At 35.9% G+C, this 114,707-nt stretch overlaps 18 protein-coding genes, 2 long non-coding RNA genes, 2 other non-coding genes and 1 pseudogene across 37 annotated transcripts; 12 read left to right on the top strand and 11 right to left on the bottom strand.

Annotated features, from left to right (window-relative positions):
- Nucleotides 1–4,673: 4,673 nt before the first annotated feature.
- Nucleotides 4,674–9,783, top strand: ELF5 (proline-rich family protein). Its single transcript, XM_022281370.2, has 9 exons — nt 4,674–4,977; nt 6,134–6,227; nt 6,448–6,533; nt 6,852–6,901; nt 7,014–7,080; nt 7,168–7,249; nt 7,352–7,761; nt 7,954–8,475; nt 9,263–9,783. The coding sequence occupies exons 1-9, from the start codon at nt 4,897–4,899 to the stop codon at nt 9,479–9,481; spliced, it is 1,611 nt and encodes a 536-aa protein (XP_022137062.1). The 5' UTR covers nt 4,674–4,896; the 3' UTR covers nt 9,482–9,783.
- A 3,354-nt stretch (nt 9,784–13,137) lies between these two features.
- Nucleotides 13,138–17,338, top strand: LOC111008622 (HIPL1 protein). Its single transcript, XM_022281369.2, has 7 exons — nt 13,138–13,974; nt 14,096–14,253; nt 14,656–15,450; nt 15,540–15,753; nt 16,185–16,363; nt 16,498–16,739; nt 16,830–17,338. The coding sequence occupies exons 1-7, from the start codon at nt 13,884–13,886 to the stop codon at nt 17,233–17,235; spliced, it is 2,085 nt and encodes a 694-aa protein (XP_022137061.1). The 5' UTR covers nt 13,138–13,883; the 3' UTR covers nt 17,236–17,338.
- Nucleotides 17,339–18,264: 926 nt separating this feature from the next.
- On the bottom strand, nt 18,265–20,150 carry LOC111008624 (AAA-ATPase At3g28580). Its single transcript, XM_022281371.2, has one exon. The coding sequence runs from the start codon at nt 20,064–20,066 to the stop codon at nt 18,456–18,458; it is 1,611 nt and encodes a 536-aa protein (XP_022137063.1). The 5' UTR covers nt 20,067–20,150; the 3' UTR covers nt 18,265–18,455.
- Nucleotides 20,151–21,470: 1,320 nt separating this feature from the next.
- Nucleotides 21,471–29,814, top strand: LOC111008957 (uncharacterized). Its single transcript, XR_002601186.2, has 3 exons — nt 21,471–21,739; nt 21,966–22,111; nt 29,476–29,814. It is a non-coding gene; the product is annotated as an uncharacterized LOC111008957 (long non-coding RNA).
- On the bottom strand, nt 22,715–24,705 carry LOC111008955 (AAA-ATPase ASD, mitochondrial pseudogene; annotated as a pseudogene).
- On the bottom strand, nt 25,149–26,812 carry LOC111008956 (AAA-ATPase ASD, mitochondrial). The gene has a single exon (XM_022281839.2). The coding sequence runs from the start codon at nt 26,764–26,766 to the stop codon at nt 25,246–25,248; it is 1,521 nt and encodes a 506-aa protein (XP_022137531.1). The 5' UTR covers nt 26,767–26,812; the 3' UTR covers nt 25,149–25,245.
- On the bottom strand, nt 29,421–32,850 carry LOC111008954 (Galactosyltransferase family protein). Its single transcript, XM_022281838.2, has 7 exons — nt 31,446–32,850; nt 30,942–31,174; nt 30,571–30,861; nt 30,339–30,467; nt 30,068–30,241; nt 29,873–29,980; nt 29,421–29,782 (listed from the first exon to the last, which is right to left on the bottom strand). The coding sequence occupies exons 1-7, from the start codon at nt 32,293–32,295 to the stop codon at nt 29,573–29,575; spliced, it is 1,995 nt and encodes a 664-aa protein (XP_022137530.1). The 5' UTR covers nt 32,296–32,850; the 3' UTR covers nt 29,421–29,572.
- A 2,927-nt stretch (nt 32,851–35,777) lies between these two features.
- LOC111008862 (uncharacterized) lies at nt 35,778–42,078 on the top strand. 3 transcript variants are annotated; one of them, XR_015789713.1, is made up of 3 exons: nt 35,778–36,629; nt 36,717–36,933; nt 41,825–42,078. XR_015789713.1 is itself a non-coding variant. In XM_022281711.2 (2 exons), the coding sequence occupies exons 1-2, from the start codon at nt 35,913–35,915 to the stop codon at nt 36,870–36,872; spliced, it is 873 nt and encodes a 290-aa protein (XP_022137403.1). In that variant the 5' UTR covers nt 35,779–35,912; the 3' UTR covers nt 36,873–37,160. The 3 variants fall into 3 exon arrangements, 1 of the variants encoding a protein (XP_022137403.1); XR_002601175.2 differs by lacking the exon at nt 41,825–42,078 and adding an exon at nt 38,117–38,767; XM_022281711.2 differs by lacking the exon at nt 41,825–42,078 and having other exon boundaries at nt 35,779–36,629; nt 36,717–37,160.
- LOC111008861 (putative myosin-binding protein 5) lies at nt 38,063–41,245 on the bottom strand. Its single transcript, XM_088121617.1, has 5 exons — nt 40,073–41,245; nt 38,753–39,970; nt 38,489–38,674; nt 38,305–38,401; nt 38,063–38,204 (listed from the first exon to the last, which is right to left on the bottom strand). The coding sequence occupies exons 1-3, from the start codon at nt 40,806–40,808 to the stop codon at nt 38,505–38,507; spliced, it is 2,124 nt and encodes a 707-aa protein (XP_087977743.1). The 5' UTR covers nt 40,809–41,245; the 3' UTR covers nt 38,063–38,204; nt 38,305–38,401; nt 38,489–38,504.
- Nucleotides 41,628–45,584, bottom strand: LOC111008560 (Pre-mRNA cleavage complex II protein family). Its single transcript, XM_088121618.1, has 10 exons — nt 45,362–45,584; nt 45,024–45,248; nt 44,792–44,889; nt 44,631–44,664; nt 44,155–44,324; nt 43,850–44,033; nt 43,271–43,451; nt 43,077–43,176; nt 42,819–42,946; nt 41,628–41,892 (listed from the first exon to the last, which is right to left on the bottom strand). Exons 2-10 carry the CDS (start codon nt 45,209–45,211, stop codon nt 41,839–41,841), a joined length of 1,137 nt encoding a protein of 378 aa, XP_087977744.1. The 5' UTR covers nt 45,212–45,248; nt 45,362–45,584; the 3' UTR covers nt 41,628–41,838.
- On the bottom strand, nt 42,541–42,646 carry LOC148212580 (small nucleolar RNA snoR103). The gene has a single exon (XR_015790020.1). It is a non-coding gene; the product is annotated as a small nucleolar RNA snoR103 (small nucleolar RNA).
- Nucleotides 45,585–46,174: 590 nt separating the features above from the next.
- LOC148212579 (uncharacterized) lies at nt 46,175–47,405 on the top strand. Its single transcript, XR_015789821.1, has 2 exons — nt 46,175–46,773; nt 47,198–47,405. It is a non-coding gene; the product is annotated as an uncharacterized LOC148212579 (long non-coding RNA).
- A 2,820-nt stretch (nt 47,406–50,225) lies between these two features.
- LOC111008940 (transcription factor MYB1R1) lies at nt 50,226–52,464 on the bottom strand. Of its 2 annotated transcripts, XM_022281819.2 has the most exons (4): nt 52,035–52,464; nt 51,576–51,784; nt 50,670–51,126; nt 50,226–50,477 (listed from the first exon to the last, which is right to left on the bottom strand). In XM_022281819.2, the coding sequence occupies exons 1-3, from the start codon at nt 52,354–52,356 to the stop codon at nt 50,692–50,694; spliced, it is 966 nt and encodes a 321-aa protein (XP_022137511.1). In that variant the 5' UTR covers nt 52,357–52,464; the 3' UTR covers nt 50,226–50,477; nt 50,670–50,691. The 2 variants fall into 2 exon arrangements, with proteins under 2 accessions (XP_022137511.1, XP_022137510.1); XM_022281818.2 differs by having other exon boundaries at nt 50,226–51,126.
- Nucleotides 52,465–58,047: 5,583 nt separating this feature from the next.
- On the bottom strand, nt 58,048–65,142 carry PTAC2 (plastid transcriptionally active 2). Its single transcript, XM_022281675.2, has 4 exons — nt 63,053–65,142; nt 59,883–60,197; nt 59,689–59,796; nt 58,048–58,830 (listed from the first exon to the last, which is right to left on the bottom strand). The coding sequence occupies exons 1-4, from the start codon at nt 64,906–64,908 to the stop codon at nt 58,488–58,490; spliced, it is 2,622 nt and encodes an 873-aa protein (XP_022137367.1). The 5' UTR covers nt 64,909–65,142; the 3' UTR covers nt 58,048–58,487.
- A 1,062-nt stretch (nt 65,143–66,204) lies between these two features.
- On the top strand, nt 66,205–66,277 carry TRNAR-ACG (transfer RNA arginine (anticodon ACG)). Its single transcript has one exon. It is a non-coding gene; the product is annotated as a tRNA-Arg (tRNA).
- Nucleotides 66,278–66,911: 634 nt separating this feature from the next.
- Nucleotides 66,912–71,579, top strand: LOC111008977 (uncharacterized). Its single transcript, XM_022281863.2, has 4 exons — nt 66,912–67,048; nt 67,308–67,484; nt 68,396–69,694; nt 71,208–71,579. Exons 1-4 carry the CDS (start codon nt 67,034–67,036, stop codon nt 71,238–71,240), a joined length of 1,524 nt encoding a protein of 507 aa, XP_022137555.1. The 5' UTR covers nt 66,912–67,033; the 3' UTR covers nt 71,241–71,579.
- A 2,421-nt stretch (nt 71,580–74,000) lies between these two features.
- Nucleotides 74,001–79,222, top strand: LOC111008830 (serine/arginine-rich splicing factor). The gene is made up of 6 exons (XM_022281662.2): nt 74,001–76,059; nt 77,375–77,426; nt 77,689–77,778; nt 78,390–78,454; nt 78,544–78,708; nt 78,807–79,222. The coding sequence occupies exons 1-6, from the start codon at nt 75,400–75,402 to the stop codon at nt 78,855–78,857; spliced, it is 1,083 nt and encodes a 360-aa protein (XP_022137354.1). The 5' UTR covers nt 74,001–75,399; the 3' UTR covers nt 78,858–79,222.
- A 1,031-nt stretch (nt 79,223–80,253) lies between these two features.
- On the top strand, nt 80,254–81,741 carry LOC111009092 (B12D protein). The gene is made up of 3 exons (XM_022282045.2): nt 80,254–80,412; nt 80,514–80,602; nt 81,373–81,741. Exons 1-3 carry the CDS (start codon nt 80,374–80,376, stop codon nt 81,524–81,526), a joined length of 282 nt encoding a protein of 93 aa, XP_022137737.1. The 5' UTR covers nt 80,254–80,373; the 3' UTR covers nt 81,527–81,741.
- A 627-nt stretch (nt 81,742–82,368) lies between these two features.
- On the bottom strand, nt 82,369–86,077 carry APC8 (anaphase-promoting complex subunit 8). The gene is made up of 4 exons (XM_022282009.2): nt 85,846–86,077; nt 85,132–85,438; nt 82,940–84,190; nt 82,369–82,841 (listed from the first exon to the last, which is right to left on the bottom strand). Exons 1-4 carry the CDS (start codon nt 85,929–85,931, stop codon nt 82,752–82,754), a joined length of 1,734 nt encoding a protein of 577 aa, XP_022137701.1. The 5' UTR covers nt 85,932–86,077; the 3' UTR covers nt 82,369–82,751.
- Nucleotides 86,078–86,158: 81 nt separating this feature from the next.
- Nucleotides 86,159–88,767, top strand: OTP43 (Pentatricopeptide repeat (PPR) superfamily protein). Of its 4 annotated transcripts, none has more exons than XM_088121653.1 (3): nt 86,159–88,055; nt 88,207–88,310; nt 88,479–88,767. In XM_088121653.1, exon 1 carries the CDS (start codon nt 86,289–86,291, stop codon nt 87,798–87,800), a length of 1,512 nt encoding a protein of 503 aa, XP_087977779.1. In that variant the 5' UTR covers nt 86,159–86,288; the 3' UTR covers nt 87,801–88,055; nt 88,207–88,310; nt 88,479–88,767. The 4 variants fall into 4 exon arrangements, with proteins under 4 accessions (XP_087977779.1, XP_087977780.1, XP_022137742.1 ...); XM_088121654.1 differs by having other exon boundaries at nt 88,465–88,767; XM_022282050.2 differs by having other exon boundaries at nt 86,159–88,093.
- A 3,309-nt stretch (nt 88,768–92,076) lies between these two features.
- Nucleotides 92,077–95,381, top strand: DEL1 (DP-E2F-like 1). Of its 3 annotated transcripts, none has more exons than XM_022281945.2 (11): nt 92,077–92,320; nt 92,418–92,485; nt 92,587–92,639; nt 92,738–92,815; nt 92,926–92,979; nt 93,072–93,171; nt 93,332–93,399; nt 93,503–93,575; nt 93,662–93,723; nt 93,826–94,225; nt 95,007–95,381. In XM_022281945.2, exons 1-11 carry the CDS (start codon nt 92,220–92,222, stop codon nt 95,027–95,029), a joined length of 1,080 nt encoding a protein of 359 aa, XP_022137637.1. In that variant the 5' UTR covers nt 92,077–92,219; the 3' UTR covers nt 95,030–95,381. The 3 variants fall into 3 exon arrangements, with proteins under 3 accessions (XP_022137637.1, XP_022137636.1, XP_022137635.1); XM_022281944.2 differs by lacking the exon at nt 95,007–95,381 and adding an exon at nt 94,435–94,602; XM_022281943.2 differs by lacking the exon at nt 95,007–95,381 and adding an exon at nt 94,515–94,833 and having other exon boundaries at nt 92,078–92,320.
- A 797-nt stretch (nt 95,382–96,178) lies between these two features.
- Nucleotides 96,179–107,592, top strand: LOC111008949 (Transducin/WD40 repeat-like superfamily protein). 6 transcript variants are annotated; one of them, XR_015789621.1, is made up of 3 exons: nt 96,179–96,531; nt 96,716–96,862; nt 106,751–107,592. XR_015789621.1 is itself a non-coding variant. In XM_022281830.2 (3 exons), the coding sequence occupies exon 3, from the start codon at nt 101,443–101,445 to the stop codon at nt 102,640–102,642; it is 1,200 nt and encodes a 399-aa protein (XP_022137522.2). In that variant the 5' UTR covers nt 96,330–96,531; nt 96,716–96,862; nt 99,009–101,442; the 3' UTR covers nt 102,643–103,029. The 6 variants fall into 6 exon arrangements, 5 of the variants coding, with proteins under 5 accessions (XP_022137522.2, XP_087977548.1, XP_087977547.1 ...); XM_022281830.2 differs by lacking the exon at nt 106,751–107,592 and adding an exon at nt 99,009–103,029 and having other exon boundaries at nt 96,330–96,531; XM_088121422.1 differs by lacking the exon at nt 106,751–107,592 and adding an exon at nt 98,994–103,029 and having other exon boundaries at nt 96,330–96,531.
- A 766-nt stretch (nt 107,593–108,358) lies between these two features.
- Nucleotides 108,359–111,569, bottom strand: LOC111009093 (S-adenosyl-L-methionine-dependent methyltransferases superfamily protein). Of its 3 annotated transcripts, XM_022282046.2 has the most exons (8): nt 111,329–111,569; nt 111,018–111,213; nt 110,762–110,871; nt 110,196–110,274; nt 110,030–110,097; nt 109,581–109,616; nt 109,359–109,425; nt 108,359–108,686 (listed from the first exon to the last, which is right to left on the bottom strand). In XM_022282046.2, exons 1-8 carry the CDS (start codon nt 111,536–111,538, stop codon nt 108,574–108,576), a joined length of 879 nt encoding a protein of 292 aa, XP_022137738.1. In that variant the 5' UTR covers nt 111,539–111,569; the 3' UTR covers nt 108,359–108,573. The 3 variants fall into 3 exon arrangements, with proteins under 3 accessions (XP_022137738.1, XP_087977550.1, XP_087977549.1); XM_088121424.1 differs by lacking the exon at nt 109,581–109,616 and having other exon boundaries at nt 110,044–110,097; XM_088121423.1 differs by lacking the exon at nt 109,581–109,616 and having other exon boundaries at nt 111,329–111,568.
- Nucleotides 111,570–114,707: the final 3,138 nt, after the last annotated feature.

The raw sequence follows: 114,707 nt of genomic DNA, 5'->3' as shown, positions 1-114,707 counted from the left end.
ATAGATACAAAGCGTTGAAGTGGTAGTGCAACGTTTTCCAAGCTTCCTTTAAGATGAAGTTCATTTCTCACAAAATGAAACAATTTCTACACAATCTTACTAAGGTCAACTGATAATACTCAAACTAAGATTAACTTAAGTAGTGGATGCGTGTGGTCAAGCATCGTATCGATGCAATGTTCTATTTGCATGTAATCATTTTAACTTATTGGACATCAAACTCGAATCATAAACCAACTCTGTCACATTGTCCCAAAATTATGCATCAACACAAACTCATTTCGGAAAAAAACTATTATATACTTCTCATGAATTTTTATTATTATCCAAACCTAGAGGTAGATTTTTTATTTGTAAAAAATGATTGGAAAAAACGAAACCCTGATCAATCATTTATTTCATTTTCATAATGAATATTTATCACTTATGATTAATCTTGTAAATATCTATTTAATTTTAATAATTTTCAAAGTGTTTAAATACTCGTTTTAATTATTTTATATTAATTTTTTTACAGGTATTTTATATTAATTTTTACTAGTTCATCAACCAAAAACATTTATACCATGTCGGATATTATTTCATCTCTATTGTTCTAGCTTTGTATCAAAATCATAGGCATCATCCTATCTCTGCCGTCGATCTTGCTCACTTTTGTTGGTGTGGCTGATGGAAGGTCAAGATTTACTACAGACATTATTTGTTGAAGTTGTTCACCAGCCCAGGGATTAAGATAAGGTAGATTTTGCCTAACCCAAAAAACAGCACAATTAAATAATAATAATAATAATAAATTTCTGGTATGGGTATTTTCGTCCATTACATTTCGGCGCCTACTGAAACCATAATTACACTCCTCATAATTCTTCTGCTAAGTGACCTAAATCAACATATTTTACCACTTACATAATTTCTTATTTTAGGTAAATTTGGGGTTAGTGTTATATATACACCACAATTTGTTTAAAAGAAAGGTTAAAATATCCCTAAGAAATTAAATTTACTGTAATCCATCAACTTTACTTTATAGGTTTGATTGGTGATTTAACATAGTATAAACACAAAAGGCGATGCATACAAATTCAGGGTAAAAGCTACGGTTTATTTTTAGATTGATCGGCACTTAACAAAAAGTAAAAAACCATAAAAAACCATTTTCCTCTTATTAATATAAAAAAATTATGATAAAAATATTGAAATTAGTAATTCAAATGTCTCATTCTCAAGGTGTGTAAGCAAAAGAGTAGAATATGAAGAAGAAAGAGTCTAAAACATTGAGCAAATGAAGATGAGAAGAGGGGGTGGAGGTAGGTGGAGACTTGGTCAATGGAATGGAAACTAAAGACATTTTGAAGCTTCTAATTTCTTGGTCATGAACCCAATTTGGTTGAAATTTTGGTAACATTCCAAGCCTAAAGTCAACAAAATAATGAAGCTTTGCCTTTCTCCAACTATTTTTTTCTTTTTCTTTTTTTTTTGTCAAGCAAACAAAAATCCAAAATAGGTCATTACATGTTTGTTTTCCCTTCTTTCACATGTGATTTAAGGAAAAAGTATAGGTCATTACATGTTTAAATAAAGTTTATACTAGAAAAATAATTACTAAGAGAGCATCATATATGGTAGGATTTCTAGATTTTTTCTTCCATATGCATTAACTTTTTTCGAGTTTATTCTATATTCGTTCTTTTTACTTTTAATATTATGACTCCATAATTTTACTTTGGTCATTGTAGTTAAATAAACTTGATAGATTTCATATATTTTGTAATTTTATATCATACTTAATATATGGGTTGGAATACAAATATATTGAGACTTGCGTAACATTTATGTTAAACATAATCAGATTTCCAATGGTAAAAATATTTGTCTAATTTGGGTATAACAGTGCACGAATTTGCTTTGTTTATATATTATGGATCTTTCTCACTTCTAGTTAATGTAAGACTATGTTCGCACCTCCAACAACAATAACAATGGAAACGATTTTTTTTCTTTCAAAGTTTTTAAATTAAAATAGAAGTTTAAAGAAAAAAAAGGAAAGATAAGTATTTTATTATTTTAATAGGAAGGGGTTTTGTTGAAGTAGTTAGAGGGTTATTGTATTTATAAAGAATGAGAGATATTGAAAATATGGAATTGGTAAAGTCTAAGGTTTTGGAGTGGCATTGGAAAATTGGCATGTGATGCAATGCCAAGAAAATTAGAAGACATCCTCTGGTCCCCTTTCGACTTTTCCCTCTGTTTGACAGTGAGATTTAGAGAGAGATTCCTTTTTCCTTTGACCTTTTCCTTAGGAGAAAGCTTTATGAAGGAGATAGGATATACAAAAGAGAGTGAAATTACACCTCAAGGAAAAATGGAGCCAGAACAATGTCGAAGCTGCACAGCATGCCATTGGGGTCGAGAGGATAGCGTCGTGGTGCTACTTAATAGTGTAAAGGCGCTCTCGCAAGTCCATGAAGAAAAAGATGCAGTGCGAGCCACGTTATTGATACTAAAAAGTTTGTAGAGAGCATCTCAATGCTAGCCCAATTAATTGAATAGCTTAATTTTCATTGTTTTAATTCAACCTCTAATGAAGAATTTCCCTAACATTTTAGTGGAATGTGTTGCAGCGGTAAAGAATGAGATGTAGCCCCACATTGGATGTAGCCCCACATTGGATGAAAGTCTAGGAACATACATGTTAGAAAACTTTTTAGAATTCATATACGTATTAGACACGTGTTCAAAAGGGCCTTGCTAAACTTGTAAATTACCTAAAAACTTTTGTTAATATTTATTCTAACAATCATCGTAAGTAAGATTATTTGAGTCTTTCTACTGTGTTCTAAAGGCTATTATTCTGAAAATGGTTGGAAAAGTGACTGCGAAAACAAAACGTACAATAATTGAAAATGGATCCCATAGTAATATAATAGTTCCAAGGGGAAAAAACATGAGTAGAGGGAGAGGTGAGGGATTATGGGTTGGGTTGGGAGTAAAATTTAAAAAATTAGTATGTGGCCAAAAGGGAAAATGAAATGAAATTAGAATAATGATGATGATGATTGAAAAGATGATGTTTGGGCATAGGATACTTTTGAAACCTGGCATTGGCATTGGCAATTGGCAATTGGCAATTGGCATGCATGAATGAATAGGAGGGCTATGCCAAAAGATAGAGAGAAATTAAAAGAGGCCCATGTTAGGCACCATCATCAAACCATGTGCCCCCCTCTCCCACCTCACTCCTTCCACGCCTTCCACCCTTTTTCTACCTTTTTCCTTTTCATGTCTCCCGATAGCGGTGTTCAAAAAATTTGATGACTTAGAGTTTGTACGGATTTAAAAGGATAATGTCTAACAATTAAAGTTTTGTGTGACGTGGTGTGGGCGGAATGGATGTTGGTGGGTGTGGGTGGCTTGAGCCCTTCCATCAAGTGGGGGTGGCGCTCGGGGTCTGTCGAGTCAAACTAAAGGTGGGCTCTTTGACGATAATTGCACATGGTTGTTTCATTGCTGGTTGCCTATCGATGATAAAAAATAGTCTGGCTTGCATAGTTGCAGTTTTCAACCTTACTCAATTCTTACGGTTTAAGTTGGGTTATGAACTTATTTGAATTAGACGAGATTCAAATAATCGAAAATTCTATAGGTTGCATTGGTTCAATACTGTTTCTTTTACTCACCCTACAAAAATTATATAGGGATATATTTGTTTTAATTTTATTTTATTGACTAAATTTATGAAATTAGACCTTATTTAAGAATGCGAATGAAGATTTTCATTCCCTTCGATGATGTTTACTAGGAACGAAATCAATGGATGAAAACCAACTCAAACTTGGAATCAATCCTCTGAAAGAGGTTAATCTCATTTCGTCCGGTAAAATTTCATAAATCTCTAAATCTCATCCTCATTCCTTATACCGTGGACTCACACATTTTCAATAATCACACATTTCTATTCAATTTAACCCTTATTTAATTTTACTTTTTTATATATTATTAATTAATATTAATAGATTTGTTAACACATAATAACATAGATGGATGAATTGGTGCCAAGATAAAATTCGAAAGACTTTAGAGGAAATGGATTCAAATCATGGTTTCTACCTACTAGGATCTAATGCCCTAATAATTATTACATTTCTAATTCTTGGTAAGTAAACAGAAGTATAAAACTACATATTTAACTATTGCAAAATGCACATATAAAATATAATTATTAGTTATCACAGGCAAACTCTTAAACTTTGAATTTCCCATTTGGGAAAATTACAAAAGTCTCTCCTAAATTATAGAGGTGGTTAGATCACACAAGGATCAATTACCTGCTTTTTGTACTAAAAAAGAAAAGTTACCCTCTCTCTTTATTGTTTTCTTTCTTTTGATAACGGATCAATTACCCTCTTGAGGCCCAGAAAGAGAAACGAAGCCTTCCGAAACGGCCCAGAAACAGGACGTTTAAATGCGATGGGCCAATGCAAAAGCCCATCAAGACTAGCCTCTCAGAAAAGGTCCAATCATCAAAGCTGCCCATTCCACGCTCCGGCTCCGCCACTTACAAACCGGTTCTCAAGGTCAAAATTGACTTTTTATCCTTCGGATATATTACGACAATTCCTATACTTATTTGTTTCCATATATCATACTACATCGTGTAACGACATGTCGCTGACTCGTTGGTGAAGACGATGCGTCGTTCGTGTCTAATAAAACATTCTCCGGGGTGCGGATGACAGGGAGAGCGAGCTTTTTTTTGTCGCCGTAGCCCCCTCTCTCTGCCGCCCGTAATTCTGGTTTCTGCCCTGAGATTTTCGAGGAAGAACAGCGATACTAACAATTGAAGAAGATTAAGAAGAAGAGGGATTTTGAAGGGGGAGAGTTTGCGAGAGAAAGAAGATGAAGACCACCAAAGGAGGTAAGGTGATGAACCCTACCGATGCTTACCGCAAGGAGCTTCGCAAGAAGGAATTGAAACGGGTAATTGTTTCTGAGACCATTTATTTTGGGATTTTTCGTCTCCAGTCAACTTCTTAGTTCTCAATTTATCTCAACGCCGCCGTCTTCGAGCCTCATTTACGTTCGTCGTTTAGTATTGCTTGCCTCAGTGTCGTGATTTTTGCGTACCACCTTCTCATATCTCAATCAATTAAATTCGGCGGCACAATTTACTTATTGACTCGAATTAATCTTCTACTTAAATAAGACATTCTTGCTCGTTTGGGTGCAGTGAAGGACTTGGGTCCATAATTCAACTCTGAAGGGTTATGCCTGAATTTAGATTTAGGGTTTTACATTAGTGGGATATCACAGAATTGATCTTCGGCCTAGCTACCGCCTCAATTTTTCCATAGGAATCAGGGTGTTGTCAGAGACCATTCAGTATCGCCCTAAAAGTGTATTTTTAATGCAGTTAAACTTAATCCAAGTAGCTCTCTCTAATGTTCTTTCTTCATTCATATTTCCTTTGAAGAGGTATCTGGAAGTTATGTTTCTTCTAAGAAATTTCTTCTGAAGCCAGCGAACCTATTGAGAAGCTTATTGGGGTTTTCCTGTAGTAAAGAGTTGGTGAAGAAGGACATTGTCATTGCATTCGTTCGAGAACTGTTAATTTGTCTTTGGAGTTGCGGGCCCTAATTATTGGCTTGAAAGTCACAGCCCTTGCGTGTATAATATAAATAACTCTGGAGGATCTTTTTTCTTTAGGAAATAAGTTCTTTATGTTATTGGCATGAGGTTGGTCAGTAAGTACAGTTATGGTCGATATGGCTGGTTCAACTCTATGAATCAATCTTGAAGATGCAGATCCCCTTGGACTTCTATAGCTTCTTGTGAAACTCATATGATAATAATTTTGTATTTCAAGGTGGTAAAGGGTAGTAAAATCAGATTTTGGAAAGATGCCTGGTATCATGACATTCATTTTTAAGTCGTGCATTTTAGAAATTTTGGAATTTAGAACTTTGGAGGTTGAATTTAATTGTGCATCTTAGAGAAAACTATTTTTTTTTTGCGAACCATGTAAATCCCTTTGCTGTTGACCTTCTTTTGGTTATTAATGTTATTGTGATGTGATTGTCCATGATTGGATTCAAATCAATAACCTCTAATAACAGCTATTTTGTGTGCCTACCAGAATAAGAAAGAAAGAAAAAAGGTAAGGGAGGTGGGAATTTTGAAGAAAGATCCTGATGCAATCAAGGAGCAAATTCAAAAGTTGGAAATGATGAGTAAGTCGCAGCCTTTATGGACTTCATTCACTTAATTGCTGATGGGTTCTTCAATTTTCTTTGTTGATTCAAGAGATCTATTTTATTATCCTGATTCTTTACAAGCAATGTCGAAATGTTGGACTTTAGACTTTTATTTCAAATTTTAATTTATGATTGTGACTAATAGCTTTTTCACATCACTTATTTTTTAAAAAAATCTCTCTGATGTTTTGTGCAGAGGCTGATGGTGCCCTCGATAAAGCTAGAAAGCACAAGAAAAGACAGTTAGAGGATACTCTTAATCTTGTATTGAAGAAGAGGAGGGTAATTTTTATATTTAATATCTTATTGATAAAAGTTATTTTATCGCTAAGATATGATACATAATTGTTATGAGAATGAGAAGCTGATCCCCTGAAATTATGATTATTAAAAAAAGAAAAAAAGAAAAAAAAATCACTCATGTTGACGTTATTTAAGTTTCTCTGTTTCACCTATGGTCTTGTATTTGCATTAAAGGGGTATGTTGCAACTACTATGTGAGTTGAGCATTCATTATTCAACTATGTGATTTTTATTTTAGTTTGCTCATTGACACCAAGCTTTGATCCCAACAATCATCTTTCCGTTCTCTGTGGACAGGAATATGAAGACAAGATGAAGGAAAAGGGTGAGGTCCCAGTTATGTTCAGGTACAAAAGGCTCTCTTTCTCACGTTGCTCTTCATTGACTCAAATCTTCTTTCCCTTTTGGAAATATACTATGGTTTTTATATTCAAGCGCTATAATCTGTCTTCTGGCCAGTCATTTGGGACCTCCAAGAAGACGAACTGAAGAGGAAGAAGACAGAGCAAAACATCCAAATCCTGAAGTGAGCAACTCTGATTGATTATCTAGCCATTTATATTTCGTCCCTATCTTGCATTTCTGGATTTATGATACTTTTCTGCCACTTCAGGACTCTGTTTACCATCACCCCACGCTGAATCCCACTGGAGCTCCGCCACCTGGGAAGCCTCCAATGTTTAAATCATCAATTGGTACGACTTGTTCCTCTTCAATGTTGTTGTAAAACAACAGTTTACATGGGTGTTTTAATATTTTTATGCTCCAATGAGTTTTTGTTTGTATACGAACTGTAGGACCAAGAGTTCCTCTATCCGATGCTTCTACAAGTGGTGCTGCATCATCCTCAAACATGGAATCAGAGGATGTTCCCTTGTCTGTACCTCCACCTCCCCCACCCCCTCCTTTGCCAGATTCTGCTAAAATGGGTTCTGCTGATGGTCCTGCTCTACCTGATTCTCTACCTCTACCTCCTCCACCTCCATTGCCACCAAAGCCTGTAGCATCAAACTTGGGTTTACCACCATTGCCGCCACCACCTCCTGGTCCTCCACCAAGGGAACAAGTTGCAGGTCGCCCTCCCTTTTTGCTGCCTCCATCTTTGCAGCATTCTACCATGATGCACCCTCCTGGAACCAGTGAAGTTGAAAAAGAGAGAGGTCAGCCTGCATTTTTGGATGATTCAACCTCCAAAGTGTCAGCTCAGGTAATTTTTCTGTTCAACTTCTCTTCAACATGGAATGGGATTGAAAGTGGCTGAGGCTGACTGCACCTTTACGAGGCTCCTGGTTTCTTTAGCTGACTTGTCTGGAAGGATAAAAAATGTTTATATTTAAATACAGAAACTATAGGAACACTTGTAAACAAACTAACGTTCTTGTTGGTCTCATTCGTTTAGGTACCTACTACTCTCCCGCCACCTCCTCCTCCACCTGGGATGCCACCAAAGCCAGCAAGTGATCAGACTGAAGGTGCATCAGGTGACGAGGAGACAAATAATTCTTCAGTAACCAAAGACGTTTCTAAAATGGTTCCCCCACCTCCACCTCCAAGACCTTCTCCATTAGGTGGGCCCTCATTGATACCAACCTTACAGCCTGATGTATTACCCCCTGGAATATCTCGATTTCCCCCACCTCCACCTCCACCAGATATGCGGCCAACATTATCTGCACCCGGACTCCCACTCCCACCTGGAATGATGGTCCCAATAATGACAAGGCCACCATTTGGCCCTCCCCTTGGACCGCCGCCCATGATGAGACCACCTCTTCCTCCTGGCCCTCCCCCCATCTTTCACGAAGATGACTATAATGCATACATGCCACCTGTCCCTCAAAAGCCCTCGTATGTTAAATCTGCTGCATCTACTGTTGTTAAGCGTCCACTAGCTCAGCACACTCCAGAACTTACAGCAATGGTAAGTAGACTGAATATGTTAATTTGGTGCAATTTGATTTTAAAATTTGCAGTCATTGACTGGTAGGAATGTACGGGTACACTATCGCTGATTATCACAAACTTGTGCTTCATTAATGGATTTAATGTAGAATATTTCTAGCTGGCACCTGTTGTACATGGTTGGCAAGCCCTCAGGGGAAGGGATAACTATATGCTAAGGATGACAGGAAAATATATTTCAAGAAGACAACTACCATTTTTAATTAGTCAGCTACTTAAACTGATGATTAATTTTATAATTTTGCTTATGCTTTCCTATCCTAGCTGGAATCTTTGACCTCTAACCCAACTTTAAGTAAAATTCTTAAATAACTACATTGTTTAGTCTTAGAACATTTTGAGGGTGGCCTACCTTTTGAAATGTTATTGCAAAAAATGAGCTAATCGGGGCCTGGTCGTCAAGGGCAATTTATGCTTTCACCCCATATGCCCCTGTAGCTCTCCCCTTGACAAGTGTTCTACCTGCCTGAGCATGGAAATGGGATAAAATTATGATGTTGCTTGGCATGTCATTGATTAGATAAGACGTGGTTGGCCGTACTATTCTACTGTAAATCTACAAGTGACCTTTATGATAGTAGTGTATATAGAACATAAACGGTTCTAGTTGCATCAACATGTAGCTTTGATCCTTGGCATTTGGGAATTAGAAAGCTGCACTGGAAAATTTATCTTATTCTGCTCTTACCTCAGAAATATATCAACATTACTCTGACATTCCACACTTATACCTGCCATTTATTCAGGTTCCTGCATCAGTTAGAGTGAGAAGAGAGATTGCGGTCCCGAAAGCAAAGGCGAAGCCTTCTCCATCAACTGCAGCAGCACCGTCCCTGCCTGCAGCTCCTATTGTTGGGAAGCCGGAGTTGGTTAGCTCATCATCAGCCCCAAAGAAACAGAGTATCGACGACTCGTACATGGCATTTTTGGAGGACATGAAAGCCCTTGGTGCGCTTGATGGCTGAGATGTCGAATTGGTTTATATGGGAAATGGAGGCAGCAAGTGTAATCAAAAGGGAGGAGAAGCAAGTGGCTTGTACTTCTCTAGACTGAAGACAGATTTGGGGACCACCATTGCTTTCTGTCTTCAAGGTTTCTTTGCTGCATCAAAGGGTAGCATACCTGCATCAGTGCACTGCTGCATTTCTTGGTAGGGGCATTAACTTAGGCCTTATATTGTGTCATGTAGACATTTTTATACTTTGGAAAAGTTGGAAATTGTTAATCAGATTTTATTTCAAATCGACATCGAGCTGATCTTACACCATTAATTGTCATCAATATGAGAATAGCTTAATGGATAAGGAGTTGAAGGTTCAATCACCTACTTGAATTAATAAAAAACACCATAGTTCAATAACCTGCTTCATATTTGTTGGATCAAGAAAAGAAAAGAGAGAAATTTGACTGTTGTCAAGCAATTCATAAGAGAATTTATCTTAAAGAAATGAAATCATTTTATGAATAAAGTTTATTCAATAGGATAATTTCCCTAACTTTTGAAATCTTTTAAAATCAATGATCTTTCAGGGTTCTTTTTATTTTCCTCAGCCACCCTACACATCTCTAGTGTGTGCATATATAAAAGGCAGGATCTGGAGAAACTTTTTTTTTGCCGTTTTTACCCTTCATTTCTTATACTTTTGAATATTAAGTTGGAGGCAAATTGGTCATTTTACATGCAACTATTGAATTTCTTATAATTATTATGAATAAAGAGAAAATTTTTTTTGCCGTTTTTACCCTTCATTTCTTATACTTTTGAATATTAAGTTGGAGGCAAATTGGTCATTTTACATGCAACTATTGAATTTCTTATAATTATTATGAATAAAGAGAAACTTTTTTTTGCCGTTTTTACCCTTCATTTCTTATACTTTTGAATATTAAGTTGGAGGCAAATTCGTCATTTTACATGCAACTATTGAATTTCTTATAATTATTATGAATAAATGTTTATTTGATATGCCCCATTTTGCCTCTTTTATTTTCGTTGATTTTCTTTGATACTTTTGGTAAGAAGTTAATGTTTTTTTTTAACTTCAAGTAAGATCGTGTTTAATATGCTAACAATAGTTGATTGTGGTTACAAATAGATGTGTGGAAGTTGAAAGGGTAAATTAATTGCACATAACTATAAATTTAAACATACGACATATTATCCTTCCCGGATCCTTTCATCTTCCTCTATACTTCCCTTTGGTTCTATACTTCTTTTATATAAATATTTGTCCTCTCTTTTCTCATGACAACAAAAGAATCAAGAGGTTGTGGATGAAACAGAAGGAAAATATTTACAGTTCGTGTGAAAGTATGGAGATTATTTTCCTTCTTTGGCAAGGACAACTACAATGTACGTATGGATGATTGAAAGAAGAATTGATAGTGAAGAGAGATGTACTAAAGAAATTAATCCTCAATCAATCAAGGTGGGATGAGTCGATGGTAACAGTTAGCTTTTTCGGAATTTATCATTGTTCAAATTGAAACAAATTGTAGATTGCATTGTGTTGAGATGTCAATGCGATAGAAAAAATTGTTCTCATGGTTGGATAATTGGGATAATTATAAGTTTTATTTTTATTTATTTATTTTTAGAAAGTAAAACTTTTGATTTATGTGTTATGCTCAGAAATATTTGTACAGAATTATAGCAACAAAATAAATTTGTTATCCCCACCAACTTTATCAAATTGAACTAGAGAGAGTTTTTTTTTAGGGTTTCCTTCTCCTCATTATTGCCTTTATTTTTCACGGGCGAATAAACAAATTTAGGAATTTAGCGTTAAAAAATTAACAAACTTAAAATATAATATAATGATAATAATTAAGGAAAAGAAATAGCAAATTAAGAACATTATAGGTTGGTAATATAAAATGTGATCAAGAGCTTTTGAGAAAAAAGAAAAATGCACAAAATAGAACTTTTACGTTAATTTTATCCTTCTATTTAAAAAATTTTCACTATTATTAGGACAATTTTGATTTCTAAATACAAATATCTCTCTCATCTATTGTCTCTATAGATGTGTCTCTCTCATCTAGGTTCCTCCAATTAATACACACCCTCTATATTATTTTGTCAATTATTTTTTTCTCAAATTAATTTTTTCATTAATTATTGAATCATCAAAAGAACTATTAATTATTGAGTAAAAATAAAGAGTTAAGATAATATTAAAAATTAAGATAGGGTAGGTCAAGTGTTGTCTGTTTCTATAATATTAATTGAAAAAATTATAGTTGTTTTTAATTATAATTAATAATAAAATTTCACAGAATTAAAATGTGTAAAGTTTTATTTCTATAAATTAATTAAAAAAAAGTTGATGTTTCGGAAAAAAAACATTAAAAAAAGTTATGGCTTATTTATAATTATAATTAATAAGTTGAAAAGTTGAAAGGTTTGGTAACTCTTTCTCCTACAATTATATAAACAATGGTTATTTTTTTTATTATTTCTCTAATATTTTGTCAGCCAAAACTTGAGTTTTTCTTTTTTCATTCAAATGTTTTCTTATGTCTTGATTTTTTTTTTCTTATTTTAGTTAGATTGTTTGAACCTTCCATTTTTAATTTTTCTTTTAATTATAATGCTTCAATTTTTAATTTTTCTTTTAATTATAATGCAACGTGAATAATTGTTACTTTTTATAGAAGATTTATTATATACAATAAGTAATTTATTAGAAAAAATCCAAAAATGACATATTTACTTTCTTTTCAATGACTCAAATAAGAAATCAACATAGAGTTTTATTTCTTTTAGAAATTGTTATTTTTATGAACAAAAAATGGTGAAAATTTAAGAATATGTGTTAAATTATTTCTTCTTTCTTGGTGTATTTCACTTATGAAAATTTTTTAAGTAATAATGTTTCTCAATTTTTTTAGTCACTAAATTTGGGTGATGGGATTTACTACAACGTCATAAGTGGAGAATAACATATTGGTGAGATAAAAACGTTGAGAGAAAAAAGCCAAATTGTAGTAAACTTTTTAATTGTTTAATTAATTTTTATACTTTTAAACTCTAAAATAAAACTATGAAATTTTTCGTGACGTGTTGCTGACTAGGTAAAAACAAAAGTCTCAAACCTTTTATAATATTATAATATAATTGGCTGCAATTAATTTACCTCAACTTGCAAATGGACCATTATTAGCACATTAGCACATTAGCACGATCTAACTTGTACTTTCACAAGAAAAAAAAAATCACTAACTTCTTAGTGCTCAATAAAAAATTGGTGGGTCACAGCTCAAACCGTCCAAATTACAAATATATAACTAAAAAAATGTATATTTGGATTCTTTTGTTGAACCTGAAACCATTGCATGTGGACAATTGATGAACAATAATTAAGATATTTTTACTAACAATGCCTATATAAATGAAAAGATTAAGCAGTATTAGAACAATGGCAATCATATTTTGGACAGAGAATCACATGATGTTTTTCAATCCCAAAATGAGAGGCAAAGTCAGACTGTGTTGTCATCTGGAACTATTCTATATATTTTCTATTCACTGTTTTCTTTTTAAATTCATATGTTCTCTATTTTCCTTTGATTTCTTATTTATGCGTCTCTTTTGACAATTCCAACCATTCGTCATGTCTGATGTCAAACTCATCGTCGAAATCCGAATTTCCCTTTTAATAAATCCATGTGGGTTCCTCTCAAATTTGAAAATTTTGCTCTTTCGGCTCACTTTTTGGTGGAGTTGGTTCGGAAGACACTGCGCGGAACTATGGCGATGGATTTTAACTCGCTGGGTAGCCATATCCGAATTGAATTTCCCGCTGAAAACCAGTGGATTTCTCAACAACCATATTCAAGTAGACAGAGATTGCAGGTAAAGTCAACGTTGCTGACTTATCCATTTAGCGCATTGGTCTTCGATATTTATATATTAAAACTCAAAAGAAGCTTTGAGAAATTGATATGATGGAGATGGTACCTCTTTTATTCGTATGAGTTGAAGAAAACATGTCGAAATCTCGACGAAGGGGATGAGGCAGAATTAGTAGTTTATCATTTCTGGAGAGAGACAGCGGAATTTGAAAATGGGTTTACTTCGAGAAGCTTGAATAAACAAAGTCCAACACGAAGAGAGAGAAAGAGGGTTTCTCCTAGAGAGAGAAGGGTATGAAAGTTTGAATTCAGTCATGGGCACCATGTTGATAACTCCAATTTCTCATGCTTTCACATAATTTTCTTTGGTCTTTTAGCTTGAAACCCTGACATCCCTTTTTATGCCCTGGCTTTCCTGAGCTTATCTCTTGGGATGGACTGAAGAAAATCCCTTTCTCTCTCTTTGTCTCTCTCTCTCTCTCTCTCTCTCTCTCTCGTCTTTTTGGTGATATGGAGCGTTTTATTGGTGTCATCTTCCTCCTCTGGGGCCTGCTTCTGCTTGTTCATCCTACAGTTTCACTTCCCTTATGCTCTGATTCAAGTAGGTTCTGCTTCCTTTTTTTGACTTGGTTTCGTATTTCCAAATTCAGTATCTTATTTCTGTTTTGATGCTTCAGTTTCCTGTTAACATCTTGTGATTTTCTCTGATTTAATTGGTGTAGCGGCCCCTTTTACTCTGAACTCTACATTGAAGTTTTGTACTTACAACGGGAGTGTTTGCTGCAACTCTACACAAGATGCCCTTTTACAGAGACAATTCCAAGGGATGAACATTTCTGATCCTGCCTGTGCTTCCCTTATCAAATCAATTGTCTGTGCGGTAAGACTTGTTCATCAATCATCCCCAAAACAGAACAGAAAATTTCCCCTTTATTTACAGATTAAGTTAGATTATTGCTTAGTATATGGCCTTTCTGATTGTTTTCTTGTGTTATGTCTCTTATTTGACTGTAGTTAGAAAGAAGTCCTCTTTTCTTTAAACTTTTCTTTTTGAGGTGATTCTGAAGGAATTATGTCATGTTGTGATAGTTAGTGACTAAATGATTGCAGAAGCGAAGTTGGTTTCTGCACTCCCCTTTTTCACCATAGCTTAATGAGCCTGATATGGACATTGGTTTAAATGGTTAATTGCTTGGACTTGCTTGATGATCATCTTGCACAGTATTTTACTTGGTATCTCAAGCCTTTACCATTTCTGTTTTCCTTCTTACCATATCTTCAGAGGTGTGATCCATTTTCTGGTGATCTATATAAAGTTGGTTCCACATCTAGGCCAGTTCCTCTTCTCTGCAACTCCACTACAGAAAAGTCACCACAATCTGACCAAGCAGCAACCAACTTCTGCGCTACGGTGTGGGATACGTGCCAAAATGTAACCATAGTCGACTCCCCCTTTGCCCCATCGTTACAGGGTCGTGCTGGAGCACCTACTAACTCCAGTACTGGCAAACTCTCAGATCTCTGGCAGTCAAAAACTGACTTTTGCAATGCATTTGGCGGAGCCTCCACTGAAGAATCAGTCTGTTTTGTCGGTGAACCTGTTTCCCTTAACAAAACTGAAATTTTAAGCCCTCCTAATGGCTTATGTCTTGAAAAAATTGGGAATGGATCTTTCCTGAATATGGTACCCCATCCTGATGGATCCAACCGTGCATTCTTCTCCAGCCAAGCGGGCAAGATTTGGTTAGCAACTATTCCCGAGAAGGGGTCGGGAGGAGTATTGGGGCTCGATGAATCTAAACCATTTGTAGATTTAACTGATGAAGTTAACTTTGATACTCAATTTGGCATGATGGGCCTTGCATTTCATCCAAACTTTGCACAAAATGGAAGATTCTTTGCTTCTTTCAATTGTGACAAGGTTAAGTGGCCAGGGTGCTCTGGAAGATGTTCTTGTAATTCTGATGTTAACTGTGATCCTTCAAAACTACCATCTGACAGCGGATCCCAGCCGTGCCAGCATCAAAGTGTTGTTGCAGAGTACACTGTTAATGGGAGTGCATCCCAGCCTTCATTGGTACAAATCCCTGAACATTGCAAATATTTTTTTATACTTCCTGAGTTTTAAGTTGTGAGATCCAAAGGAATGTCAATTCTTATTTTCAGGCAACAACTGCAAAGCCATCAGAAGTGAGAAGAATTATTACAATTGGTCTTCCGTTTACCAGTCATCATGGAGGACAGATACTCTTCGGTGCAGATGGTTATCTCTACTTTATGATGGGAGACGGCGGTGGTCAAGGTGATCCTTACAATTTTTCCCAGAACAAGAAGTCATTGCTTGGAAAGATTATGAGGCTTGATATCAATAACTTACCAAGTAAGTCTTCAGCTTTTACTGTTAAGTTTCTTCCTTTTTAAAGTTTTGGTTTTTCATACACCGTTGATCAATATTTTTAAATGTTCTCTATGTCCTTCCTTCTCATCTTTCCTTTGAAGAAAGAAAAGGGACAAAAAACATGTGCACGTGCACGATATCAAACCATGTCTCGAGTTTAAGAGGCGTTTAAAATGTCTTCTCCTCACCGATTCAGTTTTGAATTGCCTTCGTTAGCGAATGAGTCGAGTTCACAAGTCAAGACAGGGATTCATGTATAGTTATTCTCTCTGAACTCTGCCACTGCAGTTGGTGGAATCGGACCTTTTAATTTGATTGTCAATGTCAACTTCATTTACTTGCCAACCTGATTATTCTCTGATAAATTAAAACATGTAATTCCACTTGTGCTGTTCTCATATTTGTATGTACAGGTCCAGAAGAAATCAGTAAACTTGATCTATGGGGAAACTATTCTATTCCGAAAGACAACCCATTTGTTGAAGATCAAGCAGCGCAGCCGGAGATATGGGCTTACGGATTGAGAAATCCTTGGCGCTGCAGTTTCGATTCAGAAAGACCTTCCTACTTCATGTGTGGAGATACTGGAGAGGTTCGAATATCGCTCTTACATCTCTGTTTCGGGATGTTAATAACTTGTTAAAGTGGACAGAAGTAAATCTCAATGGATAGTTTACCATTCTACCTTTTGATTGACGCTTCAAATCTCTCTACCCGTTCTTACAGGATCGATACGAAGAGGTGGACATAATCACAAAGGGCGGAAACTACGGATGGCGTGTTTATGAGGGTCCTCTTTTATTTGTCCCAAATGCAGCACCCGGAGGATCTACACCCGTAGATTCCATAACTCCAATCTTCCCAGTGATGGGCTACAACCATTCCTCAATGAACAAGAATGTAGGTTCTGCATCAATAACAGGGGGTTATTTCTATCGGTCGAAGACCGACCCATGTATGTATGGGAGGTATGTATGTTTAAATTTTAAGGAAGATGCAAATATTGATGGGAAAAAAGAATCATTTAAACCCATACTTATTATGATCTTTTTAAACAGGTACTTGTATGGAGATTTGTATGCTTCTGCTATTTGGGCAGGAACTGAAAATCCAGAAAACAGTGGAAACTTTACCTCAAATGAGATTCCTTTCAGTTGTGCATCTGATTCTCCTATTCCTTGTAGTCCCACTCCAGGAAGCCCTCTCCCAGCCTTGGGTTACCTCTTCTCATTTGGTGAGGACAATAACAAGGACATTTACCTTCTAACCAGCAGTGGAGTTTACCGGGTCGTCCCGCCTAGTCGTTGTAAATACACTTGCTCGTTGGAGAATGTAACAACAACGGTGGGAAGCTCCAGCCCGACACCGTCCCCTCCGTCTCATGCAGGTCGGTTGACAAACTCATGGAGCAGCCTAGTGCTCCTACTCTCTTGTGTGATTTTGCTGCTTGTGACTTGTGATTGATTTGGTAAGGAAGGACAGTGTTAGTTTAAATGCCATTTACTGATGCAAAGAACTCTGCTTTTTTGTTCCCCTGGTTTGGGTTTATAACAATATTATTTTTATATATGGTTATGTACCTGGAATTCAAATTTGAAGCCTCCTTCGAGGGATCAGCAGCCATCCACATCATAAGTATACTATTCTGTGTTGGCTTAGAACTAGTTTTTAACTTTGTCATATGAATTATTCAATCTGTATTCAATGATGTTATGAATCTTGCACAATAAAAGGTGGGGTAGATATTTCAGTCGTTTACTTTGGAAGGTTATAGTCTATTGATAAATTGAGTTACGCACAGGTCGACTTGCATAATTTAAGAAAGTCAAATTGAATTACACGCATGTACACCCATATACATATGCATGCAGACGTGCACACACGAACCGCCTGTTTTTTGGGGGTTGGGCATTGATCTCTCACACACACGAATCGCTTGTTTTCTTTGGAGTTGGAGTTGAGCATTGATCACTAGACGTTGATCAAAATGATCCAATAATGTTGCTCTTATTAACCATGGATATATTCTAAAATTCAGAATTGTAAACTTTCGAAGGGGAATTCTTCCGATATATATTATACTCTAACAAATGTAAAATAAATGGGCGAAATACTTAGAATATTTTTTACTAAATTCTTGATTTTTATAATTTTTTTATAAATATCATTGGTATCGACATTTTATTGATTTTTTCATTATCATTTTTATAAAATTAAGACTTGACATCAGCGTTAATTAATATTTACAGATTTGTTGACTTTTGGTAATATTTTTTAAAAATGGCCATATGTGCATTTTCATAAAATTAAGACTTTACATCAGCGTTAATTAATATTTACAGATTTGTTGACTTTTGGTAATATTTTTTAAAAATGGCCATATGGGTGCACACGAGAATGGTCACGAGTTAAGTTCTTAGTTTCTACTTATACCCGACTGTAATTTTCGAACTAACTCGATCGACCTGCATGTATATCCATGGATATAACCTATCTTGAAATGTGGATCCCTTTGCTAGTCCAAAGAAAATGGATTATATCTATATAAAAGGAAAAATAGCAAACCTCAAGATATTTGACCATTTCTATCTTCATCACCATTGACTTCTTATAGTGGACTTTGCTGTTCCCTCCATTCTCAAGCAGTCTTCCCCCGCAAGTCAAAAACAGTCGTCACGTCACTTTCAGGATTCCTTTGAATTTTCCGGCTTCTTCACTTCCTCTGTTTTCTCCATCTCTGCTTCCAAGGAGGACTCGTCCTTTGAATTTTCTTGTTTCTTCGTCTCATCTGTTTTCGCCATCTCCGCCGCTCTCTTCATCTCTTCCAGGTTCCCGATCAACCTACCAAGCGAATTCTCAGCACAATCTTGCCGGGATTTCGGCATCAGATTCTCCGCTACATCCGCCGGCGTCATTTTTGCATCTCCGATTAGCTCCTCAATCTTCTCAAATAGCTCATGGCTTTCGAGATTCAAGTAGTTCTTCGCCAGCACTTTGAAAGCTTCGAAGCTGCAGTAAGAAAGCTCGATGTGTTTATCCATCCGGCCCCGTCGTATCAGCGCCGGATCCAGCTTCTCCATATGATTCGTCGTGAAAACGATCAGCCTCTCTCCGCCGCACGCCGACCAAATTCCGTCGATGAAATTCAACAATCCGGATAGAGTCACTCTACTCTTCGCCTCTTCCTCTTCTTTCTTCAACGGTTCCTTGATTGGCTTCTCTTTCTCTTTCTCCGAGCTAGGTTCCTTCTTAATTTTCCTCTGCCCTGTGAGTTCCAGCGAACAATCGATGTCTTCGATCACGATTATTGATTTGCTCGTCGTCTCAATTAGAAGCCTCCGAAGCTCTGTATTGTCCTTCACTGCAGTTAATTCCAAGTCGTAAACGTCATAGTTGAGCAAATTGGCCATGGCGGCGATCATCGTCGATTTCCCCGTTCCCGGTGGGCCGTACAGAAGGTAACCACGTTTCCACGCCTTGCCAATTTGAGCGTAATAATCCTTGCTCTGGCTAAACGTCAGCAAATCTTCTACGATCTCTTGCTTTTTCTCTGGATCCATGGCAATCGTGTCGAAACTTGCAGGATGCTCGAATGAGACTTCGCTCCATCCGGTCGTCTGCCGGTGAATCGGCCATCGATTTCCACTTCCATTAGTGTAAAGCTTCCTCTGCCTCCTACTCACTTTGATCTCTCTTCCTTCCTTCAATACATGCTTCAAATACGACTCGATTATAAGATCCCGATGCTTCTTGTGAAATTTGAGCTGGTACAATCTCCGATCGGGCTCAGGATACAGAGAAGGGGACTTCTTCGCCGAACCGGATATTTTGATCAAATTCCACCAAACTTCGGCGCCTTCGTACTCATCCGTGACACTTTCGTGCTCGTCCATACTCAGCGAGAAGCTGTTCTTGTTTTCTCCGACGTCGGCTTTGAGTCTTTTGGCGTCGTCTGTAAGCTTATTGCTCAGATAAGCTTCGACCACCGCGAAGGCTCTACTTCGATTGAAGCGTTCGCCGACGAACTCATAGATTGAGATTCGGACGTACGGATAGGGATAAATGTAATCGATTAATTTCGCCGTATATTCTTGGAAATAGTGGTGAAGTCTGTGAGGGCAGTATTGGCGGATGATCGTCCACGCGAACATGATCGTCGCGAGTGTAGAGCTTGAGGTTGCCAAAAGCTCTGCTATCGTCGGCGGCCTCCTCCTGGAAATCGCCTTGCCGTCGCGGCGGTCGGAGTCATCGGAATTTGAGGTTCCGTTCTTCGGCCTTATGGAAGAGGAATCCATGGAATTGTGTTCTGTGAGCAGAGTGAAGGAGGAAACAGAGTGCCGCTTATTTTTAAAAGCAAATTGTACCTAATATCACGAATTATCAATTATAAAATAAATTAATAAACAAACCATTAGAGTGGTGACACGTGTCATGTTGAGAAGACCGCGTGTTCTTTTGAAGACTAACGGAGTCTTTTATTATTGTCGTTATTGTTAACGACGTGCATTGGAATTGGAAATTTAGTTAACAACTACACATTTTTAAATGCGAAATGTTGTCACGAATGCACTTTGAACAATTTAAGCTAAATTTAGTGACTCTTGCTTAGTCCTAATATCTTTTTAAAATGTCTTTGGGAGTTGTCTAATTGATTTATAGATTTTAAATAAAGTTTAATTTTCTTCCTATATAAGGATTATTGAGTTTGTTTGTATTCGAATGATTAGAAATTTCTGTCTACCTGAGCTTAGCCTTTTGAAATGTGAGGTTATAGTGGATTTATCTCAAAGCTATATCCAAGTTAAAGCATCAATTCTATTATCGGTTGTGTTATAATCAATAGGGCTAGTGTGTACTTGGTATTAGCCATCATGGTACGAGATATATACCGGATAGAGTATCTTCAACAACATCTCTCTATTGAGATTTATTGAGGTTAACGAATAATGGATTGGTTAAGTTATCTTGAAATTTCTTCTAAGAGTTTATTGAAAAATGTTAGGAAAATTTTAATTTTTAAATTTCATCCGTTTATACCTTGAGTTTAAGTAAGTGTTAAATTAATATCTCGTTAAAACTAAACTTACGATTGTCCAAGTTATATTACTAAATTCAAATAACCAAACACTTAAAAAGACCAACTTGAGAAAAAATTATCAAGTGTATCACTTATCCGTCTCCTAGGGATGACGCAATCGTAAAGGTCATTGTGGAATCACCTATCACGAGGTCTACGATTAAGTCTTGTGTTGGTCACTATGTTATCCTAATTATAGCGTAAGCCACACGATATCGATTTCAAGAAATTCAAAAAAAGTGTATCATTGAAATATAGGGACAAATTGAAAATGTAGTGTTAAAAATTAATTCAGTTGTCTAAGTTTAGGTAAAAATTGAACTTTTATAAAAACAATAATTCATAAAAAAAATGTTATATTTGATAACCTTCTCGATCACTATGTATCTTCGGGACTTCATTTGGTATTTTGGTTTCAAAACTAATCTATTACACTCTTTTTTTTTTGTGCACATATCATTAATTAATATCTTAGACTAGATTTTTCTTGAAAAAATAGTTGATATGGTGGCGGTAATTATATAAATTAATTGAAGATTTTATTGTCAATTCCAATTTTTCAATATATAGCTCATCTTCCAAAATTTCCACCCTGTAACGGTGGAACTCAAAAAAATAACAATAATAATAAAAAAATGAAGATTATATTGCAAGTATCTTCTTTTTTCCTCCTTTTGCGCTGGATTGTTTGATAATGGAGGGGTGAAATTGGCGGGGAGAGGAGGGAAAATTATATGGCAGCAAAATGGGAGGGAATTTCGCTGCCTGTGGAGATTGCAAGAGGCGGAGGGGACGAGTGGAATGGGAAATTGCACGTTTAACCGGTGGTCCTCGGTAAAATTCCGGCCGGCCGCCTGACCGCAGCAAACTGCACAGGACGCCGGTGAGCAGGTGAACTAAAAATTGGCGAATTCTTACGTTTTTCGAATTATAAACATGACGAAATTCGGCGTTCCAATATGGGATTTATTTTGAGCCCTTTCAACTACTGTTTTAGGCAGTATCTTGTAAAATTTGTCATGTTTTTATCTAGCTCTTGGAAGATCTAAGATTCTAGAGAATTAGGGTTGTTAGAAATTGCATCCGTATTCCTTACTGATAGAGCTTTCTGAATCAGGATCAAAGTGTCCAGAAATGGAGAGTTCCACATTTGAATGATCGAGGATCATGGCCATCAGGATATTGAGTTTGATCACGCAATTCGACGTATTGGAGGTTGCTGCAGAGGAGACGAGCAACCACTTGAACAATTGGGTAGCACAGGTAAAATGGGGTTTGCGGTTTATTTAATAAACATTACATTTTTTTAGAGAAAATACGAGCTTAGAGCTTATTGATCTGAACACTATGATCAACGATGTCAAAACAACTGAATTAATCTTTAACGTTTTTTTCTGCTGAAAGCCTTACCCATATGGGTGAATTTGTGATTCAAACTTTTTTATGGACGATGGACCAAGTTCCAAAGCCATTTTATATGCATTTTGCAGCTTAAAAATTGTTATGTCGATAGTAAGGGATAATTTGTTAGGATTCTTTAGGAAATTGATACGATTTTTCTTCTGCAAAGGCTTTGTTATGAGTTCAGTCAGCGTTCACTCAATTCTATAACTGAAATGATTGTATGATTTTCATATTATATTTTATGATGACAAATGTTTCTCACCTTCAAACATATGGAAATATACTGATTCGGTGTTGGTTATTTGCCAAGATGACTATTTTTTATCCGGATGCTTTGGCTGCAGTTCAAGTGTTAAATTTAATGTATTGATGCCTTGAGGCTGAATTCGGCCATTGACTGAGTATGGATTAGGTATCTGATTATGCTAGAATTCTAAATGACAGTAGCATCATCAGCGATCATAAAAGAAAATAATTTTTTTATTCTCATCAAGTTCCCTCGACCCCAAAACCCAACCTGACGAACACAAAGCAGAGAGCTAAATTCAACTGGGGGATTGGGCCATTAGTTTGGCACTAAAGATCAGTTGGTTGAATCCATTGGATTTACTTCTTGAGATTCCCTAATGATTGCTGCGCTTTTTACTCCTTCTAGAGTCTGGATCAATTTGTGAAGAAGTTTCGTTGGGTCATCTTTTGGAGACTTGGGCATGAGGTTCTCGGCGACGTCTGCAGGTGTAATTTTGACATCTCTGATCAGCTATTTAATTTGATCAAACAAAAGATGAGTCTCTAAAGTCAAGTAATTTTTTGCAAGCACTTGAAATGCCTCAAAGCTGCAATAAGAAAGCTCAATATGTTTGTCCATTCGACCCGTTCTAATGAGGGCTGGATCAAGCTTCTCCACATAATTGGTAGTGAAAACGATAAGTCTTTCCCCACCACAGGCTGACCATATTCCATCAATGAAGTTTAACAATCCCGAGAGAGTGACTTTGCTGCTGGTCTCTTCATCTTCTTTCTTCGAAGATTCCTTGGATGGTTTATCTTTCTCATCGTCCTTGGAATTTTCTTCTTTCTTCTTCCTCTGCCCTGTAAGATCAAGTGAGCAGTCAATATCCTCAATCACAATGATTGATTTACTTGTTGTCTCAATCAAAAGCTTCCGAAGCTCTGTATTGTTCTTCACTGCAGTGAGTTCCAGATCATAAATGTCATAATTTAGCAGATTGGCCATTGCAGCAATCATAGTAGACTTCCCCGTCCCCGGTGGGCCGTACAAAAGATACCCACGTTTCCATGCCTTCCCAATTCGAGAGTAAAAATCCTTGCTGCTGGTGAAGGTCAGTAAATCATCTATAATCTCCTGCTTTTTCTCTGCCTCCATTGCTATTGTGTCAAATTTTGCAGGGTGCTCAAATACTATGTGGCTCCACATGGTGTGACTGTAGCTCCATCTACCACTAGAACCATTCGTGTAGAGCTTCCTCTGCCTATTTCTCACTCTGATTTCTTTTCCTTCACTCAAGACGTGCTCCAAGTATGTTTCTATAATTAAATTTCTGTACCTCTTGTGAAAAGTGCGTGTATAGAATCTCCTATCAGGTTCAGGATACAGAGCTTCAGAACTTGTTGGTGATTCAGTTTTGTTTGAAGCCCACCATACATTTACTCCTTGAAATTCATCAGTCACTTTTTCATGATCATCCATACTCAACACCAAGTTGGTGCTATCTTTACCTATCTCAGCTTTGAGTCGTTTGGCACTCTGGGATGAATTCTTGCTTAGATACGACTCAACCGCCATGAAAGCTTCACTACGCTTGAGGCGTTCACCAGCAAACTCATGGATTGAGATCTGTATGTAAGGATGGAAGTAATTCTTGAGTGTAAGTGAGTATTTGTGAAAAAACTGACGAACTGCTTCTGGGCAAGATTGTTGAATCATAGCCCACACAAACATGAAACTTGCAATGGTTGGGCCAGCAGCTGCCCATGATCCCGCCATTGATGCTGCTCCCATCCACATCGTTGTAGTGGTGTTCTGGTGGAGCTGTTCCTGAGCAGAGCTTATGTTCCGTAGACGACTGCAAAGGAGATACATTTGTGACAGTGAGATAGAAATGCAAGTGAGAAAGAGTGGTATAGGGGAACTAGCATTTATAAGCGGGGGAAGATGCATGATGACCCCTTCAACTTTTTTGATTAAGAAATGCGTGGCAGGGGTCCCAACTTAGACTGCAAGCTTTGACGATGGTGAGGTGTTATGATTTTTCTTTGTTCATCTATTCATTTGTTTATTTGGAATGACTAAGCAGGCAACAAGAGTGGAGATTGCGCACCCATGTCCATGTGACCTGAAATTTCAAATTTGGATGTATTTGAAAGGAAATGAAGTGCTCTCTTGAATTAGATACCGTCCAAGTTTGCTTTCATATTTGCTTTTTAGGTCACGAACTATAAATTAACTTGGGATCATTCAATTATTTAATTCAAAAGAGGGAAAAATAATAATAGGATAATGTTCTTAGAAAGGAGAAATTGGAGTAGGTGGTCTGATCTGGTGGACGGCGGGGAGTCGTGACATGTACATAATGACGTCACTCGATGGAAAATACACAATTGCTTTAAAATAAAAGGTGGAGATGGATAACTTTGGGGGCACAGAGCCTTTGAAAAATGTTCTTAGAGACGGTGGTGGAGTGGTGGGTCGTTGAAGTAAAATCAAATCACTGCTGTTTTTTTCTTTTCTTTTCCCTTCATGGTTTCTAATAATTTGTACATTATATGGACAAATAGAATTCCACACCATTAATTAATAGAAAGATCTAAAATATTTTGAGCGAGCTGATGGATGGATTAATTGTTCAGAAGAAATTTTAAATATCGGCCATCATAAAACACAATAACTATTTTTATTCTCAGCGAGTTCCCCTGCCCAAACCTAAAAAGCACAAGACAGAAAGTGCTAAATTCAACCTGGAGATGAGCCTTCAGTTTGTTGAACCCGCTGAATGTACTTCCTGAGATTCCCCAATGGCTGCTGCATTTTTTAACCCTTCTAGAGTCTGAATCAATTTGTGAAGGCGCTTCTCAGTGTCATCTTTTGGAGACTTGGGCATGAGGTTCTCTGCAACGTCTGCAGGTGTAATTTTGACATCTTGGAACAGCTCTTTGATTTGATCAAATAGCGGATGAGTTTCAAGATTCAGGTAATTTCTTGCAAGCACTTGGAATGCCTCAAAGCTGCAATAAGTAAGCTCGACGTGTTTGTCCATCCGACCGGTTCTGATGAGAGCTGGATCAAGCTTCTCCACATAATTGGTAGTGAAAACGATAAGCCTTTCCCCACCACAGGCTGACCATATTCCATCAATGAAGTTTAACAATCCTGAAAGAGTGACTTTGCTGCTGGTATCTTCATCTTCTTTCTTCGAAGATTCCCTAGGGGGTTTATCTTTCTCATCATCTTTAGACTTCTCTTCTTTCTTCTTCCTCTGCCCTGTAAGATCAAGTGAGCAATCGATGTCCTCAATCACAATTATTGATTTACTTGTTGTCTCAATCAAAAGCTTCCGAAGCTCTGTATTGTTCTTCACTGCAGTGAGTTCCAGATCATAAATGTCATAATTTAGCAGATTGGCCATTGCAGCAATCATAGTAGACTTCCCCGTCCCCGGTGGGCCGTACAAAAGATACCCACGTTTCCATGCCTTCCCAATTCGAGAGTAAAAATCCTTGCTGCTGGTGAAGGTCAGTAAATCATCTATAATCTCCTGCTTTTTCTCTGCCTCCATTGCTATTGTGTCAAATGTTGCAGGGTGCTCAAATACTATGTGGCTCCACATGGTGTGCATGTAACTCCATCTGCCTCCAGAACCATTCGTGTACAGCTTCCTCTGCCTATTTCTCACTCTGATTTCTTTCCCTTCATTCAGGACATGCTTCAAATATGGCTCTGTAATTAAATCTCTGTGCCTCTTGTGGAAAGTGAGTGAGTAGTATCTCCTATCAGGACTCGGATACGAATTGTTGGAATTCGATGGTGACCCTGTTGTGTTCAAAACCCACCATACTTTTACTCCTTGGAATTCATCCGTCACCTTTTCATGATCATCCATACTCAACACCAAGTTGGTGCTATCTTTACCTATCTCAGCTTTGAGTCGTTTGGCACTTTGGGAAGAATTCTTGCTGAGATATGACTCAATAGCAACGAAAGCTTCACTACGCTTGAGACGCTCGCCAACAAACTCGTGGACCGATATCTGTATGTAAGGATGGAAGTAATTCGTGAGTCTGCGCCAGTATTTCTTAAAGAACCGAAGAACTGCCTGTGGGCAGTATTGTTGAATCATAGCCCACGCAAACATGAAGCTAGCAATGCTTGGACCAGCAGCTACCCAGGAGCCCGCCATTGATGCCGCCCCCAACCACATCCCGGAAGTGGCGTTCTGGTGAAGGTGTTCCTGAGAAGAGCTTATGTTTTTCAGACTACTGAAGAGGAGATACATTTATGATGAGAGAGTGAGAAAGAGTGGGATAGTTTGAACTTGAAGACAAAGGGAACTGGCATTTATAAGCGAAGGAACCCAACTCAATTAGCACACGTAAGTACTTCCCTTCAAATTGTTTTGATTTAGAAATGCGTGGCAGGGGCCCAAACGATGACTGACAAGTTTGACGATCATCAGGTACTATGATTTTTCTTGGTAAATCTATTGAGTTGTTTATCTGTAGTGACTAGACTTGTTTCTCACTTGCCTATCTATACAAATGGGAGTGGAATCTGGACACCCATGTGACAAGAAATTTGGATGTATTTGAAAGGAAAGTAGCGAACTTTGGAATTGCTTTGGACTGGAGTTCGATTATTGGAGTAGGTGGTTTGTTTTTGTGGATGACTGAGTGGTGGTGACATGTACATGATGACGACTTGGTTGAAAATATATAAAATTGTTCAAAAGAAAGGGTGGAGAATAGATGGAGATCTGTGCTTGTGGGGCACAAAACCTTTGAAAAATCTCAACGTGAAATTGCTTGGAAAGAGAGAGATCCTTTTTCTCTTTTTGTTTGTCAAGATTTCTGAAAATGACTGCCTTGTTTCCTTTCCATAAAGCAAGATTTTTTTCTTTCTTTCATTCTTTTGGGAGAGATTCCAGGGATTAGTCTAAATCTGTATTCAACTGGTTGATTTCTTTGGAGAAGACTCTGGCCCAAATTTGTTTCTTTTTCCTTGCATTTTCCTTAATTAACCCTTTATGTGGTATAGATGAGAGAGGCTGCTATATGGAGGTTATGACTTCTGGGGGGGGGCTGAAAATGGAATCTTTTCCATTTCACGTTAATTCGGGTCCATGTGTCCGGGACGTTATTCATCTTTTTTTTTCTTGATAACTGGGATTAGAGTTTCCTATACCCAGGGTCGCGAACCTTAGACAAGGGAGACATCAAGGCTTTTTGATATTAAGCTCACCAAAATGTTCGAATTCGAGATCTCTAAGCTAGTATGACCCAGAGATCCTAAACTCTTACCAACTGGGTTGCTCCTTAAGGGCTGATCGATATTCATCTTTTATTGACCACCATTAAATTTTTTATAAGTAGGAAAGAGAAAGGTACATTTTTTTTTCCTAATTTTTGAAGCGTTCGAATTTTTATTGGGAGTTAGCACATAAATGTGTGATGGCTTACTTATCTAAGCATTCTTCTTATTATTTTATGTTTCTCTTGCTCGTCCATTTTTAAATTTTGCATGAAAGATTAGGAGTTTGAAAATTGTTAGGGTTCAAATTTTTGCTTATTTTGTTTTTAAAAGTTTCCCAACAAGTAAAATAGCCCTATAGTCAAAGTTACATATTTTTCTTCAAACCCCAAAATTCGTGAGAAACTTGCATAATTTCAAAATCCATATCTTTCTTATTCGAACTCTAAAATTAGTGAAACTAGTGCCAGATCAAAGATTTTTGTGTTACCTTTGTTGTCCAACAAGACTAGAATCTATTAATTTCATCAACTCCTCTAAAAGTTGTCGTTGTGTGTGTTAACTTTGAATGTTCGTATCTTATTGACCAGTACTTCAAATTTAGTCAAATCAGATTCTATTTTGAAAGTCTTTGAAAATGATTTCCCGGTGCTCCAATCTGAGCCTTGGAAAAGAAGTTCTCACCATATTTGGAACCAAGCAGTTTTTGAGAATTCTTTGGGTCAAGCAAAGTCTGCCCCAAATAGGCTTATTTTTGGCACCATCTGTTTTTTTTTTTTTTTTGACACTCAGAAGATATTAACTGCTTAATCCAATCTTGAAAATCAAACAACCACAAACACAAATGTAATCTTTTGTATATTATGGTGACTAATACTTTGTGGACCTAGTTGTCACCGTTGGAGAAACAAAAGAGGAAAGTCTCCCGTAACTTATTCCTTGCCACGAGGCCGACCTAGGGTTGCCTCGTAATTTCCTTTTTAGTGCAGCCCCTCCGAACGACTCTCAAACCGTAGGATAGCTCTGGTAAGTAATTTACACTTAGTTATAACCGAGTTACCTTTGGTTTTTTATCCATCCAAGCCTCGTATACTTCACACTATTTCCCTAAAATATCCCTATTACAGCATACCCTTACTGTTGGTTGGTCACTATAATCAGCATACCATTCACGAATTTATTTTTTGGAGTGTTACAATTTATCAAATAAAATTTTAAACAAATCTTTAAAATTATCTTTGACCAATTCAACTATTTATGTAATTGATTAAATCCATAACTTATTCAAGAGCTTAATTCTGTTGATCAATTTAATTAACACTAACTTGGGGAAAGCAGTAATTATTAATTATTTGATGATTTATTATATGGTATTTTATCCACATCTTTATTATGTGGTAGACAAATTTGTTCTTACTTCATATAGCTAAAACATCTTTTATTATATGTACAACCATTACTTTTTTTTAATTAACAATTATCTTTGAAAAAAGAAATATTATTACTAATTAAGTTCAATTATTATTCATATTCTGACTCTGAATTCCTACGCCTGTTCCATTTTCACCTTTCAGTTTTCAACAACAACAGCATGAAATATTCGGCTCCAAAAACCCTTTTTTTTTCCCAGAAAAGTTATTAATATAAAAAGTGTATCATATGTTCAAGCTAAACCTTGCTGGCTGAAAAATAATGAATGGATTATGGGGTGTTGAGAAGGTAACTTTTCTTTTTACAGGAACTAGAAATTACCCAAAACCGAAGCTTGAGATAATATACAAGGCAATCAAGCAGTCAAAAATGGAGATTGACTGCAGTAAATTTGGTGTTCATTATCATCTCATATTGCAGCATTCAGGCTTAACTTGCCTCTGTAATCTGCTCCAGAGGCATAGCATCTGTCTGGGAGACTGGTAATGGGCTGTGTAATATTCTTCTATGCATCCAAATTGGCAGTACTTGAAACTATGAACATATTTCACTGTTTTTGAACTGTTGAATTGCTCCACCCACATCCCCATACTCACATCTTCCATCTTAAATAACTGTAAAAATATCACAAACAATTTTTGCTTCATGTTCTTTTATGCAACAAGTTGGATCTGAGGTTTGAACTGATATGGAGATGAACTTACCCTTAACTTGTGCCTCTCGAAGTTTGACACGACGAAGTGTGCAATGTCGGATGACACGATGTAGCCCGGTCCATTTGCGTAAGGTGGATAGTCTTCTTCTGGCCATTCCTGTAGGAAGATAACGAGTCTGTTAAATGACATTGGCATTCGATTTAAGAATGCATTGTTGCAAAGTTGAGAAACACGAAAACTTACCTCGTACGTGACAGCCCATTTTCCATAGCGCAGGGGCTGATGGTAGTAATTTATGTTGCCAATGTACACGCTCCCCTCTTTGGCGACTTTCTTAATCTCATTCATAATCGAATCTACTTTTATGAACGTGTCGTCGTCGCACTTCATAATATATTTTGCAGACACGGAACGAATCTGTGTGAAAGATAGAACTCACAGGATTAATCATAAGCCAACCTCTGTGTTGGTATCTCAATATTTCAGACTATTCATATTAGTTCCAAAAACTCACCCCATATTCACAGATGGCCACAGTTTTCAAAACCACAAGGTCATAGTTATCCATATAAGGCACTATCACTATATCACCAAAAAACTCAGCTTCTTTCTTCAGCTCAAGATTCACTTCCTTTCTAGCATGCTGCATAAGTATGAGAAATCAAATGGGTTATGTCAATACATTATACGACACGGCAGATTAACTTGGCGTTGAACGAAACAGAACTGTCGTCCTTGTCACTTACAAGTGCTACGAAAAAACGAGGCACGATCTTCGACGACTTAATGAGTTTATGCTGCATCCAAGACTTCCTAACTGCCATCCGTTCAGCAAAATGGTTTCCAGCAGAAAGGATACCGATAAACAGATCTATATTGCCATCAGGAAGAGGTGGTGCTTGCCATCTTCTCGACTTCTCGAGGTGCTGCTGAGGAGCAAAACTAGGATGCGATCTTGGCAATGAAGCAGCCAACACAGACTGAACATCGATGTCACCGATTATAGATAGTCCGGTAGCATCTTCAAGTGCAAATCCCTGTATGATATAAAATTTATTAGAGAAGGATGATAAGTTTTGTGGGGCAGCATCCATCATTTCTCAAGTATATTACTCACAGTGCGATAAGGGAAAGAAATGACATGTTTCCCATCAACATTTACATGGTAACCTTCAAATCCTGCACTGAGTGTAAGAACAAAGAGTTTGTCCTCAGCAAAAGGATAAGGCCAGTCTACAGCCATTTCGTTCGTTCGACCAATGAGCCTGTTCAACCACCATGTCGCCTTTGACCGCTCCGAGTGCCCCTCGTCATCTCGTATCCACTTTTCACACTTCACCTGGCCATCAACTGTGGAAATCTTAAGAATTACTCAAATTGCTTAGTACTATATGGTGATTCAGCATTCTCTAAGAATCATGTTCATAATACTCTCAAGTCTCATCCAAGCAGAACATTAGACTATGGATAAATATCATCAAAAGACCAAACTCTTGGAAAATTACTATGCTTTGCTCATATGAAGTCAGTAAAATCCAATGTTGACCTGGCCAGCCAGTTATAAAACTATGGAAGATACCAAATTCAGTAAATGTGTTTAAATTCTTCATAGTTCATTTACCTGTATCTTCGTCGGCCTTGGACTTCCAGCCTTCGCAGCGAAGCGCCGAGCCCCACTGCATTCTGTAACAAGTGTTCAGTTCAATCACTGGCCTCCCACTCCAATCCCCCTTCAACCTTGGATTGAAATGCAAAATCCTTGGAGGGTCTTCGCCCTCCACCGTGTTCAAGCCCTGCAACTCCATTATGAACTGTGAAACCATCACAGATTCTTCGCCATTTCTCACCAGAGTTATCTGGGGATCGTATTCTGGGTGTGCCACTCTCGGCTTACCCACAATCGTTATGTGCGACCCCAATGTGAGTCCACAGGGCAGCATCATAACTCCCCCATGAGCCAAAAGCTCTGCCCCAGATAAAGAAATTGAATGCGGGCACGAAGAATTCGATCGATTTTCATCCTTCTTCTTCCCCGTATGTTGAATCTTTCCAGATTCAAGCTCATCCCAGAACTTCTTCCCAACCTCCGCAGCAATTTTTGCAGAACTATAAAACTCAGAAACCGCGTCTTTAGTACCAGACTCAAAAGCTTCCGATTCCAAGGTCAAACCAGAGATGATCTTATTGAACTGAGTGAGTCGACTCGGAGTCGGCTGCAAAGAGTTTCTCGAGATATTTTCCAAAGGGCGAGATGGGGCTTCTCTTTCTTCCAGATCTTCCTTGCTCGCCAACGGAGGAGGCCGAGACAGCGAGTCTTGCGAAACGACGCCTGACCCAGCTCTGAAAACCAGCGGAATTTCTAAAGAAACCAGAAGAAGATACAGAAGCCCTACGCACATAAGTATCTGAAACGATCTCTGTCTTATCAAAGACACGATCGTATCGACTTTATCCAATTTCGCTCTCTTCATCTTCACTAGTATGAAGGCGGGGATTTACAGGCAAGAAACCCCCACCTCCACCGCCACCCCCACTACCCAAAAAGATAGAAGAAAGAATCTTCCTAAAAGAAGAACTTCAAATTGAATAGCAATACACAATCCCTACAATCCCCAGTGCTTCTTGTTTCTCTTTTGGGTGTAAGAAACCCCGATCAGTTGGGCGATTCAGAATAGAGAGTTATCGATTCTGCAATCGACAGAGACCCAACACTCGAAAGGGCTCAGGAATGGAAAAAAAGAAAGAAAAGGGGAAAGAACTCAGGTCCAGACCATGGAATATAAGCGCGTAAGGATGGAATTGAAGAGGGTTGAAGTAGAAGTCGGTGACGAAGACGGGAAATACCCTTTTTTTCGTGGAAAATGAGATTTGAGGAGGAGGGTGGAGGAATTAGAATAATGGGTTTTCTTTTTATGCGTGAATAACGATGTGAAGTTTCGAAAGGCGATGGATTTCCAACGGAAACAGAAAAATTAGATCGAATCTTCCAATGGGAATTTGAAAATGAGAGGTGCGGACTTGGTCTCAATCTGCTGCCGCTACAGTGTTTCCCATCTGCATTCTGCCATCCCCCAACGGCTCTACGCTCGTCGCTTTCAATTCTCCACTTCTTTTGTTGCCTTCTGTAAAACCCCCCTTTTGCTTTTGTGCCGTTTGGTGAATCAAAATTTAATAATTTTAATTTTAATTTTTTCAATTCCATCCCATTTGAATTAGCTCTCCAGCCTCTCTACTTTTAACTCTACTAAATTAAGATTTTAAGTTCAAATTCACTCGATTTAGTATAGTTTAACTCATATTTGGTTGACACTTGTTAGCTTTAGTGAAAAATGTACATCTTTCTTAGATGGGAACACGCAATAAACAGAGTGAGACAAGAAAAACAAGCGTGTTTTTATTACCTCACTTCAACCAACCAACTCACTTGCCTCTCCCAATGTTGGGTATAAGAACTCATGATTTGATCTACTAGCTTGAATGCTTTTTTTGAAACTAGCTTAGCTTTTTAATCATAAATTAATATTTGAAGGAAAAATTTTGATAAATAAAAAAAATAAATGAGAGAAATTTTTCTCAAACGAGTACATTTAAAAATGGTGGGACGGGCACTACAACTAGACTTCTCAATCATTAATTTAGATTTCAAAAAAAGATTATCCTGACAAATCTTTTAAATCAATATATTTTTAGTTTAAATAACAAATTAGAATGAATATATAGTGACAAATGCAACATTAATGGATTCATTTTAACGTTACTATTATGAGCAAATCAGTTACATTTCAAATTAATAAATTAAAAAAAAAAGTGGGTAGAAAAAAGGGTTTTGTTGGAAAAACCAATACAAGGTTTTTGTTTTGTTGGATGTGGTTGTCTTTGCAATATATTTAATTCTCTTAAAAATAAATAAATAAATAATATGATGAAGCGGCGACAGCCAACCAAACAAGGCAACAGCAAAACACTGCAAGAATCTCAAATCATTGTGTTGCAAATAAGAATACTAAACAAATAAAAATAAAGCTCTTTTTTTTATTTATTTAAAATAATAAGTGGGAATATTCGTGCAGGCGTGTTTTAGCTTTTTCTTCTCTAGTGGACCACCATAACTCGAAGGCGTCTTTCTTTTTCTCTCTTCCTCTTAATTCGGGTGGGAATTTGAATTTTCGATAATTTGATACGAGAATATATTTAGCTATTTTCTATACCATATAATAATGTCAATTTCTTGTTGTATTCTAAAAAGTATATTAATCCATGTAGAGATTTTTTTGGGGCTAAATATATTTTAATTGAGACTAAAAATACTTTTCTATAGAACGTAAACACGCTTAGAGAAAAATAGTAATCAAATCATTCACCTTTTAGCATATCGAACCAACTAAAAATAATTTTGACTGGTTTACATTATGGACGCATCTATAACTTATTTTTAAAAAATTCAACAGTATTTCACACTATACTAAAAAGAATTTTGCCAACAAGAAAAAACTAAAAAGAAGAGGAACTAAAAAAATAGAAATTAAAAAGGGGCCGTACCATAGTTGGACTTTCTTACTAAAATCAGGCCCAATGGGGACTCAGATAGAGGCTAAAATCAGACCCAATATGGCTCATGGGCCTGCCTTTTACGGCCCAACTTAGAATTGGAGATTCTGTTTGGTAACAATATTTTTTTTCCAATTATACTTTTTTTTTTTCTTTTGAGTACCAATTATACTTATTTACTTATGAAATGTTATCAGATTTCAAAATGGAAAATAAAAACATATATTGGGAGATCACATTTATTTTTAATCACTTTATTTTTAGAAATAGATTACCAAACAAGTAAATTTGTTAAATTACCACCTATATTGATTTAGTCTGTCATGTTTGCCCTCCTAACCAAATACCATACATACATGGTTAATGGGAGAAAACAACAAATTGAGCAATAAAGGCACGAGGGATCAAACTCACAACCTCATGGTTTGAGGTATATGCCAATTACCGCTGACCTATGCTCACTTTGACAAATTTCAAAATAAGATTAATCACAGTAGAAAGATGGATAATTTATCTAAAACTTCAAACTAAAACAAATAACCTATTGAAAATAAAGATTCAACATAGTTTAAACTTATTGAATGGAATTGATTTAACATACTCGTGGTTCAATTATGGGACTAGCTAGCTTGTTCAAATTTAAACTATTTTTGTTTTAAAATTCAAGGCTTACTTAATATAAGAGAAGACAAGAGTTTGTTTTAAAAGTTATGATCTAAACGGTTATAGTTCAGCGATAATTGATACTTTATATATATTTTTTAGGTTGGAGGTTCAAATTCTCATATTCCAAATTGTTGTACTTGAAAAATAAAAAAATTTATGGCCTAAACTAAAAGCAAAAAAGCACACTAAAATTAAGGTTAAAATGTTGTTTGGTCACTTTATTTTCAATTTTGGTTCATTTTGATTTTTGTACTTTCAAAATATTTACTTCGGCCTTTTATATTTTCAACTTTAGTTCATTTTAGCATTTAGATGTTTTTTCTTTTTCAGAATGTTTATTTTGGTTATCGTATATTTAAAAAGTGACAGTTTTGATTAATATTTTCAAAATTTGAACACAAATTCTCAATATAATGAAAATTTTTAGATTTTTAAAGTACAAATAATAAACGTAGATTTTGAGAGTACAATAATAGTAATAAATAATTCAAAATGAGAGTGCAGGAATCAAATTGAAGATTCAAAAGCACACAAATAAAAATAAATCAAAGATTAGAGTACATGAATAAAATTAATATTTTAAACTAAAATTAATTTTATGGGTCAAACACGTGAGTCATCCAACGACCGTCACAGACCTCTCCTGGGCATCCACAGGAGGCGCACGTTAGAACACAGAACGAAATTTCAGTATTCAGTCACACAAGTCCCCATCAAATCAAATGAATCCCCATTTTCATTTCTGACCAAAAAGAAAAGAAAAAAATGGTGACCCATCTCCCAAAATCACAAATCCCCAAATTCTCCGTCAAAAAGTTACCTTCTCTTCCCCACACTCTCCTATTCTCTTCTCCTCTTCTCACAGACCTCCCCCATGGCTCACCCCACCACCCAGCTGCGCCTCTTAGCCCCTCCTGATCCTGATCCTGGTTCTGATTATCCTCCCCATAAACCCCCCTCCACAGCTCCTTCCATGGCCGCTGCTTCTGCTCCTAACTCCTCTCCCTTGTCCAACCACATCCCATTTTCCAGACTCCACAGTCACGCCGCTCTTTCATCTCAAAGGCCAAACAATCCAAACCCACCTCCTGCTATTCTAGACTCTCACTTACAGGCCAAACCCTTGACTGTTTCTGCCATGCTTGACTCCTCCAAGTTTCATCTCGTCAAATCCAAATCCCACCCCAGAAAAATTGCTTCAGTTGGTACTGAGAAATTGAATAAGCTTTGTAAAGAGCTGGGTACGCAGAAGTTTTTTGGTGAGAAGAAGGAAGCTGATGAAGGGGTTGATGGTAGCAGCGGTCTCAGCCTTGTGGTGAAGGACAAGGAATTGAAAGAATTTCAAAAGGGGCATCATCTTCATCTCGGAAACTTGAGACCAACAGTTTCATTGCTTAGGAGGGGTGGGAGAAGAAGGTCCTTTGGTGGTTCCCAAGTTGAATTGGCTGATATTTTTGCCAATAATGGAGTGAGAGTGGTTTCTGTTGATATGCCACCAGTTATGCAGATCCATGCCGTGGATTCTGCAAGAAAGGCTCATGATAGTATGGAGAAGTTCACTTCCAAGACTCTTGCCTTATCTCTCAAGCGGGTAATTAATTTAAGGTTCGTGTTCAATCTTCAAGTTTTTAGAACGAATGGATCATAACTTTTACTGGGTTGCTTGGGATTTCTCCAGGAATTTGATGGGGTGTATGGCCCGGCCTGGCACTGCATCGTGGGGACAAGTTTTGGGTCTTTTGTTACCCATTCAGTCGGTGGTTTCTTATATTTCTCAATGGATCAAAAGCTGTATATTCTATTGTTCAAAACTTCCGTACAAAGAGCTGATTGAAGTAGATGTCCAAAACACAGCTGGGAAATCCAATAAATTTGGCATATTCAGCTTAACAAAGGTAAAAGAGACCGCCTTCATAATACTTGTACATTGGTTTATGATAAGAAACACACCAGCAATACAAAATATTCCCCACAATTTGTTTAGGGACCTCTTACAAGCTGTTTACACAGAACAATTTTTATTGAAATTAATGAGGTTTAGTGATAGAATAACCCTTTCTTTACTGCTCAAAGACCCAATTCTCTATATATTATGTTTCAGTTCCACTGCTCTTTCTATTTAGATTGCATACATAAAATCCCTTTTTCACCCAAATTATATCTGCTTCATTATTAGCAAAGTATATTTGACAAGATTAAGATTAAATTATGCATTTTTGTTTCTTGTTCTGAAATGTTAGCTCTGTCCAAGACATTGGACAGGCCAAGGAGAGACCTCCTTACTTACCCCACCCCCCACACCCCCTTTTTTTAGCTTTCTATGTTATAAAGTTTTATTTAGCTGAAAATGATAGTAATGGCAGGGGAGGCCCACAGCCTTTATGTTTGATATTGGATACACATTCTTCTCTTTGACTGGTACATGTGCATCATTATTGCACCCGTATTCATAGCTCCTTATTTTGAAGATTGGACCGTGGTATTTGGCTCTTTCTGGAAGTTGGAAAAATTAGTTTCACATTATTATTTAATTTGGTGGGAGGATGGGCCCCTTGGGTCGGTTGTGTCCATAGTCAATATTAGGCTTCTTCTGTTCAAAATTTGGTAGCTAAGGACAAAAGTGACTAAGCATTGTTAGTTGAAATTCCTTTCTGCTAGATCAATTAATGACTAAGAAAATTATATCTATCTGCATTCAAAAAGATTGGCCTCTTCCACCTCAAAGTTTCCAGTTAGTAAATGGGATGAAACCAATCAAAATTCCTTGCACATTGCTGTCATTGTAATAAACTCGAACAGGAGAACATTTAGGGGAGGGGATTATGACTTTAAAAACTCTTGCATCATTGTAAACAAATCTAACATTTGTTTCATTGTAAATGGGATGAAAGCTAACCAAACTCTTTGCCTTTCTGGTTTCCCTTGTGATGTTCTATCATTGATCCAGCTATAGCCTTAAAAAAGAAGGAATATTGGCCTTTTTCTTTCTCTTCTTCTTTGGCTTTTGGTATGTAACTTCAAAAGCACTTTTCTGTAACACCATTTCCACACTCTTTTGAATTTGATGAGCCATTACAGGAGAAGGAAAATGAAAAAAGGCCTTCTACACGCATCAATCATCACTGACAGCCGAATTGTCAGCTCTGCACCTTTGTTAGCTCTGCACCTGTGGATTCGAGATCAATAATTCATTGGAAACTGAATTTGTTAGTCTAGAAGCATTACAGAAAGCAACTGAAGAGAAGATGGAAAGAAAGTCTCTTAACGCTATGGAAGAAGTTAGCAGCTGCGGAGCTCCATGAAGCCTTATATCTATATTCAGCATGTCATACAACTTTATGTACATCCTAGGAAGAAAAGAAACTGCAAGGAAAAGGAACACCCACCAAAAAAAAAAAAATCAAACAACGCCCTATAGTTGAAACCTAACTAAAATCAATGAGTAATCACCGTATAGGGGGTGTGGTTAGGATGAAGATTTTTCATCACTGTCCTCGTCAACATGGATTTGAAGTTTCCTCAAGTCGTGAGAAATCTTAGTTAACATCCTTTTGCCTTCATGCTTGGAGGACTCGTGTTCTCCTTCGGCGTTAAGATTAGAGAGTTGTTGGGTAAGTGAAGAAGTTCTTTCATTTCCTGCCAGATTAGAAATGGAACGAAATCAATCTTCTCCTGTAAAGTTTTTTCATATCCATTGTTGATATAACACAATACCTGTATCTTCATCTACTTGATCGACAATGAAAGTGGTTGATTGCAAGGCAGAAAGTCCATCATCTGAGATCTTCTTTGCCTTTTTCAAGCGGCCTAAAAGAAATGTTTTTTCCCCTTTAAAGGATGTTCTTATTTCATTTAGGCCTTCTCCTCCAGCCTTCCCTTGGGAGGATGGCAGAGCTACACCATGATCGTTGATACTTTCTTCTTTGCTATTTTCTCTAGCAATCTTTGACACAGAAGGTGTTAGAGCTACACCATGATCGTTGATACTTTCTTCTTTGCTATTTTCTCTGGCAATCTTCGACACAGAAGGTGTTAGAGCTACACCATGATCATTGATACTTTCTTCTTTGCTATTTTCTCTGTCAATCTTCGATGCAGGAGGTGTTAGAGCTACACCATGATCGTTGATACTTTCTTCTTTGCTATTTTCTCTGTCAATCTTCGATGCAGAAGGTGTTATCGCAGAAGGTGTTATTGCGGAGGGTGTAAACGGCACATCTAAAATGTTAAAAATTTCTTTGTTGTTCTCTCTCCCATTGAGACTAAAGGGTGTACCACAGTCAGATTTCTCATCAGAAGACAGACATGATTGTGACTTGAATTCTTGGTAATCCTCATCAGATATCTCATCTTCGGACAACTTAGGACTACCATCCCCAAGATATCCATATTTTTCTCTGTAAGCATCAATTTCAGCCTCCAAGACCTTGATCTCTTCCTCTCTCTTTGCAAGCAAATCATTTGTAGCTTGTAAGGCTTCCTGGTCATACTCTGCCTGCTCTTCCATCATTCTCTGATACTGTAAAGCTTCCATCTGAACGGCCGCCTTCTCGGCTTGTAAGCGAGTGATCATGGCCATTGCGTTGTTCGCCGCCACGGCTGAAGCACTTCTCTCCTCATCCAGTTCCATGTACAACTCCATGAGCGATTTCCGATCGATTTTAACTTGTCTTTTCAAGCAATTCAAAATGGAATCATTGTCTCCTGGCCCCAACATGTCTGCCTCAAAATTCTCCGCTTGAAACTCTGTTCTTTCAAGTGGTGATTTTCTGGAGACTCTGAAGGCCCACCTGGGACTGTTATTAGCAGAATCCGTAAGTGGGATACCAAAAAATTTGTTTCCTCTTCCAAAGACGGGGGTCCTGGAAGTTTCATGCCCGTCCTCACCTTCAGGTAACAATGGCGCTTTTACGGCTTTCACATCTTCCTTAACTGCACCCGAATCAATTCCAGACACTAAAAATGTTCGCAGGAGTAGAAAACATTGTAAACAGAACCATTGAATAAAGTAAAATTTGAATAAACTGGACTTACATTGAGAGTCGAGATTTCTTCCATGTAAACCTTCATCATCTTCTACGAACTCTGGTTCATCAGACAATAATTTGAGTTCTGTATAACGAATGTGTGGCAACTCCAAGCTAGTTTTGTCGTCGTTTTTGAAAGCGGCTCGGGGCGATGGAGCAGGAGCTTGCGAAAAGGTCGTTCCATTCTTGGCTTTTGAATTGGCGGATGTAAGCTTCAATGGCTCCCCACAACATGAACAACAACAGTAATCACCCCCCTTCTCCACATGAACACCCTCATCTTTCTTCCCCGTAGGCAAGCTAACTACCTGGCGATCATCCTCAACAAAGCATTCAAGATCCTTGTGCAGTATCCCGACGAGCGATTTGTAGGTATTGCAGTCGGATTCCTTCTCGGTGGCGAAAGAGAGAAGACAGACCTCGCACATCTGGCGAATGTCGGAGAGTTTCTTGTGGTTATGGCAATATGCAAGAGACGAGACATCCTTCTTGTGGCCTTCACAGATGGAATGGTTGTAGTAGAAATCGGCATTCTTACGAACCAGAACATGGTCGATCCTGGTGCAGAACAGGCACGGAACTCGCAACTCGAAGAACTTGGCAAATTCGTTAGCCAAAAATCCAACAAACCCATCAACGAAAAGCAGAATTATGAGAACCCATTCGAGAACTGCACAAACTAGGAAGTGAGGGAAGGTGCCGAGCTCCTGTTCTACAAAACGGGTGAAAGAACGCTTCGCCATGGAAAGCCTCGAAATGTAACCTGGAATGCTCCGAGAGATTGTAGGCTAGGGAGATGAAAAGATCATGACCTTGGCGGGGATGGACCAGACCCAGATCATGATCTTCTTCTCTCTGTGTTTTTTTTTTTTTTTCCCTTCCCTCTCTCGCTCTCTCTCTCTCTAAATTTCTGAATTTCTTATTTGTGTGTCTGTGCGGTGTGGGGAGTGCGTGTTTTCCCGGAGAGAGGCGACACACCAAGAGGTTATGTGCTAAGTTGGGGGGGTGAGCCTTATTAGGAATTTATATCCTATTTTTTTGGACGCCAATTGAGGTTCTCTTTATTGCCAATTGCCTCAATTAACGCTCGCTCCTGAACTTTCTTTCTCTCTCTTTCCTTCTTATTATTAATCAATCCCATCTGTACTCTATGCTATTTTTCATTCGCTACACCTTTTAACATTCATTCTCCTCACTCAATCACATACACCCTAATTCTTCTGTTATTTATTTATTATTATACTATATTTGAGATTTCATTTTGATATCAAGAATTTTACAGTGATTTTTTAAAATTTACTGATACATGTAATTTAAATTTAATAAATGAAAGATTTTATCCTAACTTTTTTACTTAATCTAAAATAAAATAATTATAAGTTTTACCTTAATCATCACACGTACCATCAGTTAAACTACGATACCACAACAAATTTGAACATAATTAAACTAGTTAAGACATTTACCTAAGACTAAATAGCAAGAGATTCAAATCTCTAACTCAATAAAAAAGAAAAAAAATCCCTGTGATGCGCACGCACAATACAGCAAGAAAAGAAGGGTAAAAGAAGAATTTTTCTTTTCAAATTGTGCTGAATGCCAAAACAGTTATGGTATACAAATTTTAGATAATTATAATTCAAAGCAAAAATGGGAGACTACTATTGTACATTTACATTTACAGAGAATGAGGTGTATAATAAAATAACCTAATGCTTTAATCTGAAAAAATAAAATAACCTAATGCTTTTGCTTTCAGTATCTGTTCGTGCGCTAGCTCGTGGGTAGAATGTTCGCAGACATGTAAGGAGACAAGCATCCTTTAACCTGGAAGGGAATTGCATAGAAAAAGAAGAATTAAAACACCAGAAATAAGAGATTATAGATTGATTTTTCCAACGCATATGAAGCCAATGCTGTTGAATTATGGAGACATTGATCCGAAACTATCACACTTGCCAAATAAAAATAATTTTGTGGATAAAAGGACTGGACACATTCCCATCCAGATCACAGACATTTGTAGAGTTTCTTTAGCATCATTTTATCACTCACGACTGAAAGCAATATTTTTACTTTTTCAAACGTCAATTTGAGCATATATCTTAACTGGTTAAGCCATATATGATCAACCAAAAGTCGTTCAAATCTCCACCCACATGTTGAACTTAAAAAAATATTTTATTTTTGCAAACATTTCATAAAACCTTCTCAAAACTTTTATTTTTCTTTTAAAATCATAGTCTTAACATTCGGTTCTCGTGAACCAGATCGAAATAGTTCAGTCCAAAAGGCAGAAGAATGACATCAGATAGTAGACATGAAAAATCATGTAAATTCAACCAACTTATTGATACACAATCCCTTTTGTTTGCGCAAGCTACAACCTTCTTTGCTTTCATCACCCATTATTATCAACCCCATTATGTATTTCGAAATAAAAGACAAGTTATAGTTTTTTTTTTTTGTAGATCTATATGTAATGTAGGTTCTTTATGGGCATCATTAACTTAAGCAATGCCCACCTAAAATCCTACATGATATTCTATGTCCATATTTACATCAGATGCACGTACTTGAGTGCCCTGACAAGAATTAGGACAATAAAAGACGAGTTCTAGTTAATTACTACTGAGTTAAAAAGTTTTGAAAAGAAAAATTATGATAATAACAATAATCGACAAGATACACTTGGCACAAAAATGGCATATGAGAAGAAGAAACAGGTAATAATTCTCAGAAAGATCTGTTACCTGCAACAAACAAGAAGGAATTTGGATAAAACCCTGCAAAAGAAGGCCAACTTTTTCCAAAGTGCCATGGGGGACAGGTGTGATAACATATAGCAGACCTTTAACTGTATCAATGCCTCTAACAATTCCTGTTCCACGAGAAATTAGTTAGAGAATTAAAATAAATTACACATGGTATTCTTAGGGAATGAGTTCAAGGCCGAAAGTAATTAGACAACTCAAAAGTATTGATGACACAATGTAATAGAAGTAACCTACCAAGACCAACACACCATGAGAGATTTTCAGAATTTTCGGAGCATATAGCCAAGCCAACGATAGTTGCATTCAGACTATAGAAGATCTGATCACTCGGTACCTATTCGGTATGAAAGAGGTGTTTAAAGCTCAATGGTAATAAACGAGGGAAAATTGAAGGGGAAAAAGAAAAGAGAGAATTTTATTGCACCAACCTGACAGTGCAGGTGTCTAATCTTAATGCTTGATGTTGGAACTTGGTAAGGAGGGTGAGATGCCAGTGCATGTGCAAGCTCTTTAATTGTGGTAATATTGCAATCTCTAGGAAAGCACTGTCTAAAATAAGCCATTATACGCAAATCTCGCATGAGACCTGCATCCCTTTGTACTAGTATCCTAACACAATGAAAGAAGAGATGTAAGAAATACTTTCAAATACATATCTGAAATGAAATGTGTCTTGAAACAACTCAATTATATGTATAACTATATAACAATAACTTGATGACTTTGTTCAAGATAACAAACATGGCGTTGGAGTAATTAGCAACGGCAGACCAGAATCGCAATAGAAAAGAGAATGATGAGTAGTTACTAAAATGGACGTAGGAATATAACAACAGTAGTAATAGCCACCAACACGGCACTAAAAGTTGTTATGTGCGAAAGAGATTCCGAAAGGGATATGAGGAGAATTTAAGTCATCGTGATCAAAATGAGGATGGGAATGAAAACCAATCGTTAACTTACGAAAACACAATTCTATTGAAAATTAAAGATAGCAAAGAACTTACGATCGATTGAAAGCATCTTGACGAGCTGAACGTATTTCAATTAGATTGGTCGTCCCGCAATCTTCCTCTTCTAGCCAAAATGCCCCAGCCGGAAGGTTCTTACTCTCAGCAGATATATTGATTTTGACTACATGTGTTGGCGCAATGTATTTTAACATATCTACCAATATCTCGTAGCCGATACCTGTGACATGAGCAAATTGAAGTTAAGAAGCAAGGTTAACATTACTATCCAATTTTCAAAGCGATGAAAGCAGAGAAAATTGTTGTTTAAGCCATATATATAACTTAAAATAGTAGGATACCTTTCACCCAACCAGGTGTGTTTACTATAAGAGGCAATTCAATCTTGTCAAGGTCTTCAGTCTTGTTAAAAGAATGGTACTCATTTCGGTAATAATCATATAAGGTATTTGCATAACTCAGGTATGCTGTTGGATCTCTTTTTGAAGAAATATCACCAAAGTATAAGCATCTAAGAGAAGAATCAAAATAAGAGTCAGATCTCATTTTGCTTTCCTTATGGGCTTCTAGAAAAGGAATCACATGGAAAGCAATAAAGGATTAAGAAAAACAGAATTCTTCAATACTTAAAAATAAGAAAGGGCCATTAACCTTTAACAGTAAAACATCCTTGGTTAAAAATTTAGAAAGGGTGTTTACTTCAAAGATACCCAACACAGATCAAATAGTCCAGTTCAGTAACAGCAATCAAACACCAACATAAACAGGATGGATTCAAAAGACTTGTACAAATTATAATATTTACAAGACACTTTACCTCTCTGGCGTCTTTAAGCATGGAGTCGACAAATCTAATTTAAAAAATAAGAAAAAAAATTACTTCAATCAAGAGAGAATATCATCGGGGAAATTTTACTAAATTCAGTACACAATAATTTATTAAAACAGGAAAGGAACAAAAAAAAAAAAAAAAACTACCTGGGGTTAGTTTGTCGACCACGGTGAGGGACAGAAAACCCGGTGGAGTAAACTCAGGCTGTCCAACGTCAGAATCCAGGTATATCACCTTCTTGTACCTGCAAACAAAAATAAAAGAAAACGATACAGCGAAAAAACATGGCAACTCAAGGAAACGGAGAGGTATCCAGAAAATACCCCTCCACTTCTGAATTTTAAAATCATCAATACTTTAAAAAAGAATAAAAATCACCTTCGAAGGAAAACATTGAGAAGGTGACGTGAGAAAGTACTTTTGCCACAATTTTTGGCACCGCAGATAAGAGCGACAGGAGGCCGCGAAGTGGGAGAACCAAAGGCTATGTACTCGGCAGCCTCAGACCATTCTTCAGATATGTAAATATTGGGAGATGAATATTCAAATTCGATAACAGAAGACATGGATGAGGTTTATAAAGTCCCCCCGACAATCCAGCAACTGTAAACAAATTCATCAATTCAGTCGAAATACATATATGAAATCGCTGTTCCAACGATTCATCCTATGACTAAAATTTAAATTTATGTAGATATACAGATAAAGATCATCACCTTGCCGGAGAGGGATGCTGTCGCAGAGATAGATGCTCGTGAGAGAGATTACGCCGCTGCTGCGAGCGTTCGTGAGGGAAGAGTAGCCGTCGATGCTGCCGCTGGAATTGCGGTGGAAGAGGAGAGTGAAAGTGTTTTGGAGGGAGATTTGATATTCGATTAGGGTTTTATTTCTTATTTTTTTTATTTTACTATTTTCCTTGTAAAAGTAATTAGTGCCTTGGATGAAACCTAAGTTTATTAGGAACAATAATGATTTTGTTGCCCTTTTGTAATGTAATAATCTTTTGCTTCTCTTAAATAATATATATATATACATACATACATAATTAACGATGCACTCAATCTTGTGGTCTTCTTCTTTTCTTTCATGGCTTAATATGTATCCAATCATAATTTGGTTTCAAATGTAGTCCAAGTAGCTTTGATTCTTTAATGAAGGTATTTTCTTTAAAAAAAAATCACTATAATTTTAAATACATTACATCACATATACAAACATGAAAATTAAAAAAATTCGCCAAATCGAACATAACTCAAATGGTTAAGGCATTTTAATCTGCAACTATTCCATAAATATGAGTATAGTTCAATTTATGATAAAATTAAATTTGCTTATATATATAGAAATAACGCATCAAAATAACCATATTTCAATAGATTAAGTGGAGTTTCAATTATACTCTTAAATTCAACTTAAAAAAACGTTTTTACACCAAATTGAAACAATTGATCATAAGAGTTTGGTAGGAGAGAAAATATCTAGATGCCAGGTGGCATAAAGCTTTAAAAAGAAGAGAAAAAAAAAAAGTCGGCCATTGGTCATCGGAATTATTCTTATCTTATTGTTAAGTTTAATTAAATACGTGGGCTCTCATGGATTATTCTCGTCTTCCTTCATCCCAAGAGTACATCGTTCTCAGTAAGTGAGTAAAGGATATATCCACTTCCAAAAAGTTCAAAATTCTTCTTTGAATTTCTTAACGTGGAATCCCCCTGCCCCTAATTACCAACTAATCTACCAAAATTAAACTAATCTCCCTAAAACTTAAAGCAATCAACCTGAAGAAGCCGAGTGCTTAAAATTATATATAAATACAACACAATTTCATCTCTGTTTCTTCATTGCAAAAACAACACAAAATTCAACTAGCTATGATCGGAAAGGAAAGAAGATCATCCACCGAATCGCTCTGCGAGAAGTCCATGTTGTTACTGGCCAATATAATCAAGCTCTCCTCTATTTCTTTCGCCAAGACCGCCAACGAAGCATCCGCCGCCGGATCTACGCCGGCGGCGGTGGCGCCTCTGAATCCGGGAACCAGAAGGCTGCAGAAGCCGCAGAGCCGAGCGAAGCCGATCTACGTGACGAAGCCCGGCGGGGGGGGCTTCCAAATCCACAGCTCGCCTAGGTATTCCTCTTCTAATTCTTCTAATTCCTCTTCTAATTCTTCTCCTTCGTATGTGATTTACGAAGAGAGCGATGATTTTGAGGAGGCGAATGTCGACGGTTGGGCCTCTGAGTACATTGAAAAGGTTCATAAGAAGAATCGGAAGGATTCCGATGATCAGACGCCGGTCAAGAAGCCGTATTCGGCTGTTACAAGTCGCCATCGTAGAGCCAGAGCTTCCTCTGTTCTAAACTAGAGGCTACGTTTTTAATTTAATCACTACTGTTTTTAATTTCCAAGTGCTTTTTTTAACCATAAATTCAAACGTATGAATAATTATTTACGCCAATTAGTTCTTGCAGAGTGGACTTATGTTCTCTATGTCAATAATATTGTCTCTAGTTGAAATGGAATTAGTTCATCAATTTATTTATTTATTATGTAGGTTAAGAGTAGGGTTGTTCATTTTCTCGACGGGATGGATAGGGACAAAGATCGGGAATGCATTCCATATTTTCGTTTCTCGAACCGTCTCACTTTTTTCTATATATGTACATTAAAAAGATCGTATTATTCTCTAGTACTCTTTGTACCCACCAAATATATAGAGGACGATCAAGCCAGGTAAATAAAGTTTCATTATTGAAAGTTAATTAATTAATTATAAATTTCCTTAGTAAAAATGTTTAATTGAAAAATAATTTTAATTAACAAAAAAAAAAACCCGGAGTCTGATTCGTCCTGCCCATGGTCACCATTCAAGGTAGTGGGTTCGAATCTTTACCCCACATTTTTTATATAATAATAAGATGGTTGTGAAATGTCTAGACTAGTTGAATAATATTCAAATTAGCAATTTTATTTTATAATATGCTTAGATAATAAACATGTAGCATTTCAATTTTGTACCTGTGATTAGTTTTATATTTTTGGGGTTATATGATTATATACGGAGATTGTTTGAATGGAAAGCCTCAAAGAGATACCTAACTTTTGAGTGTTGTCCAAGTTTTCAGCAACCATGGCATCCTCTTTTGTTGAGAATCCCTACAATTTCAATAAAAAGTACACAATCGGTCCTAATTAAACGACCTATAAAGTTTGCAAATTAATGTGCATGAGAATTAGGTCCTACTTTAATAATTTATTGACTCCGTATTTTATGTCACCCATCAGACATATTTTAATAAAAATTTAAATTATTTTACTAACATGGATTTATTTATACTAAAATATCAAAAGATGGGAGGTTCAAATCCTTACCTGATATATTACACTGAAAAAACTATATTCTATTTTGATTTGTGTGATTTGTTTTTTATTTTTTTAATGATGTAACACAATAAAATATCTTTTTAATTTTCGGTATACCGGAGATAAAGATGTATATATGATGAGATTCAAGATAGATATTATTTAGAGTTAATAGGTTTTTTGAAATTTCAAAAATTGTTTCTATTATAAATCATAAAATTATACTCTAAAATCGAGCACTTATGACTATTTAAATGTTAAATAATCATATTGTCTACCTAACCCAATTTGAATTAAATATCTCTCTTTTATTTTAGTAGGTGGGTCAAGTAGGATTTTTAGATTAGATAGGTGAGGTAGATATTTAACATTGGAAAGAAAAAAACAAAGTTTAATGAAGAAATTCGAAATAAAAAATAAAAAATAAAACATGTGTGGATTGGAAAAGTTGAAATTGGTTAATTATTTGGAAAAAAAAAGGAAGAAGAAAAGAAGATGCGTGGGGCCAGACGGCGGCAATAATGGATGGAAATAATGTAATCCGGATCGTGGAGTGGACCCGACCGAATCCGCATGGAACTGATTTCTGTGTCCCACCTTAAATTCAAACACTCCATTCTCCAACACTTACAAAGAATCCCCTTTCAACCCTTCTGTCCCATCAAAGTTTATCTTATTAATTTGCACCACCAAATTTTTTTTTATTTCTACCTTTTTCTAATTGTTAAGGTGATTTTTTTTGGTTAATATTTAGTGTTCTTATATATGTATATTGATGAATTGACGAGAAATCATCGTGTTTATAAATTATAAACACATAATTGTTATATGACAAAAATCCACATTTAATTTTGATGAGATTTTTTTATAGTAAAGATTAAAACGTTACATATTTTAAATTAAAATAACTAGATTGTTATATATTAAAGTTAGAGAGCTAAATTGTATTTAATTTGAAAGAACATAAACTAAATTGTTAAGGTTCAAACATTAAATCGTTACTTCAATTAAAGTATTTAGACCAAATGTGTCTTTTAACTTGGCCCCAAACCGATAATAAAATCAATTATTTTCTCGGATAATTGAAGGTGGAAAACTTTCCTTAGATAATTTATATTGAAAATGTTTTTTTAGTATAAATAATTTGAAATGTCGTTAGAATTTGAAGTTTGGTTTGGGCTAAAGAAGGAAACGATTATATGAAAATATTGTTAGCCTTTCAAATGGGACTAAATACCTAAATTTTATTTTGAGAATAAATTATTGGCATTACTTGGAGTATTTATTTATTTTTATTAAAGTGATTTTTTTATTGGTGTTGTAGAATAAGACGAACCATTAAAATCGTCGGATCCACAATTTAACAATGATAAAATTCCCTCACAATTTTACCACCTCGGTTCTTTTACTTTTAAATTCAGCGCTTCAATAGCACCATTTTAGTTTTTATAAGACAAAACATAAAACAAAATTTAAACACTGTCGTTAAAAATTAAAATTTTCAATTTCGCCATGATTTAGCAAGTACAGAGCATATAAATACGCTTGCCAAACAAGTAATATTTTTCTAAAAAGAAAAATTAAAATAACGTATTTATTTACCAGAAGGGCTTTGATCCGAGAAATAATTAAAGCTACAAAATTTAAAAGTTCGGACCTGGAACAGCCATAATCCAGTTTCCAAACAAGGGAGCATGAGTAAATTTTATAGTTTGTGGTTTGGGTCCTCGGTGAAATATTTGGATGGACAAACAATTCCAATTTGGCAAAGGATTCAAATCAATCAAATTGAATCATTTACCTACAATACTCTAATGACTCGAACACGTGTTTTTTGACGATAGGGCTACATGGCGTGCCTTAGTCTAATCCCGGGGAAATTTAATAGTACTACGGGAGTATCATACTCCCTCCTATTTACACAATAAATGAAAGAAATAGACCCCACATCATTTTTAAATAGAAGGTAGTCCGTCTAACCCCTAACGCAAACACGAACACCAACTACATCTACTCTAAACTTCACATATGAATCACTAACAATACAAATATGGTTACCAAATTCAGAGTTGGAATGTTGAGCAATTTGCATATAAGGTCAAAAGAATGAGGCTATTGAAGTCCACAGGACATTTTTGAAAACAACATCTACAGAGAGGGGAATAGAAGATAGAATTTGAAAGAGTTTTCACTGAGAACACTCTGGCATGGGACAAGTATAAGCAAATACCACATATATAAGTATAAGGACAGTACAACCATCCTTGACCCACAATAGAGGGCCAAATGCTATCCTCAGTAATCAAAGATGGAGAAATATGAGGTAGCTACATCACCATATCCCTGATAAAACTTGATATTTTTCTTACTCAAAACACACCATGGCCACAAATGAATACAGAGGAAACCCACGTTATCATTGAGCAGTAGCGAGCAGGGACTACAGCAGAGACTGCTTGTTAGGTTCAGTTCTACAAACAAACACCAAATGAAGAAGAATCCAAAGGTAATGGACATAATAAACGAAGAAAACAACAGGGCATGGGCAGTTCTCTTTTCTTGTTCTTGCCCCTTTTATGGGGTGGGAGTGGGGGGGATGTACAACTACAACAAAGGCTTTAGTTAGTCACCTAATCGATTTGTTTCAGATCAATATAACGTACCATTCTTGCGAACAAAGCGATCTTAAGCAACACTGATAATGTTATCGCGGCTGCTCATGCCTGAAATTCCTTGGAAAGCAAGGTGATTCATTGACGAATCGCCCGAGTCTGAAGTCAAAGCGAGGTTAAGAGAAAGAGAGCCTCCAGAATTTATTGTCGACTTCAAGTTCAGGTTAATTTCAGGTGTAGTTGCATTGAGCGGCAAAATTTCAGCAGCAAGAGGATGGACCTGCTTTAATGATGTAGCATTCTCCAGGTTGTCGTGCCCAAGTGTTAGTTTCTCCATTGGAATTGGCACGGGTAAAATTGCAGGGCAGACAGATAAAGGAAAATTTGGCATCACATGGTGATATCCATTTATGTTGCAAGGTTCAGGTGGTGGAGGCGGCAATAAGGATTGCAATTGGGAGGAATTACCTTGAAGTTGAATTTGATCTTCCTCAGCAGCCACATTAACCTAATGAATCCAGAAAGGAATTATAAGTAAAGATCAATTCAAACTTACACTTTTGATGTACTCTATTATTGGAACCCCAAAACTATTCATCATATCGTTGGTTCCGTTGCCTATCCCTGTGCTACAAGAAAAAATGGTGGTTTTCTTTTTCACGGTGGCTTAAAGAAAAGCAGCAACAGAGAAGCAAGTTCAGAACAGGGGATGGGTCGCGAACTTTCCCTATCTGCCACAGGATTAATGAACTCACCAACCCGTTGACTAAAAATCCTAGTTCGCCTACCCAAATGAATTCACTATTAGAACTGAAAATCAAAGTTTGCAACCCTACGGAATCAAACAACACTTTGAAAAATACTTGAAAACCAATCTATTTCAGTATTCGTCCATCTATAAGTATTTCTCACCGACCAAACAGAAGTTATAAATTAACTAGTAAAGATGACAGTTACCGTATCCGTGGTGATATCAAAGAGGCTGGATCTACGGCGGCGACGATTAAGGTTGCTTCGGCGTAGAAAGTATTTCTGTGCGTGGCTAGCCACCTGAGTCGGAGTTCGAGTCTTAACAAAATTCCTCGAAATTCCTCTCCAATCTCCTTTCCCCACTTTCTGCAATCCCAGCAAGAAAAGTTTGTGCTCTTCCTCCGTCCATGGTACTCCTGGAAATCATTTACAAACATGCAACCCCAAAATTAACAACATCAAATACAGAACAAATTAAATTAAATTAGTCCGCAAGCTTCCAAGATAGACCTAATCAGAATTCCCAATCTATATAGTGAAAAACCGCGATTATCAAAATTCCCCCAAATTATTCAAGCGAGTGTATGTCAGTCTTTACAGAACTACAAATACAATTTTAAAATCTACATAGATAAAGTAGAGGACAAGGAAGGAAGGGAATCGAACCTCGCTTGCGTTCGCGGTCGCGATTTCCGCCGGAATTGGGGACGGCATCGTCGGCAGAAGCATAACCAGTAGCGGCGTCTTCCTTCCTCTCAGCAGTGGAGATGTTACTGCTCTTATTGTTGCCGCCGTTATCATCATTGGAGGCCTCCGATGGATGCTCATACTGAGACAGATTGTTCATACTGACGCTCTTCCTCATCGGGTCCACCACCACTCTGACTCCAAACAACATGATCTCCTTGGTAACCGATCCCCCGGCGTCCATGTCGGCATCTCCGCCGCCGGAGATGGCGGAATCGGCAATCTCGCTCGTCCTTGGCATCTGCGACGGTGGGGGAAATTCAGAGCCGTACAATCTTCAGAAGAAGAAAAAGGGAAAAAACGCACCAGAATTAAACAACAATATCAATTATGAAGACAAGTGGTGAGGTGAAGTTTGCTTCGGTCTATATATAATACGGCGGTGACAATCATGGTGTGGCTGTGGGAGTGAGTGTATTGTCAAATACGTGGCGTCCTATGATTGGGCTTTCATGTTTTTGTGTATTTCTTGTTGTCCAACTATCGCTCCTTCTTTGAAATATGATTTAATTTCAAGGAAATATATATATATATATATGTGATTTTTGCAAAGATTTTAACAAATTAATAAATTACGGACACGGATATAAAAAAGAATTACGGAAAAATATATATGTGAATATATTTCTTTTTCTTCCACGAAAGAAAGAAAAGAAAAGAAAATAAATTACGATAACTTATGTTTGAAAAAAAAAATTATTGGCTGGAATCTCCATTTTTAAATGCGGTTGAATTTCACAAAAAAAAAAAAGAAAAAAAGAAAAAACAATAACTTCTGTTAAATAAATCTTAGTGAATAGGTAAAGTAAATAAATTAGTTTTAAAAAATAGATATTACTTGAGTATAGAAATTATTATTAATCCACTTTGATTTTAACATATAAGTTTAACATTTAATGCATCATAAACACAACTGATTAAGACTTATATTTATGGCTAAAAGGTTTTGAGTTTGAATATTTATACCATACAGGTTGTTGTACTTAAAAAAAAGTTTAGATTTGTTCAAATATGACCGAACATGCGATAATACTGGTGTAATCACATTATGGTGTAGTGTTAACTACACGCACTCTTAATCATGGGCACCAACCGTCTGACCGATCAATCCAAGGCTTAAGAAATGGGCCACAACTGATCAGCAGGCCCGTAGGTTAAGGTTAGTCGATCATGGGCCTTGGTCTTTTTGGGCTTCAACCTTTGACATACGGTCCACTAATCTGCTTTCCTTATCTTGACTCTTAGAACCTTTTAAAAACTTACGACCTTTTAAAACTTCACGTAACATATCTAAAATTCAATCCACAAAATAAAAGGATGTATTTGTTAAAATTAAATGATAAATAGGAAATACTACTTAATTACTTTTTAAATCCACAAGTCAATTAAGTGGAATTTAAAATTTGAATGAATGGAACAAAATCCAGCAAAGACATGGATGTAAAGTTATAAATTATAATGGGTAAAAAAGAAGTTTGGATGAGATTTTGAAAAGGAAAAGGAAAAGGAAAAAAATCCTAGGAATGTAAAAAGATAGAGAAGAAGGAATAGGGGCAATTAGGGGTATCAAAAACATATGGTTCAAATCTTTACACAACCCCCAAGGTGAGATGTGTGGGACAAACCATTAAAAAACAATACCACATCACATGTACAACTAGAAGTAGAAGTGAAACAAAAACAACATTTTTATTTAACTTCTTTTTCTTCCGTGTCACTCAAGATATGCATATTGTCCTCATATCCATACTTATGAAAGGGATCATTGTTCGGTGGAGTTGCGTTCCACGTGACTTGAACTAAATACCTCAAAGATATTCCTTAGAATCTCAAGTCGTCCAAATGATTCCTCTGGGACAACCTCAAACCATCTTCACTTTAAAAATTCAATCAACTTCGATTTCTTTTATTACAATAAATATGAAAATGGAAGAGTGAATGTTCGAGTTCTAGATAAGGAGCAAAAGTGCTGTTGAACTAAATTTATGTTGTTCTTTAATTTTCTTTTTAGATAATGAATATGATGTAGATTCCAACCTCCATATTGTAAAAAGTTATTTTATATTTTAACCGGATTTAATTAACAACTATTTTTTGTTGAACTTACTACCATTTGTCATTTAAAAATTAGATATTTTGAGTGACAACCTTTCAGATTGTTTGAGTTTTACCAAAGGTAGAGAATATAATATAGATTAGATTTTTCATTTTTGGGATATAAGACTCATTTCTTCTCGGATGTTCCATATTTATTTTATTTTGCCCCTAAGTTATTATTATTATTTCAATCCCTTGATATGTTCAATCCTTAAAACTCTTTATTATTAACTTTCAAATCATCTTAGTCACTATGGTTAATTTTTCATTCATTATTTAACATAAAATTGAACCTATGACAACTTCTAATGAGTAAGTCTAGTGGAATGACTAAATATATATTTATATCAAATGATTCTAATAAAAGGTCATGTTCTATTATGTTACAATAACGTGATCCACTGCACTACAATCTCCACCTCATAAGAACAAAACTAAATCAAAACATCGTTAGAAAAATCATTAAATAACATAATTATCTCTAGTGCAGATTCGAAAATCTGAATGTTTTCTTTTCTCTCGTAATTTTAATGATATAAAACTGTCAGCCATATTAAAACCAGCGTGTCTTTTAACAAGCTCTCGCTCGATTCAGAGAGTGCGAATAAAAAAGCAAAAGGTTTTTGTACATTTTGATTATGAACCGTTGGGGAAGCATATTCGTTTTTTGTCGATTCAAAAGCAAAGATGTTATTTTAATGTCTGTACTGCTTTTTGTAATGTAGCCTTTAATGGTGGGAGGATAGCCCAAAGATAAGGCCTTGTGGGGTTCACCCACCACTCCTTCATTTCCCTTTGCTTTTCATAAAACCACTCATTCTCTCTCTGCCTATTAATTCCCCTATTTGACCTCATTTTCATCACCATTGTCAAACACAAATCCACCCAAACAAAAAAAAAAAAGACATTTGGGTCCATGCTTCTCGATCGGCATTTATCTCTTACAGATCACTATTAAACTTTTTCAAAATTAGAGAGAAAGAGTAATATACTTTTTAAAAGTAAGATGTTGTCAAATTTACAGTGCTGTTGATCGAAGATGGATATTGCTCAATAAACATCTGGTTATTACCAATATGAAATATATAGTTATGAGCATGCGGGTCCTTTCATTTCACATCTAATTTCGTTTTCAACGTCTTGTTTCTTTTCCTCCTTTCTCAAACATCTTTTTCTAATCAACTTATCATCTTTTCTTAGTGTCAAAGAAAATATATGGATGTAGAAACAAATATAAGGCACACTTAATTAGAGTGTGAAGAAGGTGGAGATTGATGATGGGACTAAAAATTCCAAAATGATGGTCTTAGTCCCGAAAAATAAGGACACCCATTAACGTTTTCACTAAAAAAAAATTTATATTTAGGTTAAACTACAAGAATTTGTGTTTAATTTTTAATATCTGAAAATACTGAAATATAAACTATTATGTTTTTACAATGTTTACCATTTTTAAAGATAAATTTTCTCAAAAATATATTTACTGAATTCATTTAATTACGAAAAAAATAGAATCTAGATTGTCACACCAAAACCGAGGTCTAAATAAACCTTTTGTCGTGAAAAAGGTTAAAAAAAATTGAAAAAATAATGAAAAAAAAAAAAGTAAGTGATCTCTCTAGTCAAAATCATATCTTAAGGGAAAGAAAAAAAAAAGAGAGCAAAAAGGCATCTCGACGAAATGTGTGCGCGTGGCAGCGTGAGAGAGGAACATCCCATCAGACTACTTTTGTTCTTCAAAATATCAAATGATCTTTTTCCTATTTTTTTCCTTCATATATCTGGTTGGAAAATAAAAATATAAAAGAGCATTTGATTGACGATCTAAAAACGGAAATATGAAAATAAGAGTTGCTTCGTGTTTTCAATATTTTTAGATATGTTTTTGGTAGCAAGTTTGTGAATTGAATCTCAATTTTTAAAAAAAATGTTCAATATGTTTAATAATATATTTCTCAGTGTTAGTTATCAATAAGATATTTAGTTTAATTTAAAATAATATTAATTAATTAATATATATATATATATTTTTATATAATATTAAATGTTTTAATTTAAAGAAAATGAGAAGAGTGTAATGAGATAATATATTTATCAACATTTTTTAATTACTCATTTTAAGATATCAAATTCAAAAATTGAAAACACTGAAGTTTTCTATATCTCTTATCAAATAATCTAGAAACAATTTAAAAGATAAATATCTCAAACACATATTTGATTTAATGAATTTGAAAAGAAAAAAAATCTGAATGGCATATCAACCTTACATTTCTATCAACGTGTTGATCATCTCTGTTATAACGCGGAAGGTTTGACAATTTGATTTAATAAAATGTGAAACACTTATTTGTTATAAAATATTTATGTTTATAATGTTTTCAAAAATATCTATAACATCGATTTTTAACACTCAAGTACGTGAAACCACTTTTTTAATCCATAGCCGTCAGAATTACAAATTAAAGTAATATTCAAATTTTAATTTATTCACGCCCAAGTTACGTAATATTAAAAAAAAAAATCTTTCACATATCTAAAAAAAAACTTTGAAAATAATATTTATGATTTAAAAAATAATAATAATATAGAACAATAATTAAGAATTCACTATTGTACCGTATATATTATAATTTTCCTTTCATGATAGATAGCGAACAAATAATGAAAACAACGAGGAATAATCATCTTAAATTTCTAAATAGTTTGATGCTCAGCAATCATAACCTACATAACCCTAATTGAATAATTTAATGAGCATGGATTATTCTTTTTTAATCATGTAAATATTATTGGTAATTATTTCTTAAATAGCTGATAATAAGTTATAGATAACATGTTTTGTAAATTTATAAATTAAAGAAAGAAGGAATTTAATAGTGCAGAAATATTTTCCCAACATTTTCCTTTTTTAATAGATTCTAGATGCTGTTTCAAAAAAAAAAAAAAGATTCTAGACGCTATTTCTTCTTCTTCTTTTTTTTTTTCATTTTATTTTCTGAACTTTGGGCTACCGATTTTATTGGGCCATCCATCTCTAGTTTTGTTGGGCTCTTGTATGAAGAAAGATTCTAGAAGCCCACATAACTTATGGTTTTTGTAGAACTCAATTTTTTTGCTATTTTATTTTAGGATAACAACAGTACTAAACTAATAATAATAATAAATTAGAATATCAACAAAACTAGAGCCAACGATAATTAACATCTAATCCTGATAAAATCGGAGGTCCAAACCCCACACCTACAAGAGTTAAACCGTGGCTACTTTGAAATTTTTATTTTTGGAATTAAGTTTTGGAAATTTGTTTATTTACTTTTGAAAAATCAAGATTTGTATTTTTTGAGAAGAGAAAAATATGGATTTTCTTTTTAATATTTGATTGTTGCAGTAGATAGTTTTCTTCTTCTTTATATATAAGTAAATAGTATTACTTAAAAAATTAAATAAACACCTGATTTAAATAAAAATAATATAACAATTTAAAAATAAGTAAATACTTGATTTAAATTAAAATAATAGAACAATTTTAAAAAATTAAATAAATACTTGATTTAAATTAAAATAATAGAACAATTTATTATTATATTTTAGTTAGCTTCTTCTTCAAGTAGGCTAACGCTATAACTGTGGGTTTAACTTCTCTTTTTCTTTTAGTCCGATTCTCCCTTTCGATTTCATTCTTTTTAACAATCATTTTCTAGTTTTTTGCTTTAATTTGAACAATCATTTCTCGAGATTTAAAAAAGTTGGAACTTGCAAAACAAATAAGTACTTAATATACAAAATTCATGAAGAAAATTTTAAACAAACAGCCCAAGAAAAAGTAGAAGAGTTTGCAAAGAAGTGAAGGCACTTTACTAATCCCCCAATATTTCTTATGCTTAGCTGTGGGAATTCGAAATCAAAGTAATATTAAAATCTCTCTGATCAGTTCACAGAGATTTAAACCGCTGGTTTCTAACAATTACTGATAAACAGCCTTTCATTTTCCAGTAAAGAATATCTATCAATTCTACAGCTACAAAAACACTGACCTTTTTTCCGTGGGCATGCATCTTCTTCCTCGGCTTTAAAAGTGAATCATGGCAAGCCATGTTGGAAACAGAACTCTGCCACCATGGATTCTTTGGTAAACTCTTTCATGTCAAAGAGCTGGTGTTTGATATGGTGGGCCGCCATGGATTTATGATCACATCCTTCCGATTATAATGGGAGGTGATGAGTTTCTAAACTTGAAAACTGGATTAGATGTTCAGTCTTGGTATATTTCCTTCAAACAGTTGTGGTCAGAAGCTCAGTTCCTGTCCTGTTACTTGATTTAGAATCAACATCTTTGTATTTGTCATTGTTTATACCGGATCTGGATATCTTGGATCCTGCTGGAAGATTCAAGGGGGAATTGTTTAAAGTAATAATTTCATTAGTTTTGGGACCTTTTGATGATGATTCTGCGTCTGAGAGAAGCTGCTTCAGTTGAGACTGTTGGCACACAATTCGACAGTTGTTCCACCTGGGAAAATCGAAGGATGACGACACGTTATCCTGCAGAAATGAATAGACAGCCTTTGCAATAGGCAAGTTTTGCGCTTTTGAGTCTTTCTCCAACCATCCTCTTCTGATAATTTGGAAATACACAGTTGACAAAATATTAGTGAACCCTCGTAAAGTAAAACAAAGCCAGTAAATTTCCAGAGAAACTACATGATTTCTCCAACTAGCTGTCGTTTCATGTAAATTCAAAGTACAGGAAAAATCAACAAATTTTCTGCTAAAGAAATGCAGTAACTACTGGTCAGAAATACATGGTTTGGCTTCCATTCCCTTCACCCTTACCCTGTAATTTTCATTTGATGGCTTTTATTTAAAATCGATAGTATTCAGCCCACGTTTTGAAAAGAACTACTTAAACTTAATCTACTTTAATTGGTCATATAACCTCTCTACAGCACATGCTCATCCACACGTCTAGAATACGTACTGTCTAATTACATAGTTTGGCCTTATGGTGACCAGTTTTTTTTCTAATTGTAGTGCGGAAAGCAAATACATAAATAAAAGGCGCAAACAACACAGAGCTAGACCTGAAGAAAATAATGATAACATGCATGCATGCACACACAAAATATTGCAGCCCATAAGTCATAAGTGCCTGCACATAAACGTTGTAACACTATTATCTTACATATAGTCTAGAAATTAGCAAAATAATGAAGATTTACTGCACGTTTCAAAGCTATGTGAAATTTGGGATGCCAAACTAAAGAGAGCATTTTTCAACCAGCCTATTAGCTATGTGCGTTTTTTAGGCTAACAGAATTAGTCAAGTTCAAGAAGCCCAAAATGAGAAGATTTGCTTCAGCTGGATTATGAGAGCCTTTTATCATTCTTATCATATATGCCTCCACCATGCATGACACTTTAATTCAAAAAAATTAACTTTGATCAAATTGATTGCAAGATAACTGAACCTTACCCAACTACAACAGCTGCAAGCTGAGGGAGATCCTCCTCATCCTTGATCATTTTGTTCATAGTGTTAACCCAAAGTGATATTGCTGTATATGCACCACCTTCCCACATTCTGTGAAAAACCAGATATACGGATTATATAAACTAAAGCTCAGATATCAGCCAGTCCAGCATGGAAAAGGGAGATTACTATCATACCTGTGCACATCCACAGACCACACTAGTTTGCTTTTGCGGAAAAGTTCAGGGAAAAGGCCCCGTTTTGTTGCTTCAATGAGAACCCTTGCTGCACGGCCTTTCTGGCCAAGCCACCAAAGTGCGTCTAAGAGTGTATTGTAAAATCTTGTTCCCAATCCACACCCTTCAGCGTTAAGTTTGTCAAAAACATACTCAACCATCTGCCAATTAGAATCATCATCGTAATCTCCCTTGATCATCTGTCCAATGACTTGATGAATACTAGATACCCTGTTCGTAATCATCTCATCGAGTAACTCATAGGCATTATCCCACCTGGAAAGAATGGACTCTGAGATGTAAGACAGATCATTAAAATAAAGTATTTGTGAAGCAATCAATCAGAAGATTCAAGGTTCGAAAATTAAATTTTATGAAATGAGAACTTTAGGACCGTTAGTGATAATTTGCTGGGGAAATTATCAAACAAAATTTCATCACAGAAAAAAGAAAGATGTTCTTACTAGGTAAAAGTAAACAAACTAATGACAACTTGACAAGTGACAAACTCTTCACTACATCCATAATGACTTCATGGTTCATGTAGTGAATTTATTTTCTACACGAGGCAAATAAATATGCCAAGGTCACGAACATGTTGCACGACATGAGAGATTTCAAGGAAGAAGAATGTTTTAGAGGTAAATCAGATAATTTTGAGGACATTGCAACCTTGATAGCAACAAGGAAAGCAAAGGATGTTTATCTAAACTTTGGAACTTGTTAGGCTGCAACATCAAAAATTAAAAGGACCTGTCGACCAGTAATACCAATACAAATGCAACCATGCAGAAAGCTCGTACTTTTTCTTTTATAACAAACTGTTTGATAAAATGGGCCTATAAAGGAGAGAGAAGAAGGCCTCAATCCCAAAAAAACTTCCAATTATCACAAACAGGGGCTGAATTACAATTACAAAAAGAATTGTCAAGTTTACACAAAGTGGGAACCACAAAAGTATTCTTATCCAGCAAAAAGGAGAAAGGTTCGTCTTCATCTAAGGAAGCCTTTTGGTTCCTTTAATTCCAAAAGATCCATAGATGTACTCCAAAGAGGAAGTACAGCAGGCCGGTAATGTTGCTGAGAAAAGGAGCAGGCCAGTTAAAATTACCAAAATGTAGTTACATTGTCGGAAGGTCATGGGGAAGAGGAACAGATTATTGTGTCTTCTTGTCGGCTTTTCACATAAAACCGAAGTGGGGGAAATTCAGAGGTTTGGACTTTCCTTTGAATTTTACCTTTGGTATTTATCCTCCATTCCCAAAGGCTTCAGTTAAGAAATTAAGTACTCTAGGTGAAGTCTTCAAGTCAACATTTATAAATGAAAGAATAGGTGAAACACAGCCATCTTCATTTTCATTCAACCAGCCTGGAATAAAATTCGGTGAGGATGTCCATGTGGAAGATCCATTCTCCGACTTCCGAGTCATCACACTGGGATCATGTAGAGGCCATTGCTATGGGTGATAACATAAAGTGCAAGGAAGAGTGTAGAGAGAGTTTCTGTATCTTTCCAATGGTCTTCCCAGAATTTGGTATTTCTCCACTCCCCACCATAATTTTTACTCTTGAGGCCAACAACTCTTTCAGATTAGAAATGCCATTCTGGAGTCCCTTGGAGGATTCAGGAGCAGAGCGCAACCAATCCTCCTTGGAGATTCCATACAGTACACCACCGCCGCCTTCCCCAAAGGGCTGCTTTCTCTAAGACAAATCTCCACAACCATTTAGGAGAAGGAGGGAGAGACGTTCCATATATGTCACCAAAGCCCAGACCCCGAGAGTGTAGGAAGTGTAACCTTGTTCCATCCCACGAGATGAAAACTTCATTCAAAATTATGCCAATCCCAAATGAAATCCCTAGCGGCATTTTTATAATGAGAGTTACCTTATTAGGCATCCAGAAAGTAGACATATAATATGTAGGCAAATTTTGAAAGAGCAGCTTGAACTAAAGTAAGACCGCCATCCTTGGAAATAAGGTTTCATTTCCCACATTATAGTTTACCCTGAATTTTGTCAATAATGTGCTCCGGGAGTTGATGTTTTATTTTGTTCCATTCAGAGAGAGAATAAAAAAAGCAGAGCTATTTGTCTACTCTACAGCCCCAGGCATCTTCCAATTATTTAAATACATTGATAGTATAGTTGATGCCTGCCAATTTCAATTTTGAGAGGTTGACATCCAGTCCCAAGGATACCTCAAGAAGATATATGATTTTGAAAGGATTGCCAAATTTTTCTATTGAGGAGGAGAAGATGATAGTCTATCCACGAACTGTAGATGATTGATAATGATGAAGTTTCCTACCACGTTGGAACTCTCCAAGATCCCTACATTAAGTTTCTTAATAGCATTCTACTAAGGCAATCAGCCGCAGAAAGTTCATGGCTTGGCAGATGAAGAATGAATCGTTCAACTTCAAGCCACTCCTGCAGATCTATTTATGCTATGCAATAAAGTCAAAGTTGACAACTTGAATAGAGAACGATCTTCTCATCAAGACCTTACTTCAACCTCCCATATCTTCCCAGTTGACAAGAAGACACTACACCCTGTTAATAGATTAGCTCGTCTTTCATTCACTTAATGTATCCCATCGAAGAATTGGTAGTCTCATATGGTAATTTTACATGTCAATATGTCATACATGAACGTGATACACCAAAGCTGACTTGGTGTGGACAAATCTCCAAGTTCTCAATATCATATAAAAGCTATAATTTCTAGAGAGAGAAGAAATAATAAATGTTATCTATATCAAAATTCAAATATAAACGTTTAATTTGAGAAACTTGAACATCTCCTCTTCAGTACACCTCCCCTCACTGCCCTCTTCTCTTATTTATAACTGTTTTCCTTTGCCATTAACAATTCCCTATGAAGAACTCTAATAAGCTCCATCCATCTCATATAACTACCCATACTCTAACTAACTAACCCCCAATGCCCTGACAGATTTCAAGATAGAATAAAGTTCTAATTAGACTGAATCTTGAACACAATTTGTTTTTAGACGAAAAGTAGCATGTACAGGTTATATTAACTGGAAATAAAATTAAGAAAACATAAGTTGACAATAAACATAAGTTTCATTAACAAATATATATATACATATAGTAACCATTACCTGCCATTCTTGGCATACACCGCAAGCATCATGCAGTAGCACAACACACTAGGCAATATTCCTGTAGCTTTAATTTCATGAAACTGCTCCTTGCTCTCATCAACAAGACCTGCAAAGCAATAAACACCTAAAACTGCCTCCAGGGTTTGCTCATCAGGTTCACATCTCATCTTTTCCATTTCAACAAAGGCCTTTATAGCTTCTTCAAACTGACCACTTTGCCTATAACCTTCAATAATACCACTAAATGACTTCACATTCCTTGAAATGCCGGATTCTCTCATTCTCAATAAGATTGCTTCAAACTCCTTGTAGAGTCCGCCCCTAGCAAATGTGTGAATTAGTGAATTGTAGGTATCGACAGTTGACTTGCTTCCCACTTCATTCATAGTGTTAAACGCAACGACAGCTTCATCATACAATGCAGCCAGTCCGTATGCTTCAATCAGTCCACTGTATGCTTTGGAACTTGGGACTATTCCTTTCTCATTCATGTGAAGTAAAATTTTCTTGGCATCCTCGTGCAACCCTCCCTTTCCACAAGCAAATACTAACCCCTCATATGTCTCCATATTTGGGTCAATCTTCTCCTCCACCAAATCATGAAACAGAGTTACAACCTCTTTGAAGTATCCACCCTCCCCAAATACTCGTATGAGAATGTTGTAAGTAGTTGCATCTGGCTCAGCACTGCTCTCTTTCATTTCAAGAAAAAGCTCCCGAACATCATCATACCTCCCATGCTTCCCATATAAATTTAACAGAATACTGTAAGTGGATGCATTTGGCACACATCCTGCTGCTTGCATCTGCTTAAACACATCCATTGCCTCCTTAATCGACCCCAATTTTGCATGTGCCTCTATTAACACATTGTAGGATGATATATCAGGCAAATACCCTTCGGACTCCATCTCTTTTAGCAGCATAGCAACTTTCTCAAGCTTACCCAATTTTCCAAATGTTTCAACAATATAACTATATGTTGTTATCTCAGGGACTATCCCTCCCTCTATCATAGTCTTGAAGACCATCTCTGCCTCGTCACCTAGACCCCGGGCAGCACAAGCACTAAGCAAAGTATTATAAGTAACAAGATCAGGTTGAACCCCTTCATGCCTCATCTCGGCGAACAATCCCAACAATCCCTCCCAATCCAAATCACCTCTAGCACAGGCATTTATCACGGTATTGTAAGTCAATATATTAGGTGACACTCTCTCTCTCTTCATCCTTTCAATAAGTTCAAGTGAGGTTTCATACTGACCATTGCGCCCGTAGGCATTTATCAAAGCGGTGTAAGAAAACACACTACGTATCACGCCTTGGCTCGCCATTTCATCGAATATCTCGCTACATTTCTCTAGCAATCCTTCGCGGCCGAGCAAGCTGATCATGATGGTATAGATGTGCTCGTTCGGCTTGCACCATATCTGACGCTGCATATACTTGAAGAGGCGTAACGACCGTTGCCAATCCCCGCGCGCCGCGAATTCCTTGAAAACGAAGCTGAAGTCATTGAGCGAGAGCCTGTTCTTAAAGATATCGAGACAGCGAGCTATGCTGCCTCGTGGCGGGAGGCTACTAAGTTTGTTGATTAGGGTTTCTACGTCATAGCTGTATTTGCCCTTCTCAACAATTACCGACGGATTTCCAAGAACTAGATCCTTCGGCTTCGCTCTGCACTTCCCCACGTTGGAGGAGAAGCTCCAGTCATCTGAGAGAAACCTACGGCGAACATGAAAACTGGAAAGTTTGGAGAGAAATGGAAATTGGTGAGACTCTAAGAACCGTTTCTGAAACGCCGAGGAAGTTCGAAAATGATTCGGCAGGGACAGATGTGGTGAGAGCGCCATTACATTTACAAGAATCTAGTTCTCATTAGCTCCGTGAGTCCAGGAAATTCGTGTTCCTTCGATGAAAAGAAGAATTCACAAGCAATTAAGAACAGATTGAGATAAAAACCAGTGAAATTTTCAGGACCGATTTCTCCGAGTTGCAAATTTGATTTTCGCAGGGAGACGAGCAGAAGCGAAGGAAGAGCGGGCGGAAGCAGATGAGAGCTGAAACCCGCTCCGTGAAAGCCACGTGGAGAGGTTTTGGATAACAGTGACGTTTCAAGTTAAGAAGACGGGCGGTTTCGGCGCGGGTACGGGTTAACCGGGTTGTCCACCCGAACCATAATTGTTTAGGTAATAAGTGGTCATATCCAATATTTTTAAAAATAGCAAAAATGGTTTATCATGCGTTTTGGTTAAAATACAAATTGAAGATAAAATGATTCAATAAAAATAGTTATTTTCAATGTTTTTTAATATGTATTTGGTATCAAATTTAAAATTTGAATCTTGATTTAAAAATATATGCACTATGTATTTAGTAATATATTTGTAACAGTATCACGACCATTTATCTATATTCATATTTAGTTTAACATTTAAATGGACTAAGTTAAAATTTACAATGCAAATCAGTAAATTCAACATTCATATGGAGTAGTAAAGTTACATCACTGTTTCATTATGTTGATTTAACTATCAACTGAATCGAATGATTAAATAGAAACGAAGATGAAACCGGATGACCAATTAAGAGCCAAATATAAAATAATCTTAAATCTCAATGATTCAATGTGAAATTTTTTGTTCTTTAATTCAAAGACCGTATAAAAATCGTGTCAAAACTTCAAGGACCAAGGATATATTTTACATTATCTACAAAAAAGATAGTATATTTTAGCTTAAAAAAACTAATACTTATGCAAGTATAATGTATACCCTGTTGGCACTTCTAAAATAAAAAGCGTCTTATCATTTTTTTTTTCCATTGATTATGTGCAATGATTTAGATCATCTGCTATTTATATCTAGGTATCATAAATTAGGTTAGGATTACGACAAGTCATAAAATTAATTTTGGAAGAAAATCTCGTGCTGTGATATCATGTATTTGTGATACCCTTGATTGTTCAAAGCTCAATGATAACAAAACCGTTTTAGATGAAAATGAATGAAATTAATGATCGAATTGTTCGTTAATTTTTAAAAACAATTAAATTTATTTATTACATATTTTTTAAATGTTACAACACTGAATTAATTCTGCAAATATTTTCATGGATAAATAATTAAAAGATTAAAGTTCATTCATACGACTCCATGGCCCAATGGATAAGGTGCTGGTCTACGGAACCAGAGATTCTGGGTTCGATCCCCAGTGGAGTCAGTTTTCTTTCTGTCGTTTTTATTTTCATTTTTTGAATTTATGACGTGGTCTCCCTTTCCAACCAATCACCACCCAAGCATGCTCCATCACTACGTTATGCGTTGCCAATGCAGTGGATCAACGGTCAACGTCTCGTCGCACGAGGATCAACGACATGTCGTTCAAAATTCGGTAAGATAACCAGGCAAATAAGGTTTTTTCGTTACACGCCGTCGCCGGTCCACTCTCGTCAATATTTGAGGTTGCGAACAGAGATTCCTAAAACTCCGAAAACCAAAAAGACCGTTTATTTCTTTTCTTTTTCTTAATAATCTAAAATAATAAAAATAAAAGGATTTACTACTCAGCTCGCTACTACACAGTACACCCGAAATCACGACCGTCCAGCTGTCGATCTGATCCAACCACTACATGCATTAAAACGCGTGTCTATCCGTCAGGCGACACCAATACGTCCACGTCAGCGTCCCACTGTGTGGGACCACTCTCATGGCGCGCGCCGATTCGAGCGAGAGGGCAAAATAGGAACCGGGCAACACCGGCGTTGCGGTTAGCCTCTGAGGTGGGCAAGTTTGTAATTAATGGAGGGCAGCGGGGGCAATATGGTAATTGGGCTTGGACTTTAGTCTTTCAGTTCGTAACAGACAGCTGATGTAAAAGCGAGGGGGGGAAACAGAACAAACCTCCCCCCTTATTCTTCTTCCTTTTCTTCCTTCTCCACAGCCCAGCAAAGCGAGAGTCTACGCCTCACTCGTAATGGACGACTCTGAGGTAATATTTTTGGAATCGCCGCTCTTTGTTGTTCGTGTTCAATTCTAGAGAGACTGCCCTCGCCTCTTTAACTAACTTCCTTTTCTTGGTTTTGCCTTTTTGTTTTTGGGTTCTTTTTTTTTGGTGGGATTTGTGGGTTTTTTGGGGGAATGTGTGAGGGGGCTAATCTTGATCTTATTCAAGTTTGTTCCACTGCCCTCTAGTGGGTTTTTGCCGGTGTGTTTCGTTTGATTTTGTAATGGGTTTTCTTTGTTTTCAGAAATTGATGGCCCTGAAGAAGGCGTACGCCGATATAATCCTCAATACAGCGAAGGAGGCGGCGGCGCGTATCATGGTTTCTGAGAGGAACGCTATTCGGTTTCAGCAGGAGCTGTCCGCGACTAAAGATGAGGCGTTTCGGATACTGCTTAGGCTTAAGCAAATGTTGGATTCTAAGGTATGATGATTTCGTGTAAATGGGGTTGGTTTTTCTTCTTGTTTTTTGCTTGCCCACTTCTTGGTTGGAATTGTTTTGTGTTCTTCCGATCACGTTCTGATTTGGATGGTTAGGTGGGTTTCGTCTATACCGGTATGTCTGTGAATGGTTTTGTGATTAAATTTTCGATCTTTATGCTAGTGGGTAATCTTTAATGTTGGATAACGGATATTGTCTTTCACAATGCTCAAAATTTCCAGTGTTCACTTGTGGACATTTTTTCAAAAAGCATTCAATCAGTTGTCGCTGTTTCCTGGCTGTTTGTTGCTTAAATCAACTATCGTGTAAAAAACAATTCATGTCAGCTGTTGGGGAACATCACCAAAAATTTTAAAATCAAGTGTAGAGGCTAAATTACTTGCAAAAATGAATTCATTGCACAGAATGACATTGAAAAGTGAGGAACACATAACATTTTGAACTTGATTAGAGGAATTAATCACTTGGTCATTTAAGTTTTTGATGAGGAAGTTGGTCTCTGAAATGTTTATTTTTAGATTGGTCAATCAAACTCTATTCTATTAGTTAAAATTCTTGATGAATCCAGACATGTCACTTGAAATAAATGTTTCTCCTTGTGGCATTTTCAAGGTTATCATTTTAATGCTCATGATCTTATTCAAATCCTTTTCACCTTTAAGACGGAACTAAAATTGGAACTAAGATGTTCTGCTACTTTTTTAGAGCTGCATAGTTCAATGCCAAACCAATCTGGCACAGATTGATTATTTGTTAGTTCAGTCGAATAGTACTTGAATGAAGTTATTATATTTGGATCTTTCTCAGCACAACTAGAAAAAAGGCTTCAGTTCCTTCTTGTGCTTATCTAATTTTTTAACCAAGTGTGTAATTGAAATATGCCATGTTTTCAGGTCAGTGAGGCAGAGATGGTGTCTTTAAATCAAAAGAAAAAGATTGAAGAGCTCGAAGCCCAGCTTGAGGAAGCTGAGGACATAGTGAGTAAACTTAGAGCTCAGTTGCAAGAAGTTCAAGATGAACTGGAACATGTGAGGAACAAAAAGGTAGAAGCCCTTGATAAGCACAACTTGGCTGGTAATGTTGCATCTCGAGAGGACTTGCCAAGCTCACACGAGTGCATCGCACCTTATAACATAAGTGCAACTTTGAATGGGACGTGCCCCGATAGTTGGCCTGAAAGTAAGAATGACTTGAAGATAGATAATGGCCAAGTTCATAGAGATTTTGCCTCCATGGTGATGAGAAGCAAAGAACCTGAGCTTTACAGAAATGGTTGCACTCAGAGAGTACGTGCATTTGAAAGAAAATTGTTTGATGGAAAGGTGTGTCTGACTGGACAAGCTGAAGATGTCAAGAGTAGGGCGTTTGATATGGGTGAAGAAGAGGGTAAACTTATGTGTAAAACAAGCATTACCAAGACCGATAATACCTGTGGAGAACGGAAGAATTCTAATGAGACCAAGGAATTGCCTAAGCTATTAAGCAGGGATATTCAAGTACCAATTATTAAATCCCTCCGCAGAAAAAGGAAACGAGCTACTCGATACAACAAGAGGAAAGCTCTACCGGTTCTTGATGACTTTACTAAACAATGCGAGTCACCTGATCTTCACTGCTCAGAAAGTCTTTCAGTAGATAACGATGACTCAGAAAAATGTCTGTCGAAAAAGGAAATTGATAGTCAGGATGGTCTTGTTTTGCTCTCAAACCCTGTACTGTCTGAGATAAATGAAATGTCAACACCTTCAGGATGTCCAGACGTCAGTGAGGGAGATGGAGCAGTAATAAATGATTGTTCTCTTAGGAACATGAAAGACTATGATAAAGCAGTTGTAAATAAATCTGACTTCACTGGCCAGGAAAGTTTATGTGTGGACAATTTGGAGGGTTCCCCTTATAAAATAGACGCTGACCCAGTTAAGGAGTCATCAGTTAACTTGGATATGAAAAATTCTGATGCTCTTGATGAGGTTCCTAGTCAACATTTAAATAATAAAGTTCTCAAGTACACATTCCAAAGAAAGCGAAAGAAGGAATCTTTGAGCAGCCCTGATGGTAAATCATCAGTTGATGAAAGCATATCAAAGAAAAGGATGAAGGATAAACAAATTGTATCATTGGAATCAGACAAGTTTAGCTTAATGACGGAATCATCTCGGGACAACCGTCGGCTAGCACAGGTTGCTCGGCAGGTTAGCTATATATATACTTTAACATGCTCGTGTACCCTTCTGATTTGTTTCTGAACACCTGAAATTAGTTACTTGTATACTCTGTGGTAGGATGGGTGCATACTTGGTCTCTTTGAAAGGGAGATATTTTGTTGTCTAGTCTAGACTGGTAATATATCTATTTTAGTTACATGTCTGGAGTTATTATAATCAGTTAAATTGCATTATGTCATTCGGGTAATCAATGTATATGAACTTATTTTTTCTACATTGCTTGCCTCTCTGGTCATTTCTCCATAATAAGTTATACTGACGCATTTGTTCTTACGAATTACTAATAGCCTATCGTGACATTCACTGGGAGAACTCATATTTAGTATTTTGTGGATATTTTAAGTTTGAGTATTTACAGGTATAGCTAGTAGTAGCATTCAGTATCACATTTAGCAATAGAAAAAATATGGTTACATAACTCAAATTGTGTGCTACATGCAATTTCATGTGCAACATGGCATGTTTTTCCCCCCAGTTCAGATTGTTGCTTCCTTGGTTTCGATTCCAATATATGGTTGTCATTTTTTGTTGATTTGACATTGACACCTTGACGTGTGAGGATGATTTTCCCAGCTTCTGAAATCTAGAAATCTGCTTAATTTTACACTTTGAGGAGCTGAAAACTCAAAACGTTGAGAAACCTCTTATAAGTGATGGGGCAATATTTGGACATGTTTCTTGACTCTGCTGCCTTGTGTTCCCTCAATATGTGAATTCTCTTTCCTTTGTCATCATAAGCCATAGAAACACACATAAATAGATAGTAGTCCATTAAAACACCTTTAAGATTTCTCTTTTTAACTTCACTTACTCTGAGGAACCCCGATTATATCTATAAAAAAACCATCCTGCCGTTGTAGGCCATCTTAGCCTCCAACTCTGACTTGTTTATCAGAAATGCTAGGCACTGCTAGGCTAAACTTGCTGAAACCTATGAGGTCGCTTTCCTCTAACCCGTCTTTGTTACAGTGTCCATTTTTTTTCCTTATATTAGCTTAGTTTGTTTTTATGAAAGCCTGTACTTCCATTGAGAAAAATGAAAGAAAACACGGGGCATATTAAAGATGGAGCCAAACTAAAAAGAAGCTCCAATCTAACAAGCTTAGCTAACAAACTGTTCCATTGTGTTTGGTTCCTTTTCATGTACAAGGAAAATGGTAACATGAGTCTTGTATCTCCACCTGCCTCCCCACCAAAAAGAAAATATGTGTACATAAAAGTTAAATATTAAATTTATACTTATAGCACAGACTTACTCAATATAGATGACCAAATTTTTAAATTCACTATAGTTGTAGACTATTTGATACATTATTGAATACAACACAAAATCCTTGATGAAACTTATTCTGTTAAATGAGTTTTATAATTTGTTACAAGAAAACAAAACTTATTGTTGTTTTGTTATTTAGGATCTTTGCACTCTTTTTCTTTAATGTGCCATTTCAACATCCCTCATGTTGAAATTGTCTTTGTGCAGCTCATATCTTTGTCTGAGAAGAAGTGGCGGTGATAAGGACGCTGGCTGTCCTGAAGCTCATAATTGTTGCTTGAAAAATAAAATCAGCTGCAACAAAAGAAAAAAAGAAGAAAAAAGAAAGGAGAAACCAGAATGAGCTGCTTTGCAACAAGAAAGTGTTGGTTGCTAAGCAAGTGAGATATGCTTTTCCAAGGAAATTCCACAGGCCATGAACAAGTACAACATATGGGCGCTATATATGTCCACTAACTTATGAGTGTTTATGTAATCTTTATATCCTTCCCTTCATTACTATATTAAAACACTTGAATCCTGGCATTTTTCTTTCCCTTGGGAAAGCTTAGTTAATTATATTCCAATTTTCACATGTTATTTATTTCTTTGTTATAATTTTTGGTTACCGCGAGGACTACTAGAAATGTGCTGTTGTATATTGCAAGGACTGAATGGAAATGAAAAGAGAGATTCTGAATTCTAATGGTCCTCCAAACTGGTCGGTGGTTGCCTGGAAAAAGGATTGCCATTGAAGCTAGCGGCCAAAGCTTCAGCTCTCTCTGCCCTTTCCTCTTTCCTTTTGGATAAAATCCTCTTTTAGATGATTCCCCTGCAGGTCCTTTTCTTGGCGTCATGATTTATCTTATATGCTTTTTGGCATACAAATCTATCTATCTTAAGATAGGAATATCTGTAACTTTTCAATCTCGGGGAGAAGATTCTCCACAGAGTATGAAAAAAGTTAAAACAATCATATTATTTTAAGTCATGACAGTGAATTAGCAAATAGATATTCTTTTAAGTCATGAGTTGAATTAAAATCCTCGGTATTATATAAATTTTCTTAATCTTGAATCTAAATGTGTTTTTTTTTTATATTCGTGAGTGTAAGGATCAGCTTAAGCGCACGTTGACTAATGTGATGAGTTGCATTGACTAATGTGATGAGACGACTGTATTACCAAGAAAACTCGTATGATATTAAATCGAGTGGTCTTCTTGTTTGAATTTATTATCTCAAAACCTTTTACTATTTACATACTGCATTTAAACGCTGTAGAATTAAAAATTTGTTTGAACGATAGAATTAGTGAAGTAGGTACAAATGTTCGGAATTAATATATATAGTTTTTAAAAAAATATCCAAAGCAAGCACGATAAAGTCTAATAATAGTACGGAAACTATATAAGATTATTGATAGGAATTGAAAAATTATATAACTGACAACTATTTTAAGAAAGCTTGAGTTAGAAGCAAAATAAATGATATTAGGTATTCATTTAAAAAGGAAAAACATTATTAACATTATTTTTTGAAAAAAAATTCACATTTCAATATAAACAGGTTTTTTTTTTTTTTTTTTTAATTTCCTCCGCTGCGGATTTGATAATGTTTGTCTTTTACCGGTGACTGGCAGTTGGAACTTGGGACAAACAAAATAAAGAAAATAAAATTTAATCAGAAGGCGGCCGAACGAAACCCTTATTTTGGGAATCGAAACGACGTCGCGAAAGGGTTCGTTTGGTTTTCTAAGCAAATCAAGCTCCCGAAGCTGATTTATTGGGAATTTTGGAGCACTGAGGTCGGTGACGATCGAAGCTTAGCCGGAACTGAAAATTCGAACGGCGGAGACCGGAGAAGATTGAGGCGGAGAATGGGAGCAGCGAGTAAAGCGGGCGACTGGGCGTTCAAGGCCCTAACAGCCGGTCTCGGTGTCGCCACTATTTACCTCACTGCTACCTTCTCAGTCAACGTCTACAGAGGATTGTCTTGGCACAAAGCTCAATCCGTATTTCTCTCTCTCCTTCGCTTTATGTATTTTCTTTTCATTATCGAAGCCCTAGCCGATAGCTTATTATTGATAATTCCACTATTCTTTCCATTTCCTGCGTTTAGCTTTTGGTTCATGTTCAATCTATTGCGTTTTTCATGATTCTGACTGAAATTTTCGACATTGTGGTTGAACCAACGATTCGAGATTATTGGGAATCGAACGTTGGAATTGGGGGAAGATGGGGAGATTCTATTGAAGTGCGTTAGAAACTTAGTTTTGTCGTGACGATTACGGTGTAAGGTTCTGTATATTTCGTTCGTATGTATGTATGCCGTAGCTAGTAAACCTAATTCTAACACTTGAACAGTGACAATGATCGACAAGACTAGTGTGGTCTGAAGTGCAGAATTGAGTTTGCATAGTCTGTGTTTGTACAGTGAGTGATATTTGTAGAAGTTAATATATGGTTGTGAAGTGCATTTTAGAATTCAGTATAATTCTACACTTTTCATATGGGGAATTAATAAACTCATAGTTTAGGATAATGAACATTAGTCTGTGATAAGTGAACCCATAGTATGGTATAATAACCCTTAGTTTGTGATAAGTAAACCCATATGTTCGACGACACTTAACAAAGTGTAAGCGATCTCGGCTTGCTCGTATTTCTCTGGCCGACTTACTCTGGAATTTCAGCTACTTATTTGAGGATTTCTGGTGATAATATAAGAACTGGATTTCATGCTCTTGTGGCTTGTATTCCTGTCTAGTAAAAGCTGCAGCAATGCCTATTTGCTATAGGGCACCATGAGCTCTATGTTTTACCACATCCATCTAGTTTTAACCAATCATTCTCTAATAGAGTTCATTAGATACTTTAATGCTATTCAGCATATTCAAGATTACAATTTCTTCTGCAAAATGTTTGCATTATGAGATACCCCTCTTGAAGGGCTAAAAGAGGTCTGGCTTCTTTTTGTGCAGAAAATCAACAACGACAATACCAATGACGAGGCTGCATAATTTGAAATTTTCGAGCCAAGGGATATCTAATTTTGTATGATCAGGTTCTATATGGATTTTGATACTTTGCCTCAGCTTTCTTGGGAAGAGAATAGGGAATACTTTCTTTTTGAATATCTAGTATAAATTTCTCTGAGTTTGGTTATGAAGTTGAAGGGCATTATTATTCAGACATGTTCAGCAATTAACTGCAGAACATTTCAACAACTATTATTATGGGAATTGTCTTAGATACGTACTTATGTATCTTGTAGGTGTCAAATGTGTGCATGAGCAAATTTTTCTTATTCGATATTTTATATGATTTATCATTTGATCTTTTGTGCTTTGTTGATCCTTGTTCGTTTCTTATCCACGTATCACATTTCCTTGGCAATGTATCATATAGAAGAGTAGTAACCTATTTGAGGATAGTGGTTGGGAACAATCAGGTAAAGAATTATCATGATTGACTTGGTGGTCAATAAAGGCTAATGTAAATATATACACATATATAATCAAGGTGCAACTGCTGTGCATAAGTCTATCGGGACACCCCTGGATATCAAATATTTAACATATACAATACACATAAAAGGAAGTATTTTAGAGAAAGTTGATATTTTATCTTGCTTGAATTTGCTTAAATTTGATTATTTAGAGGGGACTGTTTATAAAGAAAGTTGATATTTGGTGTTGCTTAAATTTGGAATAATGGTGAGTTAATGAAGAATTCTTGTTCTCTATTTTCTGATCTTGTTGCGGAATATATCAACTAAAATATTTTAGCTATTATCTCAAGTAGCATATGCTCAAGGTCAGAGAATTAGAGGCATTTGTGCTACTAACCTTGATAACTTTTTTTTAATGGCAAAAAATAAAAAAAAAATTAACAAAAAGGAAGATACCAACTTTAGCTGAACAATTAATGTGTCAATAATCTTTTTTATCGGTTTGATTGTTTTAATTTACACCATATAATTGTAATGTTATATTTAAAAAAAATATCATACGGCATCCTGGCTATAGCTAGCTATTTATTTTAACAAAATGTACATTAAGAATTAGCATTATGTAAGAAAATTATGAGCATAGTTCCGTTTGAATATTTTCTACTCCACGTGCTAAGAAAAAAAGGAGAAAATGTTTCAGAATATATAAATTCTTTTCAGGAAAAAAAAAATGTAATTTTTGAGGATTTGATCATCTCTTCTCTTGAATTGAGATTCGAAAATCTTCATGTCTCTTAATTCCGAAAGGTTTAAGATGCTCAAATTCGTCGGAAATGGAGCAACGACTCAAGAGTCTCCCCCCTGATTCGTGAGTCGTCATTCTCTCCAATTCGCGGTCAGCCGCGACTCCCAATAATCTCTAGCGTTTCATCACATCCTCAAGCACAGAACCCAAATTCGAAGCCAAAAATGGAGGAATCGAAAGCTGCGGCGTACTACGATGAGCTCACTCGTAAAGGAGAAGGGGCGGCAAGGTACAAACGAGGCCTCGGTTTTTCCTCCTCCGATACCAACAGCGATTTGGTATCCACTTCCAAGGGCTCCGCTCTCCCTTCCTCCTCTTCCTTCCTCAGTTCTTTTGTTAAAGCCTCAAGCCCTTCCAAGGCATCCGAGTTCGAGAAGCAAGCGCAGCTCAAGGCCATTCAGTACAAGCTCAAGAAGAAGAAACCAAGCTCAGCCGACGATGAAGAGAGGCGCCCTAGGGCTTTGGAGAGAGACCGCCGGGAATCGAGCCCTAGACGAAGGCCTTTGAGTAAAGAGAGGGAGAGACAGTCGCATTCGAGGAGGCGGAGTTCGAGTAGAGATAGAGAGAGGCATTCGAGGCGGCGAAGTAGGAGCCGAGATAGATATGGAGATAAGTATAGGGATGGGGATAGAAAGAGTAGGAGGAGAAGTAGGTCCAGGGGTGATTCTGATAAGGATAGGCGGCGTCGACGGAGTAGAAGCTCGTCGCGAGAGAGGCAGAGGTCGGACAACAATGGAGGGGAAAAACAGAGAGACCGGAAAGTTGAGAAACAGAAGCCTGAAAGAGTTGATTATTCAAGATTGATTGAAGGATATGACAAGATGGTACGCTTCATTATATATATCTTTTAATCAAAGTGCTATTTCTCCTCAGTTTGTCATTGGTTTCGGCATCGTATTGCTATTCTAGAATTTTCCCCGCCTTTGAATTCTTATGCCGTATTTTTGTGTGTAAGCAACTAATAGTTTGAAACAAGACTTCTATATCCTTCTAAGATCATTGAAACAATACTTCTATATTCTTCTAAAATGTACATGATGGTTTCTGTCATCATTTTTGCGTCTTGTTGTTCGATGTGATAATGCTAGTATAAACTTGGGTTGTTGGACACGCATATTATCCAGGGGATATGGAGGTCGTATGTAGACGCTTTGGGGATAATTGTAAAAGTGTGATTCAAATTTGACAAACTTGAGTTTGAATTGTTAAGTCGGTGTCAGACATGGTGATTATTCTCTTACACTTGACCAGGGTAAGGGAAAATTACAAATGACACTATGTAGCTTGTCTAGTTTACAAATGATAATGCTATGTTTTGAAAATAGTTTTAAATATCCATATGGTTTGCAGAATCTAAACCCTTCCGGGACTTGGGATCTTTTAGTCATGCTGGCTTAGAGGTTTCAAGCTCGAATCTTCTGGTGAGTTTAATACCAAAAACCTTTGGTATCTCCTAAGCCCGGACCTTAGAATGGGCACAGGTATCCTTAGGTATAGGGGAGCAAAACTCTAACTCCCAGTTATTAAAAAAAAAACAAAAAATCTGAATTGGTATGTGTAGCTTTACTCATAGTGATCTTTCTCTTACACTTGGCTGTTGAAGTCGGGGAAAATTACATAGTGATAATTCTATGTTTTGAGAATAGTTTTAAAAATCCATATGGTTTGCAGAATCTAAACTCTTCTGTTAAAAATACCGAATTGGTATGTGTAGCTTTATTCAAGGTGTGCCACATATACCAATTCCCTTGCAAAGTAATTGACGGAAGGATATGATTTGCAAATTGACTAATTGCAAAGATGTTTGAAACCATTTTTAAAACGTAAGAGAATGTTTTACAAAATAGGAGAATTTGAGCGTGTAATTTGCAATTATTCTTTGAAGTTAAATTGTGCAAGAAAAGTTCGGTCTCCAGAAGATGGTATTCTTTTAGTTGTATTACATAGAAACAAAGACTTAGTATCTTATCTCCTTGTAATTCTTCTTACAAGAAACAAGCGCCAATGTTACTGTCTTCTTCAGTGGTGAATTGACCAGACACGTAAGATATTACTACCTATGTCATCTCTCTGCCATAATTCTGCCATGCAACTCTTGTAATTGGAAATTGATGTAAGCTTTCTTTTGTTTGCCACCAGTCTCCAGCGGAAAGAGTCAAAGCAAAGATGAAACTTCAACTTGCTGAAACTGGTAACTTATCTATTGATAAATAATACTTTCTTTACAATGGATTACATGGACCTTCATGCCTAAAGTTCTTAACGAACGAATCATTGATTTAAATTGAACTGGAGCTATTTAAACTGAGCTCGAATTGCTAAAGAATGGATTAAGAATGACTTCCCATTTCCATTTTCTCCCTCCTTCCCAATTGTAAAGGGGACTTTAGCATACAAAAAAAAAATAGCCACCTCATAACTACTGTATCTGACTCTTCATATGTAAAATACAGCTAGAATGGACGATACAAAAGGCACAGGCCCTGGTTGGGAAAGATTTGAGTTCGACAAGGATGCTCCACTTGATGATGAAGAAATTGAAGGTATATATTTTAGCTATTGGTCTTCTAATTATTTTTCGAATCTAGTCATTTTGTGAACTTGAACTCAAATTGCTTTCTAAAAGTAATCATTGTTTATACTCACCATATATTGTAAGACAGTTTTTATTTGTCAGTAAAAGAGCCCTGATGATCTTCTAAAAAAAAGAGAGAGAGAGAGCTCTGATGATCATAATCCTTAAAAAGGTCTTTGTCTTGTCAGAAGAGTCCAACCAAAGATATACTTTGTGGACCTAGAAGTAACTTCATAAAGCCCCCACTGTGCAACCATCTCACTCAAATAATACAAATATATATTTGCCTTTGACGCTTGTCTAGCATAGCATGTTTACCAACCTTGCTAACCATGAGAATATCGAGCCAAGTATCCACAAGGCTTACTTGAGAACCCCTTTCCTTAAAAGTTTCCAAGTATCGTTTGGGCGTGCCACCAAAATTCACCCTCAGCACCTTGTTAAGTGGTAAATTTGTATTTCAAGTGTCCTAAGTTGATCTTACTTCTCTAGTACTGGTTGTCATTGGCCTAGGATGAACATTCTTATAATATTATTTAGTAAATCGGATCTCCTTATATGGCTTCATTATACCTACAGCTGCAGAAGATGATGCAACATTAGTAAAACATATTGGACAAAGCTTTCGATTTTCTGCAATCGAGGTTGTGCCTTACTCTATGGTGCTAGCAATCACTCCACTTGTTTCATTCTCTCTCACATGATTGATGGAATTCATATATGGTCATTTTAGGCTAGAAAAGAGGAGCAAATCAAAGCTGCTCATGACGAGGCCATGTTTGGAGCACCAGTGGGTCAATTATTGAGTGCAACTGATGATGAAGTTGAGGTGGAGAATGAAAAGGTGATGGAAGCATGCGATGATTGTGGTCAGGCAACAAGTCTATTGAGTGAGAAGGTATATTTCTGTCATTCTCTGTCCCTTTTTATTCAACGATCTTTTGGTGGTGAATGGAATAGTGATAGCAAACCCTATCTTTTGGAACCTTGGTATAGGTACTTGCAAAACAACAAGGTTCTTGGCGTGACCGTGCTCGTAAAGTTTAAATTGACTAGTTGATATTTGGAAGGTTACAAAATGCAATGAAAAATTATTGCCAATTTGTTGCACCGGGGAAAACTGCATCAATGAACTGAAATGGACATGTTGATTTACTTGCCCATTGTTTCACCGATGGAAGGCTTCTTCTGCCTCCTGATAACTATAGAGACCTAGAATGTCAAATGCAATTTTGCCCATATCCCACAAAGGGAGAAGAGTACTTTTTGTAGTGAAATGTTAAATATAATGGGTGCTGGTGGTGACTATATATCATGTATATTAACCTCTTGTTCTTGTTTTGAAACTTTGAAGATGAAAGTGTGAGAGATACAATGAGTAAATTAATTTAAGCCTAAAATTTTTGGTTTTTTTTTTTGTTTGTTTTAGTCTAAGATGTGAGTTGGAGGTTCGAAATTCTAACTTTTTGGTCAATGATACGTGCGTAATGTAGTATTGAACTATTATTTTTAATAGCTGCTATCTGAGAGAAAAATTGGTGGCAGTAACAGTAATGAACCTCCCTTAGCACGGATTCTTTATAATGACTGAATACAGAAATTGGAGGACTGGAATCTTTGATTTCTTTATGTCAAAATTTCCATGAGAAATTATAAATTTAGGATAATGCCAAGTTACAGGATTCTGTGTCTTGAACGTGGTAGTAGAAAAATAATTCCTAAAAGAAAAATTATTTTAAATAGTTAAAAACTTGGATAAATTATTTTTTGAAAAATAACGTTGTAATACGAAGTTAAGTCTTTTCTTTTAAGGGATAGAACTTCAAAGTCGAGTAAAATACAATATTTAGAGTGAGAATTTATCTTTTAATTGGAAATAGACATCTTAACCAGTCGAGTTAGGTTCGATTTGACTAAAGTCAAGTAAGGTTCCTTCGATCCAAATGAAAGATAGAAAAAAAAAAACATCCCATGGTTTTTTTTCTTATGAATTGGGAAATTTTCTAAAACTAGTGCTCCGTTTTTATATCTTTATTTTTATTATGAAATTTTCTATTGGAGTATAACATTTTTAATATGATATTGATATGGTAGTAAATAAGAGGAGTATCAAATAATACGATTAGAATATACAAACTTATGAGTGCAAGGACAACATTTTTGTCACGAGTATAAATCAATTAAATAAAATTTTAACCAAACTCAAAAAAGAAAATAAAATAAAATAAAATAAAATAAAGTAGGGCATTTTGTTACTTTACTTATCAACTTCACAACTTGTAATTAGCGTAGAAAGCTGTACCGTCACAGCCAATTAGCGTCGAGTATTATTATATTAAAAAAAAAGATAAAAATTCACATTTTTACTTCTCAACTTATAATTCGTGTAAAAAGCCGTACCGTCACAGCCAATTAGCATAGAGTATGATAATATAATATATATATATAATATTAAAAATTCTCGAATATATATAATCCCGAATTTCTCATCCCCTTCCCCCCGACTCTCCGATTCAGCCGCGTTTCAGTCTTTTCGATCCGATTCCTACGCCGAGAAAGATCAATGGCTCCTTCCACCGTCAGTCGATGGCTGAGGCCAGAGGTAGCATTCAGATCTTCCTTCTGATTGTTTTCCAATCCTCTAACTTATCAATTTGTATTGGTTTCCATGTCTAAAAATCTTAATTTTTGTACCTTGTTTAGGTTTACCCACTATTCGCGGCCGTAGGAGTGGCCGTCGGAATCTGCGGATTCCAGTTAGTCCGCAACATCTGCATCAATCCTGAAGTCAGGTCTCTCCGAGTTCTCTCCATTTTTCCTTTTTTGTGTTTCAGGTTTTTCGGATGTTATTATTTTGTGGTTTATCTAGATATTCTCACGGATTATGATAATACTGTATTTGGAGACAAATAATGAGAAATTTTTTACACCAACCTACCTTTGCCCCTCTGCTATTCCTGCAATTACTTCGAATAGGATGAGTGTGGGGATTTTGTCAGATTATGATGCATGTATAACAATGTATAATCTGGTAAAGGAATATTAGGTTTTTAGCAATTATCTGCAACATAGACGGTGGATAGAGCTGAGAAGATATGTCAGGGTGTAAATCGTTATGTAATTAGTTTCAATTCTGTCAAGATTTGCAAATGAAATTTACCAAGAAATTGAAGCGACCAATATTTTCCTATCCTCTCATTTGTTTGTTCTAATTAGTAAGAGCTCAATGAACCTACCCTCTTTTTTTCTGATTCAACGGGATACTGTCGAGTTCTTAGGCTATTATGTCTACAACTCAGTCATCCCATTATTACAAGGATGAACCTAATCCAGAATACAAACCATAAAAGAAAATACCAAATATTTCATGGGTTTGTATCACTTATCAGTATGGCCGTGTGAAGAAGGGGAGTCAGACAATTGACTTTCATTGAAATGGGGTGTAAATAAGATATATCTCTACTTGTTGAAGTATAGCTTCATCGAAATAGATTGTTCTTTGTTCTTAATTAAGAGTTATATATCCTCATCAGTGCGTTGTTTGTGATCTTATTCAAATCAGAGTGAGCAAGGAGAATAGGTCTGCTGGAGTCCTGGATAACTTTGCAGAGGGAGAGAAGTATGCGGAGCATTTCCTGAGGAAATTCGTCCGCAACAAGTCCCCAGAAATTATGCCATCCATCAACAACTTCTTCACCGACCCAAGTCGAAACTAAGATGCCATATCAAAGAATTACACATTAATTGGGATATAGACTTGAAATTGGATCGTTGGTGGGTTTTGATGGCTGTAAACTATGCTGGCTGCTGTTTCGTTTGCTTTTATTGTTGATTTGAGGAAGTTTTAAGAACAGTGGATCTACAAAATAAACTGTACTGAACCCAAATTTGATTTCAGTTACCTTGTGAAATTTTAATGCTGATCTTTGCACGTCTGGTGGTATGTTGATATGAATATGTGAATTGATTAGTTTTATACTGTGTTTGGACTTTGGAGGCTCAGAACCATGAATGTGTGGACCTTTCTATTTTAGGGAACAGGAGTGTTTTAGAGAATTCGATTAATTTTGTTGAACCTTTGTTTAAGTCGTATAATAGATATTTATTGTTGGTATATTTTCAACTTTGGGTGGACTCTCAATTTATAACATCTGAAGGAACTCACTTCTAGTATTTACTCTCAACAAGAATAAATTTTCAAATTCTGTTGCAGTCTATCTACAGTTGCTCCAATTTCAACAAGATGAATAAGCATATTGCATACAAGGATTAAGATGCTATATTGAACATGACTCCATTTTTAAATTGTCAGTAAATGTCCATATTTCACAAGTAATATTCAAGCCAAGCTAATTTTATTTCTCTAAAGAACCTATAAATCAATTGAACTCACAAGAGTTAAACGTTTCTACTAAAAAAAAAAAAAAAAAAAAGGTTGGACATTTTTAACACAAATTTATAATCCAACTTAACTCAAAAAGGTTATCATTAGATTGATCAGTGTTTGATTTGTTTAATTGTGTCACATATATACCTATTGCACCACTCTTTCTCAATGTGCATAAATTGCCCAACTTCTTGTATTGCACATTAAAATGATCACAAAAAATGCGGTTTGAAATAATTAGAATTGTTTCTAACTTCAGACTACAGGAATTAATCGACAATGATACAACAGAAAACTGATTCCTCAAGGCACAAAATGCTCTTCCTTCTGAGCACTCCAGAATGCTAAGCCAGCCATGCTAGAGAGTAACATCATTACAATTGGATAAAACATTGAACAGTGACGACAGCTAACCTCGATGTTGGAAATTCGAATAAAATGAAGATCGCTATGCCGAACACGTTGCAGTATATCGTTCAATATGGACCAATGGGTGCTTGTTTCTGAATATTGGAAGCAGACGTTAGAAAATCAGGTGTTCAAATGGAGAAAACTTAAGGAGGGAAGAGCTCAACATCCATAGATGGAAATGTAGATTGGGCCATTCTCATTCCTCTGAGTAAATCCTTAGCCGTTTCCTTCTCCTGCAATGACAGATACAAAATATTTGTTGAGTGAGACTTGAATTATATGTTGGCCAAGATATAGTAAATGTCAAAGGCGTAAAACTGATAATACTCACCGGGCCAGTGTAATCCAAAAGCCGTGTACAGTATATCTCTGCTTCATCAAATTTCTTTTCTGTTTTATAGTATGTAGCAAGAAAAAGCAGAGCTTCAACCATATTCGGTCCTTCCCTCTCTTCAGCTTCCATTCTCTCTAAATCCTTCTTGTAGTAAAATGCTGCCTCTTCAGACTGCCCCAACTCAGAATGCAGTTTAGCCAACTGGTGCAGGGCAATTGCTTCCCTATCGTTACAATTTGCAGCCCTTCTGTAACACTTGATTGCCTCCTCCAGCATTCGTAGCTGTTCGCTTTCGTAACATTGAGCCATGGCAATCCACAACCGAGAATCATTGGGCTGCAAAAATACAGATTTCTTGAAGTAATTGAGAGCATAGAAAGGCATGCCCATCATTTCGTAAGCTTGCCCTAATCCATACCAAGCTCGATAATCACATGAATTTATATCCACAGCCCTTCGATAGGCATCAATGGCAGCAGGAATGTTCTTCATCTCCACAAATTCATGTCCCATCAGAGTCCAAGCAGATAAATAAGTTTTGTTCAATTTGAGTGCCCTTCTGAAATACACAACTGACTTCTCATGCTGTCCCTTCAAACTATAGTAGTTTCCAATTATGCAGCAAGATTCAGGTCTATACTTATCTGTCATGAAAACCCTATGAGCAAGGTAGCTCAAGGCAGAGAAGGATTCCTTTGCATAGAGCACATTTGAATACATATCCATGTCTTCCACCCGATATGGATCATTTCGAAGAAGTTCTTCGAATATAGCTTCAACTTGATCAAACTCCCTTAAACTATATTGGGCTTTTGCGATTTGAGCTTGTATGTAATTACTAAAACTAAAAGTACCTTGTAAGTTCTCATATTTTGCCAAGGATTCATTATGCATCCTGAGTTCTTGGTAAGCACTGGCAAGGAAGAAGTCCTTCATCCAATGGTTATTGAGATTGAGGCTATTCAATATGTCAATTGTAGTGCACAAGGCTTGCAGCTCTGACCATGCGCTCCAGTTCCAAGGGTAGCTGTTCACTGACTCCATGAGAACTGTGCGTGCAAGATTCTCACTGCCTTTCTGCTTGAGTACAAGTCCATACAAGTACAGTCCAAATGGGTCAATTATACCATTCTTTCGAAGGGTTGATAACTCCCTTTCCAGTGAAACCAATTCTCGGTTTACAGCATCACTCTTTCCCAATGATCCCTCAAGTTCTACTACCTCTTCTTCTTTCCGCTTTTCACCAGCCTACATGAAGTGAGACAAGATTTGTCAATTTGTGCAGTGGCTTTTAAGTTGGAGAAAAATAGAACAAGAATGAAAGAAAGACCTTGAACCTATATCTGTTAATAGCAGTACTTAAATACAAAAAATGTCATAACAATTACACGGACAATAGAATAAATAATAATGCGTTCAATGAGTCAATGAAGTATGAAATGTCCCTTCTCCAAACAAAAGATCAAATCAGAAGTACCCCACCATGAGTTTTTCTTAGTTAACATGATCAAAAAGATTCACAAGTACCAAATCCAAATATTTACACTGCATTTTAAGCTGAAATTCTTGGTGAAGTCTCAAATGCAAAATGTAATGGACAAGATTGCCATCACTTAATTGACATGAGTGGGCTAAATGTGATGATTGTTCAAAATCAAGATTAACATCACAACCTCTGTAACCAAATACTCCAACATGGAGTATTCTAGACTTTGATTAGATGAATATGTTATCGTACATCTCATTCCAGATTGGGCATTTGAATCTACCCAAAACACAAAGAATTCCAATAAGTAAAAATTCTCTTAGAGCTTCACCTCAAATATCCTTGTGTACAAACATGCAAACTATGATTGTTGTACCAACGTGTTAAATGGAAGTTCAGAAACATGAAAATCCTTATATATCAAATTCTAAATACTTCACCAATACTTCTTTCAGGTGAAGAATCATTCTCTCTTACACTCCTCCACTTGATTTCTAACTAAATTAAACAAAAAACTGGCCAATCTGTCAACAGAACAAAATTTAAACAAATAATGGATATCATGGCAACTGAATATGTACGAACCAACACAGTCAAGTGAACTAGACTTTAGGCTTTCTTGTATTTATCCGTCAAATTCGATTACCCATAACAGGAACTTAAAATCATGAATAAAAAGTATAGATGGCAAGGATTAACGGACCAGATAGAGAGCATACAGCCGCAGGAACACAGATTTCTTTCCACTTTGTTCTCGAAGAACATGAGCAGCCCTATTATACTCACGGCAATCGAAGTATGACTTGGCCAGAAGGTAAAAATCACCATCCACAATCTCATCCTCCTCCATCACCGGAGTAGGTACATAAGACAGGCCAGCAATTGGGGTCGAAAACCCCTCATTTGTGTGAAATCTCCGACGAATACTAGAGCTTCCACGCTGAAACCTAGTGTTAGAAGGCGTGAACTTCGCCGGATCTTGCTCGATACCGACCAATTGCTCCGCTGCCCTGTAGAGGCAAAGGCACGTCAAAACTTCAGTGAAAACGTTTTAGCCATATAAAAATGCATGGACCATTAATTGCAACTAGAGTTCACAGATTGTTTAAAATTGAGCATACCATAACTCGAACTTCGATCAATTCCAACGCTTACAGTTAAAAAATTAACATATATAAATTATATGGCTCGTAAGTAGAGTATCCATCCAGTAAACAAAGACAATATTCAAAATCAACCATTCATCCTCTTCCGCTACTTTCCCAGAAACCGTGGAACACTAACATCTGGAACTTAAAGGAAATCGATTCCCGAAATCAAAATTATTCACATCAACCAGAACTTGATCAGTTCAAACAAGATTGGAAGCACCAAGACAGAGAGACACAGAGAGATTTTAGGGCTATGGGAACTGTACCATTTAGAAGCAGAGTAGAGACAACGATCACTGAGCTGACGGACTGCAGTACGAAGCTCGTTTCTGCAATTTTCTTTGGAACTCATTGAATCTGTGCCCCCCTGTGGCGCCCGCCCTTGTTGCGCTCTTCCTTGTAACTCAAACTTCAAAATGTGGGCGTGGCTATCTTGCGCCTTCTGTTCGTTTCGCCCCACCGGACTCGGAGGCTCCGGCTCCTGCCCGCCCAAACTTTTAAAATAATAACTCAAAAACTAAATTCAAGTCTTTATTCAAACTCACGGGCTGAACATGATAAAGCCCACTATGACCGGGTTAAAGCCCAAACCTTGCAATGACACCGAAAGACTGAATTTTTTCTGTTTGGCCGGAGAGAAAATACGAGGGAAAATCAAGGGGAAGTGTAAGAAAATGTTTCGTTACAATCCAGCTGCAACCCTTTCGCTATGTTTCAAAGAAACATTAGTCGAAGAGTAAGCAAAACGAAGATTGTTTATCCACAAAAACGAAGCTTGTTGATTTTAAGTCGCAGCTTCATTACTCAATCTGAACCTGAATCTACCTCTACCCAAGACGCCGCCGCCGCCGCCACTGCCGCCGGTATCGCCAATCTTGTCCTCGAGTCTGATCCGAGAAGCTTGAGAGGAGTCCTCCATGGATTACAAGTGCAATTTACGCCTGAACTTGTGGACAAGATCCTCAAGCGCCTCTGGTTCCATGGACCGAAGGCGCTGCAATTCTTCAAACACCTTGAATACCATCCTTCTTACGCACACTCCTCCTCCTCCTTCGACCGTGCCATCGATATTGCAGGCCGTTTGCGCGACTACAAGACCCTATGGGCTCTCGTGGCTCGAATGCGGGCTCGCCGGCTCGGACCCAGTCCCAAAACCTTCGCAATTATAGCTGAGAGGTTCGTGGGCGCCGGAAAACCCGATAGAGCGATTAGGGTTTTCTTGTCAATGCGGGAACATGGCTGCCGACAGGACCTGCATTCTTTCAATACCATTCTCGATATTCTCTGTAAGTCAAAACGCGTAGAAATGGCTTACAATCATTTGTTTAAGGTTTTGAGGGGAAAGTTTAAGGCTGATGTTGTTAGCTATAACATAATTGCAAATGGCTGGTGCTTGATCAAGCGTACACCGAAGGCACTGGAGATTTTGAAGGAGATGGTGGAAAGAGGTATGACTCCAACTATTACTACTTACAATATACTTCTAAAAGGGTATTTTAGAGCTGGTCAGATTAAGGAAGCTTGGGAGTTCTTTTTGGAAATGAAAGAGAGGAAAGTGGAAATTGATGTCGTTACTTATACTACTATGGTTCATGGGTTTGGTGTTGTGGGTGAAATTAAAAGGGCTCGTAAGGTTTTTGATGAGATGGTTGGAGAAGGGGTCCTTCCTTCTACAGCAACATACAATGCTATGATTCAGGTTTTGTGTAAGAAAGACAGTGTGGAGAATGCGGTTCTGTTGTTTGAGGAGATGATGAAAAAGGGTTATGTGCCAAATTTAACCACTTATAACGTAGTTATCAGAGGATTGTGTCATGTGGGCAATATGGAAAGGGCTATGGAGTTTATGGAGAGAATGAGAACTGGTGGATGTGAACCAAATGTTCAGACTTACAATGTTGTCATTAGGTATTTTTGTGATGCTGGTGACATAGAAAAGGGGTTGGATGTGTTTGAGAAGATGGGCCGGGGGGATTGTTTACCAAATATGGATACGTATAATGTTTTGATTAGTGCAATGTTTGTGAGGAAAAAATCTGATGATTTAGTGGTTGCTGGGAAGCTGTTGCTTGAGATGATTGATAGAGGATTTCTCCCTCGAAAGTTCACTTTCAATCGAGTCCTTAACGGGCTCTTGCTGACGGGTAATCAAGCTTTTGCAAATGAGATTTTGAGATTGCAGAGCAAATGTGGCCGTCTTCCTCGTAAATTTAAGTTATGAAGCCAACATGGCTTATGAGTGATGTGAGTTCCAGTGCCCCCATTTGATCTTGTTGGTGACTCCGGAACCAGTCTCATTCTTGCTGAAGATGTCAAACAAGATTTCCCTCTACGCTTATACGTTTACGGGGAACGGGCAACTTAGTCCCTGTGAAACTGAAGTTAAGAGATGGAATGAAGTTGATGTCTTGAAGTCCTCCATCACCAAACAATGCACGTTCTTGAGAGATTTCATATGTAGATTACAAAGCAGCAGGTAAAAGTGGTCATTGAAGGTCATCTGTTTCCTTCTTGGTAATTCCTATCTCATATCAGGACTAGATCAGTTTTACAGAAAACCATGCTTAATTTGATTAGTTTAACCAAAAGTTCTAATCCTTTGACATGGAAATATTTTTCTTTGTCAGATATCCTTGCAGAGAACACTGAGCGATCGGGCGTACTCGTACAAGAAACTGTGACGACTGCCAAATCAGAACAATCCGGATCCGGAACTCTTGAGGTTAAACATGTAAGATTGCACAAACTATGCAAATATGATTCTAAAACACATACATTTAGTTGGATTTTGCTTGTTTGTATGTTGAATTCCTTAATTGACATGACACGATTGACATGGCTGCCTTGTGAACATTGTATGAATTCTTTTGGCCTGACTTTTAAAGGCCAATATCTCCAGGAATACAAGACCATTGACTTGATTCACCTAGCTTCTACTCTGCAGCATTCAAGGCAAATTTATTCAGGTTCCTATGGCAATTATTCTATCCTGAGATCTTGCTCGGCCGAGAAGTCGAAAATCGGTGTGGAGTTTTAATTTAAGCTTGTAAAATGAGGATTTTTTACCACCTTATATTAGATCGAAACAACTTTCTTGTAGGTCCGTATAAATTTCTGGTCAGCGTGAAACCTCTAGCCAATTTTTCATTTTGTATTATGAAATCATAGGGTGCCTTTAGTATGACTTATTTTGGTGATCCGAGAACTTCTATAATGTTGGCGTGATTCAACTTGAGTAGTGGATCAGGAAGAGAGATATTTTTCGTAACAAAAATTGACTGAGAGCATGAGTTAGATAAATTTAATGTAAATCTAAAGTTGTTTAGATTTTAATTTGATATATTAGGCTCAGTAACTATTACTGATAACCTCCAAAGTTTCCTATCAAATGTAATACGAAATTTTTGCTAAAAATTTTTCATATTAACAATAAATCTTATGTGGGTTTTTTCTTTGTTTTTTTTTTTTGCCATGCGGTGGTTTGTTGACAATATAATGAAAAAGTTTCCTAAAAGAAAAATAAGAGAATAATGGAAAAGTTATTTAAAACATGGAAAATAATTTGTTTTAAAAACTAAAACAAAAATTCGCGTAGAGGAAGGACAATAATTGCTTCGTGCAGTGCTATGCATATGCTTTTGACTTCACATTCTTTGTTCATTTTGTTGGAATATGCACTACAAATTTTAAAATATTTGTTCATTATATATATATATAACACGAAACAATTTTATTAAAATATAAAAGTTAGTTGGTAGAAACAAGTAAATTAAATTGATATAAATCTAAGTCCATATATAAATAACATGTTCATTTAACTCAAGTTAATTTGATTTATAAAGTGATATAACAACAAATTAACCATGTAGTTGATGTATTTGATAGTTTTGATATGCCATCATATGAAATCGTACAATTACTTGCAACTAACAAGTGTTGTTTTCCTCGAAGTTCGTTGGTGACATAAATCAATAGATGCATGTGGTATGTTTGAAACCAAGTTAGGGTACTACTAATACTGTACTCTGTAGACTATAATCCATTTTGAAATAGTGTGATAAACATACCGATGAACCTAAAATAATGTATGTCGTAGGTGTTGTATGAAGTAATATATTTTTTAAAGTAAGGAGTAATTTATAAACTTTGAAAGTCATACAAATCAACAAATATAAATATTTATGTCAAGTCGAATGTTATATGTTCGTTCTCCGATCATAATCATAATACTCATGCAAACAAATTCTACAATAAATAAAAACAATACAACTGTCATTGGTTGAAGGATGATCAAACTTTCTTTTTCTTTTTTTTTTTCCTTACAAAATGATCAAACATTATAAAACGCCTAGATAAGCAAATATCACCGAGGTTCAAGCTTCATGTACTACCTTCAAAATGAAGGTCTATTGTACATTTTTTAAGTGATGGGTTGTTTTATGTGAATAAAAACATAGATGAAGTGCATATATTAAAATCCAAATTATCGCCATAAAAACTTTAAAATGTTATCACAATCATACCAACGACAACATCATAATAATTTGACAAAAAAAAATAACAATTATTATGGTGTTAAAGAAACAAGGTTAAAAGACAATTTTTAATTCATATACTTTCATTAAACTAACGATTTGTCACTAAACTTTAATTTGTAATAATTTAACTCTTGTACTTTAAAATTATTAATAATTTAGTTCACATAATTTACTATGTAGCATTTTAGTCATGTCGAAAACGAGTGTCGATTTTTTTTATTATTACTAAGATAGTGTCGATTTTTATTATATAACGATTTAGTATTCATAGTTTATAAATACACTTAGTCTCTTGGCGTTTAATAGATCTACATATATGCAGCATTAAGTTTACAAAAGGGTTATGTATTTACAGAAGTCAGTCTGTGACAATTAAAAAAAAAGTAATGATAATATTTTTTTTTATGTCATTCAGTATAAAATCAATATTTTTTTTATGTCATTCAGTAAATCAACTAATAAAAGTCATATGGAAATAGTATCAAATAACATTAAATAAATATGTGTTTATAAAAATATCATTACTTTTTTTAAATGTCAATTTTAGTTAGTCTGATGTGATTATATAAGTTTATAATTTATGTTATTTGTTGTTAAATATATATATATATATATTATATATATATATATATATATATTATTTGTTTAACAGTTTATGCTACTTTTGTAATTCTACCTCTTTGTTTTTCTAATAGAATTTTCTGTGTAAGCTAAAATTACAAATTTAGCCGTAAATCTATGGAGAAAATTGGATGAGATGATCTAAATTATTGCACTAATGACACATGTACGCTTTTTTAAAAAGTTGTTTTTCTAACTTTTGTTAGTTACCTACCACGTGAAATTACTTATTCGCCTCTAATTTATTTATTCTTATTGTATAACATATAAGTTCTCTATTTTATTTTATTATTTTACTTTTCTTCTTCGTCTTTTTTGTTGGCTTTGTCTTTGTTATTCATATTTCGTCTTCAGCGCCCTATCACACGTCCAATATTCGTTTGATGTACTTTATGCCTTGTGTTCTATTGTGTTTTCAACACCTTTCAAACTTTCAATTAATTTGTGTATTTTTCGATTGCGTTATCGATATCTTTCTATTTCACCGTCTCATGTGATTGAATTTTTTGTTTTCATCATGTGATTTCAGTTGCATTGCTATTATCCATTGATTGGAGATTCGTCTTTGAAGGTCAAGTCCAAGTTGGAGATCCGTATTTTCCTTAAATGCCAAAATTTCATATTTTTCTTAATTATGAGTTTGTTTGTTTTTCCAATCATTTGAATCAATTTAGTATTATTATCTAGTCTCAATGAACTGTGTCCGTCAAATATTATTTTTCTAATCCTTATCATTGTAAAATTGTTAAGATTAAATTTAAAAAGTAGGTTGTCAATGTTCACCATAGTTATTTATAACTTAACTAAAAGAAACTAATAAGAAATACCAGAATTGATTCGTGTTATATAATTCCTTATAAAAAGTTAGAAAAATAAGTTTTTAAAAGACCTAATAAATCTTAACAGACAAAAACGTAGGTTAGTCATAAAAATGTCTCAAATCTATGACTACATTATTCAGATTTTATTTTCGGGAGTACCAATAAATCAAATTAAGGTTGGTATACTAAAAATTGCCCTTTAATCACTAACTGTACTAAAAAAATAATAATAATAATAAAAATTGCCCTTTGAATTTGGGATAGGGACATAGGAGGGCCGAAGGGTCCCACCGAGAAAGGTCCACGTGTCTCAAAAACGAAAAATGAAAAATGAAAAAAGAAAAAAAAAATCGACGATACACGTAACGTGGAGGCGCGTAAAGATTCAACTTCCCGCTTATTCAAAAATATTCGAAAGGGGAAAATAATCCAGTGATCCAACGCTCACTAAAATTTCAAAAAATTACGAAGACCCGCCCCGCCTAAAGTCAAAAAAGCCCCTCCTTCTCCCTCCATCTTCTTAATCTTAACGGTCCATACTCACTCTCTCTCATCTCCCATTTCTCTCTCTCTCTCTCTTCCCTCCAATTCCCTTCCCCACTTCCCGCATATTTTCCTCACCTCCCTTTTCAGATCTGCGGCGGCGGCGGCGACCTCTCCATGGCGGCTATGCCCTCCTCTTCCGCCTTGCCGGATTCTTCTTCCTCCAGGCACCATACTTACAGTCGGAAGCAGAAATCCCTCGGTCTTCTCTGCTCCAAGTACCTCTCTGTTCCTCTCATCGTATTCACTGTCTTCTCCCTCGATGGTTTCAAGCTCTCTACTATTGTTTTTTGTTTTTATGTCTGTTTTGTGCAGTTTTCTGTGCTTGTATAACCACGATGGAGTCCACTCGATAGGGCTTGATGATGCCGCATCGCGATTAGGTTTAATTCTATTTCGAATTCGTAGTATTACGGTTTTATTTCTTCGCTTCTGCTTGGTTATCTGTAATTTGTGGGGGTTTTTTTTTTTTGGGTGTATGCAGGTGTGGAAAGGCGGCGGATCTATGATATAGTGAATGTTTTGGAGAGCGTCGGGGTGAGAGATTTTGTGTTTGTTTACGAAGTTATTTTGGGCTGAATCTAATTTCGTGCATACGCTAACTTAAGCTTGTGTTTTCCCCCCTTGTAATTTAGGTTCTGTCGAGAAAGGCGAAGAATCAGTACAGCTGGAATGGTTTTGGGGCAATCCCTAAGGCGTTACAAGATCTCAAGGTAAGGTCGAATAGGTTTTCCTCGCGGAAAATGGAGTTGGGTTGATTTGATTTCTTCTGCTCCCTTCATTTAGGATTTGAAAATGACTTCCATTTCAAATTTTTTGTCAGGAAGAAGGCTTGAAGGAGAATTGCAGTGCATCTGATGGTAACGATTATGCAAAAGTAAGCTTAATTAGTTTCTGCACGGTACTCCCTCCCCCTCCCCGTACTGGTGCGATTTGAAGTTTCCTCGTCTTACATTTAGTCACATTTAGGTGTCGGATGATGAAGACGATGATGAAAGATTTTCTAACCCAACTGGAAGCCAGAACTCAACTGCGGCTGTGCCCAAATCTTCATCATCGTTAAAAACCGGTACGCTTTTTCCATTGTACTTTGAGCTGTATCATCTACGGAAGTTTCCCGTCTTCATATTTTCAGTTTGCTTCGCATGATTACTTGAATTGATACCGTGGGTATAAGTCGGATGCCCTTCCAAAATATGGTTCCCTTACACTTTCTATTGCAACTGCAGATAATAGAAGGGAAAAGTCATTGGCGCTCCTGACGCAAAATTTTGTCAAGCTCTTTATTTGCAGTCATGTGAGTGAAACAAAAGACCCCAACCCCACTCCTCTTTTATTTGTGTTGTGTATGATCATCTGCACGAGCTCTGCCAATTGACAGAACTATTTTGGCTATATAGGTGAATATGATTTCCCTTGATGAAGCTGCGAGGCTCTTATTAGGAGATGGCCACAATTCATCGATAATGAGAAGTAATAAATCCTAAACCTTGCTATAAATGTTAGAATGTGAACTGGGAAGTGCTTGATAATGACCTGTTTATGATTATATGCTGCAGCAAAGGTAAGGCGGCTATATGACATTGCAAATGTGTTGTCTTCCATGAATCTAATTGAAAAGGTACTGTATTGCAGCATCTTGACAACGTTAAAAAATACAAGACAGTGAAAACTGTGTTTATTTTGTTGGAACAAGTTTGAATTTTGTTGGAATCATATGCAGACCCATACAACAGACACAAGAAAGCCTGCGTTTAGGTGGTTGGGAGTGAGGGGTAAAGTCAAGAATGAGCCTACCGTCCTCCCAGAGTCCAGAAAAAGGGCATTTGGAACTGATGTAACAAATGTCAGTTATAAGAAGACTAAGGCTGAAAACTCAACCACCCATGAGAGTTTAACTCATTGCCTTAACATGCAAAAGCAAGTGCAGTGTGAGAATTCTTCGCAAGAGGGTAGCCAAAACAGCCAGGATCAGGAATGTGAACGAACTTCCAAGAGCTATCAATTTGGACCATTTGCTCCAGTAACGGTAGCTAAAGTTGGCATCTCAAACAACAATGTGAAGCGGACTCATGACTGGGAAAGCCTCTCCTCGACGTTCTGCCCTCAGTATCACAATCAAGGTAATTCTCCTAATTAAACACGGTTGAACAAAGTGCTGCTTTTATTTTGAAAACGCTTTAGCGGATCTAAATGAGCTATTGAGTTGAATGTGAAAACTCCTTTCACCTCTTGGTATTTATTCAGCACTTCACTGTTTTTACAATTTTCAATCACACTTCAGCATGCTTCTCATGCTTAATATTGTAAACCTTTATTGATCAAATATTAGGTGACAAGTTGGGATTTATAAGATGATCTTCAAACTTGACACAAACTAATGCTGTGGTGTTTGTTCTTGGAATCGTCCAGCCTTAAAAGAACTTTTCTCCCATTACGTGGAAGCTTGGAAATCATGGTATTCTGAAGCAGTGAAGAAACCTATACAAATTTCTTGATCCGCCCTTTGTTTCGTGCTCCAAATATTTAATAAGCACACCTCGATTAAGCGCAGTTTCTACTGCGATTAGTTTAAAAAATTTGACCTTAGTTTGGTTTGCATTTTCTTAATGCACCAAAATAGGCAGGGGTCATCTTTGAAAGTGCAAAACATTTTCAATAGATTCATGTTTGTTTGTATTATCTTCGAAAGCGAGCCTAACATAGTTGTTAGTTATTATTTTTTTCTTCATTTCCATGTGCGTATTTATTGTAGCTTCCTCTTTTCCTCTACAATGTTGAATGAAATGGGCGACTTCGCCTTCTGTTGAAAAGTGATTTCGAATTGGAACCAAAATCATGTACATGTTGGAGTTTTTCGTCTTGAAATCTTATTATGTTGCTCGTCTGTCGATATCATCCTAGGTTTCTGGATGCAATTCTTGTGAAAGTAAGAAAAATTCAATTGAGAGAGAAGTTGGCTTATCGATTCTGGGTCTCCATTTGCTTCGTGCCTTGAAGTCGCTGAATTGGTCGTTCCGTTACTCCCACAGGATTTAAATTTTCCTTCCATTCCGCTCAACTTTCCCGGAAAAAGAAATTTTCTGGAGAAATCGCGGGAAAGTAGACTGCAAATGTTCATGGAATGGGTCAAAAGCAGTCAGTTTAAGGACGGTTTTTTTTTAAATTGTCTATGTATTCAATCGAGGTGTGAATTTAAACTTTTTGATGTGGTTATTGATGTTCTGATAGTCTGTTTATTGATCAGGATAAATTTCAAATAAATTTTGGTGTTTGTTATCCTTGGAAAGCACACAGATTTCAAATCAGAAAATTAAAATTGTTGGATTTTGATGAATTTCATAGAATCTAATTTATATCTTTCCCATAATTTAAAATAATTCCATCAACTTTCTCATCCTAACAATTCAAGGAAAAAAAAAAGTTTCATGATTGAAAATTGTAAGCTCCATTTTAGGGGGGCTTTTCTTGTCTTGCTCTCGCCTTAGGGGGGTAGTCAGTAATTTCACATGGTTTCCTGGATTTATGATTTATCCTTCTGGAATGATCTAGAAGGCCCCTTTGATAGGCCGCCAAAAGCATAGATCATGGACTTAGTTGGATTTGTTAGGCCCAAAGAATTGTCAATTTCTAGCAAAGATGACTTCATTGTTGATGGAAGTTTGATGTATATAAGATTTGTCATGCACAATGGATTGGCGTACACTTGCACAACGGTAATATTGTTGGTTTTGGACTTGCTCTTGTCGTACTTTTAGTCGTTTCTACTTATACGTTCACTGTTAACATGTGTTTATGATATTTTTCGTTGATGAGTCTGCACTCTTCGATGTCTAAACTATAACTTTAAAAGTGAGCGTATAAGTAGTTATACTTAAATCGGTGCCGAGATGAGTGCTCACTGTGTTCTCACCCCCTCGGTTTGGGGACCTACACATTTGGGCTGGAGTGGATCATATCGAGCTCCAAAATTCACCCCACAACACTCCCAATTTTTTTTTTCTCTTCTTTGGAGTAGCTAAAATAGGATTTTAGTTGTAATCTTAACAAAATTCTCCATCTCTATATCTCTAATCTAAAAAAAAAAAAAGAAAAACTCACCATAAGGTTGGTAGAAAATTTTAATTTGGGTCAATGCTGTTAATTAATCTGGGACTTAGATGTCATTTCGTAGATTTTCTTTTGTCCTTTTTGGTATTTGATGCGGTGAGAGGGAGGGTAATTTTTGAAACAGTGGATCAAATTGAAATTTTGGTACGAAAAATCGGCAGTTACGAATTACGATTACGAAAGTTTTCTCGGTTGTGCTTATGGTGGTAGTAGCGAAGATCGAACTTCGCACATCTTCGTCTTCTTCACCCCATGTGAAGGGTTTCATAATTGACGACTGATCGAGCAAACTTTGAAGTAAATTTTTGCAAATTTCCATGTGAGTTTCTCTGTCTGTGGATGTTTACAAATTGTACTAATTTCTCTTTCTGTTTACAACCAAACACATCCTCTGCATTCTGAAAACTGAATGATCTTGACAAAGTTCAGAGTATTTCAAACTCTGTTCAGTTCAATTCATACTCTGATTTCAATTTCTTAGCCCTTTCTTTCTCAAATCGCAGCTCGAGATGGAAAATCAGACAGGAAATCGAAGGATTTGATGTAAGTTTTGATTAAAGGTTGCTGACTCCATCGCCACTGTCATGCATGGGACCAACATTCAGAATTTGGATAGGGATTCCAAGCTGTAACCAATTGGGCATTGTCTGGTAATCAAATCTGAACTAAACGCCCCATTATTTTCATATCGTTTGGAATAGAAAAAGAAATCATATCAGCTCATCATTTATATTTTATCATCTCTTTAGCTTTATTTATTCATGTTACAGGAAAAGATAAAAATAAAAATTAAGAACCATCCTGTTAGCCGAAGGCTGATGCGTGCAATTTTTGTCCCATATCAGATTGGATAAATTTATCGGAAAACTTATTAGCAAATTTGGATTTTAACGAAGAATTAGGGTTTTGCTAAATTGGGTTTTTTAGTGCAATCAGGTCGGATGGGAATTATGTAAGCTTGTTGTTGGTGGTGTGGTGGCCAACATTGATGATGTGAGTTTGTTTTTTTACTATTTTTCCACTACAATTCATACTCTATTTTTCAAGGGGTCTAGTGGCAATCAAAATATGCTTTGCTTTGAAAAGTGTATGAATAGTTCAGATTCATACACTATGCCTGCCACAAATACTGTGATAAAAGTTCAAATTTAGCTTTAATGTCTAGAACTGTTTATTTGCTGGGAGAACTGTTTTCGAAATAGTTCTTTGCTTTTGTCTTTAGAACTTATTTTAAGTATAGTGGTTATATGATTTGTAAAGGTTATTGTTATGGTATAGGATGAAACGAATGTTCAATCCTTGATTTTAGGAGACTTAAATCATATCTAAGGGATGTGAACATATCCCCAGATTAATTAGCTAGAAGTGAGAAAGATTTTTGGTGTTTAAGACCACTCAATTACTATGATTCCTTTTAGATAGAGTCCAGTAAAACCATGTGTCTAAATGAGTATAGCCATGTGTCTAAATGAGTATAGCTTAACTGGTTAAGGCATTACTTACCTCTTGTCGGAAGTTCAAATCCTTCCAATCCTTTGTTTGAACTAAAAAAAGGGCAAAACAATGTGAAGTTAAAAAGGATAATATCGATATCATTCTAAAAATATGAAAGACTTGTCATCCTAACTCCATATTTAGATGTATATAATAAGTAAACTATATTATATAGACATTTTTATTATGCTATATATATATTCTAGCATAAAGATCGAATGACTGTGATTATATTAGTTATGTATTATGGAAGTATCATACACAAGCTCTGGGTTTATAAAACAAGTTAAAAAGGTAAATGTGTATAGAAGAAGTGATTTAAGAAAAGCAAATATGGTGGTATGTCAATTTCCTAGATGATTTTTCTGCCTTTTGTTCTGTACTTTCACGTAATTTCCTAGGTTTAAAGATGCATACCTGATAGGATCACATTACCCATAAATGGTCAAACCCTTTCATGATGCAACTTTTTGAATAGATGGGGAGACATTTGATAAAATGCCAATAATTCATCCAACAAACACTATATATCTCATTGGAACGACCAATTTCTTAATGAATTTAATATTTCCTTCAATTTGTCCTTTTTCTTTTGTTGGTGAGCACTCTTAATGTTATGGACGCGTGTCCTGATTTTTTGGTCTTACCCAAAAGTTTTTGGTGACTTTTTAAGCGAGAAAAATTGAAGTTTGTGTTGGTAGCACCAGCAGAGAGATCGAACTAGTATAATCTTGGATTTCTTTTTTATGTGTACTTATTGTATTTTTTGCCACTATTGTTCCTTTGTATCAACTCATTTATCACGGTGAATCTGTTCCTCCACCTATGATTTCTTTCCTATATTATTTTTAGTAAAATTTGTGCTCTTTATATTTTTGTGTTTATGTTTATCAATTAGTTTAGTTTTTTTTAATGAAGTTTGGTTGTTGTATCCATTCTTTTTCTAAGGGGTTGTGCCTGTGCCCCTTTGTCGAGAATACCAAGTCAATGGGCTATTAGTACTAGAGGTTTCGTTTGTCCTAATGGTAAGGGTTCCAAGACATCTTGAGATCCTTTTTCATATATTTCATAATTAGAAACCCTTCAAATTAATAAACAGATCTCTTGTAGATTGTAGAAGAACCAAGTAACATAGTTTAAAAGAAAAAAAATTGTTATTCTTCTTCTACAACAAAAACTTAGAAGTAGTTAGATCATGATTTGAAAAAAATAAATAAATTATACTCCTAATTCAAAAGCTCAGAAAATTAAATTAAAGCCTACCTGCATGATGGAAGCCTTGAACAGAAGAATAAATGATAGGCACTGAAGGATGGGGACGAAAGCAAGATGAACCAAGAAAAGTGAAAGAGTACTCTAAGAGAAGAGGAGCCAAACACTTGGCAGCAAATGAAGGGTTTAAGCGAAGCAATGGGGGTGTCCTTTTGCAGACATACAGAGAATTGCTGTTCCAAAAGGATCTTCTTACCAAAAACATCTAACAGATTTCCCATTCAGTGGAGCGTTAAAGGGGGCAGCTGAAAAGGCCAAAATGCAATCTCTTGGAAAGTTACAAGCTTTATCCATGTGGCTTTTCCCCATTCTCACCCTCTACCCTCTCTATTATTAATCTCTCTTCTTCCTTCTTATGTCAAAATATTACATCTCTCTCCTTCTGTCTGAAAATATGCAACTTCTTACCATGCTGCCTTTTACTTTTACTTTTACCCTGATCACCTTTTCCCCTAATGTTACCTACTCTACCATGCCCGCCCCCCCCTTTTTTCTTTCTTTTCCAAATATTGGAGTTGGATGATGCTTCCTTCATTGGGGTACAGAGAGAGCTTGAAACTTAAAGGTTCTCCACTTCAAAAAGGATATTTCGTTTTCTCTGACAAAGTTAAAAGTTGGATGGATGCATTTGAATCTCGGATGAAAACTTTTTACTGTATGAACTTTTACCTGTAAAACTGTCATTGGTGGATTAATCCCTCATCATTTGAGCCAAAGACAAGATTTTTAGGACAAATATCTCATATTCATGAATTAGTCAATCTTATTGGACTAGAGTCAAGATTTACAGGATTAAGTTCATTATGCGTACGGAGAAAAAAAATCAAAGAAAGAAAAAAAATAACATTCAATCAACTTTCTAAGACCAAGTCAAAATCTCCAGGTCACAAAAATTGTGATATATCCTTTCCCCCCTTATTTTTTTCTCTCATGTTATTCTCATTCAAATGTATGTCATCAACAACAAAACATCATCCATGAGATGAGCAGGTTTATTTTATTGCTTAAATACATGAACAACTAAATTTACCTATTTAACTTCCAATAATAAGAATGGAGGAGGAAACATCATTTTTACCTTCAAGATTTTGCGAACTCAACTTTGGATTCACCATTTGTTTGATTGAACTTAGACTTCAGCCAAATTGGAGGGAAAATTCATAAACTAGTTTTTCTTTCTTAGTACAACAAATGTGGTGATAGAGGATTGAACCTCCGACCTCAAGAGAAGGAGAGTAAGGTGTCTTAACCTAGCTATGCTTATATTGGCACAAGTTTAGTATATTGGCACAAGTTAACTTTTTCTAAACGAAGAATCCAAAGGGGGTAAGGAGGAATGTTTTGTCCAAAATAAGCCTAAGATTATGAAAAATTTTCATCAAGTACAGGGGAGAAGGGATATTTTTTGGGAAAAGAAACCATTTTCCCTTAATAATCTCAATGATCTCATGGAAATTTGCATTTGCCAAGTTATAAAGATATGTTCCACAAAAAGTATAGGCCATATATGTACATTAATTTAGATTATAGGCTATGTGGGGTTTATTTTTTTTTATTATTATTATCATTTTTACTTTAGTGGGTGGAGAAGTAAAGTATCGTTCCAAATCCTACCAGAAAAGACATCGAAATATTGTGAGAGATAAAGATCCCTTTCAGTTCCAAACCTTTCCCCTCATTTCCTCTTCAAAATTTTTAATAGGATCTGGAATATTAATGACCTCTTTGCAATCAAATCTTACCAGATTAAAACCCAAATGACCAAAAGAAAAGCCATCACATATGGATCCTGATTATTTAAATTGAGTTGTCTTCCACTTGTAATGAGAACACAAAAACAGAAAAGAACAAAATAATAAACTTAAATCTGAAATTAAAGACCAAACTTCCGGTTGTAAAAGTCCTTGTTAATTGTATTGCTAATTTTAAGGAAAGAAGGGTTGTCCGTTTTCTTGGAAGCTGATATCTTGGCTCATTGAGTGGACCCAGAAGCCATCGCTGTCAATAATTGATATAATAAACCCACCCCATTAGTTGATTTATCGGCCAAAATGGCCTGAACCCATCTCGGATTTATGTTTTTTTTTTTAAAGTCCAAGTTTTGGCTTGTCTGTAAAAGAATCTGGGCCGTCGTCTGGTTGGGTTGGTAGAGATAATATCCCAGATGGTCGATGGGATGATGTCAAATTTGAAGATGGTGAATCTGTAATAGTGAAAAGAGCAAGTTCTGCTGTAGCCCATATGCATGGCGGATAGAGAGAGAAATAGGTCAATTCAATTGAAGGCTTGTTTAGAACCATTTCCTACGTTTCATGTTCACCAAAATTGTAGAGAGAGATTTAAACAAGTGGTCCAATTCTTGTCTTCTCCCACTTTTTGGCCAACAGAACAAAAAAAATCATCTATAAAAAAGCTGCCCAAACCCCTCGTCGGCTGCCTTCAATTCAATGATCAGTGCCTCTAAATGGGAGTTATGGAACACCATCAAACTTTTCATAATTCCGACATATATTCCGAACAATCCTACTCTAATCAACTCCAAGCAGATTTCATGTCTTCTTCTTCTTCCTCCATTTCTTCTAATTCCACCGATCCCCTCCACCGCCACCACTGTCTCTCCACTCTCAAGGGCCACTCTTCTTACATCTCCTCCCTCACTCTCGCCGGAAAATTTCTCTACTCCGGTTCCTCCGACAAGGAAATCCGGTCATGGAGACGAAACCCATCACACAGCTCCGAAATTAACCACGAAGATTCAGGCCAAAACAATATGGTCACGGCCGGGCATGGCGCTGTGAAATCGTTAGTGGTTTCTTCTGACAAGCTCTATAGCGCCCACCAGGACCACAAAATCCGAGTCTGGAAAATCTCCAACGATTTCGAGCACCACCAAAAGTACACGCGCCTGGCCACGCTCCCGACTCTCGGTGATCGGACGGCGAGGCTTCTGTCGCCGAGTAATCAGGTTCAGATCAGACGGCACAAGAAATGCACGTGGGTTCACCATGTCGACACGGTCTCTGCGCTCGCTCTATCGAACGACGAGTCGCTCCTCTATTCGGTTTCGTGGGATCGGACCCTCAAAATCTGGCGGACATCCGATTTCAAATGCTTGGAATCCGTTACCAGCGCCCATGACGACGCCATAAACGCCGTCGTGCTGGCCGGAGATGGTGGCGTGTACACGGGGTCGACGGACAAGAGGATCAAAGTGTGGAGGAAAAACCCCGGAGAGAAGAGGCATTCTCTGGTGCAAACTTTGGAGAGGCACAGCGCCGGAATCAATGCGTTGGCTCTGAGTGACGACGGGTCGGTTTTGTTCTCCGGGGCGTGCGACAGATCGGTTATGGTCTGGGAGAAGGAGGAAGGGACTGGGTGTATTGAGTTGGTGGGAGCCTTGAGAGGCCATAAGAAGGCCGTGTTGTGCTTGGCCGTCGTGTCGGATTTGGTCTGCAGCGGCTCGGCGGACAAGACGATCAGAATTTGGAGAGGGGTCGCCGGAAATTATCTTTGTTTGATGGTTTTGGAAGGCCATAACGGTCCGGTCAAGTGTTTGGCGGCGGCCGTTGATCGCTGCAACCAAAACGACATGTCGTTTATGGTTTATAGTGGTGGTTTGGACTGTGATATCAAGGCGTGGCAAATTTCTGTTCCTCTTCTTTAAAAAAACTAAACTCAAATAATACTTAGGTGCTCATGGTTAGTATACCTATTTTGTCGATCATTAGTAAAATTTTTAATGCAAAAAACAAATGTATTTTTTTTCTGTTTTTCAAAAAAATTAAAAGGCCGTCCAATTTTTAGTCGTGGTCAGTGGATCTGATTGATAAGTATCTAAGTATTAAGTATTATTCTAGAGATTTTCTTTAGTTTGGTTCCAAGGGATTTGTGTACATAGAGTTTAGTTTAGTGCATTTGTATCTTTCGTTTCTCTTTTAAGGAGTGTTGCTTGGTTTGCAAGAGAGATTATATGGCAAACCGGAAGAGGTTTGCAAATATGAAGAAAATTAGTTTATGAATATTATTCGAAAAGAGTTCATATTGATTTGAATAGTTTGAAAGAATATGTTTAGTGAGATGTATGTAATAAAAATAAATTATGATTTCTGTAGTATAATAAATGTGGGGTATAACGATTTGAACCTATGATTTTAAGAAAACAAGTATATATCATCATTTACCTAGCTTGGCTCTACTTAATAAATTTGTAATAGGTTTATGTGTTAACTATATTAATTCAACGATTACACTACTACTCATTGTGCAATCTTTAGATAATACATTGAGCATGTCACGGAAACATGAGACAGGTTAGAATTAACATTGTCCATCAAACATAAAATTAAAAGTTTAGAGATCTATTAGATATATTTTTTTAAATTTAGGAGTAAATAGATATTGCCTCTTAAGTTTAGGAACTTATTATAAAATTTTGAAAATATTAGACTAAACAGACATATCAAGTTTAAGAACAAAAAATTATAATTTAATCAAGATTATTTTAATTAGATGAATAAATCACACATAATATTGTTGTTTAGATCTTCTAGGTGCAATTTTTATCACTTGGCGTAGAATCATCTTGACCATTGATATATTTTGAATTGTCAACCTAACATAATTCAAATAACCTAACATATTTCAAAGGATCAAATACCGATGTCTCTTTTTATGGGGTGGTAGATTGTCTCTTTCTTCTCATTTATAATAATAATACTCTAAAGAAAAAAGTTGAACTGAAATCAAAAGAATACCCTCATACAAAGCTATTATTATTTTTTGTGATGTTTTCTGGTTGCTTTTTCCCCCTCTCCTATTTTCGGTTGATTTTGATAAGACAATGGAATGAAATAAAGTTAAATAAATGGTGAATTGTGATATTATAATTATTTCCTTGTGGCTCATTGAGTTGGAATTTGAAGTTAATGAGATTATCTTATGGCTTTGATGGAATAACCATAGAATCTAACAGAGTATTGGTTGCAACTAAACAAGGTCTGGTTAGACATTTTGACAATACTAGCTAATTGCTCGACATTTGTCTAGGTCAGGTCATCTCACTCGACGCACCTAACTTATATAGACATTAGAGCTATGTTAAGAGATGTTGGTTACAAATCTTCATTTTTGAAATTTAGAATTGGATAGTTTGAATGCATAATCTGTGTTAAATTATCTAAAAGAAAGGATTATAAAAATTGTAGCTTTGTACATCTTTATCTTTAGAAAATAAGACGTAATCCATGTCAAATTAGATCATGATAACCCATTATGGCTTACAACTTTTTGTGTAGGTATGAATATTGCCTGATTTTAATAGGACATTAACATGGAATAAAGTTAAATAGCTTTTTTTTTTTTTTCCCTTTGAAAATAGACAATCAAAACTTAATTGTAATGTTCAAGGTAACATATACTATTCTTTAAGATAGGAACTTTTGGGGTACAATATGAAAAAAAATTATGTTAATCATCAAACTAGTTTTACTTTTATTTTGTCATAGATATGGGGAGGCAAGGAAACTAAAATGCTAATTCCTTTTTCCCAAAATCGAGTAAGAAATTAAAAAGAAAAAAAAACAAAATTTAATGAATCTAAAATATCCTCGTTTATGTCCCGCAAATAATATCAGTCTAAGCCGAAAAATATATATTTTTTAAATAAAATTCGTAGCATAAATCTTTTAATTCAATCCTTACACTTGCATATAAAACTAGTACAATCATTGCCATTAAATTTTACGTTAATAGTTGAGATTAACAAAAATGTTATCTATTTTAAAACTTGATGCATGAACCATTGAAATATATGTCTAGATAGCTATATACCAATTTGTAAATAAATGAATAAAAAGACATGTCGGGTTATATTATTATTTTTTAGTATAATAAATGAGAGGGGGAGATTCAAACTTATGACTTCTTAATCAAAAACATTAATTAATTATCATTGAACTAAGCTTATATTGACTGTCATGGGTATTATTTATCAAATACTTAATGGAAAAATAATGATAAGAACTAAAACAAAAACAAATTATTTTGTCAAACCGAGCATAGCTTAAATGGTTAAGGCATCTATCTCTAAAAAAAATCATTTTAACAATTAAAAAATCGCAACAAAACAAACCTTAAAATTCATGGACTAAATTTAATGTTAAAAAGTTGAAACTCAATGTCAAATCAAAATCAATCAGTGGGTCTAATTTAAGTTCATGGCAGTATGTTTCTTCATAACATGTAAATTAAAGTGCTAAAAGGCAATTAAAAGATATATAAATCAATAAAATAATAACAATAACTAATATTATTTTCAATGAAACCTATTACCATGGGAATGAATTCTATCAAGTTGCAATGTTCTACTGATCTTTAACCACATTACAGGACAGAACCCACCAATTTGTTTATTTATTATATTGCTCAAAAGACAGCATCTATGTATTTTTTTTTCTTTCGAATTGAAAAGAAAAAGAAAGCCAAATATGAAAGGAAAGCGAAATGACCCTTCTTTTGCAACATCTTTTTAACACTTTCCCCTCAATCATACCTTTCTTGTGGCAGTGGGATTGATTAAAATTATGCAGATAAGTCCTTTACAAACAAGAATTAGTTGGATTGTGGGGCTCTATTGGTAAAAAGAAATAACATAGGCCATGGACCATGATTAAATTACTAATGCTGACATTCATACATATAATAATCTTATTCTAGAACTCTCAACATTTCAGCATCTACCCTCTTATCCAAATATAAAAAAAGGTAAAGAATTTACCAAAACAATCAAACAAGATGTTAACATCAAACTCTGACTTTAAAATTTAGCAATAAAAAAAGAGTAGGAAAATAAGTCAATTTGAGCATAGTTAAACCGGTTAAAACATATATTATCGACCAAATAGTTAGTTGTTTAAATCCTCATCCCACCCCACATATTGTTGAACTCAAACAACAACAAAATACTCCGGGATTTCATACGAGGTTGGACATACTAATAATTAAAAAAGGGGATCTGACATCAAATGCTTCTTTTGTAGAAAAATAAAAAAGATTAACAAGGGTTTTATTATTGTACCATTCAAACGTGGCAGGCCAATATCGTAAAGATCTACTGAAAATATCTTTCCCTGAAATAATATGTTATAAAAATAAAGCTTGAAAGACTTAGTCGAGGGAGGTTAGGAAATGGTCATTTTTCACATACCAACCTAATTCCATTTGGCTTTCCATCATTTATTTGGTTTCTGAAGAAAGGAACTCCTGAGGCCAATTAATTCATAAGCATCCTACCTAATACATGTCTATTACATTTGGTATCATACATCTACATCGTCACTTGTTACAAGTGAATTAAAATTATATCAAACCCATAAAGAATTTACTATTTGACTAAATAATAAAATGTATATACCTATTATCTATCTTAACCCATTTATAAGTACTAAGGTGAACAGCAACGTTTACCCATAGGGGAAAAATGCATTTCATTTGAAATATAAAAACTAAAATGAATTCACCAAAGAGTGATGGACACAAAAGCCTCGAGGAAAAGAAATCCATACAAAATCTGTAACCTAAAACTAGAAGAAATTTGCATGCAGTGTGAAATAAAAGAGGTTTTCTCCAGCAATAACTTCATTAATTAGTTTTGACTAAAGATAGTGGAAATCAATACTAGACAAATATGTTTAGCTAATAATACTTGTCATTGAGTTAGTAATTGCATCCAAGTTTCTATTTATTAATCAATTTCATTATCTACTTATATTCAGGTTAATCTGGCAATTAGTACGGTTTAAGCCCTTTAGACCTGGCGACACGGTTGATCAACTTTTGCCACCAAGCGAATCTTTCCAGGTTGGGTTCAGCAAGTTTTATTCCTCTGTCCTTGGCGCAGTGCAAGAATAGATAACATGACACAAGGGAAGTGATTAGATGGCGAATCGATTTAGAGCATCGCATCCATGAAAAGCTATGAGGAAGATAATTAAGAAACGTCCATCTTATTGGATGATCAGAGGTCTTTACCTATAAATAAAATAATTCCTAAAAAGCAACTCTCCATGCCTCGACCAGAATTATGGCAAGCAGATGGCAAAATGATTTACATACCATACTTTTTTCTTGTAATATATTTTAGATATACTCTAAATGAAATAAAGACGGTCCCTTTTGTCTTCTTGTCAAAAAATATTTTTAAGAAAATTCATTTCGTACTATTAGAAAAATAAGAGTTCATACGAAAAAGTAATGTTGTACAAAATTGACCAGTAAAGCCCATGATATGAACAAATGCCCTTGAAGGCATCTATAGTTTTACAACTTAGAGCTAAATAAATATGTAGCCAAGTAGCAAGTAATAATTTGCAAAAAAAAGCCACTTTTAATTTGAGCCACAAAAGTAGTCGTTTTTTTAGAGGAAAGAAAACAACGCCATAGATAACTTTTGAAATACCTGAATTATCAATCATATTACTCACTGCATATAAAATTAAATTGGTAAGTCAATAGACGAGTAAAATAACAAAAGAGAGGATTTTCACCAATTTAAAAAAAATAAAAAATCACGCACATCACATAAGAAAATTTGAGTCGACCTGCATTTTCCCTTCACTCTGGCCTTTTCCGCCGCTTCACTGCAATTTTCTTCAACCATCGCGCCTATGTACTTAGATTCAAGATCTTACTAAATCAAATCTGATTCAACCATGAACACCCTAGCTAAACCATTGTCATGCATATTTTTAGTACTCCAACTGGATGCACAAATAAGTTTGCGGACTTCGGGCAGACACGCTAAGGCTAAGTAATGTAAACCTTCTATTGTGGAATTTAAACCTTCTATTTATGAGAAGATCCAAGTGACTAGAGAGAAATTCTTGAACTTGATAGAGTAATATGGCGGGAGGGCGAGATGAACGTGTGTATCCTAAAGTGGGTGTTGAGGAATATATGCTTAATACTAATTTAGTAGTCAAATCTGTCCAAAAGATTATTCGGGGAGAAATGATATTCGTTATACACAAGTAACACGCTGTGAAGTTGAGAAGTCAAAATTTTGCACCATAAACAACTGGTCTACGTTGAGGCCACCCAGGATGATATATATATGTCTTTATTGGATTTTGATATTTTTGTAGTTGGGCAAAACATTTCTTTGCCTGGTTGATTTTTTGGTTGGGGTCGTTTTTGTGGCCAGATTTTAGGTATTTTATGGGTTAGATTTAGGACAATTTTTTAGTTAGATGAGAATGGTACAGTAATTCCACCGTTTAAGTTCGAGGGTGGAGTTATATATGTTGATGCAGAGAAAGCGATGAACTTGATGGAGGTACATGGCGGGAGGGAGAAAGACCAACGTGTAAATCATAAAGTGGGCGTTGGACAAATAAATGCTTAATACTAATTTAATAACCAAATGTCGTGTAAGAACTATTGTGGGTGAAAATTGAAATGATATTTCATAATGCAAAACAAATGACAAGGTGCCTAAATTCAGGTGAGAGTCACATTCTTGAAGCATTTCGCATAATAAACAACTGGTTTACGTCAAGAAGGACAACTGAATCGAAGCCAAACCGAACACTCTGATAATCTATAATGGGGCTTTTGCTGGTGTACCTGGATCGCGAGGATACTTCCTTGGGGTGTGCCGTTCTTTTAAACAAACAACGGCAGTTCGCTGTCCATATGGACTATGTGATTCCACTGCATAAATAAAAGGGGAAACATTAGATATTATTTACAACACAGAGAGAGGGCTCAGAGGGGTGACATAAAGTTTTTCTTTTTTTTTATCATAGGGGCAACGTAAAGTTAATGCATAGGGTGGTATTGCTTCATGGATCAGGCTATAAATAAAACTCCAGTATGATAGTTGAGAAAATAATTCTATATCAAATATTGCTTGAAAAAAGGATTTTCCCACAAAGAATTCAACATTTTATTTGGTTTCGCATGCAAATTAGACTACCGATCAGTACTAAGGATAGTCAAACCAAACACTAGAAAAAGATTCCAGTTCTTGCTAACAAAACGTAAACCAAGAAATAAAATAAAAGGAACAAAATTCACTGGAATAAGTACAAATACCAAATATTCAATGGTTGGAGTATTAGTATACATCATGTCCAGAAATTGCCAGCGTCAGAAAATTTCTTGCAATTAAGTACGAATCAAATAACTAAGTAAGAATATTTAGAAAACCAACTTGCGACTGGCTAAACATTGGAGTGTCTTTTCAGGAAGAGACCTCTGTAGTTTGTACTATAGTTTACTCTAGAAAAATCCTCTAGGACATACGAATCTGTTGATTTTGTTATGGTATACATGAAGTTATGACATTGAAAGAAGACCAATAGAAATACAAGACAAACACACCAGCGCATATTTGCAGCAAGGAGGCACCCATCATTTCAATTGCCTTTTCTGCATTTGTGACTTCTGCCTGGCAATATGAAAAAGTTCTAGAATGGTTAAACCATATAACGAAAAAGTAAACAAACTGAAAATCAACAAGATATTAAAAGTTAAAATCCAAAGGAATCCAAATTATTAAGCAAATAAACTTTCTCATAATGAAATAATGAAGTAGATATATACCAACTCTAGATGATTCAAATTGAGAAATCTCCAGAACTATAACAAAGTATACAGGAGGTCAGACCTAATTCAGAAGGAGACTATTAAAAAATGGTAGTAAAAAAAACACAGTTACCACCCATCCACGACCACAAGACCCACTTTATACATATTATTTCTTACAATATTGTGTGGCATCAATATGTATAAATCAGATTGGCCATCTAAAAATAAATATCCTATTTTGCATAATAAATTGACAAAAAGAACTACTTTCAAACATAGAAAGTGAGACAAGAAACTGCAAATAATTGAAGAGGAAGGGGCTTTTAACATCAAATGCCTCCACCTCAAAAATAAAATAAAAAATTATAACAACAGCATCAGTGATGATAACGAACTGCATGCAGTCTCAGTAATAGGACAACCAGAGCGTAGACGTTCAAAATGTTAATGGACAGAGAACGTACAAGAGGATCATGACCTTTGGCAGCTAAAAACAAACCACCAACACGAACCATAGGAAGACAATATTCCGCTGAAATCAAAGATACCAAAGAAAAATGATAAGCAATGGTAAAACAAGAAATGTCTTGAAGATTCGTAGAAGTTATATATATCAATTTTAGATGGTACCTAAAATTCTCATTTCTGCAACAGCTCTAGCCACTACTACATCAAATTTCTCTCGTAAGCAAAGATCATGTCCCAAATTCTGTCCTACATAAGGTCTATCGTTATCACATTAAATATTGATCAAAACAAAGTTCAAGGAGCCATGTGCACATATGTTCTTCTGTTATCTTTTTCTTTTTTCTTTTTTTCTTAAACAAAGAAAAAAAATCAAATACTTAATATGAAATAAAAATGGATCTGGAGGTCATTTATAACTTTAACTTCTTCAAGTATTCCCAATACAATGAATATAATGAAGAAATCGGGACTGCTGCCTGCTCTACCCTTGAGAAACAGTTGAATTTGTGAATCTCTTTACCATAACTCAAGCAGAAAAGTCTCCTCCACTTTTTTTACGAAGAGAAGTACTGGTGGTACGTCACAAAATAAAAAAATAAAAATAAAAAATCATTATTTAATAAAATCAATACTTATTACCAAGTATCTGAACTAATCTAGAGAATCAAACTTCAATTGATAAACAGGCCAGGGTGTTTTATCACGTAAACACTAACATGTTACCCTACCTCTGCTCTTCCTCTCACGATTTGAACATTTGACAAGCCAGTATGACCCACTGCATGCTCCAAGAAAATACACCGCTTATTCATAGACTCCATCAACGTTACTTGCCATTCTGATCCATCCAAATATTGCCTCAGTTAAACCCCAAAAGACAAGAAAGGATAAGGGAGCAAGATTAGCAGCAACATTTGGAAAATTATAACAATTCGCTTGCGTACATAATGTACTTTCATCATCATAGTAATCGACTATGTTCACCTGGGCAAGCAATAGCTATAATCAGTCCAGGAAGCCCGGCACCCGTTCCAACATCAACGAGTTTAATGTTATCGCACGGGACTTTCGTACAATGCGACAAGTACAAATTCCGAATTGGTGGAATAATCGCGAGAGAATCCTCGACATGTCTTTCCATTACTTCGCTCACATCCGTAACGGCCGTAAGATTCATTTTCTACGATTCCAACAATACGACCACCAAATTGAAGTTAACACACATGAAATACCGGAAATAATTCCTAATTTTCCTCAACAGGAAAATCAAACAATCGTAAGAGCGAGACCAATACCTTGTTCCATTGGAGAAGAGCGTCGACGAAAAGATGAACCTGGTCTTGTTGGCGGGAAGTCAGGGTTTCGAAATGGAGGAATCTCGGAGAATGACAGGCGACGGCGAGCCGATTCACGCTGGTTCTGATCGGACCGAACGCCGTTGGATTCGAAAGAGCCGCGAACTGTTTGATAAAAGTCCCGAAAGAGAACAAGACTATACTCACCATCTTCCCGCGCTCTTCGGCCTCGCTCCCGCTCCTGCTATCTTAACGACCTGTCGACTGAACTCTTCCGACTCGGCCCAACAACTTGATCCACCAACAGCCCAAAAGCACCAACCTGGGCCCAATCCCACATAACCCAGCCCAAAATTTCCCCAATTCCTTTAACATATTTTAATATTTAACTATTTTACTTAAACTATGTCAAATCACCAATTTAACCTTTTGATTTTAAAATTTGTAGTTCAAAGTTCAAACATCACAATCTGTCCTTGGATCATTTTTTTTCCATGTTGCCGGTAGACGATTTCTTACCCATTTGAAAACTTAAAATAAATTTACTAATTCATGACGATACGATGTTCCAATATTAATAGTGAATGATAGATGAAAATAATAGAATATTTGAACAGAAAAAAAAAGGTAGAAGAGGGGAAAGAAAAAGAAGTTGTTAAAAATGGGAATCATATATAGTGGCACAAAGGACAGTGCAGAAGTCACACTTTCTACCAAGTAATGATGACCAACCCAACTTTTGGATCCAAACAGGTCATTCCGCCACAGACAAACTCAACCTTACTATTCTTATTAATTATTATTATTATTATTATTTTATAGACCAACAAAAAAAAAAGAAAAAAAGAAAAAGAAAAGACATTTTATAATGTTGTATAGTCGTGGGGGCCTCGCCACCTACAGACAGCAGCATTAAGGCGAGGAATCATAAGAAAATATGGGCCAAACAGGGCCCACCATATTCACTTTCGGCTCGGCTCGGCTCGGCTTGCAAAATTTGTGATGCATTAAAAAACAAGCTTTTGTGGGGGCGATCTGGATTTTATTCGTTTCGATCTTCTTTGGGTTTGCTCTTTGTTTTCTTCTTTACAAAAAATAATAATAGTAAAAAATAAATTAAAAAAATATATATTGTTATTTTATTTTATTTTTGCCATTCTCTTAGGCTAGAAAGTGAATGAAAAAGGGGTTGGTTCGTGGGGTTTGTTTGGAGGGGTGGGATCGATGTGACTTTTTATCAAAGGTCAACCATGGAAATGAATACATTAATTAGGGTTCTTAGGGGGTGATTAAATTGGAATAATATGGGCATTACATTATGTACAATCTTGTCTTCATTTTCTTTTGCTTTTAAGTTCGAAATTTGTGCCAAGGTTATCTTTGATTTTGAAGAATTACTCGAGGTTCTATTGTTTTTCATTTCACCGGGAAAAGGGTGCTTTTACATGTATTTGATTTCTGAAAAAAAAAAAAAAAACACTATTTGGGTTGAGTTTTTTCTTCCTAAAACGAAATAATAATAACGAAAACACATTTAAATGAATTTTGCTTCCTCAAATAAAGCAAATATGTTAAATGTGCTTTATTATATTACTTTGACTTAAAAACTCCTCTTTAATGTCGGGTAACATATTTTCTTTTTTCCTTGGTACGGATGGGAAAAATTTTAAATTTTTGATACCGTACGTTAAAATAACTTACAGTAGTTTTGAAAAATTTTAAGAACCCATTACCTTAAATTGCTATAGGAGAAGATGCATGTCACTTTACTGTCTCTCAAAAGTACTTGTCAAAGAAGTTATTTTCACTCGTAAACTCAAACATTTTACTATTAACACTCACTTATTTGTTGTTTGTATACATATTTTCTCTTACTAACCTATCGTTGTACTAAACTTTCATATCAAATCATTTCTACGCACATATTTTATCTATCTGCGTATTTTCTCTATTTTTCCCATGCATCTCTTATAGTGATATATCGAATTGAAAATTTGGACCTACAATTATTAAACGCTTTTATTCGTAGTTCAAGGATGGTTTTGTTTAGGTTGTTTGGGTAAGAATAATGGAGTATGTATAGGGTAGATTGAAGGGTGATTTTGGAAATGACACGTGGAAGAGAAAGTGTAGATTTTATATGGGAATCTAATTGATTGTCCCCATGAAGACCGAATCATTATTCTCAAATTGATCAATGACTTTGGATAGAAAAAAACTGCTGCTGCTGGCTGCCCATTTTCAGTTCAGGCAATTTTTCAGTACTTCACAGTCTGTTTATTCCTCCCCAAACCCCTCGAAACTACCACTTCCACAGGGACAAACCAGCACATTCAACCACTTTCTACAAATTTTCACTTTTTTATGTACCCTTTCTTTTCTTTTATTGTTTTTCTTTTCTTATCTTTTGGTTAAATTATAAACTTAGTCTCTATAATTGGAGTAAATTTTCAGTTTCATCCTTATAAGTTTTAAATGTTTCAATTTAGTTTTCGTGATTTTGACTTAGTTCTAATTTTATCTTTATGATTAGGTTGAAGCTCACGGTTCATCTATAACTATTGTTTTACCCATTAAAAAACTTCACTTTTTTTCTTTTAGTTTTCATTTAGCACTAAAGTCCAAGAGAGTTGACTAGCATAGTTACCGAAATAGAAAAGTGTCACTTAAAAAAAAATTCAATACGGTAATCATAGAGATAATTGTTGAAGTTTGACTAAATGATCATAGGATCAAATTAAAACTTTGGAAATCATAGGAAATAAATTGAAACTAAACTCAAATTCATCGGGACCCAATTGAAATTAAGTTTCAAATCATAAAGATCAAATTTATAGTTTTAAACTCATAGGGACCAGTCCCCAAAGAATAGCTTAGGTTGCTTGAAGAGTCAAGGAATATCCTTGAGATTTTGGGAACTCAAATGACCCTTTGTGTATGTACGAGTGTGGGTATAGTATGCATACCTCCAAAGGACCGACATCAAAACAGCTGCTACCTCTTGATCGTCTAAATCACAGCCTTTTTGTAATTACGACATCTCGACCATTTCGCTTAATTGAAAAGATTTCTTCTAGCTTTCTTTTTGTTTGTATATACGTTCTCACGCATCTCTCTCGATTGAAATGGTTTCTCTCTTAAAAAAAAAGTATATATATATATAAATTATTTTATTACACATTCAAATTCAGTTTTAACATTATAACAACACAATTCAACTCAATTGATCATGATATTAATAATGTTTCTTTTTTGAATAATATCCTTTGTAGGCCACTAAATCTTAGAAAATAAAATATAGTGGATACTTTAAAAAGCACTTATCTAAACATTTGTGATTAAAAGAAGGGGAAAAAAGAGCTTAAAAGTGTGAGTGTGG

The sequence above is a fragment of the Momordica charantia genome (assembly GCF_013281855.1).
Source record: "Momordica charantia cultivar OHB3-1 chromosome 3 unlocalized genomic scaffold, Mcharantia_2.0 BLBB01000003.1, whole genome shotgun sequence".
NCBI classification, from domain to species: Eukaryota; Viridiplantae; Streptophyta; class Magnoliopsida; order Cucurbitales; family Cucurbitaceae; genus Momordica; species Momordica charantia.
The sequence above is the reverse complement of the archived record's forward strand: the minus strand, read 5'-3'. Positions and strand labels throughout refer to the sequence as shown.

Bases quoted from the DNA above. Each gene is read 5' to 3' on its own strand.
- APC8 (XM_022282009.2), bottom strand. From the start codon at position 85,931: ATGAGTTCCAAAGAAAATTGCAGAAACGAGCTTCGTACTGCAGTCCGT. The intron at 85,439-85,845 runs GTACAGTTCCCA...TTGCCTCTACAG, and splicing joins CTCTACTCTGCTTCTAAATG to GGCAGCGGAGCAATTGGTCG. The intron at 82,842-82,939 runs GTGAGTATTATC...CTGTCATTGCAG, and splicing joins TTTTGGATTACACTGGCCCG to GAGAAGGAAACGGCTAAGGA.
- LOC111008956 (XM_022281839.2), bottom strand. From the start codon at position 26,766: ATGTATCTCCTCTTCAGTAGTCTGAAAAACATAAGCTCTTCTCAGGAA.
- PTAC2 (XM_022281675.2), bottom strand. From the start codon at position 64,908: ATGGCGCTCTCACCACATCTGTCCCTGCCGAATCATTTTCGAACTTCC. The intron at 60,198-63,052 runs GTAATGGTTACT...CATTCTTTCCAG, and splicing joins GTGTATGCCAAGAATGGCAG to GTGGGATAATGCCTATGAGT. The intron at 58,831-59,688 runs GTAAGGTTCAGT...CCAAATTATCAG, and splicing joins CTTGCAGCTGTTGTAGTTGG to AAGAGGATGGTTGGAGAAAG.
- LOC111009093 (XM_022282046.2), bottom strand. From the start codon at position 111,538: ATGGTGAGTATAGTCTTGTTCTCTTTCGGGACTTTTATCAAACAGTTC. The intron at 110,872-111,017 runs GTGAACATAGTC...TGGATGGATCAG, and splicing joins TATAGCTATTGCTTGCCCAG to AATGGCAAGTAACGTTGATG. The intron at 110,275-110,761 runs GTAGGGTAACAT...TATGTAGGACAG, and splicing joins TCGTGAGAGGAAGAGCAGAG to AATTTGGGACATGATCTTTG.
- ELF5 (XM_022281370.2), top strand. From the start codon at position 4,897: ATGAAGACCACCAAAGGAGGTAAGGTGATGAACCCTACCGATGCTTAC. The intron at 4,978-6,133 runs GTAATTGTTTCT...TGTGCCTACCAG, and splicing joins GCAAGAAGGAATTGAAACGG to AATAAGAAAGAAAGAAAAAA. The intron at 6,228-6,447 runs GTAAGTCGCAGC...TGTTTTGTGCAG, and splicing joins TCAAAAGTTGGAAATGATGA to AGGCTGATGGTGCCCTCGAT.
- LOC111008949 (XM_022281830.2), top strand. From the start codon at position 101,443: ATGGGAGTTATGGAACACCATCAAACTTTTCATAATTCCGACATATAT.
- LOC111008624 (XM_022281371.2), bottom strand. From the start codon at position 20,066: ATGGATTCCTCTTCCATAAGGCCGAAGAACGGAACCTCAAATTCCGAT.
- DEL1 (XM_022281943.2), top strand. From the start codon at position 92,220: ATGGCGGCTATGCCCTCCTCTTCCGCCTTGCCGGATTCTTCTTCCTCC. The intron at 93,172-93,331 runs GTACGCTTTTTC...TTGCAACTGCAG, and splicing joins TTCATCATCGTTAAAAACCG to ATAATAGAAGGGAAAAGTCA. The intron at 93,400-93,502 runs GTGAGTGAAACA...TTGGCTATATAG, and splicing joins AGCTCTTTATTTGCAGTCAT to GTGAATATGATTTCCCTTGA.
- LOC111009092 (XM_022282045.2), top strand. From the start codon at position 80,374: ATGGCTCCTTCCACCGTCAGTCGATGGCTGAGGCCAGAG. The intron at 80,413-80,513 runs GTAGCATTCAGA...TACCTTGTTTAG, and splicing joins GTCGATGGCTGAGGCCAGAG to GTTTACCCACTATTCGCGGC. The intron at 80,603-81,372 runs GTCTCTCCGAGT...TATTCAAATCAG, and splicing joins TGCATCAATCCTGAAGTCAG to AGTGAGCAAGGAGAATAGGT.
- LOC111008861 (XM_088121617.1), bottom strand. From the start codon at position 40,808: ATGGCGAAGCGTTCTTTCACCCGTTTTGTAGAACAGGAGCTCGGCACC. The intron at 39,971-40,072 runs GTAAGTCCAGTT...ATTCGGGTGCAG, and splicing joins AAGAAATCTCGACTCTCAAT to TTAAGGAAGATGTGAAAGCC. The intron at 38,675-38,752 runs GTATTGTGTTAT...CTAATCTGGCAG, and splicing joins TCAAGTAGATGAAGATACAG to GAAATGAAAGAACTTCTTCA.
- LOC111008862 (XM_022281711.2), top strand. From the start codon at position 35,913: ATGGCTCACCCCACCACCCAGCTGCGCCTCTTAGCCCCTCCTGATCCT. The intron at 36,630-36,716 runs GTAATTAATTTA...GGATTTCTCCAG, and splicing joins TTGCCTTATCTCTCAAGCGG to GAATTTGATGGGGTGTATGG.
- LOC111008830 (XM_022281662.2), top strand. From the start codon at position 75,400: ATGGAGGAATCGAAAGCTGCGGCGTACTACGATGAGCTCACTCGTAAA. The intron at 77,779-78,389 runs GTATATATTTTA...TTATACCTACAG, and splicing joins TGATGATGAAGAAATTGAAG to CTGCAGAAGATGATGCAACA. The intron at 78,455-78,543 runs GTTGTGCCTTAC...TGGTCATTTTAG, and splicing joins TTCGATTTTCTGCAATCGAG to GCTAGAAAAGAGGAGCAAAT.
- LOC111008954 (XM_022281838.2), bottom strand. From the start codon at position 32,295: ATGAAGAGAGCGAAATTGGATAAAGTCGATACGATCGTGTCTTTGATA. The intron at 30,862-30,941 runs GTGAGTAATATA...TATATCATACAG, and splicing joins TTTCTTTCCCTTATCGCACT to GGATTTGCACTTGAAGATGC. The intron at 30,468-30,570 runs GTAAGTGACAAG...ATACTTATGCAG, and splicing joins CTCGTTTTTTCGTAGCACTT to CATGCTAGAAAGGAAGTGAA.
- OTP43 (XM_088121653.1), top strand. From the start codon at position 86,289: ATGTTTCAAAGAAACATTAGTCGAAGAGTAAGCAAAACGAAGATTGTT.
- LOC111008622 (XM_022281369.2), top strand. From the start codon at position 13,884: ATGGAGCGTTTTATTGGTGTCATCTTCCTCCTCTGGGGCCTGCTTCTG. The intron at 14,254-14,655 runs GTAAGACTTGTT...CCATATCTTCAG, and splicing joins TCAAATCAATTGTCTGTGCG to AGGTGTGATCCATTTTCTGG. The intron at 15,451-15,539 runs GTACAAATCCCT...TCTTATTTTCAG, and splicing joins GTGCATCCCAGCCTTCATTG to GCAACAACTGCAAAGCCATC.
- LOC111008560 (XM_088121618.1), bottom strand. From the start codon at position 45,211: ATGTCTTCTGTTATCGAATTTGAATATTCATCTCCCAATATTTACATA. The intron at 43,177-43,270 runs GTTGGTGCAATA...CATACCGAATAG, and splicing joins TTAGACACCTGCACTGTCAG to GTACCGAGTGATCAGATCTT. The intron at 41,893-42,818 runs GTAACAGATCTT...ATTCCCTTCCAG, and splicing joins TTCCTTCTTGTTTGTTGCAG to GTTAAAGGATGCTTGTCTCC.
- LOC111008977 (XM_022281863.2), top strand. The intron at 67,485-68,395 runs GTATGATGATTT...CCATGTTTTCAG, and splicing joins AGCAAATGTTGGATTCTAAG to GTCAGTGAGGCAGAGATGGT. The intron at 69,695-71,207 runs GTTAGCTATATA...GTCTTTGTGCAG, and splicing joins TAGCACAGGTTGCTCGGCAG to CTCATATCTTTGTCTGAGAA.
- LOC111008940 (XM_022281818.2), bottom strand. From the start codon at position 52,356: ATGCCAAGGACGAGCGAGATTGCCGATTCCGCCATCTCCGGCGGCGGA. The intron at 51,785-52,034 runs GTTCGATTCCCT...AATGATTTCCAG, and splicing joins CGACCGCGAACGCAAGCGAG to GAGTACCATGGACGGAGGAA. The intron at 51,127-51,575 runs GTAACTGTCATC...TGGATTCATTAG, and splicing joins TTGATATCACCACGGATACG to GTTAATGTGGCTGCTGAGGA.